At 50.5% G+C, this 142,021-nt stretch overlaps 2 protein-coding genes and 1 long non-coding RNA gene across 17 annotated transcripts; 2 read left to right on the top strand and 1 right to left on the bottom strand.

Moving 5' to 3' along the window:
• The first annotated feature begins 3,467 nt into the window (after nucleotides 1-3,467).
• Nucleotides 3,468-40,918, top strand: CELA3B (chymotrypsin like elastase 3B). 3 transcript variants are annotated; one of them, XM_065574855.1, is made up of 8 exons: nucleotides 3,468-3,592; nucleotides 4,078-4,163; nucleotides 5,717-5,814; nucleotides 13,114-13,248; nucleotides 13,995-14,131; nucleotides 14,876-15,021; nucleotides 16,004-16,156; nucleotides 40,513-40,918. In XM_065574855.1, exons 1-8 carry the CDS (start codon nucleotides 3,553-3,555, stop codon nucleotides 40,564-40,566), a joined length of 849 nt encoding a protein of 282 aa, XP_065430927.1. In that variant the 5' UTR covers nucleotides 3,468-3,552; the 3' UTR covers nucleotides 40,567-40,918. The 3 variants fall into 3 exon arrangements, with proteins under 3 accessions (XP_065430927.1, XP_005281759.2, XP_042712178.2); XM_005281702.3 differs by lacking the exon at nucleotides 40,513-40,918 and adding an exon at nucleotides 17,998-18,081; XM_042856244.2 differs by lacking the exon at nucleotides 40,513-40,918 and having other exon boundaries at nucleotides 16,004-18,081.
• An 18,971-nt stretch (nucleotides 40,919-59,889) lies between these two features.
• LOC101953842 (uncharacterized) lies at nucleotides 59,890-93,630 on the bottom strand. The gene is made up of 4 exons (XR_010594206.1): nucleotides 93,526-93,630; nucleotides 64,875-80,280; nucleotides 63,585-63,914; nucleotides 59,890-60,253 (listed from the first exon to the last, which is right to left on the bottom strand). It is a non-coding gene; the product is annotated as an uncharacterized LOC101953842 (long non-coding RNA).
• Nucleotides 92,016-130,117, top strand: TMEM269 (transmembrane protein 269). Of its 13 annotated transcripts, none has more exons than XM_065574864.1 (9): nucleotides 92,211-92,253; nucleotides 97,170-97,240; nucleotides 104,227-104,329; nucleotides 109,368-109,432; nucleotides 110,960-111,107; nucleotides 115,212-115,309; nucleotides 122,723-122,866; nucleotides 124,624-124,824; nucleotides 126,179-130,117. In XM_065574864.1, the coding sequence occupies exons 5-9, from the start codon at nucleotides 111,058-111,060 to the stop codon at nucleotides 126,286-126,288; spliced, it is 603 nt and encodes a 200-aa protein (XP_065430936.1). In that variant the 5' UTR covers nucleotides 92,211-92,253; nucleotides 97,170-97,240; nucleotides 104,227-104,329; nucleotides 109,368-109,432; nucleotides 110,960-111,057; the 3' UTR covers nucleotides 126,289-130,117. The 13 variants fall into 13 exon arrangements, with proteins under 13 accessions (XP_042712175.1, XP_023962355.1, XP_065430933.1 ...); XM_065574860.1 differs by having other exon boundaries at nucleotides 109,368-109,477; XM_065574859.1 differs by lacking the exon at nucleotides 92,211-92,253 and adding an exon at nucleotides 93,724-93,839 and having other exon boundaries at nucleotides 109,368-109,477.
• The last annotated feature ends 11,904 nt before the right edge of the window (nucleotides 130,118-142,021 follow it).

The following is a 142,021-nucleotide window of genomic DNA, read 5'->3' as shown; positions in this document are numbered from 1 at the left end:
CTTAGCCCCCCAGGCTGGAGATGGAAGGCAAGTGTGCAGGGAGGGGGGCAGCACACTCCACAAGGTTCCAGTGCTGGCAACTCTCCTGGCTGTAGCACGAGTCAGTGTTTTTCGGAAAGCCCCCAGATCCTGGAGTCATGTGATTCTGAGAGACACCCAGCTTCCATTTCAAACACCAAGCAGTAGCTGGGGAAGTATTTTCTAGCTCTGGCAGTGGCACAGAAATGTGACCCCCCTAGAAGGCTCAATAATCATCCAGCAAATTGTATTAGTTTTAAAATCTCCTGATGTGTAGAGGGGTCCTGGCCTCGGAGTTCTGAAATGAGGGGGGTGGAATCTGTAATTTCACCCTCTGCCCACGCCCCCATCCTGGGGAAAACCAGTCTGACTGGACATTTTTGACCATCCTGGCGAGAACATCAGGGGTTTTGCATCCCTGTCACTCTCTGTCCAGGTTAGCTGAAGCTCGGAGAAACTGTGCTGTGTTAGCCTAGCCCCTGACACCTTGATGGTAAAGCGACTAAGCCTTGTGTAAGCAAGTCTGCTGCTCTCTGTCCTTCACCTCTGCCTTTATCACTCTCTCTGGAGTCTGGCAGCAGATTTGACAGCATCTTGTGGGGAAAAAAATAAAAATCCCCTGCTAAACCAGGGTCACTTGTTAATTGTTAACACTCATTTCATGCCACCTGTTCTTGTTCCCAGACTAATTTTGATCCTGTTTATCAGGGGGCCTCATTCCCCTGGGAGCGGTGCTTCAGGAAAGGCACAAATGCTGACACCACGAAGGGGATCAGCCTCTGGAAAGGCTGGTCGGGAGGCAGAGGAAAGCCAGGGATGGGCAGGCCTGGGAGGTTCACCCAGCAGCTGAGGTTACCCATTACCTGGGTCAAAGACGAGGGAACCACCCTGTAGAAAAAGATTCCCATTGTCACAACTGCCATTGTGCCAGAGACCCAGAGTGGGGAAAAGGGCCACTACTGGGAAATGCCTTGTGGGGTCAGTTGGAAGTGAACTGGGTGTGATTATTTGACTTTGATCTTGTACATTCAGAGAATGGACACAAGCCAAGTCCAGCCCCGGGAGACTCTGCAGAAACCCAGGCAGTTCCCCCCGCCATGGAATTTGGGGCCCTGTGTCTCTCTGAATGGGAGATCAACACTCTGCCCTTCTCATTTCTTCTAAATCCAACAATTACAATAACGCAGGGAAATTAAATGCAAGAGGTGCAATGCAGCACCCTACACACACACGTCAAGGAAGCTAAATGAGCATTCCCTTAGCAGAGAGAACCCGACCGGGGTGCCAAGGCCAGAGAAGAGTGACGGGGTGCCACCCTCCCGCCTTGTGGTACGGCGTAGCCCGGCAGGCCTGCTGCACTCTTTCTCCCTCTTGCAATGCTTGACTCCCAGCCCAGAGTACTTCGACCAAGATTCTCCCTTTACCTCTTATTTATTCACTCCTGTACAGAGTACAGCTTCTTTAGCCCCTCACGTCCATCCTTGGAGCCCGGGTCCTCTCCAAAATTCAGGCGGCCCACAGCCTCCTCCTGGCTCTGTGTAAGAATTCAGGCAGGCTCCCTCCTTGTGCCGAGAATCCCTCTGCCCTACTCCTGGGCCCTATGTACTATAAGCTAAGCCGACCTCTCCTCCCGGCGTCTGTCTGGGATCTCCTCTGGCTAAGAGCACCCTTAGCAACTGGGTCCTGGTAGCCGTCTAGACGGTCCAGGTGCTCCTTCGTCACTTAGCTGCCAACCAGCCACCCAGGCAGTTAATTACTTACAGGTGGGCTGAGATGGGCTTGTTCTCCTTAACGAAGCCTGTTGTGGATAGGCTGGGCCCTGATTCCCCTCAAAGGGGCCAGCCACCCTGTGTCAATAAGGCGTTAAAACGAGTCCCATAGAAAGCAGTACAAAGTCCTACGTGGTCTCAAGGGAACCCTGAATCTGAATCGACTTTACACGCACACTTTGCATGAAGGTTCCATTTGGAAGCGGTTTATAGAGGGCTAACGAAGGCTAAGTAGATATTTTAAGAACTGTTAATCGGTTGCTGTAGATCATTATAGAGACCAATAGATGTGTGGGTGCCTTGTAACCCTAGCCAATAACCATCCATAACCCCTGCTGCTGATGGGCTTATAACCACCTCTAATATACGCTGCTGGCCTCTGGGACGTTTATAACAGACTTTAGTAACCCTGTACAAGCCATCTATTAGCAGCACCTACCTATAAAAGAGTGACCAAATTTCCTGCATTTAACATCTGCAGCTTAACACGTCCCATGTGGGTTCTGGCCTCTCACAGGTACATTGTCCTGCCCTGACGCAGCCGCATTGTTGTTAGCACCATTCGCTGCGAGTGACCCCTGCGCAGAATGGCAGCACAAGGCACAGGCTGCTCCTATGTCCCCTTCGCTCCATAAGGGACCTTCCGAGCTCCCAGTGAAGTCAGAGTCTCCCGTGATTTCAGTGGGACTTGGATCAGGCCCTGAGTCCTTACCTCAGTGCAGGGAGAAGGACCAGGCCAGCTGGCCTATGTCTGTGCAGATCTTCTGCTCATTCCCCTCCCCACAGCAGGGGACTTCAGTGGGGGATGGACTCCATTCCTCTAGCCCCCTGGGACCCATGCCAGTGCCCCGGCCGGGGGTGGCCCCACTCCTTCTCCAGCACTGTGACCTAAATTCTCTCTAAGCTGCGTGGCCACGCAGCAGCCTATTAAGCACTGTGCAGGCGTTCAGGGCTGCAGCAGGGAGAGATGCCTCTCCCCCAGCCCCGTACCTGCTGCGGCAGGAAGAGGAGTCTCTCCCCGCCGGCCCCAGCCCAGCCCCGGATCTGCCGCAGCCGAGTCCCAACCCAGCCCAGCCTGGACCTCCCGCAGACAGGGAAGAGGCACCTGGCCCCAACCCAGCCCAGCCCCAGAGCTGGCATGGCGGGGAGAGGCACCTCTCCCTCCTCAGCCCAGGTGCTGCTGCAGGGAGAGAGACCTCTCTCCCCGCCGTAGCCCCGGGGCAGCCTGCGTCCCACACCCCTCATACCCGGCCCCATCCCAGAGCCCACACCCCCTGCCAGAGCCATCACCCCCCTACAGCCCAACTCTCTGACCCACCCCACAGCCCGCACCCCCAGCTGGAACCCTCACCCCCCTATCCCAGCCCTGAGCCCCATCCCACACTCCAAACCTCTCAGCCCCACCCCCACCACATACATTTGTTATGTGCACCAAGGTGGAGGTGATGTGTCACAACTCACCTCTATATTGGCGCACATAACAAAAGTCATTCCGCACATGGGTGGGAAAAATTAGAGGGCACCCGGACTGTGACCCAGCCTGTTTGCTGAGCGACGCTCTGGGCATCCATCGATTGGCCACGTCCCAATCTGCCCAAGGCCGGGCAGGCTCAGGACAGGGCTCTGTTTCCTCGCAGTGACCTTGCACCAGGGCACAGGATATTCCAACACCTGCTCCCAGAGCTCTAGGCACCTCCCTTCCCTGCAGCCTCTGAGAAAGGGGAGTATTAAAGGGCCCTTGGTCCTTGTGGTCCGTCTGACCAAGATGCTGCGGCTGCTGATCCCCGTTCTGCTTGTGGCTGGTGGTAAGAAACGGGCTAGAGAGAAGACTCTCTCCTCTGCCCCGGCGCCCCTGCACAGAGCACATACTTAAGGAAGAAGGCCCTTCGTGCCATCTGCAGCCCCAGGACACACAGAGCTCTCCTTGGTCCTCCTGTGCCTAGCCCCCGGGTTGCCCCTCAACCTCGCGGAGGTTGTGCAGGGTGCTGTCAAGGGAACGGGCCCTGGTGCCTGCCTCAGTTGTAAATGTGGAGAGGGGTTGGCTCAGGAGGGGATGAAACCCTGGGTAGGCCTACATTGGGCAAGGTAACCATCCCATGGAGAGCCGGGGCCAGGGGAGCGCCCCTCCACCTCAGGACTGGGGAGTGACTGGGAACGTCCAGGGTTGGATTGGAGAGGGTGAGCTGCCATGACCACATGTCTCGCTTCCCCATTGTCCAGCCTCCTCTGCTCAGCAGAAGGGTCTGGTGACTTTGCCATCTGTGTAATGCACAGTGCTCTCCCCCTCCAGCCCATGGGTGTGGGATACCCACCTACTCCCCCCACACAAGGGTGGTGAACGGAGAGGATGCCGTGCCGTACAGCTGGCCCTGGCAGGTGAGTGAAATCCATCCCATTGTCCGCGGTGAGAGCCAATCAGCAGTGAGGCTCGATGCGATCGCACCAGCTGCACTAGCGCTGGGTGTTAGGGTTCAGAGCAAACTTTTTTTTTCCCACTGAAAAATCCAGTTTTGGGTTGGTCAAAACTTGACCTGTGTTTGCCTTAATTTCGATTCATTTGCTTGGTCAGAAGAATATCGAAAAAGTTTTTGGAGCCCGCCCCAATATTTCTTTTTGAAGCTCAATGTTTCGATTTCTCAATTCAAAGTGAATCTTTCAAAAGTAGTCCAGTTATTAAAAAAAATTAAAAGCATTTTCAAACACTGCAAAGCAAAATGAAATATTTCGTTTGACCCGTCACGGGTACATGGTCCTACCCTGACACGGCTGCAGCGTTATCAATTTCTTCTTCAACTGTTTAGGTTTCTTAAAAATCTGAAAAAACATTCACTTTGGGTGGATACGAAATTCCCCCCACCCCCAAATTTTGGACTAAAAAACTCCATTATTCACCCCGCTGTAATCTCCCCAGGACTGGGGGTTGCGGGGGTTAGACCTGCAGGGTTGCTCTGACCACACCAAGCTCTTATGGTGATGGACAGGCTAAGCAAAGGGGGTGGGGGTGGGGTGGGGATTAAATAGTGCCCAGTTTATGGAGCAAAGGAGAGCTAAAGGAACAGGAAACTCCATCTTCTTCATGCCTTCTCCTCACAGCTGTAGAGGAAGCAAAACTCGCCGTTGGTTTAACGCCTGCCCCCCATCCCCGCAGTCCTTAGGCAACCCCCTCCCCCGCTGACCTTACGGTCTGGGAGAACCAGTCCCACGTCTGATGTGCATGAAATTCTAGCGGCTGTTTTATCCGGATCTAGCTTGTGCCTATTGTGGGTCCCGCCGTGTGCATTCCATGGCCCCTACTGACAGACTGGGCTGAGCCCCACCCTCTGAAAATCAGACTTTGGGCTCCAGCTCGCAGCAGTCTGGGGAGGGCACGGTGGATTCCTTGCCTTTGAGTTTCTTAGCAGTTCTCTGTCTATGCCCATGTTCCAGCCCATGGCACTGACGGGCACAGGGAGAAGCAGAAAAGCCCTAAAATTCACTGGGAAGGGGCAGCAGCACCTTGGCAGAGTCTGCCCCAAAGAGCCCCCCGAAGCCCCTCCGTAGTCACTTGACATGAGCAGGGCTCTGCCAGGGGGTGGGCGTGAGGGAGTGCCAGGTGGGAGCCAGAGACCAGCTGCTCCCCTCAACTCCCAGGGCATTTCTGAGTGACAGTCCGCGTGGGTCAGCCCCTCGGTGCCTGCTGTCCTCTGGTGCTGTGTGAGCAGGGAGAGGTTTGCCCCGGCAGAGTGTGTGCCATGTTAACTCGCAAAGCAGCCTCCGCCGCGTGTAACCACAGCCCCCCCGAGAGCACCCTGACTCCACAGCCGGGCCAGGCCATGCTAGCACTCCGATGGGCCATGGTCTCTGGCTGGTTCAGTGGGTGGGAGCTGGAAGACGGGGAGCCCTGGAGCTCCATAGCAGGTCCCCCACTGCCCTGTCTTGTCTCCTGGCAGATCTCCCTGCAGTACGAGAAGGACGGTGCTTTCTACCACACTTGCGGGGGGACCCTCATCGCTCCCACATGGGTCATGACGGCTGCGCACTGCATCTCGTAAGCCTCCTCCTTTCCCCACTGCCTAGACTCTAATGCGGCTGACGCACTGCGGGGTCTTGGGGCAGGAGCCACAGGGCCTTGGTCTGCCATGCCTAGTGAGCTGCCCCTTGCCGTGAGACCTCCCAACAGACATGCTCCATTCCAGGTAATGGGCCTTCCCAGCTCCAGCGCCTGGTCCTAGGCTGCAGTGGAGACCCCCCAGATGGAGAGAACTGAGTGACATGGAGCCCTGTAACGGACACGCTCTGCAGCCTGGGGCACGTCCCGCCACCTCTGCCATGGGGCAGGTCAACCCCAACTGCCCGCCCAGCGATGTAATTCAGAGCAGGATGTGGCCCATCAGGGCTGCATAAGCACTAAGCATTAGCGCTCTGGTTCCCAGCACAGGGAGAAGCTCACCCAGGAACACCCACAAGGGACCATGCTCCTACTGCGCCCGCCCCTGTGACTCCACTGCACTCTGCCCTGAGCTCCCAGGCCTGGCTGCAATAGGTGCACACAGAGTCTGCTCCTTCGCTCCTTCTGCTTACTGTGAGCACAGGGCTATTAGCTAGCACTGCTCACCAGTGGGACCCGCACCGTGCAGAGGCTGGGCCTGGGGCAGGGGGCTGTCCCCGAGCACTCCCTCATGGCACGGCAAGGCCCTGCAGGCATATTCCCCTCATCGGCGGAGTTGGGGGGGCTGGGAGGGCGTCGCCCCCCCCTCCTCCGCAAGCCTCAGGCAGGCAGCCTGAGTGTGCAGAGTAATGAGTTCTGCAGAGGAGACAGGAGACTGCTCCCACCTTGCGCCCCTGAGGCAGGGAGTCCGGATTTTGTTTAGAACAGAGTGATTAACGGGTGATTAAGATAAGAAAGGGCTGGTAGGAGGCTTCCTAAAGTTAAATGATCTGTTCTAAGCTTGGTGAACTGCAAAAAGTCAAGCATCAGAGGGGTAGCCGTGTTAGTCTGGATCTGTAAAAAGCAACAGAGAGTCCTGTGGCACCTTATAGACTAACAGATGTATTGGAGCATAAGCTTTCGTGGGTGAATACTCACTTCGTCAGACGCATGTGGTGGAAATTTCCAGAGGCAGGTATAAATATGCAGGCAAGAATTAGTCTACAGATAACGAGGTTAGCTCAATCAGGGAGGATGAGGCCCTCCTCTTGCAGTTGAGGTGTGAACACCAAGGGAGGAGAAACTGCTTTTGTAGTTGGCTAGCCATTCAGTCTTTGTTTAATCCTGAGCTGATGGTGTCAAATTTGCACATGAACTGAAGTTCAGCAGTTTCTCTTTGGAGTCTGGTCCTGAAGTTTTTTTGCTGCAGGATGGCTACCTTTAAATCTGCTATTGTGTGTCCAGGGAGACTGAAGTGTTCTACTACAGGTTTTTGTATACTGCCATTCCTAATATCTGACGTGTCTAAAAAGTAAGTAGCCTAAATGATAGAAAGAAATTGTAGATTTTTCTACAATTGTTTCAACTATTCTATTCAAGAGGTGGTAACAAGTTACTACTATCTTTCTTTAAGAAGATAACTGATTTTTTAGACAAAGGAAATTCAGTAAACATAATCTACCTGGATGTCAGGAAGGCATTTGATAAAGTTCCACATGAGAAATTATTAGTTAAACTGGAGAAGATGCGGATTCATAAGAGAACTGAAAGGTGGAAAAGGAACTGGTTAAAGGAGAGACTGCAACAGGTCATACTGAAAGGTGAACTGTCAGGCTGGAGGGAGGTTCCTAGTGGAGTTCCTCAGGGATCAATCTTGGGACCAATCGGATTTAACATTTTTTATTACTGACCTTGGCACAACAAGTGGGAGTGTGCTAATAAAATTTGCAGATGGCACAAAGCGGGGAGGTATAGCCAATACGGAGGAGGACCGGAATATCATACAAGAAGATCTGGATGACCTTGTAAACTGGAGTAATAGAAATGGGATGATATTTAATAGTGCAAAGTGCAAAGTCATGCATTTAGGGACTAACAACAAGAATTTTTGCTATATGCTGGGGACTTATCAGTTGGAAGTGACAGAGGAGGAGAAAGATCTGGGCATATTGGTTGATCACAGGATGACTATGAGCTGTCAATGTGATGTGACCGTGAAAAGGCTAACACAGTCCTGGAGTGCATCAGGCAAGGTATTTCCAGTTGTCAAGGTTCCTTCCCCACTCTGAACTTTAGGGTACAGATGTAGGGACCTGCGTGAAAACCTCTAAGCTTCTCTACCAGCTTAGATCTGCTTTTGCTGCCACTACTCCCAATGTGCTAACTCCCTTCCCTGGGTAGCCTTGGGAGACTCTTCCACCAATTCCCTGGTGAACACCGATCCAAACCCCTTGGATCTTAAAACAAGGAAAAATCAATCAGGTTCTTAAAAAGGCTTTTAATTAAAGAAAGAAAGGTAAAAATCATCTCTGTAAAATCAGGATGGAAAATAACTTTACAGGGTAATCAGATTCAAAGAGCCCAGAGGAACCCCCTCTAGCCTTAAGTTCAAAGCTACAGCAAACAGAGATAAACACTCTAGCAAAAGGTACATTTACAAGTTGAGAAAACAAAGATAAAACTAACACGCCTTGCCTAGCTGTTACTTACAAGTTTGAAATATGAGAGACTTGTTCAGAAAGATTTGGAGAGCCTGGATTGATGTCTGGTCCCTCTTAGTCCCAAGAGCGAACAACAACCAAAACAAAGAGCACAAACGAAAGCCTTCCCCTCACCAAGATCTGAAAGTATCTTGTCCCCTTATTGGTCCTTTGGGTCAGGTGTCAGCCAGGTTACCTGAGCTTCTTAACCCTCTACAGGCAAAAGGACTTTGGAGTCTCTGGCCAGGAGGGATTCCACAGTATTGTACACAGGAGGGCTGTTACCCTTCCTTTTATAGTTATGACACCAGTAGAGACAGGGAAGCGTTAGTACCATGATACAAGGCACTGGTGAGACCTCACATGAAGTATTGTGTACAATTCTGGTCTCCCGTGTTTAAGAAAGGTGAAATCAAACTGAACAGGTGCAGAGAAGGGCTATTAGGATGATCTGAAGAATGGAAAACCTACCTTAGGAGAGGAGACTCACAGAGCTTGGCTTGTTTAGCCTAACCAATAGAAGGCTGAGGGGAGATATGATTGCTCTCTATAAATACATCAGAGGGATAAATACCAGGGAGGGAGAGGAGTTATTTAAGTTAAGCACCAACGTGAACCTCAGAACAAATGAATATAAACTGGCCATCAACAAGTTTAGGCTTGAAAATAGGTGAAGGTTTCTAACCATCAGAAGAGCAGCCATGTTTTAGCCTACGAAAGCTTATGCTCAAATAAATGTGTTCGTCTCTAAGGTGCCACAAGGACTCCTGTTCTTTTAACCACCAGAAGAGTGAAGTTCTGGAACAGCTTCCCAAGAGGAGTAGTGGGGGCAAAAAACCTGACTGGCTTCAAGACCGAGCCTGATAAATGTATGGAGGGGATGGTATGATGGCACTGCTTACAATGGCATGGGGCTCATCGGCAACTGCCAGTAGCAAAAATCCCCAACTGCTGGAGATGTGACTAGATGGGGAGGGCTCTGAGTTTCCCAGGTGTTTGCCTTGTGGGTCTTGCCCACATGCTCAAGGTCTAACTGATCACCATATTTGGGGTTGGGAAAGAATTTCCCCCTGACTCAGATTGGCAGAGACCCTGGGGGGTTTTCACCTTCTTCTGCAGCATGTGGCATAAGTTCACTTGCAGGTTTAAACTAGTGTAAATGGTGAATTCTCTGTAATTTGAAATCTTTAAACCATGATTTGAGGACTTCAGCAACTCAGCCAGAGCTCAGGGGTCTATTACAGGAGTGGGTGGGTGAGGTTCTGTGGCCTGCGAGGTGCATGATCAAACTAGATGATCACGCTGGCCCCTTCTGACTTCAGTAAGCATATCTGAGTGAGAATATACATGACCATTTTAAACCTAGCCAGTGTCCCATAAGTGACTTGTCGCAAGATGTCAGAACATGTTAGTATCAGAGCTGAGGGGGTCTAATATTTATTTAATTTTCTTTCTTGATATAGGAATTAGGTACCGTGCTCCTGTCTGATAATTTCTAACTTATTATCTACAAAAACACTGGAGTTTTCAGTTGCCTAAGTACCCCCTGGAATCACAGTTAAAATTGCGTCAACTCCCCCCCCCCCCCGCAATCTGAAATGGCACGGAATGTGTCCACCACCCCATGTGCGGCCCCATTGGCCTGACTGGAGCCACCCGCTCCAAATATAGAAGTCAAACTATACCCATGTCAGCCCCCGTTCTGGGTTCCCCGCCCAGAGACATTCCCCTTCTCCTGGGACCTGATTCATTTAGTTCATCTGCTTAGTGAAGCTCTGGTCCTGTTAAAAGGCTCCCAGGCCCTCTCTCCAAGAGCTCCTCCTTCAGCTGGGAGCCCCTTAACAGGCCTAATGCTCGTTAACCAATTAGCTGCTGAGCACCTAACTACTGGGGGGGGCAGGGGCTCAAGATAGGTTCAGTCTCTTTAAAGAAGCCCATCATGGATAGAGTGGCCTTGACTCTAGGATTACCATATTTCAACAATCAAAAAAGAGGACACGGGGTGCCGCCCTAGCCCCGCCCCCTCCCACTTCCCGCCCCCCTCAGAATCCCTCTACCCCCTACCTGTCCCCTGACTGCCCTCTCCTGAGGACCCCCCCCACCCTAACTGCCCCCAGGACCCCACCCCCTATCTAAGTCTCCCTGCTCCCTGTCCCCTGACTGCCCCAACCGCTCTCTACACCCCCTTCTCCTGACAGACCCCCAGAACCCATCTAACCCCCCTGTTCCCTGTCCCTTGCCTGCCCCAACCGCTCTCTACACCCCCTTCTCCTGACAGCCCCCCCAGAACCCCCGACCAATCTAACCCCCCCGTTCCCTGTCCCTTGCCTGCCCAAAACCGCTCTCTACACCCCCTTCTCCCAACAGCCCCCCCAGAATCCCCGACCAATCTAACCCCCCGATCCCTGTCCCTTACCTGCCCCAACCGCTCTCTACACCCCCTTCTCCTGACAGCCCCCCCCGAACCCCCGACCAATCTAACCCCCCGTTCCCTGTCCCTCGCCTGCCCCAACCGCTCTCTACACCCCCTTCTCCCAACAGCCCCCCCAGAATCCCCGACCAATCTAACTCCCCCTGTTCCCTGTCCCTTGCCTGCCCCAACCGCTCTCTACACCCCCTTCTCCTGACAGCCCCCCCAGAACCTCCGACCAATCTAACCCCCCGATCCCTGTCCCTCGCCTGCCCCAACCGCTCTCTACACCCCCTTCTCCCAACAGCCCCCCCAGAATCCCCGACCAATCTAACCCCCCCTGTTCCCTGTCCCTTGCCTGCCCCAACCGCTCTCTACACCCCCTTCTCCTGACAGCCCCCCCAGAGCCCCCGACCAATCTAACCCCCCCCGTTCCCTGTCCCTTGCCTGCCCCAACCGCTCTCTACACCCCCTTCTCCTGACAGCCCCCCCCAGAACCCCCGACCAATCTAACCCCCCGTTCCCTGTCCCTCGCCTGCCCCAACCGCTCTCTACACCCCCTTCTCCTGACAGCCCCCCCCAGAACCCCCGACCAATCTAACCCCCCCGATCCCTGTCCCTTGCCTGCCCCAACCGCTCTCTACACCCCCTTCTCCTGACAGCCCCCCCAGAGCCCCCGACCAATCTAACCCCCCGATCCCTGTCCCTCGCCTGCCCCAACCGCTCTCTACACCCCCTTCTCCTGACAGCCCCCCCAGAGCCCCCGACCAATCTAACCCCCCCTGTTCCCTGTCCCTTGCCTGCCCCAACCGCTCTCTACATCCCCTTCTCCTGACAGCCACCCCCCCGAACCCCCGACCAATCTAACCCCCCCGTTCCCTGTCCCTTGCCTGCCCCAACCGCTCTCTACACCCCCTTCTCCTGACAGCCCCCCCAGAGCCCCCGACCAATCTAACCCCCCCCGTTCCCTGTCCCTTGCCTGCCCCAACCGCTCTCTACACCCCCTTCTCCTGACAGCCCCCCCCAGAACCCCCGACCAATCTAACCCCCCGTTCCCTGTCCCTCGCCTGCCCCAACCGCTCTCTACACCCCCTTCTCCTGACAGCCCCCCCCAGAACCCCCGACCAATCTAACCCCCCCGATCCCTGTCCCTTGCCTGCCCCAACCGCTCTCTACACCCCCTTCTCCTGACAGCCCCCCCAGAGCCCCCGACCAATCTAACCCCCCGATCCCTGTCCCTCGCCTGCCCCAACCGCTCTCTACACCCCCTTCTCCTGACAGCCCCCCCAGAGCCCCCGACCAATCTAACCCCCCCTGTTCCCTGTCCCTTGCCTGCCCCAACCGCTCTCTACATCCCCTTCTCCTGACAGCCACCCCCCCGAACCCCCGACCAATCTAACCCCCCCGTTCCCTGTCCCTTGCCTGCCCCAACCGCTCTCTACACCCCCTTCTCCTGACAGCCCCCCCAGAGCCCCCGACCAATCTAACCCCCCCCGTTCCCTGTCCCTTGCCTGCCCCAACCGCTCTCTACACCCCCTTCTCCTGACAGCCCCCCCCAGAACCCCCGACCAATCTAACCCCCCGTTCCCTGTCCCTCGCCTGCCCCAACCGCTCTCTACACCCCCTTCTCCTGACAGCCCCCCCCAGAACCCCCGACCAATCTAACCCCCCCGATCCCTGTCCCTTGCCTGCCCCAACCGCTCTCTACACCCCCTTCTCCTGACAGCCCCCCCAGAGCCCCCGACCAATCTAACCCCCCCGATCCCTGTCCCTTGCCTGCCCCCCCAAGCCAAGGGAGAGCTGTGGGCTCCACGTGCAGCCAAACACTGGTGCTGCTCTGCGGGGGAGGAGGGAGCGGGGGAGGGTCTCTGGCTTCTAGAGGCCCCAGTGGCTGCGAGCGGCTTTCAATCAGGCCCAGCCGTCCACTCTGCATGAGGGGAAGGGGGAAATCCCCCCCCCCCCCCCGGATGGCCATTTAAAGCTGAAAAAGCCGGACATGTCTGGGGAAACCCGGTTGGATGGTAACCCTACCTGACTCTCCTTAGAGGGGCCAGTCCGGCCACGACAGTGCCCCTGTGCTGTGTGTCCCCAAGTGCCCAGGGCCGGGCCGGGCCAGCTGGGGCGTGTGTGCTGCTGCTGCTGATCAGGGCTAGAGGCCAACGCAGGGAGTAGGGTCATGTCTCCTGCATGGTGTGTGGGTCTCAAACCCCTCTGAGTCCTGAGGGGGCACTGCAGACTGTCCCCCCACACGCTGCCCCCGCTGCGATGCCCGGGCTGTCCCCTCACAGGCTCTTGGGGGTTTCCTTCCAGTAAATCCCGCACCTACGAGGTGGTGCTGGGGGAGTACGACAGGAGCGTAGCAGAGGGCTCTGAGCAGCGCATCCCGGTGAATCCTGAGGACCTCTTCGTCCATCCTCGCTGGAACTCCATCTGCGTGGCCTGCGGGTAAGGCAATGCAGGCGTGTGCCAGGCTACGACTGCCCGCCCCTCTGCGCCGCCTGGGGGCGGCAGGGCTCCCAGGGAGGGCAGCGGCAGACGGGGAACAGTCCGTTATAAGAACAGCTGGGGAGGGAAAGACACACACAGAGCTCTTCCCATGTAAGGACCCTGCGCCTGTCGCCGGTGCCCTGGGCAGCACCCTTCAGGCCACTGCAAAAGCCAGCAGGGGAATAGTGCGGCTTTATCTGCCATGCTGGCTCCCAGGCCACGGGCTCCGCTCAGAGCAGGGCAGGCCCTGGGGCAGGCCTGTGACCTGACAGGGCTGGGGTCTACATCCTGATCAGCACACACTGCCCTTCCTTTGGGAAGGGACTGGTGAGCGGGGCTGCGGGCTACCCTGGGCTCTCTGTGCCAGGGACATATTGTCCCCCTGTGGTGCAAGGGATGGGTTTTTAGCCCTGGGCAGTGATGTCTTCAATCCGTGGAGCAGGAGAGCAGCCCCCACATGGTCCCCTCCTGCTGCCCCCTCCCTCCTCTGGGGGGACACCTCGAGCGCAGTCTCCAGGCCTCTCTGGTCAGGCTGCCCACAAGGGAGGTCTGTCATGCTGTGGACACCTATCCCCCGGAGACCTGGACTGAGCCCCGAGCCAATGACATCCTTGGCTTCTCGCTCGGCCTGCTGGAGGATGGCTCCATGGCCAGACCCCCGAGCCGCCCGCCCTTCCAGTGAGCTCTGACGCCTTCTCTTGCAGCAATGACATCGCCCTGCTCAAGCTGTCCCGGAGGGCCGAGCTGAGTGACACAGTGCAGCTGGGCTGTCTCCCGCCCGCAGGCGAGGTCCTGCCCAACGACTATCCCTGCTACATCACTGGCTGGGGGCGCCTCTACAGTACGTGCCCAGGCGGCTCTGCCCTGGGGAGCTCTCTCGTGGGAAAGCGCAAGGGCAGCCACGCTGGGGTGCATCGTCTGGGGACACAGCTTGGAGGGATGCAATTAGTTCATTGTCCCTCTGGCTGGTTTCCTTTTCTGCTAGCACTGAGAGGCGGCAGAGATCCAGCCCCAGAGACCACTCTCCACAAGTGAAGTGCAGCATGGGCAGCTCAGGGTTTCTTCCACATGCATTGCCCCTTGCCAATGTGCCTCGATCCTGGCCTAGAGGGGCCTCCTCCAGGGCACCAGCGAAGCTGCCAGTTTGTGTCACCGGAACTAGTTATTCTGGGACATGGTCACCTTTCCCCTACGAGCTGGATGGGCCCCCCCCCCTCCAGCAAGCAGCCATTGGACAGCAGTGAGCGCTGACTGGTACCCGTGGGGGGTGGGGGCGTCGAGCTGGGGAGGAAGGGGTGACAGGTTCCCTAGCTCATCACCAGCTCCTCCAACCAGCCCAGGCTCTCTCTGGTTCTGTGGGATTGTCAGGAGCAGCAGGAGCCAAACATCACCTAGGGCCTTCTCCTGCAAGGTGCTGAGTGCTCCCAGCACCCACTGACTTCCATTGGAGCTGAAGGTAATCAACAGCTCCCAAGGGTGCTCAGTGCTGCATGGGATCGAGCACCAAATGAGACAGGAGAGGTGGCACTTGAACCCAGTACCTGGGCTTGGTGTCACTAAGTAAGGGTGCATCTTCCGTTTGCAGCTGGCGGGTCCCTCCCTGAGAAGCTGCAGCAGGCTCTGCTCCCGGTGGTGGACTATGCACACTGCACCCAGCCTGACTGGTGGGGCAGCATCGCTATCAGAGACAGCATGGTCTGCGCTGGCGGGGACATCAGATCAGGCTGCAACGTGAGTAGAAAGAGAGTGGCGGAAAATACTGGTGCAGCGCTGGCTGTGATCTGTCTGGCCAAATTACCGCATCTGATGCAGGCACCCACTAGTCAAACGTACAGTGGTGACTCAGCTGTTACCCGCGGGTCACATGCTTTGTCGCTGTTGTAGGCAGCACTCACTGCACCCCCCTTGTGATGCACAGGAAGGTTGCAGGAGGCAGAAACCTGTCTCCACGTAGCTGTGCAGCCTGCTCCCAGGAAAGCCCATGAGAAGAGCTGAGCAGTTTCTCTGCTCATCAGCTGCTGGGTTGGGAAATTCTGAACGGTGAGTGTGATTGCGAGTAATTCACCATTTCTCCCGGTAATCGGCTGGTGCCTGCAGTTTGGCCTGTAGCTCTCACACCCGGACACACAACCGGCAGCCGGCACTGCCAGCACAGCACAGATTGACTGTAAAACTGACAGCGTCTGGTCTGCTGGTTAGTTACATGTCAGCCAGTCAGGGAGGAGAAGCCAGAGCAGTGAGGCTGTAACACCAATGCTATGTGACTTGTAAATGGTACAAATGTCAGGCTGGAAATTTGCTTTGGGTGAATAGGAGCATCTGAGTCAAGAGCTCCCTATTCACCGGCCCAGGCGCAGGTAACGCTCCTGCTCCGACATTCCTGCACGGCTGATGCAAAAGCCTTGTCTTTGTTCGCCTAATCCCATGACTCTGCAGCAGTGCAGAGAAGGGCGGAGAGGTCAGACTCAGCTGCACTGGAATGTTTTCCTCCTCTCAGCCTGACCATTTCACAGCCAGTTCTGGGTGAGAGAGTTCAAGGCACTGGTTAGGCCTCCTTGTGGTGACAGCCTTGGAGATGGCCCCAGTGACGCACTGGACTTCGCCCCCAGAGCCTGGTGCACAGCTGTAGCCTCCACACTCTAGCCCAGCAGGCAGCGAGTGAGGGATCAGGGATCTGACTCGCCCTCACGCACGGGGGCTGTCTACCTTTCAGGGTGACTCTGGTGGCCCCCTTAACTGCAAGGCCTCTGATGGGAGATGGCAGGTGCATGGCATCGCCAGCTTTGTCTCTTCCCTTGGCTGCAACGCCTTAAAGAAACCCACCGTCTTCACCCGCGTCTCCGCCTTCGATGACTGGATTGCAGAGGTGAGACCCCAGCCATGTTACTGTGCGAGCAGTGGGAGGGAGTCTGCTGCTGGGGAGGGCCAGGGAGAAATCTCATGGCCAGGCAGGGGGTCCTGGGAGGTCACCCAGAGTAAATGGACAGGACAGGGGCCCCCAGACGGATAATGTTTGGGGGCTCTCTCCATGAACAGAATTTGAGTGGTGTCCTCCTGAGGCTCTGAGCCGAGATCAGTGCCACGGGCCCCATCCAGAGATCACAGCCAGCTGTCCCGCACACAGCACTGAGCACGCGGGGCCCCTCGGAGCATGTGACGTCACCTTTGGTCCCCCTTGTGCCTCACCTCTTCCGGCAGCTGGAAACTCAGACGCAGCCCATGTCACTGCAGCACAAAATAAGGAACAGCTGAGTCTGGCCTGCAAAGGGGTTTCTGTAAGATCTGGAGCCTGGAAGAGCTGGTCTCAGCACAGCAGATACTGGAGGCAAACTAGCTCGGATGTGCTTCTCCACTGACACACGTGTGATGACCCAGAGCCGCAAGCAGGATGCTTGGTGGCCTGCAGCACCACCCGGCTCCAGGGATGGTTTGAGACAGAACATCTGGCTTGGCTGTGGCTGTGAGCTCTGTCCTGCAGTGAGCCGGGGCTGGAGGCAGGCAGAGGGAGGTGTGTGGGGGGGGGGGAAGCATGGCCTAGTGGCTGAAGCATGCACCTGCAAACTGGAGTTGTTGCACTGTAATCCCAGCTCTGCTGCCCTGTGCTCTGGTTGTCCCTTTGGGCCGGATTTGGACCTCACTGCTCCCAGTGGCGGAGTTCCTCTGGAGTCAGGGCCAGGCTCCACTTTCAGTTACACCAGTGCCTCTGCTGCAGCGAGTGGCGTGACTGTCTGGATTTACACCCGTGTAACTCAGGGCACAAACCGGCTCAGATGAACTCGACAAGTGTCAAACCAGCGTCACTGAGAGCAGGCCTGGGCCTTTGGGGCCTCAGTTTTCCTAGCAGATGGTTTGGGGGGCAACCATTTCCCCTTCCTTGTTGGAATGCAGCGAGAAGGGCAGACTGTGTCAGGCAAGGGCCTGGACCTGGGTAACCTCTGGCGCGTGGCGGGGAGTGTGAGCCATGCCCATGTGCTGTGGCACTGGACACCCCCACCCCAAACAGCGGGTCCTGGCCAGTGGGTCGTAGGAAGGGTCTGGGCCTCCCGCGCTCTCATTTCCCCTGGGCGGCGGCAGCAGCGTGGACGAAGCACATCTGAGGCACCTTCCAGATGGGGAGAGGCTGCGGACTCTCCGCTTGCTGGCTCTGGCCACTTCCTCCATGTGCCTGCTGCGCAGGGGATGTGAGAGCAGGGCCAGGGCAGCAGCCACAGCATGGAGGAAGCGGCTGGAGCCAGCGAATGGACAGTCAGCAGCTGGGTAGTGATTTGTGGCCTGGCCGCAGTGGCTCGCCGGGGTCTGCAGGACTGGGAGAGCGAGGGCTGGGGAGAGAAAGGGGAGCAGGAGGCTGAAGGGCTCAGAAGGGGAAGGGAGGGGAGAACAGGGGCTGGAGGACTGAGCAGGGGTGGGGGAGCTGCACAGGGGCAATGGTGACAAAATGCAGTTGTCGGGTTGTCTTAGTAAAAAGTCTGGGAGCTGCTGGCCTAGAGGCGGAGGCTGATGATCCTGCTCCAGCCTTGGCTAAGGGAAGCGGCTTTTTTAGCTCAGGCACTAGAGGTTGCTGGGTTAGTTATGATCCTGAGGTCCCAGGTTCGAGCCACTCAGGGGCATCACGTTACACATGCACAGGGCTTCAAGCCCCGAGAATATGATTTCTGCTGTAGTTTATTGTATCCTGCCGTGATATACTTTGGTTTGCTTTTCTTTCAGACCATCGCTAATAACGCATGATAAGCTGAAAGAGCCACATCTCAGAGAAACTTTCCTGGGCAGATAATAAAACAATTGTAGAAATCCCGTCGTGGGTGTATTTCTTGGGGGATAGGGGGTTCCCTTTGTTGGGGTTAGTGCAGTGCCGATAATCTAGGGCTCTTTGCAGTTGGGCAGCATGGTGGAGGGAAGGTTGTGTAAAACGAGGAATTTTTCTGGGATTTCATGCTCTGCTCTGGCCTTCCTGTAGTTTTGAAACTGTTCTTCGAAGCCTTTCCCATATACCTAGTGGGTCTGATTCTGCTCTGCATTGTCACTGACACCCAGGCTGGGCAGGTGTAGAACACAACCACCGCTGTGACTTACGGAAGTGACACCCAGGTCAGAATTTTCCAAAGAACTCAGCAGGATGGGAGCCTGGTGGATGCTGAGCTCTTATTAAAAGCTAGCCTCCTATGGGAGACAAGCGCAAAGCAGGCCCTACACGACTACGTATCCCACTATCAAAAGCGCAGTCTAGAGTGCGAGGCCAGACACTTGTGGGGGGGTGGAACGCAAGAGGGGCAGCTGAGCTGCTGCAGAAGAGCCCCAGTCTCTTACTCAGAACTTTGAACCTGATTTTATTTTGTCAGTGTCATTTTGCCTGGTCTCATATTATTGGCCTCACAGTCTCTAGGGGAAAGCACAGTGTGTGCATCTCCTCGGTAATGGGAAAGAATAGTAAATATGGCAGGCGACCAGCTTGGCTTAACAGTGAAATCCTTGCTGATCTTAAACACAAAAAAGAAGCTTACAAGAAGTGGAAGATTGGACAAATGACCAGGGAGGAGTATAAACATATTGCTCAGGCATGCAGGGGTGTAATCAGGAAGGCCAAATCACACTTGGAGTTGCAGCTAGCAAGAGATGTTAAGAGTAACAAGAAGGGTTTCTACAGCTATATTAGCAACAAGAAGAAGGTCAGGGAAAGTGTGGGCCCCTTGATGAATGGGGGAGGCAACCTAGTGACAGGTTGTCACGGAGTGTGGGGGAGTCAGGGCCCTTCACTCCCACTTCCTGTGATTCACCGTGACTCTCAGCCAGCCAGTAAAATGGAAGGTTTATTGGACGGCAGGAACACAGTCCCAAACAGAGCTCGTAGGTACAACCAGGACCCCCCAGTCAAGTCCTTCTGGGAGGCAGGGAACTTAGACCCCAGACCTGGGGCTTCCTCCGTTTCCCCAGCCAGCTCCCAACTGAAACCCACCCCCTCCAGCCGTCTCACACCCCCTCCCCCCCCCCGGTTCCTCCTCCAGCCTTTGTCCAGTTTCCCGGGCAGAAGGTGTCACCTGGCCCCAACCCCCCTCCTGGGCTCTTATGTTACATGCTCAGGTATCTTCCCTCAAGGAAAGTCTCCCATCCCCAATGCAGACAGTCCCAGTAAAACTCCCCTGCAACCTTCCCAGGTAAACACTCCCCACTCCCTGCTGCATCACATCTCTCCCCCCTTCAAGACTGAACTGAGCAGGGTCACTCTGCCCAGTGACCTGGGGAAGTTCATGTCCCCCTCTCCAGGACAACGCGTCCGCTATCATGTTGGCACTTCCCTTCACATGGACCACGTCCATGTCATAATCCTGCAGGAGCAGGCTCCACCTCAGGAGCTTGGCGTTGGCTCCTTTCATCTGGTGCAGCCAGGTCAGGGGAGAGTGGTCGGTGTGCACGGTGAAGTGTCGCCCAAAGAGATATGGCTCTAGTTTCTTGAGGGCCCACACCATGGCCAGGCATTCCTTCTCAATGGCCACGTAGTTTTGCTCCCAGGGTAGCAACTTCTTGCTCAAGTACACGATCGGGTGTCTCTCCCCCTTTTCATCATCCTGCATTAACACCGCCCCTAGTCCCGTGTCTGAGGCGTCGGTGAACAGCATAAAGGGCTTTTCAAAGTCTGGGTTTGCCAGAACTGGGCCACTGACCAGAGCCTCCTTCAGCACCCAGAGAACCTTCTGGCACTGCTCGGTCCAGACCACCTTGTCTGGCTTCCCCTTCTTGCATAGTTCAGTGATGGGGGCAGCTATAGCGCTAAAGTGGGGCACAAGTCTTCGATAGTACCTTGCCATCCCAATAAAGGCTTGGACCTGCTTTTTAGTTTGGGGAGGTAAGATACTTCAGCCATCCCCACCTTGCATTTCTCAGCTTTTATGGTCAGCCCAGCCTCCTGGAGTCGGTCCAGCACTTGTCTAACCTGGGACACATGGTCCTCCCAGGTCTGGCTAAAGACACAGATGTCATCAATATACGCCACGGCAAAACTCTCCATCCCCCTCAGTAGCTGATCCACCAGGCGCTGGAAGGTGGCCGGCGCCCCTTTGAGGCCGAAAGGCAGGATCAGGAACTCATAGAGCCCCAGAGGGGTGATAAAGGCCAATTTCAGCCTGGCATCTGCATCCAGTGGCACTTGCCAGTAGCCCTTTGTAAGATCCATGGTGGTAAGGTAGTGAGCTCCTCCCGGCTTGTCTAGGAGCTCGTCAGGCCTGGGCATGGAGTAGGCATCAGACACGGTGATGGCATTGAGCTTCCGATAGTCCACACAGAACCAGATCGACCCATCCTTTTTGGGGACCAGCACCACCGGCAAGGCCCAAGGGCTGGAAGATGGCTGGATCACCCCCAAAGCCAGCATGTCATTGACCTCTCTTTCTAGGTCCTGAGCAGTTTTCCCTGTGACTTAGAAGGGGGAGCATCTTATCGGCGGGTGCGATCATGTTTGCACCAGGTGGACAGTCAGATTAGTGAGTCCAGGCTGGGTGGAAAACAGCTGTCGGTACAGCTGCAGCACCGCTCTGATCTCAGCTTGTTTCCTGGGAGGAGCCAGCTCCTGTCTCAGGGAATAGATCTACTAAAGGGTCATCTCCCTGCTCCTCCCAATGTCCACAAAAGGACAACACCACATTCCCCCTGTCGTAATATGGCTTCATGATATTCACATGGTACACCCAGCGGTGGTGTGCCCGGTTAGCCACATAGTTTACCTCATGTAATTGCTTGACCATCTTAAAAGGGCCTTCCCTTTTTGTTTTTTCTCATGGGGGTGAGAACCATCACCTGATCCCCGGTGGCGTAGGCGCGGGCCTGCGCAGTGTGGTCATACCAGACTTTTTGCTTCCTCTGGGCTCTGGCCAAATTCTCTTTGGCCGGGCCCATGAGCTCAGCAAGTCTTTCTTGGAAGGTTAAGATATACTCCACCACTGATTCTCCATCGGGAGTGGCCTTCCCCTCCCATTCGTCTCTCATCAGGTCCAGGGGCCCCCTTACTCTCCTTCCATATAACAGTTTGAAAGGCGAAAACCCGGTAGACTCCTGGGGTACCTCCCTGTACGCGAACAGCAGGTGAGGTAAGTACTTGTTCCAATCCTGCGGGTGCTGGTTCATAAAGGTTTTCAGCATCATCTTTAGCGTTCCGTTGAACCTCTCCACCAGCCCGTTGGATTGGGGGTGGTATGCTGAGGCCCAGCTGTGCCGGACCCCACATTTATCCCACAAGCACTGGAGCAGGGCCAACAGAAAGTTGGATCCTTGGTCTGTCAAGACTTCTTTGGGGAACCCCACTCAGCTGAAAATGGTCAGCAGCGCATCTGCCACAGTGTCTGCTTCGATGGACAATAAGGGCACTGCCTCTGGGTAGCAGGTGGCAAAATCTACCACCACCAGGATGTATTTCTTCCCCGACCGGGTCATCTTGCTGAGAGGCCCCACTATGTCCATAGCCACCTTCTGGAAAGGCTCCTCTATGATGGGCAAAGGTCTCAAAGCCGCTTTCCCCTTGTCCCAGGCCTTCCTCACCCTCTGATGAGGTCGCAGGATCGGCAATACTGTTGGACAGTGGTAAAGACCCCAGACCAGTAAAAGTTTGGTAGCAGCCTCTGCCTGGTGCGCTGGATTCCCTGGTGCCCTGCGAGAGGGATGTTGTGGGCCAGGTACAATAGCTTGCGGCGATACTTCTGGGGGACCACCAGCTGCCTCCGGATCCCCCATGACTCCATTTCCCCTGGGGGAGCCCATTCTCGGTACAGGAACCCCTTCTCCCACAGGCACCTCTCCTATCCTGGCAACCTCTCCCCATGTTCTGTACCACGCTGAGGTCCACCAGGTCCCTTAGCTTCCGCAAGGAGGGATCTTTCTGCAACTCGGCCTGGAACTCAGCGGCTGGGGAAGGGATGGGGACCTACTCCCTCTCGCCGGCTGGGATGAAGCCGCAGCCTCCCTGAGCCTTGTCCCTGGGCACTCCCTCCCCACCAGGATAGGGTTCTGCGCCTCTGGTAAGGTACCCTTCCTGAGGTTAGGGTGCAGTGCCCCTCTCCAGCTCTGGCTACGGGTCACAACCAGGGCGTTCTGGGGGTTGCTTGGCCAGTCCTCTAGGTCCCCCGCCCCATCAACATCTCAGTGGGCAAATGGTGGTGCACCCCCATGTCCTTGGGGCCCTCCTTGGCCCCCCATTTCAGATGCACCCTCGCCACAGACGCCTTGAATGGGGTCCCGCCCACCCCCGTCAGGGTCAGGTAGGTGTTGGGCATCACATGATCTGGAGCCACCACTTCGGGCCAGGCCAGCGTCACCTCCGCGCCCGTATCCCAGTATCCAATGACCTTCCTCCCATCCACCTCCAGAGGAACAAGACACTCGCTCCGCAGGGATAGCCCCGTGCCCACCCTATAAACGGAGAACCTTGAGTCCAGAGCATCCAGCCCTCCAGAGGAGCTGGCCTGGGGCACTCCTCCCTCCTTGGTAAGCTGCCAGCCCCCCTTGCCTGGGAAGCCTGCCCCTCGTCCGGATGGGTGCCTACCCAGTTAACCCTGAGTGGATTTGGTCTGCTCAGTTTGTCCTTGAGCTTGGGGCACTGGGTCAGTGTGTGGCCTCTCTGGCCACAGTAATAGCAGCCCATGTCCCGTTGGTCCCCTCAAGCGGGTCGGTTGGTCCTGATGCCGGATGCTCCCCTTGGGAGGGGTTCTCAATGTTCCCCCTTTGGGAGGTCCCAGGGTGACTCTCTCTCTGCATCGTGGTGGGCCTGTTCCTTTGGGACTCCTCCCTGCCACCCCTTGACTGGCTCTTCACAAACTCATTGGCCAGCCGCCCTGTGTGTCGCGGGTTCTCTGTCTTTTTGTCCTCCAACCACAGCCTCAGGTCGGATGGGCACTGATCATACAGTTGTTCCAGTACAATTAAGTCAAGCAGGTCCTCCTTCGTCCGGGCCCCATCTGCCCATTTGTGGGCATATCCCTGCATTCAGATGGTCGGTTGTAGATATGTGACCTCACGGGTTTTACACTGACTCCAGAATCTTTCCCAGTACATCTTGGGAGTTAGCCCAAACTCATGTAACAGGGCCTTTTTGAACAGTTCATAGTCCCCTGCCTCCGCCCCTTCCATTCGGCTGTACATCACCACGGCTTTGGGGTCCAGTAAGGGGGTGAGAAACCAGAGCCTATCTGCTGGGTCAACCCTGTGCAGCTCGCAGGCCGTCTCAAAGGCATTCAGGAAGTCATCTATGTCCTCCCCCTCCTTACGCTGGGCCAGGAGGCACTTGTCAAAGCTCCGTGCAGTCCTGGGTCCCCCCTCACTCACCGCAGCCGGGGGCTCGCTGTCCCTCAGCCTCGCCAGCTCCAGCTCATGCTGCCGCTGTTTTTCCCATTCTTCTCGCTCCTCCCGCTCATGCTGACGCTGCTTTTCGATCCCGCTCCCATTCCAGACACCTCAGCTCCAGGGGTGGGGAGCTCAGCCGGGAGGATCCCCTGCTGGCTGCAGGGGTCACAGTGCCCTTGGTATTCGCTGGGCTCCTCCCAGCCCCTCCCCTAGGCATAGGTAGGAGGGGTCTCGGGATGCCCTCAGTGGCAGCTGGGACAGACACTGGTGCCTGCTTTGTATCTGCTGGCATGCTCCCCTCAGAGACAGGGATCGGTTCATCTGAGTGATCCTCCTCCTCCAGCTGGGCAATCAGCTGTTCTTTGGTGAGCTTCCCAATGCGCACCCCCCCCTGCCTGCACAGCTCGACTAAGTTGCTCTTAAGGCGCTTCTTATACATCTTCCCACTGGCCGCTTGCAGGCCTGGGTGCTCTCAGCTCCCCACGGTTTCCAGGAGGAACCACTAGTGTGCCAGCCCTTCTCCAGGTCACCACCTCTCTCCCAGGGTCGAGCCGCAGACTCCTCCGCCCTTGATTCTGCTCGCCGCAGTCCCCAGGAGGACCCCGTTATTGCAACAGGCCTTGTTGCCGTCTCACACCCCCTCCCCCTGGTTCCTCCTCCAGCCTTTGTCCAGTTTCCCAGGCAGAAGGTGTCACCTGGCCCCAACCCCCCTCCTGGGCTCTTATGTTACATGCTCAGGTATCTTCCCTCAAGGAAAGTCTCCCATCCCCAATGCAGACAGTCCCAGTAAAACTCCCCTGCAACCTTCCCAGGTCAATACTCCCCACTCCCGGCTGCGTCACACAGAGGATGTGGAAAAAGCTAATGTACTCAATGCTTTTTTGGCCTCTGTCTTCATGAACAATGTCAGCTCCCAGACTACTGCACTGGGCAGCACAGCATGGGGAGGAGGTGACCAGCCCTCTGTGGAGAAAGAAGTGATTCAGGACTATTTAGAAAAGATGGATGAGCACAAGTCCATGGGGCTGGATGCACTGCATCCGAGGGTGCTAAAGGAGTTGGCGGATGTGATTGCAGAGCCATTGGCCATTATTTTTGAAAACTCATGGCGATTGGGGGAGGTCCCGGATGACTGGGAAAAGGCTAATGTAGTACCCATCTTTAAAAAAGAGAAGGAGGAGGATCCGGGGAACTACAGGCCAGTCAGCCTCACCTCAGTACCTGGAAAAATCATGGAGCAGGTCCTCAAGGAATCAATTTTGAAACACTTAGAGGAGAGGAAAGTGATCAGGAACAGTCAGCATGGATTCACCAAGGGGAAGTCGTGCCTAACTAACCTAATTGCCTTCTATGATGAGATAACTGGCTCTGTGGATGAGGGGAAAGCACTGGATGTGTTATTTCTTGACTTTAGCAAAGCTTTTGATACGGTCTCCCACAGTATTCTTGCTGGAAAGTTAAAGAAGTATGGGCTGGATGAATGGACTATAAGGTGGATAGAAAGCTGGCTAGATCGTCGGGCTCAACGGGTAGTGATCAATGGCTCCATGTCTAGTTGGCAGCCGGTATCAAGCGGAGTGCCCCAAGGATCGGTCCTGGGGCCAGTTTTGTTCAATATCTTCATTAATGATCTGGGGGATGGCGTGGATTGCACCCTCAGCAAGTTTGCAGATGACACTAAACTGGGAGGAGTGGTAGATACATTGGAGGGTAGGGATAGGATACAGAGGGACCTAGACAAATTAGAGGATTGGGTCAAAATAAATCTGATGAGGTTCAACAAGGACAAGTGCAGAGTCCTGCACTTAGGATGGAAGAATCCCATGCACTGCTACAGACCAGGGACCGAGTGGCTAGGCAGCAGTTCTGTAGAAAAGGACCTAGGGGTCACAGTGGACAAGAAGCTGGATATGAGTCAATGGTGTGCCCTTGTTGCCAAACAGGCTAACTGCATTTGGGGCTGTATAAGTAGGGCATTGCCAGCAGATCGAGGGAAGTGATCATTCCCCTCTATTCGACATTGGTGAGGCCTCATCTGGAGTACTGTGTCCAGTTTTAGGTCCCACACTACAAGAAGAATGTGGAAAAATTGGAAAGAGTCCAGCGGAGGGCAACAAAAATGATTAGGGGGCTGGAGTACATGACTTATGAGGAGAGGCTGAGGGAACTGGGATTGTTTAGTCTGCACATGAGACGAATGAGGCGGGATTTGATAGCTGCTTTCAACTACCTGAAAGGGGGTTCCAAAGAGGATGGATCTAGACTGTTCTCAGTGGTACCAGATGACAGAACAAGGAGCAATGGTCTCAAGTTGCAGTGGGGGAGGTTTAGGTTGGATATTAGGAAAAACTTTTTCACTAGGAGGGTGGTGAAGCACTGGAATGGGTTCCCTAGGGAGGTGGTGGAATCTCCTTCCTTAGAGGTTTTTAAGGTCAGGCTTGACAAAGCCCTGGCTGGGATGATTTAGTTGGGGATTGGTCCTGCTTTGAGCAGGGGGTTGGACTAGATGACCTCTTGAGGTCCCTTCCAACCCTGATATTCTATGATTCTAAGCAGCTACTTGGAGAACCCAATGGCTTCGGAACTCTGCAAATGGGGCATGTTTTTAGATGCTGAAAGATGCAGAGCTGAGATGACGAAGGCAGTTTCATAGCTCCACACCCACCCCCAGCCCAATGCCCCAGAGCATGGAATGCCCAGGCAAAATCTTACCACCCTTACTCACAACATGGGACTTTGGGTACATTGGTTGGCTGTAGCCAGAGCGCAGTGGAGGATGTGACCCCTCTCGGGGAAGTCTGTGCTTGTGACGTTCCCACAAGGTCTGTGTGGATAGGATCTCTGGAGGTAGTGAAGGAAATTAGTCCGGGCTTAGAGGCTGCTGAGATAAGATTCCAGCCTGTGGGCACCAGAGCACTTTCCAGTGTGGCCAGTGGCGGGATGGTTTTGTGGCTCAGGCCCTGCCTAGGACACAGGAAAGCTGGGGTCAGTTTCCACTCTCGCCTGTCACTGATTCCTTTGGTGAATCATGTGAACTCGGGATGTGCTCTGTGCAATGGACATATTAATCCCCAGCTCATATGCAATCATACTGCCTCGCAGCATGGGGGTAAATCCATGAATGCTCTGGTGTTACAGGCCACAAGTGCCTAGCACAGCGGGCAGAGCCGTCCCTTGGGTAGGGCGAATCGGGGTGACCGCCCTGGGCTCCGTGCTTTGGGGGGCCCCGCGCTTTGATAAAATTGGGACTGTCCCGATATTTAGCCCTTTGTCCCACATTCTGACCGATGTATGATCGGGACGCCATTTGTCCCGATGTTCAGGTGAGGAGGTGGGTGGACAAGCAGGGTGAGGAGGCAGGTGGGCGGGTGGACGGGGGGTGGGGGGGCTGCCGGGCAGACAGCGAGGAGACTAGCAGAGAGACTGACTTGTCCCAGGCCTTGCAATCCCCTAGGGACGGCCCTGACAGCAGGGCTGGGTGCTCCAGCATGGGCGTGAGATAAAGAATATGGTGCTGGAGCCATAGAAGGAGCTAAAATAGATTTGCATTTCTGCTGGGGTTCTCACTGGCGGGGAAGCCCCTTTGCCCACCAGACAGGTTCCCCAATGGGATTTTTCTCTGGCCAGCTCAGGCTCACAGTCATCGTGGGGAAAGGGCTGTTAATGCTCTGTCCTGTGTCAGCTATGGCCCATGGGTTACATAGGAATGGCCACACGGGGTCAGACCAATGGTCCATCTACCCAGTGTCCTGTCTTCCGACAGTGGCCAGTGCCAGGTGCCTTAGAGGGAATGAACAGAACAGGGCACTGAGTGATCCATCCCCTGTCGTCCAGTACCAGCTTCTGGCAGAGGCTAGGGACAGTGACACCCAGAGCACGGGGTTGCGTCCCTGTCCATCTTGGTGAATAGCCATTGATGGACCAATCCTCCATGAACTTATCTAGTTCTGTTTGAACCCCATTATAGTGTTGGCCTTCACAACATCCCCTGGCAACGAGTTCCACAGGATGACTGTGTGTTGTGTGAAGAAATATTTCCTTCTCTTTGTTTTAAACCTGCTGCCCATTAATTTCATTGGGTGACCCCCTAGCTCTTGTGTTATGGGAAGGAGTTAATAACATTTCCCTAGTCACTTTCTCCACACCAGTCAATATTTAATAGACCTACCATACCCCATTAGTCGTCTCTTTTCCAAGATGAAGTCTTAGTCTTTTTTAATCTCTCCTATATGGAAGCTGTTCCATACCCCTAATCATTTTTGTTGCCCTTTTCTGTACCTTTTGCAATTCTGATATATCTTTTATGAGATGGGGCAACCACATCTGCACGCAGTATTCACACCATGGATCTCTATAGAGGCAATATGATATTTTCTGTCTTATTATCTATGCCTTTCCTAATGGTTTATAACATTCTATTGGTTTTTTTGACTGCCGCGGTCCATTGAGCAGATGTTTTCAGAGAACAATGACTCCAAGATCTTTTTCTTGAGTGGTAACAGCTAATTTAGACCCCATCATTTTATATGTAAAGTTGGGATTATGTTTTCCAATGTGCATTACTTTGCATTTATCAACATTGAATGTCATGTGACATTTTGTTGCCCAATCACCCAGTTTTGTGAGATCCCTTTGTAAGTCTTCACAGTCTGCTTTGGATTTAACTATCTTGAGTAATTTTGTATCATCTGCAAATTTTTCCACCTCACTGTTTACCCCTTTTTCCAGATCACTGATGAATATATTGAACAGCACTGGGGGACACCACTATTTAACTCTCTCCATTCTGAAAACAGACCATTTATTCCTACCCTTTGTTTCCTATCTTTTAACCAGTTACTGAGGACTTTCCCTCTTATCCCATGACTGCTTACTTTGCTTAAGAGCCTTTGGTGAGGGACCTTGTCAAAGGCTTTCTGAAAGTCTAAGTACACTATATCCACTGGATCCCCCTTGTCCACATGCTTGTTGACACCCTCAAAGAATTCTAGTAGATTGGTGAGGCATGATTTCCCTTTACAAAAACCATGTTGACTCTTCCCCAACAAATCTTGTTCATTTATAATTCTGTTCTTTACTGTAGTTTCAACCAGTTTTCCTGGTACTGAAGTTAGGCTTACAGGCCTGTAATTGCTGGGATCGCCTCTGGAGCCTTTTTAAAAAATTGGTGTCACATTAGTCATCTGGTACAGAAGCTGATTTAAATGATAGGTTACATACCACAGTTAGTAGTTCTGCAATTTCACATTTGAGTTCCTTCAGAACTCTTGGGTGAATCCCATCTGGGCCTAGTGACTTATTGCTGTTTAATTTATCAGTTTGTTCCAAAACCTCCTTTAATGACACCTCAATCTGGGACAGTTCCTCAGATTTGTCACCTAAAAAGAATGGCTCAGGTTTGGGAATCTCCCTTACATCCTCATTCCTCAGCCATGAAGACCGATGCAAAGAATTCATTTAGTTTCTCTGCAATGGTCTTATCATCCTTGAGCACTCCTTTAGCATCTTGATAATCCAGTGGCCCCACACATTGCTTATTCCCATAATACAAGAACTAGGGGTCATCAAATGAAATTAATAGGCAGCAGGTTTAAAACAAATAAAAGGAAGTTCTTCTTCACGCAGCGCACAGTCAACTTGTGGAACTCCTTACCTGAGGAGGTAGTGAAGGCTAGGACTATAACAGAGTTTAAAAGAGAACTGGATAAATTCATGGTGGTTAAGTCCATTAATGGCTATTAGCCAGGATGGGTAAGGAATGGTGTCCCTAGCCTCTGTCTGTCAGAGGGTGGAGATGGATGGCAGGAGAGAGATCACTTGATCATTGCCTGTTAGGTTCACTCCCTCTGGGGCACCAGGCATTGGCCACTGTCGGTAGAGAGCATACTGGGCTAGATGGACCTTTGGTCTGACCCGGTGTGGCCGTTCTTATGTTCTTATGTTCTTAGCAGGCTTCCTGCTTCTGAAGTACTTAAACATTTTTTTATTAGTTTTTGAGTCTTTAGCTAGTTGCTCTTCAAATTCTTTTTTGGCCTGCCTAATTATACTTTTACACTTGACTTGCCAGATTTAATGCTCCTTTCTATTTTCCTCAGTAGGATGTAACTTCCAATTTTTAAAGGATGCCTTTTTGCCTGTAACTGCTTCTTTTACTCTGTTGTTTAGCCAAGGTGGCACTTTTTTGGTTCTCTTACTATGTTTTTTAATTTGGGGTAAACATTTAAATTGAGCCTCTATTAAGGTGTCTTTAAAAAGTTTCCATGCAGCTTTCAGGCATTTCACTTTTGGGACTGTACCATTTAATTTCTGTTTAACTAACCTCCTCATTTTCCCCTTTCTGAAGTTAAAGGCTACTTTGGTGGGCTTCTTTGGTGTGTCTCCCCCACAGGGATGTTACATTTAATTACATTATGGTCGCTGTTACCAAGCGGTTCAGCTGTATTCACCTCTTGGACCAGATCCTGTGCTCCACTCAGGACTAAATCAAAAATTGCCTCTTCTCTGGTGGGTTCCAGAATTAGGTGCTTCAAGAAGCAGTAATTTATGGTGTCAAGAAACTTTATCTCTGCATCCCGTCCTGAGGTGACATGTACCCAGTCAATATGGGGCTAGTTGAAATCCCCCATTATTAAGTTTTCTATTTTTATAGCCTTTCTAATCTCCCTGAGCATTTCACAGTCACTATCACCATCCTGGTCAGGTGATCGGTAGTATATCCCTACTGCTATATTCTTATTATTCAAGCATGGAATTACTATCCATAGAGATTCTATGGTACTTTTTGGTTCATTTAAGATTTTTACTATACCCGTATTTGACTTTCTGCTTTAGTGCCACTCCCCCACCAGCACAACCTGTTCTGTCCTTCCAATATATTTTGTACCCTGGTATTACCATGTCCCATTGATTATCCTCATTCCACCAAGTTTCTCTGATGCCTATTATATCAATATCCTCATTTAATACCAGGCATTCAAGTTCACCGATCTTAGTATTTAGATTTCTAGCATTTGTACATAAGCACTTATACAATTTGTCACATTTCAGCTGTCTGCCATTACATGATGTAATTGAATGGGACTCTTTTTCATTTGACTGTTTCTCATCAGATCCTACCTGTATTTTAATCGTCTCCTCCTTACTAGGATACAGAGAATCTCCATTAATAGATTAATAGATACTCCCCTAAGGGATGTCTCTGTCTGAACCATGTGCTCCTCTGTTTCTCCCTCACATTTAGCTTAAGAACTCCCCTATGACCTTTTTAATTTTACATGCCAGCAACCTGGTTCCATGTTGGTTTAGGTGGAGCCCATCCTTCCTGTACAGGCTCCTCCTTTGCCAAAATGTTCCCCAGTTCCTAATAAATCTAACCCCCTTCTACCTACACCATCATCTCATCCAGGCATTGGGACCCTGCAGTTCTGCCTGTCTAATTGGCCCTGTATGTGGAACTGGAAGCATTTCAGAGAATGCTCCCATGAAGGTTCTGGATTTCAATCTCTTACCTAGCAGACTAAATTTGGCCTCCAGGATCTCTCTCCTACTTTTTCTTATGTCATTGGCACCTACATGTACCATGATCACCAGCTCCTCCCCAGCCCTGCACATAAGCCTGTCTAGACATCTCGAGAGATCTGCAACTGTTGCACCCAGCCGTCAGGCAATTCACCATGCAGTTCACCTGGTCACTGCAAACACCCAGAGGCGGCAGGTTTGGATAATTTTTGGAGATGACCAGAACGGGTCCAAGTCCCCCCTCTCCCACCGCCTCAGGCTCTGGGAGGGAGTTTGGGTGTGGGATGGGGGAGGGGTCGGGCTCTGGGAGGGAATTTGGGTGCGGGCTCTGGGATGGTGCAGGGGGTTGGGTTGCAGGAGGGGGTCAGGGCGTCGGTGCTCACATTGGTGGAGCCAGGCCCCTGGGCCCTAAATATTCAGAGAGCCCGGGCACCACAGGCCATACAACTCGCTGCCCCTGCAAACACCTATCTATATTTCTAATGAAGTTGCTGTGAAGGCCTGGCTGGTGAAGCCACAGTCTGCCGTTGTACCCAAGGGAGAACATCTCCTCCAGCAGCTCACAGGGTCACCCTGAAAAAGGCATTTGCCAGCAGACATCCAACAGTTATTCCCTGTCCCAAGCACAGTGGGAAACCGTGGCACCCAGCTTAGACATAATGAGACAAATTGACCTGTTCGCCAGCAGATGGCACCCAAAGAACAACCTCAAAATGACTTCAGCAGCAACTGCCCAACGGGTGTCTCTGTGGGGCAGCCCAGCGCCCTGCAGACGGGCTGAGCGCCCCAGGGATGTCTGGCCTGCAGGCTCGGCCTGTCATGGCCTGCAGGCACACACAGATTAGCAGCCAGCAATAGTGGATGGGATGAAGGTGGTGGGGTGGGACAGGCAGGTCTACACCAGTCCCCCAACTCCAGCACATCAGCCCACGCTGCCCAGGAAAATGACGGAGCCGGCTCAGCAGCCCTCAGCGGTGTATTAGATGAGACATGCCAGCCCTGAAGGCCACAGCCCCCACACACTAAATCCAGAGTCTGTTCGAGAGGCCTGAGCACAGGGGCTCCTATGCTGACAATGTGACATGAGGGCTGAGGCTGCTGACTCCCTCCCTCCATCAGAGTTGGGAGACCCTCAGTTCTGGGCAGGGGACCCCGGTCCCCGTGTACGGGGACGGCCAGTCGCCAGGCCAACCCTGCCCAGCAGAGGGCTCTATGCTGCCTCCCCCCTACACGGGGCTGGGAGCAGGGGCACCATACAGGGCTCTATGCTCCAGTGGGATGGCTGAGGCTTCCTGCCCCCTGGGGAGGCCCCAGCCTGCCTGAAAATAGGGGGCAGCAGGCCAGGGAGAAGGGGGCCCCCAGCCTGCCCCAAGAGGAGCAACAGACCAGGGTCCCCCTGCTGCTGGCCTGTTCAGAGACTGGCTGCAGGTCAGGAAGGACCCAGGAGGGAGCCTCCAACCTGCCTGGCCGAGGTCTCTTTTGGGGATGGCCCCTGACACCCCAAGGGGAGCGGCATGTCGGGGGTGGGGCTTTGGAACCCCCATATGGTAGGGTTGCCAACTTTCTAATTGCACAAAACCACACACCCTTGCCCCATCCCCTCTCCCACCCCATCTCTGAGGCCCACTCACTCCATCCCCCCTCCCTCCGTCACTCACTCTCCCTCACCCTCCCTCACTTTCACTGGGCTGGGGCAGGGGGGTGAGATGCAGGAGGAGGTGAGGGCTCCAGCTAGGGTGACCAGATTAGTAGTATAAAATATCGGGACGGGGGCGGAGCAAAAAAAAAAGGGGGGGGCGGAGCAAAAAAAAAAAAGTTTTAAAGAGTTTTAAAGGGGCCTGGGGCATTAGCAGGCCCTGTGCACTGCCCTCCCCGCGGAGCCTCCCGCCCCCTGGCCCGCCATGGGCATATGCGGGGCGCGGTGGGTCCGGGCGGGGGCAGCGTGGAGCGGGCAGGAGCCGGGTGGGCGGCAGGGGCTGAATCCCCGCTGCTGCCAGGGAGCCCCGCGCCTCTCCCTCCCGCTCGCGGCTGCGGCTCCTTCCCGGTGGGACGCGCCTCCCGCTGCCCCGGGCACATGCGGCGCGCGTCCCCCACACCTAGTCTCCCTCCCGCCGGGAAGGAGCCGCAGCCGCGAGCGGGAGGGAGAGGCGCGGGGCTCCCCGGCAGCAGCGGGGATTCGGCCCACGCCCCCGCACCACCCACCCAGCCCCTGCCCGCTCCGCGCTGCCCCCGACCGGGCAGAAGCCCTCACAGCTGAGCCCCCCATCTCCCTCCCTTGCCAGACCCCCTTTGCCCGCCCGGTGCCCGGGTGCTGGAGCTGACTCACCAGCTCCAGGATCCAGGCACCGCCGCCGCCACCCCCTCCCTCCAGGCTTGCGCCGCCATGCTGCAAGCCTGGGAGGGAGGAGGAATGCTGCGTGGTTGGGGAAGAGGCGGGGCCAGGGCGGGGATTTGGGGAGGGAGACAATGGGGGAAGGAGGGGGCGGAGCCGGGGCGGGGGGGGGGGCGCGAGTGCCAGAGCGGAGGGCAAAATTTCTTTTTTGTCCAATGTCCTGACCAAACATTGGTCGGGACGTGGGACAAAGAAGCAAATATCGGGACAGTCCCGATAAAATCGGGACGTCTGGTCACCCTAGCTCCAGCTGGGGGTGTGGGCTCTGGGGTGGGGCCAGGGATGACAGGTTTGGGGTATGGGGGGGTGCAGGCTCCAGGAGGGAGTTTGGGTGCAGGAGGGTGCTCAGGACTGGGGTAGGGGGTTGGGGTGTGGGAGGGGGTGCAGGGTGTGGGCTCCAAGAGGGGGCTCAGGGCTGGGGCAGGGGGTTGGGGTGTGGGAGAGGGTGAGGGGTGCGGGCTCTGGGATGGAATTAGGGTACAGGAGGGGGTTCTGACCTGGGGCAGTGGTTTGGGTGAGGGGGAGTTCTGACCTGGGGCAGGGAGTTGGGGTGCTGGTGGGAGTGCAGGGTCTGGGAAAGGGTTTCGACCTGGGGCAGAGGGGTTAGGGTGCGAGCTCCAGCTGGGCAGCGCTTACCTCAGGCGGTTCGCAGTTGGCAGCGCAGCAGGGCTAAGGCAGGCTTCCTGCCTGCCCTGGCTCCGCGTGGCTCCCAGAAGCGGCCACCATGTCCAGGTCCTAGGCGCAGGGGCAGCTAGGTGGCTCTGCATGGTGTGCGCTGCCTGCACCGACAGGTACTGCCCCCGCAGCTCCCATTGGTCACAGTTCCTGGCCAATGGAAGATGCAGAGCCAACCTTCGGGGTGGGGGCAGCGCGTGGAACCTCCCTGATCGCACCTGCGCCTAAGGGCTGCAGGGACATGCCGTCCGTTTCTGGGAGCTGTGCGGAGCCAGGGCAGGCAGGGAGCCTGCCTTAGCCGCGCTGCGCCACTGACCGGATTTTTAATGGCCCAGTCAGCGGTGCTGACTGGAGCTGCCAGGGTCCTTTTCGATCGGGTGTTCCAGTCAAAAACTGGACACCTGGCAACTCTACCATGTGGTTGTGCCTAGGGTCCTGGATTGCCTCAGTCCATCCTGCTGCTACATGCTTAGAGCCAGAGTGTGGCTTTTAAAGCACAGCCCACGGTGGGCCAGGCTCCAGCAGGAGCTCCACAACAGGCCCAGTGACTCAGTGCACACGCTCCTGGGCAGCACGCTACGCCACCATTGCAGCGGCCGCAGCAGTTCCCCCCCTCCTCATCCATTGGGATTGCCAGGCCAGTGAGGGGAGCGAGAGAGGGCCGATGGGTGGGGGACATGTGTGGAGAAGGCTCCGTGCACCCCAGGCAGGGCGCACAGATCATAGAATCATAGAATATTAGGGTTGGAAGAGACCTCAGGAGGTCATCTAGTCCAACCCCCTGCTCAAAGCAGGACCAACACCAACTAAATCATCCCAGCCAGGGCTTTGTCAAGCCGGGCCTTAAAAACCTCTAAGGATGGAGATTCCACCACCTCCCTAGGTAACGCATTCTAGTGCTTCACCACCCTCCTAGTGAAAAAGATTTTCCTAATATCCAACCTAAACCTCCCCCATTGCAACTTGAGACCATTGCTCCTTGTTTTGTCCTCTGCCACCCCTGAGAACAGCCTAGCTCCATCCTATTTGGAACCCCCCTTGGTAGTTGAAGGCTGCTATCAAATCCCCTCACTCTTGTTTCAGCATGTGACATGTGGCTTGCAGCCTAGACTCCAGCACTGTGCAACGAGGGAGGAGAGCAAACGGGAGAGGAATCAGGGAGAGGGATCTGACTCCCCCACCCCATTAGTGGCTGGCTCCTCACTGACTCCAGTGGGATTTGTCTGTATCCTGGGGCTGGGAATCTGGCCCCTCTAGGAGGCCATTGGTACTCCCAGCGATTGGGTGCTTCTCTGCTTTTCGCCTTTGTATGTGGCAGGAGAGACCCGCCTTGTCAAACGATGTCGCTGAGTTCCCTCACGCTGAGTCCTCTTCCCAGTCTGCAGCTGTGGGACCCCCCAGGGCTTGTCGGGGTGGGTGAAGAGCAGAGGAGGGGCACATGCCAGGAGCAGCACTCAAACATCCCTGCCTCGGAGACGTATTCTGAGGAGTCAGCAGTGGGCGCTCTGCCCAGAACACCCCAGAATCTGTCCAGTGCCCGCCCAGCTGCTTCCCAGCGGGGGCTGTCATGTTCATCCAGGTTCAGATCTGCAGCAAGGCCTTTGATTGTCTGACTCAGTCACAGTGACACAGGCAGTGCCTGCAGCTTGCTACTGAGGGCTTTGGCAGCGGGAGATGACTTGCCACACAGGTTTATTAACCCCTCTGCCCAGCCTTTCATCTTCCTGCTTTAACCCTGGCTTTTAGTTCCAATCACTCTTTGATTTTTGAGACGGAGTGGAATATTTCATTGACAACTCAAAGTGATAGCGTTTGATCCCCACCTGCCCAGGTGGAAGCGATGGCACAAGGTGCTAGACCTCTGGGAGGTCAGGCTGTCTCTGCCCTAGGAAGAGACCTGCAGGACCCGGAGCACAGAGGCATACGCAGTTGTTGAGAACCGCCACAGTATTAGCATGGGGCCTTGAGGCTAACAAGTCATAACTCCGGCAAGTGCAAGAGAAGGGTGGCAGGGCAGCCTTGTAGTTAAAGCTCTGGCCTGAGTCAGTGATTTGGGTTCTAGTTCCAGCTCTGTAGACTGTTTCCTTTGTATGTCTGTTTGGATTGGATGCTCTCCCTCTACGCTTGTTCAGCACCTAGCATGCTGGGGCCTGACCTCAGTGGGGCCTGCAGGTCCTCCTGGGAGACATGGAACACAAGAGAATATAATGGGAGGTGCCCTCTTGATAGGCACAATATAGGAACCTAGCTAGAGTCTCAGGTCCCAGAATGTAAGGCCATATAAGGAGCCTTTAGCAGAGAGAAACAACGATGCGAACCACTTGCTGGGCTTATTAATGATCTATTCAGAATTGGCCTGAGCTGGGACCCTGTACAACAGGGACATCTAGGAAGAACCCAATGTTAACCTGCAGCAAATGTCTTGGCCTAGCAATGCCTGGGAAGAGCACATACAAATTATTATTACTAACCCGTATTGCCCGGTGCAGAATGTCCTGATCTGGCATTTCTTTCAGCGGAGGGAACATTTAATTGTTCCTCGGGGTCACTGGGTGTGCTCATTAGGCAAGGCTGACCTTACTGCATGGCCCCTTTCAGAGGAGGCTGTGATGAGCTCAGCTCCTGAGAATCCTGTTTATTGCTAACGTGGTGCTAATGGGCAAAGGACGTCCTGAACCATAATCCCCTTGCTCAAAAAGGAGATACCTTCACCTTAGCTGGGCAGGGAGCGCGTCAAAGGGGATTGTTTTGCTGAGCTCTGCACCCAGTGACCCAGCAACCCACTGAACTCAGTGCGTGGCTGTCGCTCCAGCCCCAGGACTCGCTGATGTAGGAAGGAATTGGTTTTCCTAGGTCTCTGACTGACTGCACAGGCTGTTGCAAAGGCTGGCTGGGGAAGAAAAGCAGCTGCTGTAAGGAATGCACCTGCTACAGGCCGCGTGCAGCTCTGGTAGGACCCCGCTGATCACAGCACAGCCCCTGTGGAGATCCAACCATGTATTCAGCTGTCTCCGCGTGGAATTACGTGGCTTATTTCCAGCTTGGAAAGGTGGCTCAGGGTGCATGAGTCTGCAGTACAATATGGCAGTGCACGCGTGGGGTTATCTGGAGAGGCTCACAGAGAGTGAGGCCAGAATCCCCCAGTGTGGCTCTGAACACTGGGCCAGATTCGTCCCTGGTGCAACGCCACTGACTTCAGTGGCATTGCCCCCAGGGTGGAAGGGAACCAACGTGATCAGCCGGCATTACCATGGGAGTTCAGACCACAGACCTAAACCTAATCCAGGGTCAGGAGGGGGCTGGCTTGTGTGGAAAGATAAATGAGCTAAATCTGTTTAGCTGGGCTAAAGAGGCACAGGAGGACAGGCTGCCAGTATCGGCAGGGTGTCGGCCCCGAGCCTGGAGAGGAGTTACTGAGGCTGGGCCCAACGGGGGAGGAATGAATTAAAAAAGGGAACATTTAGAATGAAAAACATCCTGGCAGCGAGATGCATCAAGCGGTGAACTTCTTTTCTGGAGCAAGAGATCAGAGCCCCCTCACTAGAGCATTGGCAATGAGACCAGAGGGGAAATATTTCAAAAGGGGCTAAGTCACAAACATCACAATGGCCAGACTGGGTCAGACCAAAGGTATCCAGTGTCAGGCCCAGTGTCCTGTCTTCTGACAGTAACCAATACCAGATGTCTCAGAGGGAATGAACAGAACGGGCAGTCATGAAGTGATCCGTCCCCTGTTCCCCATCCCAGCTTCTGGCAAACAGAGGTGAGGGACATGCAGAACATGGTGCTGGATTCCTACCCAATCTGGCTAATAGCCATTGATGGACCTATTCTCCATTAATTTATCTAGTTCTTATTGTCCTGTGGCACCTTATAGACTAACAGACGTATTGGAGCATAAGCTTTCGTGGCTGAATACCCACTTCGTCAGACGCATAATTTACAGATCCAAACTAACACGGCTACCCCTCTGATACTTGTTCTTATTGAAACCCTGTTATAGTTTTGGCCTTCACAACATCCCCTGGCAAAGAGTTCCACAGACTGACTGTGAAGAAATACCTTCTTTTGTTTATTTTAAATCTGCTGCCTATTAATTTCATTGGGTGACCCTGGTTCTTGTGTTATGTGAAGGAGTAAATAACACTTCCTCATTCAATTTTTCCACACCATTCATGATTTTATAGACCTTTATCATATCCCCCCTTAGTCATCTCTTTCCCAAGCTGAAAAGTCCCAGTCTTTTTAATCTCTCCTCATACAGAAGGTGTTCCAAACCCCTAATCATTTCTGTTGCCCTTCTCAGTACCTTTTCCAAATCTAAGGCCTGGTCTACACTACGACTTTAATTCGGATTTAGCAGCGTTAATTCGAATTAACCCTGCACCCGTCCACACAACGCCATTTAATTCGAAATAAAGGGCTCTTTAAATCGATTTCTGTACTCCACCCCGACGAGCGGAGTAGCGCCAAAATCGATTTTAGCATTTCGAATTAGGGTTAGTGTGGCCGCAATTCAATGGTATTGGCCTCCGGGAGCTATCCCACAGTGCACCATTGTGACCACTCTGGACAGCAATCTGAACTCGGATGCACTGGCCAGGTAGACAGGAAAAGCCCCGGGAATATTTGAATTTCATTTCCTGTTTGCCCAGCGTGGAGAGCACAGGTGACCACAGATAGCTCATCAGCACAGGAAACCATGCAGGCCGATAATCGAAAAAGAGCACCAGCATGGACCGTACGGGAGGTACTGGATCTGATCGCTATATGGGGAGAGGATTCAGTGCTAGCAGAACTTCGTTCTAAAAGACGAAATGCCAAAACTTTTGAAAAAATCTCCAAGGGCATGATGGAGAGAGGCCACAATAGGGACTCAGATCAGTGCTGCGTGAAAGTCAAGGAGCTCAGACAAGCCTATCAAAAAACAAAGGAGGCAAACGGTCGCTCCGGGTCAGAGCCATGGACATGCCACTTCTACGCCGAGCTGCATGCAATTCTAGGGGGGGCCGCCACCACTACCCCACCTGTGACCGTGGATTCCGGGTCGGGGATAGTCTCATCAGCTACACCTGAGGATTCTGCGGATGGGGAAGAGGAGGAGGAGGAGGAGGAGGAGGAGGAGGACGAGCTTGCAGAGAGCACCCAGCACTCCGTTCTCCCCAACAGCCAGGATCTTTTTCTCAGCCTGACTGAAGTACCCTCCCAACCCTCCCAAGCCAGTATCCAAGACCATGACCCCATGGAAGGGACCTCAGTTGAGTTTACCTTTTAAAATATAAAACTTGTTTTAAAAGCAAGCGTTTTTTAATGATTACTTTGCCCTGAGGACTTGGGATGCATTCGCGGCCAGTTCAGCTACTGGAAAAGTCTGTTAACGTGTCTGGGGATGGAGCGGAAATCCTCCAGGGACATCTCCATGAAGCTCTCCTGGAGGTACTCCGAAAGCCTTGCCACAAGGTTTCTGGGCAGTGCATCCTTATTCCGTCCTCCATGGTAGGACACTTGACCACGCCATGCTTGCAGCAAGTAATCTGGTATCATTGCCTGACAAAGCCTGGCAGCGTATGGTCCCGGTGTTTGCTGGCATTCAAGCAACATCCGTTCTTTATCTTGCTGTGTAATCCTCAGGAGAGTGATATCGCTCATGGTAACCTGGTTGAAATACGGGAACTTAATTAAGGGGACAGAGGTGGCTGTTCCTACTGGGCTGTTTGCCTGTGGCTGAAAAGAAATCCTTCCCTGCAGTTAGCCAAGCGCAGGGGGGGAAATTGGCCCTGAGCTTTTCGCGTTTGGCTAGCAGGGATCTTCCCTGTTACCAGCCACGCGGTGCGGGGAGGGGTACAGCGATCATCCCAGAGAATTCATGGCGGGAGGGGGGGCGGGGGGGGTTAGTTTGGTTCCTGCAGGTATCTTCCCTGATACCAGCCTCACGCGGTGGGGGGAGGGATAAAGCGATCATCCAGAGAATTGGATGGGGGGGGGGTGGTTAGTTTGTTTTCTGCTGCTGCTGAATGTTAACAGGAAAACCGCAGCACTCAACGGGCTTTGCTTGGTATGTGGGAAAGGAGGGCGCAGAAGCTGAAAGACAATGGCTTACCATGGCCGCATGCAAGCCGAATTCTGTTGCCCGGACCTGTGATCTCTAGCAGCAAAGCCACAGGCACTCAGTATTAAGAGGCAAAATGCGACCTTGCACAGAAATCACATGTGCTATGTAATGTGAATAGTGTTGGTCACCGTGAAAGAGTATAAGCATTGTTCTGCAAAATGTATCTTTTTAAAAAATTCTCTCTTTTTTCCCTTCCCTACAGCAGCTGCAAATTCTTCAAGCCTCCCTCCTCCGTCCCAAAGGCTATCACAGATAAGGCGTCGGAAAAAGAAGACGCGAGACAAGATGTTTGCAGAAATCATGGAATCCACCCGCAGTGACAGAGCTCATCTGAATGAGTGGAAGGACACGGTTTCAAAGTATAGGAAAGAAGCCAGTGAACGTGAGGACATGAGGGACCAACGTGAGGACATGAGGGACCAACGTGAGGACAGGAGGGACCAACGTGAGGACAGGAGAGACGCTCGAGATGAGAGGTGGCGGCAGGAAGATCAGAGGAGGCAGGATGCAACGCTGGGGCTGCTGCGTGAGCAAACAGACATGCTCCGGCGTCTGGTGGAGCTTCAGGAACGGCTGCAGGAAAACAGAGTGCCGCTACAGCCCCTGTATAACCCCCTCCCCCCTCCCCATGTTCCATATCCTCCTCACCCAGACGTGTAAGAACGCGGGGGGGGGGGGGGGCGGGAGGCTCTGTACACCGTCCCATTCCACCACAGTGGACAGCCCAAGCAAAAGGCTGTCATTTTTTTAACCTTTTTTTAGTGGCCTTTTCCTTCCCACCGATCCTCCTCCCAAACCCCACCCGGGTTCCCTCCCTCTTTTTATAATCTATTAATAAAGAATAAATGATTTTTAAACGATAGTGACTTTATTTGGTTTGAAAGCAAGCTGGGGGAAGGGGGAGGGTGGGTTCCTTACAGAGAATGAGTCAATAAAGGGGACGGGTTTTCATCAAGGAGAAACAAACAGATATTTCACACTGTAGCCTGGCCAGTCATGAAACTGGTTTTCAAAGCTTCTCTGATGCACAGCGCTTCCTGGTGTGCTCTTCTAATCGCCCTGGTGTCTGGCTGCACGTAATCAGCAGCCAGGCGATTTGCCTCAGCCTCCCACCTCGCCATAAAGGTCTCCCCCTTACTTTCACAGAGATTGTGGAGCACGCAGCAAGCAGAAATAACAATGGGGATATTGGTTTGGCTGAGGTCTGAGCGAGTCAATAATGATCGCCAGCGACCTTTTAAACGGCCAAATGCACATTCTACCACCATTCTGCACTTGATCAGCCTGTAGTTGAACAGCTCCTGACTCCTGTCCAGGCTGCCTGTGTATGGCTTCATGAGCCATGGCATTAAGGGGTAGGCTGGGTCCCCAAGAATAACTATTGGCATTTCAACATCCCCAACGGTTATTTTCTGGTCTGGAAAGTAAGTCCCTTGCTCAGCCCTTTAAACAGAGTAGTGTTCCTGAAGACGCGAGCGTCATGAACCCTTCCCGGCCAGCCCACGTTGATGTTGGTGAAACATCCCTTGTGATCCACAAGTGCTTGCAGCACCATTGAAAAGTACCCCTTGCGGTTTATGTACTGGGTACCCTGGTGCTCCGGTGCCAAGATAGGGATATGGGTTCCATCTATCGCCCCACCACAGTTAGGGAATCCCATTGCAGCAAAGCCATCCACTATGGCCTGCACATTTCCCAGAGTCACTACCTTTCGTAGCAGCACCTGAGTGATTGCTTTGGCTACTTGCATCACAGCTGCCCCCACAGTAGATTTGCCCACTCCAAATTGATTCCTGACTGACCGGTAGCTGTCTGGAGTTGCAAGCTTCCACAGGGCTATCGCCACTCGCTTCTCAACTGTGAGGGCTGCTCTCATCTTGGTATTCTGGCGTTTCAGGGCAGGGGACAGCAAGTCACAAAGTTCCATGAAAGTGCCCTTATGCATGTGAAAGTTCCGCAGCCACTGGGAATCGTCCCAGACCTGCAACACTATGCGGTCCCACCAGTCTGTGCTTGTTTCCCTTGCCCAGAATCGGCGTTCCATGGATAGAACCTGCCCCATTAACAACATGATCTCCAAAGCACCGGGGCCCGCGGTTTGACAGAATTCTGTGTCCGTGTCCATGTCCATGTCCTCATCATGCTTGTCGCTGCGCTGCCGCCGCCGCTGCCTCCTCGCCTCGTTTTTCTGGTCCTGGCTCAGCATAAACTCCACGAGAATGCGCGAGGTGTTTACAATGTTCATGACTGCTGTCTTGAGCTGAGCGGGCTCCATGCTTGCCATGGTATGGAGTCTGCAGTGTTCACCCAGGAAAAAAGGCGCGAAATGGTTGTATGCCGTCCGTTGCTTTCATGCAGGGAGGGAGGGAGGGGTGAGGCTGTACCCAGAACCACCTGCGACAATGTTTTTTGTCCCATCAGGCACTGAGATCTCAACCCAGAATTCCAATGGGCGCGGGAGACTGCGGGAACTATGGGATAGCTATGGGATAGCTACCCACAGTGCAACGCTCCAGAAATCGACGCTAGCCCCGGTACTTGGACGCACACCGCTGAATTAATGTGCTTAGTGTGGCTGTATACATTCGACTTTATACAATCTGTTTCCCAAATTCGAATTATATAAATTCGGATTAATCCCGTAGTGTAGACATACCCTAATATATCTTTTTTGAGATGGGGTGACCACATCTGCAGGCAGTATTCAAGATGGGGGCGTACCATGGATTTATATAGAGGCAATATGATATTATCTATCCCTTTCCTAATGATTCCCAATATTCTATTAGCTTTTTTGATTGAGCAGATGCTTCCAGAGAACTATCTACAATGACTCCAAGAACTCTTTATTGATGGGTTCAGCTAATTTAGACCCCATCGTTTTGTATGCATATTACTCCTGGGGGAATTCTGTGCCAAAAAATCCAAAATTTTGCACGAAAATTCTGCATATTTTATTTGTCAAAATAATGCAATATAATCACACCAGTTTCACTTATTTTGGTAATTTATTTAAACTACCATACAGAACAAAAATCACAATAACTCTTCAGCATTTCCTAAACACATGAAAGTTGTTACAAATACTTGGTAACCAAGACCCTGCATTCCAGTTATAATACTGGATTTTCATTTAAATTACATTACTTTTATTTTGGTGTTTGGTGTTCTGTAAAGTAGAATGTTGCTTTAAATTGCTCAGCCTTTCACATATGAAAGTCAGACACTTTTGCTAATCATTGTCCTGCATTTTTTTTTTTAATGGGTAAGTAAAATAGATCCGAGCTGTCACCTAACCCCATCCTGCCTCTCTGGCACAGGAAAAACAGCGAGAAAGCACAGAGACCTTCTAGCTGAGGAGTCCGTTACTGTCATTTATACCACTCGGGCAAGGTAAAGGAGCCTTAATTGACTGAGGCCTTGGCTACACTTGCGAGTTAGTGCGCAATAAAGGAGCCCCGGGGGCACTAGCTCACTCCCCGTCCACACTGGCAAGGCACGTAGAGCGCTCTGACTCTGCAGCTACAGCGCTCCTGGTTCTCCACCTCGGCGAGAGGAATAACATTTGCTGCGCCTTGGCTACAACGCCCGGGCATCAGTGTGAACGAGGTGTTGCATTACTGCGCTCTGATCGGCCTCCGGAAACGCCCCATAATCCCCTTAAGTCAAGTGGTCACTCTGGTCACTGTTTTGAACTCCTGTAGGAATGCAGAAATGCCCTTTCAAAGCTCCGTTTCTGACAGCCGGCTTGCAAGCCATTACTGTGGAATGCTGTGTGTGAGAGAGAGGTTGGGGGAGGAGGAGGTCTGCTGCTGTCTGAACTTACAAGACTGCATGCTGACATGCTCTCAGCCCCCCAAAACCCCACTCTCTCTCCCCCCACATACACACAACACAGTCCCTGTCACACTCCACCCCCCGCCCATTTGAAAAGCACGTTGCAGTCACTTGCGTGCTGGGATAGCTACCACAATGCACTGTTCTCTGTGGCCGTTGCAAGAGCTGCTAATGTGGCCACGCCAGTGCTCTGGCAGCTGTCAGTGTGGACAGACTGCAGCGCTTTCCCTACTGCGCTCTCCGAAGGCTGGTTTAACTCAAAGCGCTCTACATCTGCAAGTGTAGCCATGCCCTAAGAATGGGAACAATTCACTAACAATGGGAACATTAGCAGCCTGCCTGTTTAGTTGTTACATTTCTGCTCTGCTTCAGGGACAGACTCTGCTTCACACAGCCCCACGCCTCCAAGCCCGGGATGCGCAACAGCGAGGAGTGGCTTGTGTGGTCGCAGCCGAGTGCTGGGAGAGAGCTGTGCTCTAAAAACCCACCTCCACGAGGGGCGTAGCTCCCAGCACTGGTGCACTGTCTACACTGGCTCTTTACAATGCTGAAACTTACAGTGCTCAGGGGGTGTTTTTTCACACCCCTGAGCGAGAAAGTTGCTGCGCTGTAAAATGCCAGTGTAGACAAGCCCTAAGTCTCTCTCACTGGTTCGCGCACGCGCTCAGCCCCATCCCCTTAACGTCTCTCCACAGGCACACGCCCAGCCTCCCTCATCCCCCGCGTGGTGACCGCTGCTCCCAGCAGATGCGCCTAGGCTGCCCGGGAAGGGGCGTGTGTTCCCTAAACATTTCTTTGCCCCCCATTTTTCTGTGGGGGAGCCAAGAAATCTGCAGAAGGTTGCCCCCCTGCCGGGGCGCAAAATTCCCCCAGGAGTAGTAGAGTTGGGATTATGTTTTCAATGTCCATCACTTTGCATTTATCAACATTGAATTTCATCTGCCATTTTCTTGTCCAGTCACTGAGTTCTGAGAGATCCTTTTGTAGCTCTTCACAGTCTGCCTGGATCTTAACTATCTTGACTAGTTTTGTATCATCAGCAAATTTTGGCACCTCCCCGTTTACCCCTTTTTCCAGATCATTTATGAATATGTTGAATAGCACTGGGCCCAGTACAGACCCCTGGGGGACACCACTATTTACCTCTCTCCATTCTCACCACTTATCCCTACCCTTTGTTTCCTATATTTTAACGGGAGTGCCTGCCAATGCTTTCAGGATCATCTAAAGATCCGATCCGTAATTTACTTTAGTGACAAGCCTTTTGTTATTTTAATCACTCTGCCTCTGTTTAGAAACACTTCCAGCTTCAGAACTCATCACATATCACCCTCAAGCTGTCTGTCTGGGGCTAGGGTGAGTAGACCTCCTGTACAAAACTTGTGGGGGCAGGGCTGGCCCCGCTCTAAATGGCGCCCCTGCTCACTGACTCATTGGGACAGCCCCTGCACAGCAGACAGCTTTGCTTGCAAACCTCATTTTGTGCTATTGTTCTTCCAACCCACACCCACCTGGTTTGCCTGCTTCACCCCCCTGCAGGATCCTGTGTGTCGGGGTGAGCTCTCCGCAGCAGGGACCTGCGCCTAGCACAGTGGGGCCCGGATCCAGACCCTAGGTGATCCCATCACAGAAATAACAGTAATAATTGGAACCTCGCCGGTGCATGGATGGGTCACAGGTAGAGCTGCGCTGGCTTTGGAGGAACACTGAGGTTGTTCTTGGGCCCTTGTAGACCCCCACTCCCTGCTCATAACATGGAGTGGAAAATTACCACCTTCCCTGCTGGGAGACAGCCAGCCTTGCTGGGAGGTCCGAGCACTTCTCAAATGCCTCTTTCTTTTGTTCCTCGTTTAATTTTAATCTCTCCCTGTGCATCTCCATGCAACCCGCGCCTGGATTCTTACGCATGAGGGGAGAACAAAGGCTCCTTTCTCGAGCCTCCAAAACAAATTCCACGATGCTCTGGCCCCAAGTGTCCGTGGCTGATGGCACATGGGGCCGACATGGGCAGGTGTATGCCCACATCAGCAGGCCCATAGTGACGAGCTGCTCATGAAACGCAGGCCCTTCGGCAGGAGGGTGGAAGGGCCGCTGGCCCAGCAAGAGGCTGTGGAGTTCAGATTGCTGTGACTCACTGGCACACGTCTAGGCAAGGGGAGTGAAACTGCCCACGGGCTCTCCCCAGCCAGCAGTGCACTGGAGCTCAGGTCATTGTCCTGGCCCATCGCCCGTTAATGCCAATGAACTTCTAGGGAGTGAGGTTATTGTCACTGCGTGTGCCCTGCCCCACTCTCAGCTACGCCCACATACAGCTGGTGGGGATGGAGTTACTTCAGGCTTTCGCTGCCGGATTGAGGGAGAACAGCACTCAGCCCATGCACGGAAAGAAAGAGGTCTCAGTAGGGCACGTGGGCTGGCCTTCCCCGGGCAGTGAATGGGGGCCAGGCCAGGTCGGGTGTCCCCCTTCCACTGGGGCTGCAGTGCTTCCCAGCCGCACTCCCCTCTGCTCACACTCCATGTTGCCTGTTTGTCAGCCTGAGAGAGAATTTTGGGTTTGACTTTTAGATACTCTTATATCTTATATTAATATGTGTGAACAAAGGACAAAGACGCTATGTGTGTTGCTTCTGCCTGGCCAGATGGGTTTGTTAGTATAAGGTGAGTCTCATCTTACGCACATTTAACATGTGCAAATTCAGCTTTGCGCGGTCGGCAAAAACAAAAAACAAAAAGAGAGAAAAATAACAATTTAAATACTGTCCCTGTAGTGTGGGCGATTCCGCCCGCCATTACACTCAATGTCATTTTGACTATACGCGATTTTTGCTTTACGCGCTGACAGTGGAACGTAACCCCAGCGTAAGATGAGACTCGCCTGTAATGGGAACAGATAAGAACAGTTAAAAGTGTTACAGGGTATGGTAGGAGTGTGCTGTACGTGGAAACCCTGAAGCGTAAACTGGACCAGGGTAAAGCCTTCGAGTTGACCAGCAAGTGGGACGCCAGCAATCACTTCCTCGCTGGGGGCGGCTTCACCCGTTTCGCCGACTGACGGTTCATCCACCGTTCCCGGCTCAACTGCGTCCCTCTCAATGGAGCCATCTGCCATGGGAACCGAGACAAATGTTGCAGGAAGTGCGGCAACTCCAACGAGACCCTGCCCCATGTCCTGTGCAGCTGCAGGCCCCACTCCAGAGCCTGGCAGCTGCGCCACAACGCCATCCAGAACCGCCTGGTGAAAGCCATCGCACCGCCCTGGGGGAGGTCGCCGTGAACTGCACCATCCCCGGTACCGACAGCCAGCTGCAACCTGACGTCATTGTCACCGATGAGGCCCAGAAAAAGATCGTCCTCGTCGCCATCATGGTCTCCTTTGAGAATAGGACCCCGGCCTTTCGCGAAGCCCGAGCTCGTAAGCTGGAAAAGTACGCCCCCCTGGCCAATACCCTGAGAGCGAAGGGCTACGAGGTGCAGATGGACGCCCTGATCGTCAGAGCCCTGGGCACCTGGGACCCCTGCAACGAGCGTTGTTATACCAATAAAAACTAGCAGGATCTTATTAAAGGGGACAAGATAAAGATGCCACGTTTATTATGATAACAATTTGATTTATGACCAATAACTAATATCTTAATCCTTATACACACACATTATACCTAATACCTATACACACACACACACACACACACATCCATCAGATGTTCTGCAGCTGCTGCATAGTTACCAGTCCTGCTTGAGTCTGTGGCTTGAGTTTGCAGCTTGGGTTCGTAGCTTGTGGCGGCTAACTGGCCAGGAAAGCTGGGCACAAGGACGAGCTGGGTCTCTGTTGGGCATGCACCGATACCCTTCCATGTTGGCAGCAGAATGTTACCCTCCTCCAAAGTTTTCCATCTCACCCATCCTTTTTGTAGGCTTTAGTTTGAATCCAGAGTTTATAGGTCTTGCTGTGTCACGCTGCCTCCAGGTTTGGTGATTGATCACCCGTCAATTGCAGACATGACTTTCAGACTCGGACCCGGGCTTTGAGCTTCCTTTTATTGTACCTTTTCTTTTTAGGGTGGATTCTTCTTACTTTGTTAGGGCTCTTGTCTGCATCTTCAGCCGCTGGTGTTTGAACTTTATTTAATCAGGACAGGCTGGGGCTGGAGGTTGATTCCATCATCCATACATCCCTCATTCACACATCTAAACTAAACTAATAAGATTACAGCAGGGTGTGCAGAAATGAAGGTTGCAGCAAGCCCTTACAAAATGGAGTCAGCGTTTTAAAATGGGGTTTGAATTACAATATGGCAAATAGTGAATAGAAGTTACAGTATAGACAAGTATAATGGATCGCAAACAGTGAACAGAAGTACACTGTAGGCAAGTGTAATAAATGGTGAACAGAAGTTACAATACTGAAACAGTGCAAGTCTCAGTGATTTAAGCAGGAATTGGATTGATAGTGAAACTTACAAAAGCAGCTGACTGAACAGCTATAGCTCTTAACAAGCATCTTAATTGTTAATTAGCCAGTTATTGGGGTAACTGGTTTTATGAATGAATATTGTTTCATTCATAAAACTTTACTTATGAAGTTACATTAATAAAGTGAACAATTAAAAACAATTTCATTCATCAGTTCTACAGCGTGTGCTGCAGACCTGCGGGATCGGTCAATGCTACACATGGCTCATGAGGCACCTCATGGTCTCAGACACCATCCGATGGTCCAGGGACATCTACATCGAACATGTCACCAGCCACCAACAGTACCAGGAGGCATGAGCTGGAGCAACATTGTGCATCAACTACGAGAAAGGGACCAAGAGACTTTATCCATTGGACCATATGAACTGGAACCATAAACTCACTGAACGTTAAATCTCACTAAATAAGGGTCAATCCATCCTCATCATCATATCCACTCATTATACTCCACATCTGAACATAGCCATTATATGAACAACATACCCTAATATCTCAATGTCTGTACTTTGACCCGTTAACCTTTTACCCCCAATCGGGGATATTGCCGATTATCTGTTCTTTGCACCATCTGATCTTAAACTGAACTTCGCACCCCTTGATAATCTGTACGTTATTCCCTGATAACCAGAAACTTCTACACTTAAACTCTGTACAGGTTTTTTTTAATTAAACATCACCTTAATAATTTTTTTATATATAAGCATACAATGGAAGGCTGCCTGGCTCCTCTCTCAAGGCAAGTTAGGAGGGGCAAGGTGGTTGGGGGGAAGGCATAAGACACACTAAAAGTGAAAGAAAGGCCTGGCACAACCTCACTCCTTACCCCTCCCATGGAATACAAAAGACGTGGGATGAAGAACCCAGACTCACAACCCTCCAAAACAGAACCTGACCATAAGTTGTAAGGCGTGTGACGAGGCACGTGCATTGCAGGTATGGAGGAGCTGGGAAATAGGGACACAGGCAATGCTCTGTGGCATCAGAGCTGGGAACATAACTCTGGGAAACAGACTCTGCTGGCGTATAGAGCTATAGATATACTTGCTTGGAACTAACCCCAATAAACATCGTATTGCCTGCATTTCAGACTTCTGGTCTTCTGCTTTCTGTGTGCATGACAAGAACCAGGGGAGGGGGTGAAGGGAAACCCTCTAACATATAGCTGCACTTGGACTGCAGGTTCAATCACCTTTTCCCCAGGCTAGTAGCATATGTGTTAGTGAATGTACCAGTGCCTTCTCCCCACTCCCTCTGGTTTAAGCTACACAGGATACCTTGTCTCCTCTTTCTCTACCAGCTGACCTTTTCTCTCTCTTGCCTGTCCCCCCATTTCCCCTGCCCTTCACCAGCACACCCTGACCTTTCTCTCTTTCTCTATGAGGGGCAAAGCAGTGGAGAATGAGGAGTTTATGCTATGTTCGTGACATACATACCGAGAAGTTAGATAAACACATAAATACTCTTAATGGAAGGTTACAACCTAACACAACTGTATTTCATAGAATTCAGAACACATAAGAACCCAAATACACAGGGAGAGAGAAAACAAGCTGCTCCCTAAGGCAGCACAACACAACTTACCCCACACTGCTTCAAAGGATGGTTCTTTCCAGGCTGGGTCTGACCTCAGGCTTTGCTACAGTGCCCCTTGGCCTTAAAGCAGGACACAAACTACCCCCTACCTCCCACCCCTATATACGCTGTCAAGGTGACAACTTGCAGTTCCAACACAGTCCTCAAAATACCATAGTTTGCTTGAATGAGGATGTGGGAGAAGGGGATATGCCTGTACCCAGCTGTGAACTCCAATTTGGATTGTGACCTTCATCTTGTGGTGGAACCTCCCTGTGATAGCAGGGGTTTGGCCTGGAGCTGAATGACCTGATGATGGCTCAGAAGCCAGAGCAGAGCAATCTAGGGCCAGCAGCTTTGCTTCTCTCTCAGCTACCAGCCCAGCCCCTGTAACAATGGACTCTCTACACAGCAGCCTGGCTGGGGGGAGGTTCTAGAATCTCCCAGCTGGAGCACATGGTCAAAAAGGGACAGAGACTTGGGAACGTCTTTGAGCTGGGAAGGCTGGAGGGAGGCATCCCCTGCCAGATGCACCATTCCTGCCTGTGAGCTGTCCAGTTGTGGTTGTCTTGTCTTTTAGGTAAGATCTAAAACGTCCAGAAACAGTGTAGCCAATTCTTAAGATATCCCTTAGAGCCCAAAGGACGCTGGAACAACTTGTATAGTGGCGGAGCTGAGAGCCATTGAACCAAACTATAAACTATATAATGGAAACCACTTCAGGCCAGAGGGTGCGGCAGTCCCCCCCAGCATCCCTAGTTCCAGCACCTATGTATAGCGCTACCTCCTGGAGTCATATGATTACCTGAAAATATCAGGTTTCACTTAATAAAGAAAAACATTTCTAGCCCTCCTGGTTGTGGAGAAAAACTTGAAACCCTGACCCCCCCCCAAGCACTCCACCACAGACAGGCAAGAAAAAGAACCCAGAATTCAGTATTTTTCAGATCTCCTGATTTTAAGCCAGTCTGATGATCTGGTGGGGAGAAGGGGTTCACTCATGATTTTTGAGTACTTGGGGTTGGCGATGCTGCAGAAATGTTAATTTCCTAATTGCACACGGTGCTTGGATGCCCCGGTATAAGAATCCAAAGAGGGTTAGGAGAATGGGTGAGAGACACAGTGAGAAGAGATTGACGATGTAGGGGCCTAAGGCTCACTTACACTGGCAGCCTACAGAGGCCTCAGCATGGGTGGAAATGGCGTCCTATGATGATCTTTCTATGGACATCTTATGAATTCTGATGCATTTTATGAACTCTGTGTCCAGCTCCAGCCCTCTCTGTGTATTAACCAGCCATGGGCTGACCAGGGCCCTGTCACCTGTCGCACACCCTGCTGCCCGGAGAGGCTACAGAACAAACCAAAGGAGTCATGAATATTGTAATGACTCTGCTCTGGCAGGAGAATGAGGATGCCTGAACGGGAAGGATCCAGTTACGCCAGGTGGATTGCAGAAAGGGGTTTCTGGCGCAGTGGAATTGCCTCAGAAGGGGCACGAAGAGGCTGAGGTTGTTGGGCCATCCCTTTAAAAACATGGAGGGAGGGAGAGAGAGGGGGAAACAAAAGGAGGAGCTTAGGAGGGAGCCTACAGGCCCAGCCAAGCTGAAGGAAACTGGCAGCAGCAGAGGTAAGAGAGACTCCATGATTTGGAGAAGTCATATGCAGGAGGGGGCTCCCTGACTCTTACCAACCCCCCAAGAATGCTGAGAGTGGTGAGGAAGCAGAGGCAGAGAATGGGGGTACAGGTGTTTCTTATTTTGTATGGATCTGTATATCTCTTGTGCTGTCTAAACCAGTGATCACTTATAGAGACTCTCTGCGTCTGTTTGCTTCAACTAGGATGTGTTCCCGAAGCAGTGAACCATGAACCAGAGTGCCCCCAAGGCTGGAGCTCTGGCGGAGGGTTTGCTTAAGCAAATAGGGAGTCTGGAGGAGCCAGAAGTAGTTTCAGGACTTAGGCAGTTGAACTCTGGGGTCTCAGCTCTTCAAAGGGGATGCGAGAAAGAGAATCTGCATCCAGATGTGTGCCTAACAATCCAGAGCCTGGATTCTGCTCAGACTCAGGGAAGCTTAAAGCACAGGGGCCCAGCATGTGGGACCCAAACAGTGGCCTGGTGACTGTCTATCCAGGGGATCTGAACCAGGGCAATAACACTTCCTGATCCTGAGAATACCTCACTGACTGGTGAAAGGGCTGCTCTGCTGTGTAGGAGGGGTGTGGCCAGAATGCACTGCACTATAGGTGTTCTCTGGTTTGCAGCACGCAGACCATAAATTAGAATAACCCTGAGATTTCTCCAATTTACACGGGGGGAGGGGGGCAGGTCCCAGACTAGGCAAAGTGCAAAGGTGTCTTAAGGCTATCTTTCCCAGCCCCACCCAATCCCTGCTCCAGGAATGGCATAGCCCAGAATCTGGCCCTATGATTCTACACTCTGGGAAGGAACAGTGTTAAAGGGGAATCGACTGAGTTATTCCAAATTTGAAAATGCTGATGAGTCCCTCCTGTTTATTCTGTGCCCTGACATCTGATCAAGGGGGGAGTCTGTTTGATTAGAGGGCAGGAGAAGCAGGACCAAGATAAACAATGGGCCATGTTGCATATTATTCCCTTGGTGGAAATTTACCGCCAGAGATCATGCAAGCAAACGCCGGGGCTATATAATTTTATAACCAGTTGTTACACTTGAGGACAAGCTGTGTTTTTGACCTCTCATTCAATCCCCTTGCCAAATGACGGGTCCACGCCTGTATTTCTCTTAGGGTGGAGTCCCGCAATTCCCCCCTGGTTTTCACTCAGGTCAAAGAACCCTTGTTCACTATCCTAGTACCTCATCAGCTCCACCTGGGTTTTGGCTCCTGCTTAGATTTCCCTCTGAGTGACCATGACCAGTATGAAAGTGCAGTGATGGAGAAAGAACTTGTTCCAAACCAAGTACGATGTATTTATCCAGAGGAATACAACAGAGAGGAAGTGGGTTAAAGCAACAAAAGGCCTGTACACACATTCTCATCCCCATGCAGTCGCCTTTCCTTGCCAGTGTAGGAATCCCCTACTTCGTCTGTCACATCCCACAGTACTGAGCTGGCTGCAGCTGCACCCTTGCAGTTCGTGCCTCTCACTCTCTGGCCCTTCAGTTAGAGTCTCAGCTTTTAACTCATTTCCAGCTCTTTGGTTATGACAGTTCTTGCCTAAAAGGCCAAGGTTTCAAGCTGGTGCCTTCCCCCGTTCACCATAGGACCAGTCAGATTCCTGACCATACGTTAGTGGAGGTAACCTTCAAAGGAATGAGCACCTATATCAGTGCAAGGCCCGCAAGCCAATGGCGGCTCCCATCGACCCGAAGTGCGGCTCGCTAACTTCCCTCTAAGCTGTGCGGCCGCGCAGCAGGCTACAAATAGCCGTGCAGCAGCTCTAAAGGGCCCCGCAGCAGGGACCTGGAGAGGAGAGAGGTAGGGGGTGGGCAGGAACTGGGGAGGGAAGCAAGTTGGGGCTTGCAGGGCTGCTGTGGGCCTCTCCCCTGGCCCCGGAGCTCCCTGCAGCCGGAGGGGAGAGAGGGGCCCCTCCCCCGGTGCTCCGTGCTGCCTGCCGGCAGGAAGAGACAAGCACCTTCCCTGGAGCTAGCTGCTGCTGGCAGGGAGAGGGCTGGGGGGAGTCCTCTGGCCCCAGCCCCGGGGCAGCCTGCATGCACCCCAAACTCCTCATCCCCTGACCCACCCCAGAGCCCACACCCCCAGCCAGTGCCCTCACACCCTCCTTGCATCCCAACCCTCTTCCCAGCCCTTAGCCCCCTCCCAAACCCCTCATCCCCAGCTCCACCCTAGAGCCCTCACCCCCAGCCAGAGGGATGAAAAGAAAACAGAACAATTTGACCAACGAACATTTGGACTGCTTTACTGGGCTTGCGATGACAGATTACGAATACTGCATGAACAAAGTCAAGGAGGAACAGGCACACTTTCGCTCATCCAGTTTTTAAAGTAAGTTTTGCATTCTTCTGCTCTTAAAAAGTTTATTCGCAGAGGTGCCTTTTTAATTCCATATATTTTCTTGGTTGTTATTTTATAAAAGGAGTATTGTTTTATCGTACAAGTAGACTGTTTTAGTTGCACGAGTGGCTCTGTAACATGACATCGTTAAGGAGTAGTAAGCACTGTGTTAATTTAGTAATTGATGTGGCTCTCACATTGAAGGTTTTTTGTCAAAGTGGCCCCACTTCAAAAATAGCGAAGAGCACTGACCTATATTGTCAGTTAGAGTAGCTGCCATAGGGGCTGTCAACAGCCATTGTCTTTTGGTACCTGCTGACCAAAGCTAACTAGGACAGACTTAACTCTGTTGTCTTTTAGCCAGCACTACAATAAACACCAAATCCCAGAGATATATTGTTGTGGGCTGGGTAAAATGTCACTGAAATTAGTGAGTGTAGAGCCACCCTTCATTTGGGACAAATGTAAGAAACAACATGGGCCTCAAACTGCCCGAAACAAAGGCACACCTGAGTCTGCTCAGGAATTACTTGCACTGTGTGCAGATGGCATTGGCTGGGTATTTTTTGGTGTGGGCAGTAGGGTCTGTGTGTGAGAAGGGAAGAAACACAAGAGTGATAGCAGAAAGCCAGACACAGCTGAACATGCACAGAAAGCGTGACCCTAATAAGAAGTTGGAGAGGGATCTTTGGGGCAAAGGGCTTGCTGAAAGGGGCTTGAAATTGTGAGCAAAGAAACTGTCTCCTGTTGCTTGGTTCCTCCTGTGCTCAGGGGAGCAGGACTTAGTACATTCTTTGTTAGAGAGACAGAATTGCATCAAAGATAACTGGCTCCAGCCTCAATTTCTCGTCTTAACAGAAACAGCCTGCAGACCCCAGGCTTTGGCTAGCTGCTCAGGGTAAAACTGAGAAAATGACTACCGGTATGCTCCACGTTCTCCACACCATTAATACGTGGGTCACGTTTATTGTTATTAGGTGTAGCAGTTATGCAAGCGGAGATAAGGAGAATGAAAGCTCCTGGCTTGGGAAATAAATTGCTTATCAGCCAAGGTCAGAAAGGAAAATCAGAAATCTTCCCCTGCGGCTGCTTGTTGCACAATCCCTAGGGGCACTCGAAGGATGAACTAGTGGTTTGCCTTCAGCTGACTCATTAGGTATTGACAACCAATGGAGGGTGGGTGGTACCAGACAAACCCTGCCAGCCTCGCAGGTGCTAGACTCGTGTCAAGGGCCTTGCCTCTTTCGAAAGCCTCACAGAGGGTAGAATCTAGCTCTGGTTCCAACCCTGCTCCTTTCACACCAGCGGCATCTCTCCGAGGACATTAACCCAGTGTATTGGAGCAAGTCTGTTTACCTTGAGCCAGCTGCAGTGGCACTGAGCCGAACACCCCATCGTCTTCCTCTGTGAGTGGATGCAGCTCAAGTAGTAATTAAACCAGTTGGTTCTCAGGAGGGATGGAGCAAACAGCATCTGCTAGAGGAGAGTGGACTGGAATAGGACTGAGGAGGAGGTAGTTCTATTCCAGGCTCAGTCACTGGCCTGGGTACACCCAGCACAGCCACAATGCACGCCACTGGCTTATACTGCCTAGACTCTGCTCCTCTGGGCTGGTTTGGGCTCTGTGCCCCAGCAGAACACCAGAGGGACGCAGGCTACCCATTGTGTGGGGATTTAAGGCCCAACCGGCAGCAGGAACAGTGTCCATGGAAGTGAGGAGGGGGAATCTGCCCCCAGCGGGAGGATGGGCATGCGTCTTCCATGGCGGTCTGGGGGTGTTTGGGGCAGCAGAGTTCAGGAGATTGATGGGGGCATGAATGGTGGATCTGCTGCTATGCAAGACCTGCCAGCTGAAATGCCACCCCATGGACAGACTGGATGTGCAATAGCCACAGAGCCTACTGCAATGGAAGCAGAGCCTTTCCCGCACCTCAGGAGGTGGAGTCCATCCGGCTGGCACAATTGGTCCTGTGTTTATCCTTGGCTTTTCCTCACTTACCCCCTAGGTGCTATGAAGCACGTGAGAGGAGCTAAGGGAGGGTAATGTGGATTCCTTTCTTTATCAGGCTTTGAAAATTACCTTGGAATGAGATCCAAGACTGTATATACTAAGCGCTGGACCAGTGCCAGAACAATACAGCAAACCTGTGGACCAGGTATAGGCATGACTGGTTCAAGGGCTGAGATCACGTACAATTCCAGCACTGAGTGGCATGCTGTATAAAGCGATAGGGGCTTTTGAGCTTGTTCCCAGGGGTGTGGTTATTCCATGGCACAAGCAGGAGGTGTGGGTGGGTGGCTAATTGCACGCCAAAGATGAAATGAACCCTCGTGCAGACTAAGTCCTTTCTGAACAGGGCTGAATTTCATCCGGCGTGAGTGAGCACTAAAGAAAATGTATAACTTATCCCTGTAACAGGGTAGCTCATCCCCTAATGGCTGGAGGGCCTAGGGCTAGCCCAGACTGCTTACTAAAGGAGAGTAGCTCATTCCCTATAAAGAGCAGCAAGTGGCTGCAGTAGCAGAGGTCTGAGAAGCTGGCTGGAGACAGAAGGAGGCGGGGGTTTGGGCGGCCCAGCGCAGTGCTCTGGGGGTTTGGGTGGCCCGGCCCGGCTCGGCTCTCGGGGGTTTGGGCGGCCCGGCGAGGCACTTGGGGGGGGTTGGGCGGCACGGCACGGTGCGGCGCTCCGGGGGGGGCGGGGGTTTGGGCGGCCTGGCCTGGCGCTCCGGGGGGGGGGCGGGGGTTTGGGTGGCCTGGCCTGGCGCTCGGGGCGGGGGGGGGGCAGAGGTTTGGGCGGCCCAGCGTGGCGCTGGGGGCGGTGTTACGGCAGGGCAGCGCTCTTCTTTTTTGCCTGGGGCGGCAAAAAAGTTAGAGCCGGCCCTGACTGTTGAGTTTGCTTAAGGACTCCCGTGAAGGAGACAATGGAGCAGAGCACTGCATAGCAACTGTTAGCCATGAGGGGGCACTTGGGTGGCAGCCAACCCTGCTGCAATTCTGCAGCAGTTCTGCAGAAAAGGCCCTGGGGATTACAGTGGACGAGAAGCTGGATATGAGTCAGCAGTGTGCCCTCGTTGCCAAGAAGGCTAATGGCATATTGGGCTGCATTAGTAGGAGCATTGCCAGCAGATCGAGGGAAGTGATTATTCCCCTCTATTTGGCACCGGTGAGGCCACACCTGGAGTATTGTGTCCAGTTTTGGTTCCCCCACTACAAGAAGGATGTGGACAAATTGGAGAGAGTCCAGTGGAGGGCAACTAAAATGATTAGGGGTCTGGAGCACATGACTTATGAGGAGAGGCTGAGGGAACTGGGGTTATTTAGTCTGCAGAAGAGAAGAATGAGGGGGGATTTGATAGCAGCCTTCAACTACCTGAAGGGGGGTTCCAAAGAGGATGGAGCTCGGCTGTTCTCTGGTGGCAGATGACAGAACAAGGAGCAATGGTCTCAAGTTGCAGTGGGGGAGGTCTAGGTTGGATATTAGGAAAAACTATTTCACTAGGAGGGTGGTGAAGCACTGGAATGGGTTATCTAGGGAGGTGGTGGAATCTCCTTCCTTAGAGGTTTTTAAGGCCCGGCTTGACAAAGCCCTGGCTGGGATGATTTAGTTGGGGTTGGTCCTGCTTTGAGCAGGGGGTTGGACTAGATGACCTCCTGAGGTCCCTTCCAACCCGGATCTTCTATGATTCTACAGCTTTTCACCTGCAGATCCCCAGGTGCTTTATGAAGGTCAGTCTCAAAGGAGGGGCGTGACCCTACAGGCAGGGTGTGTGTGTGTGTGGCCTCAAGCGATGGTGCACAGCACCTATTTTCAGAGCTGTGTTGGCCATGCCTGAGCACATGCAAGCCAAGCAGGCACAAGCGGAGGCTAATGCCCCCAAGCAGCCCTCCATTGGCAGCTGGACCAGCCACTCCAGCCTGAAAGGAGGTTGCTGTCCATGGAGGTGGGGCTAGAGGGTTTGTGAAAGAGCGAAGAAGGCAAGGTGGCAGGTGGGTGGGAAGGAGTTCAGTCCAGTTCAACTCAATCCTACGAGTTCAGTCGAGTGAATGTTTCTCTCTGGCCAAGCGAGTTGTCCCTTGTAGTGGCTGGTCCACAAAAAAGAATAAGAGCCTACTACTAACAGTGTTGATCCTTTTTAGCCCAAGTGCTGGAAAACTGAAAATAAAGGCCCTGGGTTCATCTCCCCATTACTGCCTGTGCTGAAGCAGGAATTTTCTGCAATATTTTTATGAATCCTATGAGTGCCTCAGTTTTCCCTATATGCTGCATTGTTACCCAGTGGGGGAAAGGGACTGTTTGCTCTCAGGGCAGGCTAGGAGACATGGCTCTGAATGTCACCTAGCTGTCTGGGCCTTAGTCCCCATATCAATGGCGCATCCAAAAAGACAATGGCAAATCCAATCCCAGGACGTTGACACATAGCCACCAACAAGCCAGAGGGAGGTAGATTTCCCCACTCTCTGCAGGGAAGCTGAGCAACACTCCCCAGCTCAAGAACTAAGGACTGGAGAGGTGTGAGGTGGGGGATAAGGTTGGCTGCTGGAAGGAGTTGGGACTCTCGCCTAGAACTGACCAAGGAGTCAGACTGAGCCCTGGTCTACACTTAGAGCTAGGTTTCAGAGCAGAGCCATGTTCGTCTGTAACAGCAAAACCAACCAGGAGTCCTCGTGGCACCTTAGAGACTAACATTTGGGCATCAGCTTTCGTGGGCTAAAACCCACTTCATCAGAGCTAGGTCAATGTAAGGCAGCTGACGTCCTAACTCTGGAAACATCTACACTAGGGCCTAGTCTACACTACGAGGTTAGGTTGAATTTAGCTGTGTTAGGTCAATTTTATAAGCAATGCGGCTACACAATCAACCCCGTTGCACCGACCTAAAGGGCTCTTAAAATCGACTGCTGTACTCCTCCCCGACAAGGGGAGTAGCGCTAAAGACTTTCCTGGGTCAAATTTGGGGTAGTGCAGACGCAGAGCTGTGCAATTTGATGGTATTGGCCTCCAGGAGCTATCCCAGAGTGCTCCGATGTGACTGCTCTGGACAGCACTTCCAACTCCAATGCACTAGCCAGGTACACAGGAAAAGCCCCGGGCACTTTTGAATTTCATTTCCTGTTTGGTCAGCGTGGCGAGCTCAGCAGCACAGGTGACCAGGCAGTCCCAGACTTGCAAACGAGCTCCAGCATGGAGCGAACGGGAGACACTGGATCTGATTGCTGGATGGGGAGAAGAATCTGTGCAGGCAGAACTCCCATCCAGCAGAAGAAATGCTGATATTTATGCCAAAATCGCACAGGGCATAGTGGACAGAGGCTACCCCAGGGACACACAGCAGTGCCGTGTGAAAATTAAGGCGCTCAGGCAAGTCTACCAAAAGACAAAGGAGGCAAACGGTCACTCCAGGTCAGAGCCCCAGACATGCCGCTTTTATGATCAGCTGCATGCCATTCTGGGGGGGACTCTACCATTACCCCACCACTGTCCATGGACACCCGCAAGGGGGGAGTCTCACGCAACACAGATGAGGATTTTGTGGATGATGAGGAGGAGAATGCGCAACAGGCAAGCAGACAATCTGTTCTCCCCAGCAGCCAGGACCTTTTCATCACCCTGGAGCCAATACCCTCCCAGGGCAAATTGTTCCCGGACCCTGAAGGTGGAGAAGGTATCTCTGGTGAGTGCCCATTTGTAACTACACTACAGGGTTAAAAGCAATTGTGTTTAATGTTTGATTTGCCCTGAAGAATTGGGATGCATTCACGACCAGTACAGCCACTGGAAAAGTCTGTCAACGTGTCTGGGGATGGAGCGGGAACTCTCCATGGACATCTCCATGAAGCTCTCCTGGAGGTACTCTGAAAGCCTTTGCTGAAGGTTTCTGGGGAGAGCTGCCTTATTTCGTCCTCCACGGTAGGACACTTGACCACACAAAGCCAGTAGCAAGTGGACTGGAATCATTGCAGCACAACACATGGCAGCGAATGGTCCTGGGTTTTGGTCGAATTCATGCAACATTCGATCTTTATCTTTCTGTGTCAGCCTCAGGAGAGTGATATCATTCGTGCTCACCTGGTTAAAATAGGGGAAGTTTTGTAAGGGAACAGTAATCCCCTCTGTTTGGTGATCCCCAGCACATTAGACCCTGGGCATGCTGGGCTGTGTGCACTTGGCTAAAAGGGATCATCCTGGAGAATAGCCACGCGGGGGAAGGTGGGGGGAGAGGTGTGCTGCACATCCACCCCAAAACCCGCAGCCCCTCCTTTTAAACGGCAACTACAGGCCCTCCTTTTAAATGGCAAAACCAAGCGGCATTGATGGCTATGGGAAAGGAGGGCACTGCAGTTTGAAACCATTCCCACATGTTATGAACGCAGAAGCCAACCCCACGTACCCTTTGGCTTACCATGGCTGCCTGGAAACTGAACTTTGTTATCCAGCCATGTGTGATGTGTCACTATACCGGCAGGCGCTCAATATAAAAGGCAAAATGTGACCTTGTACCTAAAACATGTGCTGTCTGCTGTGAATTGCTTGATTCACTGTGCAAGAGTCTCCCTTTTGTTCTCAGAAATGTATCTTCTTAAATTCTACTCTCCCTTTTCCCCCCTCTGCAGCTGCAAATGTTTCTATACTCCCCGTATCAACTCCATCCCTGAGGTTATCGCAGATTAGAAAAAACGCACTCGCGACGACATGTTTTCAGAGCTCATGCAATCCTCCTGCAATGATAGGGCACAGCTGAATGCATGGAGGCATTCGGTGGCAGAGGCCAGGAAAGCATACAGTGAGAGAGATCAGAACATGCAGGAGGTGATGCTGAGGCTAATGGGGGAGTAAACGGACATGATAAGGCATCTGGTGGAGCTGCAGGAAAGGCAACAAGAGCACAGACCCCCACTGCATCCACTGTATAACAGCCTACCCTCCTCCCCATGTTCCATATCCTCCTCACCCAGACGCCCAAGAACGCGGGGAGGCTCCAGGCACCCAGCCACTCAACTCCAGAGGATGGCCCAAGTGACAGAAGGCTGTCATTCAAACACCTTTGATTTGTAGTGTGGCTACAATAAGCAATGTGGCCTTATCCTTCCCATCTCCCCCACCAGGGCAGGTCTCATTTTGGTATTCCTGCGCTTCAGGGCGGGGGAAAGCAACTCACAAAGTTCCATGAAAGTGGCCTTACGCATGCAAAAGTTTCTCAGCCACTGGGAATCATCCCATACCCGCAACACTATGCGGTCCCACCAGTCTGTGCTTGTTTCCCGGGCCCAGAATCGGCATTCCACTGTATCAACATGCCCCAATGCCGCCATGATATCCCAATTGCTACATCCCATGCTTTCAGGAACGTCTGTGTCCATGTCCTCCTCACAATCTTCCTCTTGCTGCCGACTCCTAGGTAGGCTCTGCACATACTGCAGGATAATGTGCGAGGTGTTTACAATGCTCACAAAAGCAGTGTGCAGCTGAGCGGGCTCCATGCTTGCCATGCTATGGCGTCTGCACGGATAACCCAGGAAAAAAGGTGTGAAACGATTGTTTGCCGTTGCTTTCAAGGAGGGAGGGAAGGGAAACTGACGACATGTACCCAAAACCACCCGCGACAATGTTTTTGCCCCATCAGGCATTGGGAGCTTAACCCAGAATTCCAAAGGGCAGTGGGGACTGTGGGATAGCTACCCACAGTGCACCACTCCGTGAGTCAATGCTAGCCATGGTATTGAGGACGGACTCCGCCGCTTAGTGGGGACACGCACGATCGACTGTATAAAATCGATTGCTAAAGATCGAATTCTATAAAATCGACCTAATTTCGTCATGTAGACATGCCCTAAAATGAAGCTCCCACCAATATAACTCCCCCACTACACCAACTTAATCCAGCTCTGGGAGAGCTGCAGCACTTAGGTCGATGTCGTGAGGTTGATGCAGTGTCAGGGCTAGTCTACACTGGCTGGCCGCGGCAGCGCTTTAACGTGCCTTGTGTGGTCACGGCACACGGGGCACTGTTTACGCTGCCAATTAACAGCGCTGCAACTTGCTGCGCTCGGGGGTGTGTGTGTGTGTTAATTGCCAGTGTAGACAAGCCCTCAGTGTCAACACTGTGTTGCTTACATCGACTGGTGCTGCCTTTCAGAGGCCGTCCCACAATACCCCATGCTGACGGTTCAATCGGTGCAATTTTGTAGTGTGGACTTGCCCTGGGGGTATGTCAATACTTACAGTTCTTCCTACCTAGCGCTGTCTATATGGGGACTTAGCTCGGCTTAACAACACTGCTCCGGGACGTGGATTTTTCACATCTCTGACCGATGTAGTTTAAACTTAGCTAATTTGCTAGTGTAGACTAGGTCTGAGATAAAAGAAGAACAGGAGGACTTGTGGCACCTTAGAGACTAACAAATTTATTAGAGCATAAGCTTTCGTGGACTACAGCCCACTTCTTCGGATGCATATGCATATATAGGTCTGAGATGGAAGCCTGACCAGTGGGTTCACTGTTCCCCTGGCTGGGCCCTGGGCTGACCAGGATGGGCCGTGCTTTCACCTTCAGTTCTCTGGGCTAACCTGGGGACTTCCCATGCTGGGCTCCAGCTGCTGAATAAACCCAGCTGTTGTGACAGCGCTGGGTGAGGGGCGTTAACCCCTGCACAGCTCACAAGGCTCCACGGGAGTCTGGCTCAGTGGGACTCGCTGCACAGAGCTCACAGTGTGAAGCAGGGGGACTGGAGCCCCAGAAGTCCAGGCTAGGAGGTGGTCAGGCCACGGGCCCTGCCCTGGAGGAAGAGTGAGACCCCTGGGGGTTTGGCCCACTGAACGGTTCCTCCAAGAGACTGTTCCAAAGCTGGGTCTGTAGCACCGATCCTCTGGATCAATGACACTGCCCAGCTCTGTCATTTTCTTTGTGTTTTTTTTTAAACACCGTATAATATTTGGTGTTTTCCTTAAAGCCCCAGCTCCAGGAGTCATGTGAATACATCAGAATCTCAGCCCCTCTCACCCCCCCTTTAAAGCAAGTTGCTAACTCACTTGGCTGTGAGGAAAGCTTGAAAATGTGATTCCTAAAGGCTCGAAACCAGAAGGTAAACAAAGGATCTAACACTGATTCTCTTAAAAAAAATCTCATGATTTTGGGGGGCCTGACTCATGATTTTTGAATGCTGGAGATTTTCTATACTGATTCCTACTGGGAGCCACATGGAGGAGATGGCGCTGCCTGTATTTTCGCTGTAATTTTAAAATTCACTAATGCTTTGCCCTCCCTCTTTCCTCTTGCAGAGTTCTGACCTCCCGGAGATGCTGTTCCCCCAGCTCCCGAGCAGAGGTGCTAGCTCTGAGCCATGCCCGAGGTGGGTTAGGGCTAATAAGAGCCGTATATGGTTTTTAAGTGATAAATTACCTACTGATGTTTTTCCTTTGCATTTTTTTTGGGAGGGCTGAGTTAGTCCAGCCAGACTTGTCTTTCGGTTCTTGTGCATTGCTTGTCCTGGCCTTTGTTTCTATTATTACTGGTAATTAGTGCATTAGTGTGTCAGGCCTGTTGCTGGGACACCCTCTGCAGACAGCTGGGCGACACGTCAGCTTCTATGGGGCCTGCTGGAACCAAGGATGGGTAGTTACGCCAAGCCATACCTCTGCTGCTGTTAGGCCCGCTAGACACGGACACTGCCTGCCGCTGGCTGGTGAGCAAGTGAGGACAGGAGAGGAGCTGGAGCATGGAAAGTGTCATCTGAAAAGGTGAATGTCACAGTGAGTTAAAGCTGGTTAATAACAGCCTTAGCTACCATGCTTGCTCTCGTTCTATAGAGTGTGCCCATCACCCAGGCCTTTGGGCACATTGACACAACAATAATACAACTAATGTAAGAGACCAGACTGTCTGTGATAGGCAGCAACACTGAAGCACGATCTCCAGCCTACCCTGGGGATTTGCCCTGATTGTAGCCCCTGGTGTTAACCGTTGGTGCAGACCGTGTAAACTGCTGAGCTGGGACTTGCACCTGCACAGTTTATCCCACGTCCGAGAAGGGCTAATCTGAGCGTAGAACATCTGCCCAAGGGGGTTGTACCTGTGGAGCTTTACCAGGGCTTGGCCACCCCTGGCTGACATCCCTGGGCATCAGGCCTACGACAATGTCAGCACTGGTGCCCCTCGAAACCCCTGACTCACCGCTGGTGCACTGTCCTGCTGGGAGTGTCAAAGGAGCCGGGGCTCAGGGTTAGATGACGGCATTAACGCTGTTATTCTTTATATTACTGTAGCACCAAGGAGCCCCAGTCATGGGTCACACCGCCACTGTGCCGGGGGCTGTACAAGCACAGAACAAAAAGACCGTTCCTGCCCCCAGAGCTGCCAAGCTGAGGACCGCTTTCCCTGTGACTAGCACTGGGGAGCTGCCGTAGTCGAGGATTCTGGGTTCCAGTTTTCCCATGGCAGGCCTGGCCTGCATCACCAACATTATTTCTCTGCGTCAGGGGCTGGCAGCAGGGGCCTAGGTGCTAGCCTAGGCAGGGCTCGGGTATTTTACCATCACCGGGTGGCTGTGTGTGAGACCGCGGTAGCAATGCCTGCACCGGGCCTACCCTAGTGCTTGCTGTGTTGCTAGCACTGGAGCAGTGCATAGTTGCTGGCACTTACTGAAATACGAGCAGTGGCTTTGCTAGGGCAGATGCTGCTTTGCAAACTCACCTTGTATCTCACTCACGTTAAAGCCTGAGTCCACAGAGGAGCATCAGATCAACAAGTTCAGCCTGGGATGGATCGACAAGTGTCCTCTGCCAGGAACCTCCTGCTTCAGGGCTGTTTAAAAGCCAAGGACAAAGCATTTACTGTGTGTTCTGTTGCAATGTGCATGACTGGGGCATTTAGTCCTCTCATAAACCATGAATCAATCTGTGCTGGGCTTGGCTGAATTGGACACTCGTTGTTATGGTATTTACCTGGGAGCTGGGGATACAGCTTTATTACCCCTGGCAGGCTAGCTAGTCCACAGAGCAATCTATTACGTACTCGTGTCCTGTACGGCGAGCGGCCTGTCAACTTGTGCTCCGCTGAAGCCATGGCAAGACACTAGGCCAATTCCCTTTTGTTGGGCCACCCGTGTTGTGCCATTTGCAGCTGCACAAAGTAGATGCAGAGCACTGCCATTGTGCCAGGCTGGCAGCAGTGTGACATAGAGTGCAGGGGCGCAGAATTGGGCCCATTTTCTGCCGTGGGAGCAGGAATGGGGACAGCTGGAGAGGCTGACAGGACTGCATGGGATATTTGACACCACGTTCAAAAAGCCTCAGCACTATTTATTTTAATATTGAAAAATTTGGTCCAGTTTAAAAACAAAAAACTCCAAAGGCCCTGCTGTTTTGCTGCTTGGGGTCACGTTTGAGAATAGCAACGAGACACTTTTCACCCAGATGTGATGTGAGTCTTCAGTAAAAACCATGACATGTTATAAGAGCTGGTGGGGAAATGTTTTTGTTTTGTTCTTCCCCTGGGGGGAAATTGTGACAAATGAAGGGGGGGGGGGGAAATCCCACTGAAAACCCCCATACTCATTTGTGGGTTTTATTGTTTGTTTTTTTGTGTGAAACTTTTGAGCCACAAACATAATAATTGTCAAGTTTTGGATAAAATTTTTCAGCTTTGGAGGTTTTTTTTTTTTTTATGAAAATGTCAAAGGAAAGGACACATTGGCTGTGGGACATCTTTTATTTAGTTGAATTCTCAAGTTTCTATTTTTTTTAAAAAGGAGAATTTGGGATCAGCTTTACAAGCCCCATGTACAGTGGGGTTTTGCCCCAGTTCCAGGCATGATTGTAACCACACAGGTACAAGCCCTGAGTGCAGACAAAGGGCTGCTCCACCCTGAACACTTCTTGCTGGCATAGCTCTGTTAGTCAGGGTGTGACTTATTTTACCAACAGAGCTGCACTGGCAAAATCCCTAGTGTAGACACAGTTATACAAGCACAAACGCCTTCTGCCAGTATAGCTCATTTCATTTGGGGAACCCGTTTCCCAGAATAAGCTGCATCTGATTAGCTGTACCAGCAAAACCTGTCTGGTATAGACAAGGCTGAAGGAAACCACTAATAGTCACCCTTTGCATCAATGCCCTGATTCTCCACACCCTGCACCCAGTGTTGTCATTGAGTCCAGTGCAAAGTGAGTAACAGTGGCACCACTTTCTACTCAGTTCACACTCAGCACAGGTGTCAATGTGGATACAGTTGGGTGACTCTGCAAGGCAGGTCAGGTCAAGACTGGGGCAGTTTTTGCCATTCACACATTTCAATGTGAAAAAGGCCTTTGAACAAAAATCCCTCCAAGTGAAAGTGGGGTGGACTGCAAAATTACAAATCTGTGCAAGTTAGTGGCACAAACATTGCCTGTGTTCTGGTAGTCTAGAACTTACTGTAACCAGGGACCTGCCCAAAGCCCCAAAGGGGGACTTGGGCACCTAACTCTGGAGTTTAGGCTCTTACGTCGCCTCGTGGATAGCACCCTAGTGATTAGCATTCCCTAGTGCCACACAGATCCAAGGGACCATTAGATCATCTAAGTGCCTGGATAGCACAGCCCATTACATTTCACCCAGCTACCCCAGTGTTGAGCCCAATAAGTTGTGTTCAGCTAAAGCACATTCCAGAAAGCCAGGCAGAAGTGGAAGCCATCAAGAGATGGAGAATCCATCGCTTCCCTGGGGAATTTGTTCCAGGGGTTAATCACTAGGGGTCTGCTTAAATTACAGAGAAATACACATTTTTCTAGGGGTTGGGAATGGCATAAATAGCACATTTAGCTGATCACATCCATTAAATGTGCTATTTATGCTGTGACCAACCCATGAAAAATGTGTGATTTCTCTGCAGTGTTTCTCAAACTGGGGGCCCTGACCCAAAAGGAGGTCACAAGCCTATGGTGGGAGGCTCACAGCATTGCCTCCCTTATCTCTGTGCTGCTGCTGGCAACAGCGCTGCCTGACGCTGGGCAGCAGGAGAGCGGCGGCTGCTGGCTGGGTGCCCAGCTCTGAAGGCAGAGCCATGGCCCGCAGCAGTAAAGAGGTAAGGAGGCAATAGCGTACCATGCCACCATTACTTCTCCACTCTGCCTTCAGAGCTGGAGGCTGGAGACTAGATTTCATGGGCTGTGACACGATTTTCATGGCTGCAAATTCTGTAGACCCCTCTTAATCACCTTCAGTGGTAGACACTAATTCCTAATTTCTAATTTGAATTTGTCTGGCTTCAGCTTCCAGCCCTTGGTTCTTTTTTTGCTTCCCTCCCCTTGGTTAAAGACCTCTTTAGTACTCAGTATTTTTTCCCAGTGAAGGTCCTTATACCCTGATAATCAAGTCTCCTCTCAGTCTTTTTGATAAGCTAAGTGGAGATTTAAAGAGCATGATCTCACTGTCAGACATTTTCTCCAGCCCCCATTTTTCTGGCTCTTTTCTGCACCCAGCTCAACTTTTCAACACCCCTTTAAAAACGCAGACTCCCGAACTGTCCGTAGTGTTCCAGTACCAGTCTCACAAGTGCCCCTGGGCAACGGCCTTTCTCCAGCATGCGAAGACTGTTCCGGTGGACTGGGCGGAGGAAATCAATTTGTGATTCAACAGCCACAGCAACAGCAAGGCGGTTCAGCAACGTGCTGTGTGCTGCGGAGAGCATGAAAAGCGTGGAAGATGTGCTGGTCACCCACTGCAGCTAAGGAAGTCCCCAGCCGTAACGATTCTTCGTGCCTTTGGAATCTGGCTTCCACAGCTGGAGAGTGGGACTGCCCCTGTGCAACAGCTTTCTCGCGCAAAAATTTCCCGCACCAGATGCTGATGGTGGTGGTGGTGGTGGGTGGGTTTGCTAAGCCCCGCCCCCTCAGAGATAGACACCTAGCTCTGCTTGGAAACCTGCTGCCTGGAGTCTGGACGCTTAGGCACTGAAGGCATTTCTTGTGCCTACCTCGCCCCACCCAAAATGGCTGGAGGAGCCACAGCACCTGGTAACTTGTATTATAGTGCTTAGAGCACACTCCTGGGGTGTGGGAGACCCAGGCTGCATTCCCCTCCCTCTGCCTGATGGGGAAGAGGGATTTGAACAGGGGTCTCCCGCCTCTCAGGAAGGCATGCTAACCACCAGGCTACGGACACGCTGCTGTGGGGCTTGCTCAGTCCCTCCTGGTGAAGCTGTACCTTTCTGGATAAATAATGACAGGCTGGCTGGAGCAGGGGACCAGACCCAGGGCCTCCCATCTCCCACGGGTGCCCTAATGACTGGCTGCAAGTCGCTCTCACCCTCCTCCCTCCCACTACTGGCCTAACGGCTATTTAAATAATTGTCCCCTCCTCCTCCTCCAGCCGGATTCTGAGTGGGAGCCAAGCTGGTAGGCGTGGTCAGAGGACCTAGGCGGCCGGACACCTATCTTGCCCTTGTCCGCGAATTGCTCTGAGGCTCAGCTGGGAGATTAGGTCCAGACACCTAGAGGGAGGCAGCAGCGCACATGCCCCAGGGTGAGGCGCCGAGTGAATTTCGGCACGGCAACAGCCAAGCAGGAGTGGTGCATGTGTGTTTTCACTGCAAATGCAAGGTGTGTTCTTAGCTCAGGTCAGCTAACCTGGGTTCAAACAGCAGTGCAGACACAGTGACTTGGGTTAGTGGCTTAGGTTAAAGTCTGTGGGCGAGTCTGAAGGTGAATTTGAACTGCTAAACCAAGTTTAAAGCCGAGTTGCCGTGTCTTCACTGTATCTGAACCCAAGCTGCTAACCCGAATCCAGAACATGCCTTTTCCATAGGGAGGGCATAGCTGGTGTTGATTAATCTTAGTGTGGGAAACAAGGCTGAAGTGTGATTCTTTCTCTCTTATCTGAGAGATTTGCAATATATGCCCCGTGATGAGGAGTTTGAAATGGAATAAACAAATAGCAGAGATGGAAGTCCATCTTGAATAAATTTTCCTGCCAGTTATTTATGGTGGGTTCTGATCAAATTAGCCACCTAGACTCGCCAAAAGCCTTCAGAGTAAGGGGCAGAAATTGTTGTGGTGTGTACCATGAAACTAATTGGTTCCTGATCAGATAAAACAGAACATCAAATTAACGAGGGAATAAGTTATATGGTAAACCTTTGCCATTGCTCTCTATACCAGATGCATTTCAGGTTATGATGTGATTAGCCCATCCTGAAAAAAGGGTTGTTTTTTTTGCTTCAGTTTAGAAAGGGAACAAAATTAAAACCAACAAGCCCAAAAGTTTGCACCAGTATCATATTGACAGCGTGTTCGGCTTTCAGCGGGGGGGGGGGCGTGTTCGGCTTTCAGCGAGGGGGGGGGGGGCTCAAAGCATTTACAGCCACCAATTTATTAAGCCACACAATCCCCTGTGAAACAGACAAATTACACAGATGGGTCACTGGATGGATTACCTGGTTTGTTCATTCTCTCTGAAGCACCTGGCATTGGCCACTGGGCTAGATGGACCATTAGTCCGACCCAGTATAGCTGTTCTTATGGAGAAACTGAGGCACAGAGGTGAATGTTAGTTCAAGGTCACACAAGAAGTCAGAGGCACAACCAGGAAAAGAACCCAGGCTGTGTGTCCCTACCACTTGGCAATACACCCAGTCACAAGCCTACAGACTCTGCTGTAGCGCTGCGTCAGATCCTGATCTTATTACATGGGGTTATGTCAGATTTACAGAAATTGAAATCATTGAGTTACTCCAGCAAGTTGACACTGGAGTAACGAGCTCAGAATCTGGCCCAGGACTTCTGATGTCATTTGTAAAGGCAGAGAGAAAACAGTCACTGTTCTACTCAATGTTGCAATTTCAGGTGGCTGCGTTTCATCCTGATGGTGTTTAATGTAATCATTTTACAGTTCCTCTTTCTCTCTCATTGGCCAAAGGCCTGCGGCCCCAAACATTGTTTTATGCATCATTATGGTGCTTACTATAGAAATAAACAAACTCTAAACCCCTGTTACATTCCAAGTGCTTACATGGTTTAAAAACAAGACTCTACTTCCATTACTCATCTGCTTTTTATAGGTGCTGTTAGTGCCAAGAGATTCTGGAGTGATGATGTTCAGTGGCCACCACCTTCTTTTCAGCCAAGAATGAGACATGTCACTGCTGCTAAAGGCCTGGCTGGGACAGTGCTTGCCAGGCAGTGCCCCGAGCTCTGGGCAATATCTTAGCACACTGTGGCTCAGGTGAGGTTTTACCCGGCTAACCAGGACACTTCATGCAACCCAGACTCTGCTGAGACTGGAGAGAGGCTAAACACTGAAAGCGGCCAAATCAAGTGGCAAGACACTTTCCTTCCGCAATCAGCTGGGCCTAAGGATATGTCTGTACTTGGAGCTAGCACAGCGAGCCCCAGCTCGAGGAAACACCCCCACCAGCTCTGAGCGAGCTCGCGCACTAACCCCAGGGTGTAGCCACAGTAGGGGTGTCTGTGGTCTCTGGCTCGGGGTGGCTAGCACCTCCTACCACTCACGCTGCCATGGCTACCTTCTACTTGTAGAGCGAGCGAGATGGGAGTTGCACCCCCAGGTCCAGGGCTGACGTTCTCTCAGGCTGGGCCGTCTCGTCTAATGTTGGGTCTTGCTCTGATTTCAGCCCAGCTTCACTTACCTTCAGCTGCATCCCTAGGGGGGTGTGTGTGTGTGTGTAGGGGGGGGGGGGGTTAGATGTATCCCCCAGCCCTGCTCTAATCACAAGTTGATCAGAATCCACCATACATGATTGCCAATGCATGTCCCCAGTGCTACCAATGGTGGGAGCACTAAGCTAGAACGGGCCGTGACATGTTTACTGCTGTGCCATCCAGACCTAGACACCAAAGGCCAGCCTACACTGGGGGTTCCACCCTGCTAACACCTGACCTTAACCCTGCCTTTACCGCCGGAGGTTTGCCAGCCTTTCCGTGGATGACACGGCTCTTTACGCATGGGCGGTGGTGGGCACACCAGGATAATAAGATGCAGGGCTGCTATGTAGTCAGATGGGGTCCCCGCATTGCTGCAGGAGTGGAAGGGAAATATCACCGATATGGATGGCCCCAGAAGGCTGCATTGCCTTGCAGTGTGTGTGCTAAAATAGAGCACAACCTTTGCCTGCAATTCTTTTATCTCAGCTGTAGATCAGCTTGCAATGCACTGCAAAGCAAATACATCTCTGCAGGAACTGGTTTGCAGTAAAAAGTTAACAGCACTGAGGAACTGATTAAAAATGCCATGTGCAATCCCTGTATCTAATTTTGGCAATTTACCTCATAAAATGTAATTGTAGCTGGAATTTCAGTACATTGCTCCAGCTATGGCCCAAGGTGCCCTTTTCTGTCCCTGTTCTGCTGCCACAGTACACTTGCTTGCCATGCAACCGGTCTGATTTTGTAACCCCCGCGGTGCCCTCCGTTTGTGTCTGTGTCTGTGGGGGTGGGGCCCACAGTCCAGGCTATTTGCGAAAGGGGTGTGGATGTGACACAGGTGGTCCATGGTTGTTGGTTTTTGAGGAAAATCAAATCCTTATAGTTTTCTGTCGCCAGTGTACACAGCATGACAAGCGCACGTGGGAGGTTAGAAGCCGAGATGGTGGAGCCGGGTTCCTGGCTCCACTGGCATGGCAGCGGGCAACCAGCACCTGGAAAAAAGTTGTTAAACTCCCACTACGCTGCTGTATTGCTGTACGGCACGTCATGCTGACGGGCAGAGCTCTCCTGCAGCAGCACTTTCAGGCTGGCTGCCGGCAGAGCTCCACAGCAGATCCTTTTGGCTGCCTGTATTAGGTTCTTGTGTAATCCCCAAGTGCCCTGGTGTACAGGCTGGTCTGGGGCCCTTGCCGTGGGGTGTGGAAAACCATCCAGCACATCACTTTTGGGTGCAGTGATGGCACCGCCTTCAAAGTGTGGTCCAGGTGTTCAGGATAAGGGCAGGAGGCAGTGGAAGCATTACCAGAGGCCCTGCATGGTCCATTCTCCTCAGGTCCCTCTGCTGGAGCTCTTTTGCTTTTCCTCGGCCCTGGGACCGTGGCCATCCTCTCCATTTGCTCTCACGGAGTCTTGTAGACATAAATATTTCAGTGACTCTTTGGTAGGTGGGACTGGACAGGCAGAAATCCAAAGAGGGCATTCAAGTCCAGGAGCTCCGCCGGGCTCCATGCAGAAGTGGGGTGGGGATGACTGCATTAATGGGTATATGACTCCGGCTGTGTGTAAACCATTCCCCGGAATTGAAAAGGGGCACACATGGCTGCATGTTAACTTTTAAACAGTGATCTGACATCCAGTCAAGATGACCCCAAAGCAGTGGAGGGCACCCAGCTGGACAGACTGGCCAAACCAGGTGGGATAGCAGTGGGAGGATTAAGAACATAAGAACAGCAATACGGGGTCAGATTAAAGATCTGTCCAGCCCAGTATCCTGTCTTCTGACAGTGCCCCAGAGGCCCCTGTCGCCCATTTCCAGCTTCTGGCAAACAGTGGCTAGAGACACCATCCCTGCCCATCTTCGCTAATAGCCATTGATGGACCTATCCTCCAGGAACTTATCTAGTTCTTCTTTGAAGTCTGTTTTAGTCTTGGCACAAGTGGAGTAGATAGAAGTGCCACCACACAAACTTTACAGTGAACAAACCCACTGTGCAGGGGAGTTTCTCCTATCCTGAAGGGGATTCATTACTGTGACCTAAAAAGCCAAATAATTCAATTTAAAAAACATTTGTGTGTGGACGCAAGGCACGTTAATCCAATTTGGAACATCCCTAGCCAGCCACACCTAATTAGTACTTGTAGCGTTTCCTCAGAAGTCAGCCATTCAGCTCAGCAGCCAGTGTGGCCAGGAACCCAGCAGGGAGTTAGTCAGCCAGCCAGCCCTCCCAGCATGACCTGGCTTTTGGATGGAGACAGTAACTCTGGGCTCAGATCTCGGGCTCTTCCCCCATCCCTACTCAAACCTGGCTTTCCACGTGGCTCCCAGACATTTTTGCCCAAGCTCAGCTTCCTGCCCACCACAAGGGTCCACGTCCCAAGCTGCTGGGTGGTGGGCAGGAGTGGAAGGGAAAGCCAGCAAGCTGCGGCCGGCCATCGGGGAGATAGTGGCAAACAGTTGGAAGCTGCAGGGACAGCCTCTGCTTTTCCTGCTGCCTCTCCCCAAGGAGCTAAAGCAGAGGCCCCTTCCTGCTGCTCCCAGCTGTTTGCTGCTGCCTCTCCACACAGAACTAACACCTGGGAGCTGCAGGGAGGGACCGCTGAGGATAAGAAGGGGTGTGTGCCTGGGGTATGGGTGTGATTCAAGCTACTGGGGGACCCAAACCTTTAAATTGTGGGCCCCCCCACTTTAGCAGGCACCAGTTGTCTCTGGCAGAAGCCCTAGCCCCACCACCCCACTGCAGGGCAGAAGCCCCAAGTTACTCCCCCCCGTCTGGTAGGCAGAGAATATGGGGTGTGTGTGCTTGGGGGGCTCCGGGAGCCACAGTTTCACTGTAAAAAGCAACAAAGAGTCCTGTGGCACCTTATAGACTTAGGGTACATCTACACTACAGGGGGGAGTCGATTTAAGATACGCAAATTCAGCTACGTGAATAGCGTAGCTGAATTCGACGTATCGCAGCCGACTTACCCCGCTGTGAGGACGGCGGCAAAATCGACTTCTGCGGCTTTCTGTCGACGGCGCTTACTCCCACCTCCGCTGGTGGAGTAAGAGCGTCGATTCGGGGATTGATTCCGAGAGGTCGATTTCTACCCGCCGATTCAGGCGGGTAGTGTAGACCTAGCCTAACAAATGTATTGGAGCATAAGCTTTTGTGGGTGAATACCCACTCAGTCAAACACAAGACGTCACTGTAAAAGAGCCGCAGTTTGGCCACCCCATCATAGACTGTAAGGCCAGAAGGGACCATTGTGATCATCTAGTCCAGGGGTCGGCAACCTTTCAGAAGTGGGGTGCCGAGTCTTCATTTATTCACTCTAATTTAAGGTCACGTGCCAGTGATACATTTTAAAGTTTTTAGAAGGTCTCTTTCTATAAGTCTATAATATAGAACTAAACTATTGTTGTATGTAAAGTAAATAAAGTTTTTAAATGTTTAAGAAGCTTCATTTAAAATGAAATTAAAATGCAGAGCCCCCCGGACCAGTGGCCAGGACCTGGGCAGTGTGAGTACCACTGAAAATCAGCTCGTGTGCCGCCTTCGGCACGTGTGCCATAGGTTGCCTACCCCTGATCTAGTCTGACCTCCTGCACCTCGCAGGCCACAGAACCCCACCCACCCACTCCTGTAACAGACCCCTAACCTCTGGCTGAGTTACTGACATCCTCAACTCATGGTTTAAAGACTTCAAGTTACAGAGAATCCACCATGATGATTTAGTTGGGGATTGGTCCTGCTTGGACTAGACGACCTCCTGAGGTCCCTTCCAACCCTGAGATTCTATGATTCTATTCACCATTTGCACTAGTTTAAACCTGCAAGTGACCTATGCCCCATGCTGCAGAGGAAGCGAACCCCTCCTCCCCCCAGGATCTCTGCCAACCTGACCCAGGGGGAAATTCCTTCCTGACCCTAAATATGGTGGTCAATTAGATCCTAAGCATCTGGGCAAGATACTTGGGAAAGAATTTTCTGTAGTAACTCTGAGCCCGCCCCACCTAGTGTCCTCACTGGCTGTTGGGATTTTTGCTACTGGCCATGTGCCATCGTAGGTATAATGAGGATGTTTTCCTTCTGGAGAGCCCAGTCACAAATTATGGCACTCTGGGGAGGGAGAGGCAAAGGGTGGCTCAGGATGGAGGGAGGAGCTCTCAGGAACTCAAGGTGAAGGGAAGGAGACAGACAGGAAAAGGGGCAAGAGGCACAGATGTGGGGTATTAGCTGCAAGTATGCAAATTGTATGCAAATATCAAACATTTAATTTATGCAGATTTGTTCTCCAGGATTTTCATGGGGCAGTGCAGGCTGGTCTGGTGTCAGCATTCCCAGCCACCAGGGAAGGAGCCAGGAAAGGAAGCTGCCAGTCCATGCTGGAACCCAGGAATCCTGCCACTGGCGCAGGAGCCAATGAAGCTTGGGGTGAGCCATCCATTTAGGAATTGCAGCTGACCAGCCCCGGAGCCAGTGAGCCCCTCAGCCAGCCCATAAGCAGCGTTTCAAGAGGCAGGGTGAAGCCTTTGTACATTCATTCTGAGATGGGAGGTCAGAGCTGTCCTGGGGAAAAGAAGAGGCGCTCGAATGTAAAGCCCACCACAGTCAAGGCGTGCTTGTGGGTGAAGACGGCTGTGATGAGGAGCAGCCCAGTGATAACGGGTCCGCCCGTGTGGAACTGGAAGTGAAGGGTAGACACCGCAGAGGATCTGTGACTTCAGCGAGCAGCTGAACCGACCACAAGGCATTGTTCCAGACCCCAAGCTTTAGAGTGTCCTTTAAAGCCAAGGGCAGCTGCTTGTGCTCAGCACCTCTGAAAAGCCCCGGATCCTTGGCCGCTTTTGAAAATGTAGCTACATGTGACCCAGCAAAAGCTGCAGGGAGAGTCAGTGTCCAAGCTGGCGTTAGGATACCCAGCCCGCGTCTGGAGGCTGCCAAGGCCAACCTGGACAGGCTTCAAGCAGACAGTTTGTCATCAGCCGTAGGTGTGATCGGAACGTGCCTCTGAGCGAGAGCTCAGAACAGAACGGAGCGTGAAATCTGAGTCCCATCACAAACGCTGAGCTCATGCAGTCACTATGCAAACAACTGCCTCCCTCCATTTAGCTCTGTGAACCCAGCCTGGGGGAGTGACTCTGCATGTTGATGGTGGAGCCCCCACCCAACAGGAGCCATTTTTAGACATGATTTAAGTGCCCACATAACCTGAATGCCCAGGCCAGTGTGTGCTTTAAGAACTGTACGGTCTGTGATACTTATCAAACAGAACATGAGGCCTTTATGTGTTGATCTTTATGAGGTCCCTGGGCCTGTCCTGTTACTGCCTGACTGCTCCATCCAGAGGGGTTGGAAGAGCAATGCGGGGCTGCCTTGCTGGTCTTCTTGCTAGTCTGCAACTAGTCTGTCAGATTCTGACCCTTCTGTGGGAGATCAAAAAGCCAAGAAGGTGAAAGGGGCCCACGTGATCTTGCACTGCTAGGACTCCCTAGGGAAGTCCAAGTCCCCATATTTCCTGTATCAAACACTGTCCCTTTTTAATACACCCTTGGTGTGTGGTGAATAAACCTCCATCCCCAGAGTGCTCCAAGGAGGGTCCCATTTAATGGAAGCCGCTCCTGACTCCTTGAGCCAGGATTCTGCCTGCCTTGTCTGAGTGATTCCCAGCATCTAATTATCCCCAGCCTGGTCCCTAGGATAGCTTCACAGTCACCCACATGCAGCTTTCTATATGTGCTGCATGCTCTTAGCCATGAGACTGACGCGATTATTGGGGGCCCTCAAAACTGTGAGCCACTCCGAGATGCTGCCTGGCTCGTGGCAGGTGCTCACACACATTGCCCCAAGTAGGGCTGGGGGGTTTCCCAGGAAATTTTGAAATTTCAAACTTTTATTTCCAAATTTCCTTTGAAAAATTGTCTGTAACTATCTGGGGCGTCCCCTCCTTTTCCGAGATAGAGGGAAAAGGGTTTGAAAAACCCAAATGATGCCCATTCCTATGCATGTTGACAGAACAAGGAGTAATGGTCTCAAGTTGCAGTGGGGGAGGTTTAGGCTGGATATTAGGAAACACTGTTTCACTAGGAGGGTGGTGAAGCACTGGAATGGGTTCTCTAGGGAGGTGGTGGAATCTCCTTCCTTAGAGGTTTTTAAGGTCCGGCTTGACAAAGCCCTGGCTGGGATGATTTAGTTGGGGACTGGTCCTGCTTTGAGCAGGGGGTTGGACTAAATGACCTCCTGAGGTCCCTTCCAACCCTGAGATTCTATTTCGTTTCTGGGTTTTAAAAGTGATACACAATTTTTCAATAGGAAACAATCTGAAATTTTTCCTTTAGTTGAAAAACTGAAAATCTTGAAATACATCAAATTTGTCCTTGAAAAATTTGTTTCTTTCAAAAACCATTTTGCATTGGAAGAAAACGTTTTGACAAAAGTTCTCCACTAGCTCTGACCCGATGCCATAAACTGGGCCTCCTCTGCACTGAATGAACTGCAGCTGGCCAGCTCTGTTAGCCTCTTCCAGCTCCATGGGTCATTTCTCACACACTGCTCTGCTGCAGGACTAACCAGTCACACCAGTGCTGACTTATTTCAGAGTAGCAGCCGTGTTAGTTAGTGCTGACTTAGAGACACCAAGGAAATCACAACATCTGAGCAAGAACAGGCAATACCATCGGGACGTCTGGATTTTAATTATGCCCTATAAGCCCCCACCCCACCCCCCTCACTGTCAACACTTATATTCTGCCAAAAGGGCCAAAATAGCACGGGGCTCTAGCTTGTATAGCAGATGTTAAAGCATCAGGGGGTAGCCGTGTGAGTCGGCATCCACAAAAACCACGAGGAGTCCGGTGGCACCTTAAAGACTAACAGATTTATTTGGGCATAAGCTTTCGTGGGTAAAAAACCCACTTCTTCAGATGCATGTAGTGAAAGTTACAGATGCAGGCATTATTATACTGACACGTGAAGAGAAGGGAGTTACCTCACAAGTGGAGAACCAGTGTTGACAGGGCCAATTCAATCAGGATAGATGTGGTCCACTCCCAATAATTAATGAGGAGGTGTCAATACCAAGAGAGGGAAAATTGCTTTTGTAGTGAGCCAGCCACTCCCAGTCCCTATTCAAGCCCAGATTAATGGTGTTAAATTTGCAAATGAATTTTAGTTCTGCAGTTTCTCTTTGAAGTCTGTTTTTGAAGTTTTTTTGTTCAAGTATGGCTACTTTTACATCTGTTATAGAATGTCTAGGAAGTGTGACAGACCCAGACCAGTGGGGTACAGGAGTCTGGTCCTATTGGGATCCAGGAAGTGGGTGGGCAAAGCCCGCCCACCGCTAAAGGATCCCCTACAGGAGTCTGGTACAGGGCAAATATACTGGTCACTGGATGAGTAGTTTTCTGTTCCCTGAGTGACCAGAGCAGGAGCTGTAATCAGGAACTTGCTAGAACCAGTTCAGGCAGGCAGGCTAATTAGGACACCTGGAGCCAATTAAGAAGAAGCTGCTAGAATCAATTAAGGCAGGCTAATCAGGGCACCTGGGTTTTAAAAGGAGCTCACTTCAGTTTGTGGTGTGAGTGTGAGGAGCTGTGAGCAAGAGGTGCAAGGAGCTGAGAGTGAGAGGGTGCGCTGCTGGAGGGCTGAGAAGCAGAAGCATTATCAGACACCAGGAGGAAGGTCCTGTGGTGAGAATAAGGAAGGTGTTTGGAGGAGGCCATGGGGAAGTAGCCCAGGGAGTTGTAGCTGTCATGCAGCTGTTACAGGAGGCACTATAGACAGCTGCAGTTCACAGGACCCTGGGTTGGAACCCGGAATAGAGGGTGGGCCCGAGTTCCCCCCAAACCTCCCAATTGACCTGGACTGTGGGTTCTTCCAGAGGGGAAGGTCTCTGGGCTGTTCCCCAACCCACATGGTGAATCTCTGAGGCAAGAAAATCTGCCAATAAGCGCAGGACCCACCAAGATAGAGGAGGAATTTGTCACACAAGATTGAAGTGTTCTCCTACTGGCTTTTGTATGTTACCATTCCTGATGTCTGACTTGTGTATTCTTTTATTCTTTTACGTAGAGACTGTCCAGTTTGGCCAATGTACATGGCAGAGGGGCATTGCTGGCACATGATGGCATATATAACACTAGTAGATGTGCAGGTGAATGAGCCCCTGATGGTGTGGCTCATGTGGTTGGGTCCTCTGATGGTGTTGCTAGAGTAGATATGGGAACAGAGTAGGCATCGGGGTTTGTTACAGGGATTGTTTCCTGGGTTAGTGTTTCTGTGGTGTGGTGTGTAATTGCTGGTGAGTATTTGCTTCAGGTTGGGGGGCTGTCCGTAAGCGAGGACTGGCCTGTCTCCCAAGATCTGTGAGTGTGAGGGCTCATTTTCCAGAAATGAGAATAGGTTGTAGATCACTGATGATGTGCTGGAGAGGTTTTAGCTGGGGGCTGTACATGATGGCCAGTGGTGTTCTGTTATTTTCCTTGTTAGGCCTGTTCTGTAATAGGTGACTTCTGGGTACCTGTCTCGCTCTGTCAGTCTATTTCCTCACTTCCCCAGATGGGTATTGTAGTTTTAAGAATGCTTGATAAAATAGGCCCACACTTAAAGTAGGTCCGTACTTAAGGGGGTGCTTCTGCTCAGACTGGCCCCACATCAACAGCTACCTAGTGGCAGGAGTTGCCAGGTACCAGCACTGCTAGCTCCCCGAGGCAATGAGGAATCAAGATGAACTCACCTGTACAGAACATTGCAAGTCCCGCACTTTGTCCAAACTGCCTTAAGCTCCTTGTCGTTCCCCCATCGTTTACCAGCTCAGCTACGGTTCACTGCTGGTGGGTATTTTTCGGCTCCTCTGAGATTCCAGGTCTGTGATTAGCACTACACAAGAGCTAGGTGGTGGTATTATTATTATGGCCACACCAACTCAGTTTTACATAGCTACAGTTACAGAAACTCACCCAAGGATCCCAAGCAGCAATCAATAGGAATCCACTCACTCCTGGGCTTTGTTTAGTAAAGCTCTCGATAAACACACTGGACAAGGTGGCAGAACCTCGGCCGTTTGTGTTCAGGGAGCTAAGGCCTCACCAGCTCAGTTTAACATCTACACACTCCCCAAACCTCACCAGATGGCCTCAGCCTGCCATCAGCAGGAACGCACTCAGGCGATCACATCAGCAAAAGGCAGTCGCTCACAGGTGGTCCCAATTCAGAGTCAATTTACATTCTCTCACTGGCAGATGGTCCCAGTTGGGAGTCAATAGGCTTCCATTTATTAACAGGGTTGGTTTGGTAAAGTGGTCTGGTGAATGCTTAGCAGGGTGTTGCAGTCCTGCAAAATGGGGACATTCCCAGTAAGACTCATCGCCCTTGAAGCTGACATACCTTTTGGAGTCAAATAATTGTACCAGCTGTTTCAGTTCTCAAGAGTATGTGATCCATCTGGGCCCAGCAGCACTCCTTGGCACTGGAACTCTACAAGGGAAGGGCCATTTTGTCCTACTAAAACTGCAACAGAAAGGGGTCTGGGAAGCAGAGTAAATTCTGGGATCTCTTGAGTGACTGCTAAGATGAACCACCCATCCAGCAGACAGCTGGCGGCACTAAGCGAGGCAGACAGTTGTGTTCAGCATAACATACCCCCGAGGGAGAAGGGGAAATTTTGCCTAAGGACACTGTGGCAAACACAGGCCCTTACAAAAAGGGCCAGGAGAGCTTTAATATCCACGCAGAGCAGCCAGTTTTTCAAGATCTCATCCAAAAAGACCTCCCCATTATATACTGCATGGAGATCAGTTTTTCTGCTTCAGAAAGACAACGGGCTTAGACAGGCTTTTATCTGGCAGGGCTAACTATGTATTTTCAGACCTGAAGCTTAGGTCCCTAAGTTGTCCCCTATGGCTTAATAAACTAAAATACTTTCATTTCCCTAGCTGTATTGGCAAGGACTCTCAGGATGCATTTAAAAAACAATCTGGCTGATATTTTGGGGTTCAGAGAAAGAAATTTCTCCATCTTGGTAAAGGCACATTATGTTAGCTGATTAAAAAAAACCTGTGAAGAATGGAAACATTGACTGTTCCTGGTGGATGGAATGCATAATGGAGGTGGTTTGGGAAGTTCACCATCCATTTCTGAAGTGGCTCAGACATCACCAATCCAGATCTCAGAAGTTACACAGGATTTAGAGAGTGAGGTCTCCTCAGGAAGTGATAGAATCCAGGGAGGTCAGGAATTTGGCATTTAAATGATTTATAATTAAGCTGATTGTAATGCTGGGACAACGATCCCTTCAGAGCATCTTGGCAAAAGCCAGACAAGGTTTGATGGGAGGGGAATGAAGGTGTTCAGTCACCAGTGTTGACTGAAAATGAGAAGCATCAAGAAAATGTTGGAGAGGCCAAAGGAGAGAGATTTCATAGAATCATAGAAGATTAGGGTTGGAAGAGACCTCAGGAGGTCATCTAGTCCAACCCCCTGCTCAAAGCAGGACCAACCCCAACTAAATCATCCCAGCCAGGGCTTTGTCAAGCCAGGCCTTAAAAACCTCTAAGGATGGAGATTCCACCACCTCCCTAGGGAACCTATTCCAGTGCTTCACCACCCTCCTAGTGAAATAGTTTTTTCTAATATCCAACCTAGACCTCCCCCACTGCAACTTGAGACCATTGCTCCTTGTTCTGTCATCTGCCACCACTGAGAACAGCCTAGCGCCATCCTCTTTGGAACCCCCTTTCAGGTAGTTGAAGGCTGTTATCAAATCCCCCCTCACTCTTCTCTTCTGCACACTAAACAAGCCCAGTTCCCTCAGCCTCTCCTCATAAGTCATGGGCCCCAGCCCCCTGATCACTTTCATTGCCCTGTGCTGGACTCTCTCCAATTTGTTCACATCCTTTCTGTAGTGGGGGGCCCAAAACTGGATGCAATACTCCAGATGTGGCCTCACCAGTGCCGAATAGAGGGGAATGATCACTTCCCTCGATCTTCTGGCAATGCTCCTATTAATGCAGCCCAATATGCCATTAGCCTTCTTGGCAACAAGGGCACACTGCTGACTCATATCCAGCTTCTCATCCACTGTAATCCCCAGGTCCTTTTCTGCAGAACTGCTGCCTAGCCAGTCAGTCCCTAGTCTGTAACAGTGAATGGGATTCTTCTGTCCTAAGTGCAGGACTCTGCACTTGTCCTTGTTGAACCTCATCAGATTTCTTTTGGCCCAATCCTCCAATTTGTCTTGGTCACTCTGGACCCCATCCCTACCCTCCAACGTATCTACCTCTTCCCCCAGCTTAGTGTCATTTGCAAACTTGCTGAGGGTGCAATCCATCCCATCATCCAGATCATTAATGAAGATGTTGAACAAAACAAGCCCCAGGACTGATCCTTGGGGCACTCCGCTTGATACCAGCTGCCAACTCTAGTTGGAGCCGTTGATCACTACCCGTTGAGCCTGACAATCTAGCCAGCTTTCTATCCACCTTATAGTCCATTCATCCAGCCCATACTTCTTTAACTTGCTGGCAAGAATACTGACTGTGAGGTTTCCATTCTCTTTCAGCAGAGACGTAGGGAAGTCTCTTTCTTTGAAGTTATAATAGAATTTAAGCTGCAAAATAAGTGGCTTGGGCAAAAGATCTGTTGGGGCAGGTCTCTGGCCTGTGCTCTACAGAAAGTCAGACTGGATGCTCACACTGGTCCCTTCTGGCCTTGGCAGCCATGAAAAATGTATGAGCCCAATCGTGAGCTCCTCAAGCAAACTCCTAATCCTATCAATGAGGGGAGACGCATGGAGGGGGCCCAGAAGGGTCACATGACCCTCCCCAATCACCTGGGGGGTAGGCAAAGGTCCAGCAGCACCCAGGAGTCAGAGCTGGGGAGTTTGTTTATTTGTAGGAATAAATGGCCCAATTTCAGAATTTCCAGTAACTAGAGGTGTCCCCAGAGGTCTATACTGGTTTGGGACCAGTGCTGTTCAACATATTCAGAAATGATCTGCAAAAAGGGATAAACAGGGAGGTGGGGAAGTTTGCAGATGATACAAAATTACTCAAGATAGTTAAATCAAAAACAGACTGCAAAGAGTTACAAAGGGATCTCACAAAATTGGGTGACTTGGCAACAAAATGGCAGATGAAATTCAATGTTAAATGCAAAGTAATACACATGGCAAAATATAATCCCAACTATACATACACAATGATGGTGCCTAAATGAGCTGTTACCCATCAAGAAAGAGATCTTGGACTCCTTTTCAGTACTCTGGAAGCACGACGTTTCCAGAGTACTGCAAATGTATAAGAATCCTTCTCGCTGTGCCTGTATCATCTGAACTCATTCTCCAGCTTCAGAAGACTTAAAAATTATCTCCAGTCATCAATGGGACAGACGCAACTGAATAATGTAGCTGTCCTTAATGTGCAGGTCATGTGCCCCCCCTTTAGCTGACTGCAGCAGAAGGTCATGAGGTGTTGGTGAGAGAAAGTGGTGAAGAAACAAGGACCTTAATATGATGCTCCCATGATGCTGAAGTAGTCGGCACAGATTTCTCCCAATACTGAACCCAGGGAGCTAGACTGTGATGCTCTAACTCATCCTGAGTCGTAGCACACGTCTCAAATAGCCCATTCATGGGATTACTTGAGAAGTAAACTGCTTAAGGTAACAGTTTCAGAGGGGTAGCCGTGTTAGTCTGTATCAGCAAAAACAACAAGGAGTCCTTGTGGCACTTTAGAGACTAACAAATTTATTTGGGCATAAGCTTTCGTGGGCTAGATGAAGTGGGTTCTAGCCCACGGAAGCTTATGCCCAAATAAATTTGTTAGTCTCTAAGGTGCCACAAGGACTCCTCATTGTTTTTGCTTAAAGTAAGGGGCTCTCAATCTTCCAGGAAGGACTTATGCTGGAGACTTCACTGTGCTGTGAAACTACTAGATACCAAAGATTCGTTACCTTCATTTCAGCCCATCATCACCCACTTTTCAAGACCCATGGAGACAAAAGGATCTCACTGTCATTTTACAGTTTGTCTAAAATGACCATTCCCAGGTTACATTTAAGATACACAAGGTCTGATTCTCCCCTTGTGTGCATTGTTCTGTATTAGGAGTAATTCCATTTAAATCAACGAGCCCAATTCCCCTGCCTTGCAATCCAGGTAGCTACTTATACCTGTGCCAAATGAGTGTAAAATTCTACCACTGATGTGGGTGGAGAGTTCTGAGGTGGTAGCATTTTACACAACACCTTTATACAGGTATAAATGATGACACAAGGTGCCAGGAAATGGGGAACCAAGCTAGCTGAGTTATGCTGCTGCAAACCTGTGTAAAATACACAGAGAATCAGTCCCAGAGCTTTATCACAGCATATGTGAGCAAATTGCACAAGAAAAACAGAAGAGATTTGTACAGATTTGGAGTCTCCCTGTTTGTACAAGGTGTTTTGAAAACGAGTCAGCAGAAAGATGAGCAGGAGTTTAATGCTTTGCCTCACACAAAGGCACTTTTGCTGGCCCATGACCAGGTTGCAGAGCATGGAATGCAGCCAAAGCAAGTTATGGAGGAAAGAGTTTATGAGAATGTTGGAGCAGAGATAGTTAAAATAATCTGTGTTGAAAAGACTTGAGGTATTCCACTGGCTGCTCTACACCAGTGAAGAAGACACTATTACAACTGGTTGGATAGTGGAAAAAAGTTGTTGGCAAATAATTGTTTGATGAAAAAAGGACACAACTTGCAATGAATATACACAATAAATTATTCAAAGAGCTCTAATCATGATCATCATTAGAGGAATAGTGAAAGGAGGCAATGCTTAGAAGACTAAGATGTTTTATGAATGGGATGATCTGGAGATTAATGACAGAAACATTGGTGGGAAGGGTGTTAATGTGAGTTTTGGCTGGCTGGCTGGCATACATGGAACACTGATATTTGAAATGTCGAGCTATGGTACTGACCTGGCCCCAGTCACCAGGAGATCTGAGCACCTCACAATCTTTAACATATTTTTCCCGTGAGGCAGGGCTGTGCTATTATCTCTATTGCACAGATGGGGAACTGGGAGACAAAGGCCTAGATCCACAAAGCTACTTAGATGCCTAAACCCCAGACTTAGGTGCCTACATCTCAGGTTTAGGTGTTCAAATTCCAGTTTGGCTCCACTGCCATCCACAAAACTCCTACGGAACCTGTAGGCGCCTAAACTCATTCAACACCTAACTTTTCAATAGTTCCCTAGATGCCTATGTTTCTGCCTTCCTCTTGGCGTCCGGACGCCTATCTCCCAGCCTGAACTCCAGGATGATTTACAAACCAGGGGAAGATAGGTGTTCAGCCACCTAACTCATGTGCTGGGCCCGATCCCAAAGGCATGCACAGAGGCTGCCTACTGGATCTAGTCCCATTCCAAATATGGCTGCACAGGAAGGTAGTAGCCATCTAATAAACTTTTCGCTCTGCGGTTAAAGCACTCGCCTGGGATGTGGGAGACCCAGGTTCAATTCTCCCCTCTTCCACAGGGAGAAAAGGGATTTGGAGTGGGATCTGGCACCTCTTCAGAGGATGCTCTAACCACTGAGCTTGGTGATACTTTAATGTGAGGTGCCCTCAGTCACTCCAGCTGAAGCTGTCCCACTCTGGATAAAGAAATGTAAGAGTGACTGAAGCAGGGGGTTAGACCCTGGGTCTCCCACCTCCTAGCTGGGTACCTAACTCCTGGGCTTCAGAGTCATTCTCACTCTCTGACCCAGAGACTATTTATCCACAGCAGGAGAGAGTGAGGGAGCCCCACTGCAGAGTATCCCAGAGCCCAGTGGTTAGAGCACTCCTGAGAGGTGGGACCCATTCAAACCCTTTCTCCCCCTCTGGCAGAGAGGGGAATTGAACCGGGTCCAGAGGCAGATTAAGGTCTCCTGGGACCCTGGGCCAGAGCAAGTGGGGGGGCCATGGTGCCGGAACCATGGCCCTGCTCCACCTCTTCCACCTGTGGGCCTGCCATCGTTCTGCCCCTTCCTCCTGCGGCCCTGCCCATGGCCCCACCCCATTCTGCCCCTTCCCCGCAGCCCAACCCCTATTCCACCCACAGCCCCATCCCATTCTGTCATTCTGGCCCCCCACTGCAGCCCCACCCGTTTGCTCCTTTCTGCCACCCCCCACTGAGGCCCCAAGACCAGAAAAGCTCTTTCCCCCTGTCATGGCCCCGGGGCCACGGCAGGGTGCGAGAGCTCCTCCAATGCCAGGGTCAAGGTGCTGGGGCTTCCCTGCCGGCGCTTCTGCTGGGGACTCCCTTCCCTCAGATGTATCATCTAGTCCACTGTCCACATTAGTACCTGTGGAGAGAACATGCCTTCCAGTTGGTGGAGTCTCCTGCTGCTCACAAACAGGGAAGAATTAGTAGGGGAAGCAAAAGTGGACGGGAACCTGGGAGGCAATGACCATGAGATGGTCGAGTTCAGGATCCTGACACAAGGAAGAAAGGAGAGCAGCAGAATACAGACTCTGGACTTCAGAAAAGCAGGCTTTGACTCCCTCGGGGAACTGATGGGCAGGATCCCCTGGGAGAATAACATGAGGGGGAAAGGAGTCCAGGAGAGCTGGCTGTATTTTAAAGAATCCTTATTGAGGTTGCAGGAACAAACCATCCCGATGTGTAGAAAGAATAGTAAATATGGCAGGCGACCAGCTTGGCTTAACAGTGAAATCCTTGCTGATCTTAAACACAGAAAAGAAGCTTACAAGAAGTGGAAGCTTGGACAAATGACCAGGGAGGAGTATAAAAATATTGCTCAGGCATGCAGGAGTGAAATCAGGAAGGCCAATGTACTCAATGCTTTTTTTTGCCTCTGTCTTCACGAACAAGGTCAGCTCCCAGACTGCAGCACTGGGCAGCACAGCATGGGGAGGAGGTGACCAGCCCTCTGTGGAGAAAGAAGTGGTTCAGGACTATTTATAAAAGCTTGATGAGCACAAGTCCATGGGGCTGGATGCGCTGCATCCAAGGGTGCTAAAGGAGTTGGCGGATGAGATTGCAGAGCCATTGGCCATTATCTTTGAAAACTCATGGCGATCGGGGGAGGTCCTGGATGACTGGAAAAAGGCTAATGTAGTGCCCATATTTAAAAAAGGGAAGGAGGAGGATCCGGGGAACTACAGGCCAGTCAGCCTCACCTCAGTCCATGGAAAAATCATGGATCAGGTCCTCAAGGAATCAATTATGAAGCACTTAGAGGAGAGGAAAGTGATCAGGAACAGTCAGCATGGATTCACCAAGGGCAAGTCATGCCTGATTAACCTAATTGCCTTCTATGAGGAGATAACTGGCTCTGTGGATGAGGGGAAACCAGTGGACGTGTTATTCCTTGACTTTAGCAAAGCTTTTGATACGGTCTCCCACAGTATTCTTGCCAGCAAGTTAAAGAAGTATGGGCTGGATGAATGGACTATAAGGTGGATAGAAAGCTGGCTAGATCGTCAGGCTCAATGGGTAGTGATCAACGGTTCCATGTCTAGTATGTCTAGTTGGCAGCTGGTATCAGGCAGAGTACCCTAAGGGTCAGTCCTGGGGCTGGTTTTGTTCAATATCTTCATTAATGATCTGGAGGATGGTGTGGACTGCACCCTCAGCAAGTTTGCAGATAACACTAAACTGGGAGGAGTGGTAGATACATTGGAGGGAAGGGATAGGATACAGAGGGACCTAGACAAATTAGAGGATTGGGTCAAAATAAATCTGAGTTTCAACAAGGACAAGTGCAGAGTCCTGCACTTAGGACGGAAGAATCCCATACACTGCTACAGAATAGGGACCGAGTGGCTAGGCAGCAGTTCTGCAGAAAAGGACCTAGGGGTTACAGTGGACGAGAAGCTGGATATGAGTCGACAGTGTGCCCTTGTTGCTAAGAAGGCTAACGGCATTTTGGGCTGTATAAGTAGGGGCTTTGTCAGCAGATAAAGGGACGTGATCATTCCCCTGTATTCGACATTGGTGAGGACTCATCTGGAGTACTGTGTCCAGTTTTGGGCCCCACATTACAAGAAGGATGTGGAAAAACTGGAGAGAGTCCAGTGGAGGGCAACAAAAATGATTAGGGCACATGACTTATGAGGAGAGGCTGAGGGAACTGGGATTGTTTAGTCTGCAGAAGAGAAGAATGAGGGGGGATTTGATAGCTGCTTTCAACTACCTGAAAGGGGGTTCCAAAGAGGATGGATCTAGACTGTTTTCAGTGGTAGCAGATGACAGAACAAGGAGTAACAGTCTCAAGTTGCAGTTGGGGAGGTTTAGGTTGGATATTAGGTAAAAAAATTTCACTAGGAGGGTGGTGCAGCACTGGAATGGGTTACCTAGGGAGGTGCTGGAATCTCCTTCCTTAGAGGTTTTTAACAAAGCCCTGGCTGGGATGATTTAGTTGGGGATTGGTCCTGCTTTGAGCAGGGGGTTGGATTAGATGACCTCCTGAGGTCCCTTCCAACCCTGATATTCTATGATTCTATGAAGACAACTGACTCTTGATAGTGCTTTTCTCAGGAAAAACTGTCAGCAATGAAGAGAAGCCATGAAACAAAGCACAGAGAAGAAGAGCTGGACGAACCTGGCAAACTGGTGTACAAAGAAAAAGAAAAAGAAACAAAGGGATAAAAGAGGAAGCTGTATATAATGTCACCAAAAACTATGATTTTGAGAATGAAATTTTAACCTGTGAAGAAATGTCACTCTCTCAATAGCCAGCAAACAGGAAAATATCTATGGAACTTAATTACACACTGAACTATAACCGGGATGAACTGCATCAGGAACTAATGAATAACAAAACAGATTGCTTTCATCATCATAAAGCGTGGAGCAGGTAAGAAGATGAAGTAGCTTGTTTTGATTACCAGTTTATTTCACATCAGGCAATTGAAATCCCAAAGAATTGTACTGAAAGTGGCAAATCTGGGAAGAACCAGTGTGGCACCAACATAGATTCTGTGCAGCTTTGATCAATCCTAGCAAAATACAACTTCTAAAAGACTTAATGATACTAAAGTTCTTACTGGCAACATTCTCACGGACTTTGACTTCGGCAGGGACCTTTGATTAAGGACTTCAGGAATGGGCTCTTAATCTCTGACGAGTTTAAGCAATTAAAACCTGAAGCCATATACATATTTTCACTGCCTCATCTGCACCATGCATTATCAGCCAGAAGAATTAAGAGAAATTACCAAGACCTGAAGTGGAGGATAACATCCACTCCTCATAGAATATCATAGACTATCAGGTTTGGAAGGGACCTCAGGAGGTATCTAGTCCAACCCCTGCTCAGAAGCAGTGACTGTGGAATTGTGATCTCAGTCACACTGGTCAGTTGGCAAACTTGGTTCAGAACATCAGTAGGGGAGATCTACTTGGTTCTGATGAAAAATAGAACATTTCCAAAATATGAGTGGATGTTTCTCTGGCTACCTGCTCATAGATCAATCAAACACACTTGGATTCAGATTTTCAAAGGAGTCAAAGGGAGTCCAATTCTCATTAATTTGGGCAGCTAACTCTCTGGCTTCCTTGAAAATCCCAGACTTGCATTTTAACCAGGGTTCCTGAAGCAGTCCTGAAAACCCTTCAGGCTAACAAATTTTAGTTGCACAACATGGATGGGGCCAAAGGAAGTTAAAACCCTTTTGACCTGAAGTATTTTTTAAATTATGTTTAATAGCCACTGCAGAAAACATTAATTAAGCATAGATGGGGCCTTAAATAGTATGTAGTAATTTGAGCTTTACACCTCTCATCCCTCAATAGTCAATGTATTTGGACTAGAGCCACAAAAGGACATCAGCCCCACTGAGATCCTCAAAAACCCCACTCAACTGGTACCTAAGGTTCCAAGGTGCTGACATTCAGCCATTAAAGTCCCATAGATACCTACATTTCTGCCAGTGAACAGGTGGACAGCTGCCTTGGTCTAGGCACTCTCCTCACTCCTAAACCCCAGCATGATCCTCAAACTAGGCCTATCTCCTCCACAGGGCCCAAGGGTGGGGAGGGGTAGGGGGGGTGTACCTAAACCCACACAAAGCCACCAGAGGAGGAAGCACCCTGTTAGAAGAATGTTTAGACTTTATCCTATTTACTTCACAATCATAATCTTGCTTCTGGCCTTGCTTTTAATTTAAACAGGCTGAATAAGCAAGCAAGAGAATGTAAGTGAAAGCACAAGGCTGCACCCCCTCCCCCCTACCAAGCGAGCTGATAGCCTTGCCTTTCAGTAATAAGAGAAGATAAGGGGACCCAATCGAGCAAGGGGCTGCTATGGTAACCCCGCAGTTGGAAGGTGTAAGGAAGAGACACTGAGTCCGCGAGAGAGTGTCCATGGCCAAAAGTAACCTCGCTCCTTATCCCTCCTGTCAAGTATGAAAGAGATGGTCTTATTGCCCCTAGACTCAAGACTCCCCAGAACGGACCACGACCATCTACTGAAAGGGGTGGTACCAGGGCAGGGGCATTACAAGTATCATTCAGTTTGCCAAGAATAGGGGGGAGAAGAGGGAGCTCCGTCGGTGTGCGGAGCTAGAGGTCAGGAGAAGAAGGGGGTTCTATCGGCGTCTAGAACTGTAGTTGGGGGAGGGAAAGAGGAAAACTCTATCGGCGTATAGAGATAAGCCTGACTGGTGTGAAGGGCTTTGGAATATGCTTGTTTAGCCCCAGTAAACCTTTCGCATTGCCTGCAGACTGGACTCTGGACTGTTATTTTAGGCAAACTCTGTCTGGGAACTGAGAAGGAGGAGGGAGCTGGACCCCCGCCAACACCCCCCTTTATAACGTTTAACTCAGTGGTTAGTGCTCTCACCCAGGGCCTGGGTTCATTTCCTTCCTCTGCCTGCCGTGGAAAAGGGATTTCAACGTGGGTCTCCCACCTCCCCAGACAGTGCCCTGACCACTGGCCTATGGGGTATTCTTGGGCCAGGGCTGCTCAATTGCTTCTGTTGACACAGTTCCATGGTGCATACATAATTAAATATGCCTTGGGGCACAGGGATTGGAACCCAGGTCCCATATCCTGGGTGAGTGCTCTGGCCCCTGGGCTAAAAGCTCTAAGGGGAGACAGTAACAATGCCACACACACACACACACACACACACACACACTCTCTCTCTCTCTCACACTTTTTGCAGGAAAGGGCTTAGGCACCTAACTCCAGGAAAGGGCTCACAGCCGAGAACCCAAAGTAGAGATGAGTGCTCTCTCTGATCCACACCCACTCTTTGAGGGTGGGGCTTAGGCCAGCCCCATCTCTGGCTAGCAGGCTGGCTCCTGTGAATCCCAACTCTCCCCATGCATTGTCTAGGTGCCTCACTCACTAAGTCTCCCCATGCATTGTCTAGGTGCCTCACTGGGGGCTGTGGGTTCCACGAGGTAGCAAGATACCTAAAAGTTAGGCTCTCCAACGCTGAGCATAGCAACCCCCAAGTCCCCTTTGTGAATAAAAAGGAGATTGTTGGTGAGCAGAACTCTGTGCTAATGTAGATGGTCTCTGAGGTTTTCTCCTCACCCTTGGAAATGAAATAAGGCCTGCAAACAAACAGAAGACTTTCAAGTAGCTGCTTTTCACCTTCTCTATCTACAACCACCTGTCCTTAAACAGCAAGTTAATACAATTTCAGTGCTAAATTAAAAAAATATCATGGGCAATTCCAATTTTTTTTAAGCAAGGGAGCTGCCTCAGGAGGGCTGTTGTGGAGAAATGAAGGGGGCTACCTCAGTCGGACTGCTCCAGGGTGAGTATGGGAAGGTTACCTATAGAGTGATGTACACGGGGTTGCTTGTCGGGCAGTAGAGAGATTGTATTGGAGGGTATATAAGGAGATGTTGGGGCAGCATGGGGGATTAAAGGGGGATGTATAATTGGTTGTTAGGAGTTGTATGGGGGCAATATAGCAGGCTATGGGGGTGGCATGGGGCAGTATAAGGGGCTGCTTGGGGCAGTATGGGAATGCTTGAGGGCAAGATAAAGGGATGTATAGGGGACTGTTGGGGGTGATATAGTGACAGTTGATAAAGGGACTCCTGGTGGTAGTAAAGGGGTTGCTTGGGGGCAGCCCAGGGGGTGTACAGAGGTTCCTGGGGAACAGTAAAGGGGAGGAGATGTGGGGGGGCTGCTGCGGGTAGTATAGTAGGGATGTATAGGGGCGGCTGGGGGAAGGCATAGGAGATGTAGGGGGCTGCTGAGGGTGGCATAGTGCAGGTGTACAGGGGCTCTAAGGGCTGCTGGCAAGCGGTGAAGGGGATGCCTGGGCCCGGTGCAGGGGGCTGCTTCCCCTCCCTCTCCCGGAGGCCCCGGCCGTCACTTCCTGTGGAATTTTCCCGGGGATGGGGGGGGGGAGCGGGTATAAAAGCGACCGCGGGGCCGCCGGGAGCAGCAGCTGGAGCCCGAGCCACGTCCGAGTGCGGAGCCCCGCGCCCCTGGTGAGTGCGGCTGGGGGCCGGGCCGGGCGATGGGCGGGTCCGGGTCTCCGCGGGCGCTGTCCAGCTTCCCCAGCGTCTGCGAGCACCCGTGTGGGGGGAGCCCTGCGCCCCGTCCTTCCCCCATTCCCCCAAACCACGAGCCCTGCACCCCCGGCTTGCCCGCATCACCCCCAAACCTCCAGTCCTGCACCCTCGACCCCCTCCCAGCTAGCCCTGCACTCCTGGCTTGCCCCCATCCCCGCACCCTGTCCTCCCCCAACCCTACACTCCAGTCCTGCCCCCAGCCTCCCCTGTCCTGCACCCCCATTCTGTCCCCATCACTCCAACCCCCCCAGCCCTGAACCCGGTACCCCCCCCAGCCCTGCCTCCCCCTGGCTGCAGCCTGTCTCCCCCTCACCCTCTGGATCCCCCTCCACCCAGCCGCAGCCTGTCTCGCTCTCACCCCGCTCGGCCCCATCTCCAGCTGCAGCCTGTCATCTCCCTCGGCCCCACCAGACTCAGCCTGTTGTCCCCTGACCCCCATTGGCCCCACTCAGCCACCTTGGTCCCCCTTAGTAGCAGCCTATTGCTCCTTCAGCCACAGCCTATTCCCCCGTCCCCACTCCTTACCCCCTTCCTCACACCCTCAGGCACGGCCTATTCCCCCGTCCCCACTCCTTACCCCCTTCCTCACACCCTCAGGCACGGCATGTTACCCCCAAGTGATCTTAGCTGCAGTAACCCAATAACTGCGTGGGGCCTTTGCCCCCACGTCCCTCAATGTCTTTGTGCCAAGTTATTCCTCACCCCGTCTCTGAAGGGTTTTATCTAGGCCCCCAACTACGTTCCCTTGGGAACGCCTCCTCCCAGCTCTCCACCAAAATTGTCAGCGCTGCAAAACTGTTCTCTGCATCTTCAGAACTGAAGAAGGCATTACAGGTCTTGCCCATTTCGCAGGGGAAAAAATTGCTTCTTTGGCCACTTTCCCTGCTCTACCCCAGGCACAAACACCAAACTGCACCTAAAACGACACAAACCGAAATCTAGACAGAAACCCACTGCTGTCCTAGCGACATCGCTCAGCGCTATAACAAACTTCAGTCCTGTTCAATGGAGGTGGTCGATCTCACCCTCGCTGCAGATGCAGCTGGGTGGATGGAAGAATTCTTCTACTGATCGCTCTACCGCGTCTGGAGTGGGTGGGTTTATGGCAGCGATGGGAAAACCTGGAGTGTCTACACTACACCAGTGTAGCGGCGGGGCTGGGGCTGTGCATTTGTAGCGTAAACATACCTGCGGTCTCAGTGCACCAGTGTCTTCCCACTTCTGCAGTTCCAGCCCCTTGGACCGGCCCCGTTGTGGAAGGCAGTAAACCCTGGTCCAACCACTTCTCCCGCTATCTCCAGCGCTCCTCCCACCCCACTAATCCAGTGTGTTTTGCAAAACATTCTGTCCTGTGAATTAGCCCCACCCTGTTCCATGACTCAGGGCATTTATGAGAAGGGGATTGGTTATAAAATAAAGAAGTGCGTCAGGCTAGTGTTTTCGGCACAGGGCTGGGAGCAAAGAAACGCTTAATTCGAACCCTGGCTCTGCCATTGATTTGGGTAAGTCACTTCTCTGTGCCTCGGTTTCCCATCCTTAAAAGCGGTAACATGCCTGGATGCTGGATGCCGGAGGACGGTGGGGGTGTTGTGAGGATGCGTCTGTGTTTGTGGACAGTGCTTGAATGCAATAGGGGCAAACATGGGCGGCGGGTGGAGCCACCCTTGGGAAGGCGAGCCCCGAGACCCCCCCGCCCCTCCCCCGAGACCGGAGCCCCGAGACCCCCCCGCCACTCCCGCGAGACCGGAGCCCCGAGTCCCCCCCGCCCCTCCTCCGAGACCCGCGGCCGGAGCCCCGAGACCCCCCCGCCACTCCCCGGAGACCCGGTCCAGCCGAAGCCCCTCGCCCCCGCCCGGAGCTGCCCCGGGCCAACCGCGCCTCCCCTCCGCAGAGCCCAAGCTGCTGCGGGGAAAAGCCTCCCGCTGCGTCCGAAGCAGCTTTGCTATGCCCTATGCAGGTTCCGGGGCGGCCGAGGGGGCGTATGTTTTACTCAGCTTCCGGGGTCCATCAGTAACTCGCTGGAGTCCAGGGAGATGACCCGGGAAGCTGAATAGCACATCCCGCCCCCTCGGCCGCCCCGGAACCTGCATGGGGCATAACACAGCGACCGCTTCCCCCGCCGGAGCCGCCCCGGGCCTGTTCTACCCCCGCCCCCGAGTCAGGCGTGACTCCGCGCGGCGTTAGCAGCATCAGGACAGGCAGAGCCTGCGTCCGTGCCAAGCTCGCTCCCTGGAAGCTGGCCGGCAAATCCAGGGCCAGAGTCTCCTCCCCGTCACCTAATTGTACACCAGTCTCGCGCCGGTAGCTTTGGTGCCGTTCCCTTGATTTACACGAGGGGCAGTGGGAGGAGAACCGGGCCCAGGGTCCCCCCGGTCACCGAGCCTGGGCTGCACCGGCAGCGCTCGCTCCTCGCCTCTAATCTCCTTTAGCCTGGGAACGGCTTTGGGCTGCTTTGGCTGCAGGTAGTCCTAGCCCGGATGAGCCAGTTTATCATGATCCCGTTTGGTTGGGGCCTGCGGCACTGGCTCATTGTTTTCCCTGGGGGGAGCCTTCCCGGAGGAAAACTTGTGGTTTTCTTCTGATCTCAGCCTGCAGCTTGAGCAGTGGAAGACTGGCAGGGCCCGGGAGGAGTTTAGAGAAGATGGGCGCAGTTGAACAGCCAAGTTCCTCCTTTCCCTTCCAGGGGTAGGGGTGACCCGAGAGTGCTCGTGCTGTCGAGGCCAAAGGGCAATAAACCAAGCGCTGGCTGAGTGATTTGCAAACTGATCACTTTGGTCCCTTCCAGTCAGGGGCCTTTTTCCTCCTGGTTCCGTTGCCGTGGGCACTGGATTTGCTAGGTGTCTCTTGCAAAGGAAGTGGTGCTCCTGTGATGGATTAAGCTGCTCAAAGGGAGTTAGTGGCTAAAAATCTACTCTCACCCTCCAGTAAAAACCAGCCTGCGTTCTGAGGGTTAGAAGGAGCACTTGCGAGTTTTTTACCTGACAAGCTGGGAGGGGGGGGGGGAGAGAGAGAGAGTGTGTGTGTGTGTGTGTGTGTGTGTGTGAGACACAAGAAGAATGGCCCAGAGGGTGGCTCCAAAGTTTTCTCTGAACTACACCAACCTTCTGAGCGCCCTTCCATCCCCAAACTCCAGCTCAGACCTTCCCTTTCCCTCTAAACTTTTGAAAAGCTGTCACATGTGAATGTTAGGGGAGGACAGATTGCACCCCTTCGCCACACCACTTTTCCAGATCCATGTGTATGGAGATTTTAGCTGCCTGCAGCAAGTTCCCCCTTTCTCATTGCCCCTGTCCCTGCTGTCTCCCCTGCATCGGCTGCCTTCACTGGCCCCCCACCCATCCCTCCATTGCTCCTGGCCCCCACTGCCTCCCCTGCTCCCACCCCCATCGCTCCTGGCTCCCACTGACCCCCCCCCCCCCCAGTCCTGCCCCCATCCCCCGATCACCCCAGCCTCTGCTGCCTCCTCATCCATCCTCCCGATCCCCGCTGTTCTCCCGGGCTTCCCACCCATCCTTCTTGGTCCCTGCTGCCTCCCTGGACTCCCCATCACCCTTGGGCCCTGCTGCCTCCCCCAGATTTTCCCAATCTCCCTTCTCTGGCCTCACAGCCCCGCCCTATTCCTTGCCTCTAGACTACCACCCCCAGTGCCCTGGGCAGTCAAGGCCAAGCCTGGTAGGATCCATCTGCTATTGTCCCTCAATTCACTCATCCTTGCACTTCCCCGTCTTGATGCTCTAGAATGATAACATTGCACTTCCGAAACCTCAGAGCAGTCTCTGATGAACCCTGGGATTTCAGAAATGCAATGCACTGCGGGGTGGAAATACCAGGGAAGTCTCCGACTGCAGGGAAGTGTAACTGGATCCAGCAGAGGGTAAACTCTTCTTCGGGCTTAAAGCAAAATCACTTTTAGTTCATCTCTGCCACTTAATTAACATATAGATACAGTAAGAGTAACAGTTTCCTTAAAGGTTTTCTCTGTAAGAGGGAAGGGGTGTTTCTTCCCCCCCCCCCCTTAACAGTGTGTTTCTAGGCTTAGTAAATTGTCTTTCAAATCTCAGGGATTCTCTTGTATAAGCAAGTTTGGTCTTGAAATTGCACAAGCACTAATCTTCCTTTCAGAGTACAGTAATGACCGTAATACCCTGTGGAATTGTCCCCGGATCAGTCCTAGAAGTTTCATTCTGAGCCTAGTGCAGGCTGGGTTAGGAATTCTGCTCCCACTGAATCAGTGGGATTTAAACCCCCAACTCATCTAGGATCCTTGGAAGACCCAGCCTGCCCCACGTCCTGCAGCAATGACCAATAAAGCTCAAACGCATGCACAGAATCTCAGCGCTTTGATTTCAGGTAGTTCCAGAACCAAATGCTCCTACCCCGAAGCACAGCGGTGGGGGCTTTCACAGGAGACAGGAGAGCAAGCAATCTATTTGCTAGTTGAGCCTGCTTCTGTCAGCTGATCTGGAGTCTAGCATTGTTTATTTAACAGTGTGAAGCAAGCTTTGTCCTAGTGGTAATGAGTGTTGTGCAAGTAAGCAGAAATGCTTAGCTGTATAGTTCCAAAGGATATGCCCATCTCTGGAGTGTAGCTTTTGTACTTCCGGCCACGAGGGAAGTTTGGGTATTTGGTACAATGGCACTTCTTGACGGTGTTTTTTGTTTTGCTTTGGTCACAAGTCACACACAAAGTGGGTGTATTTAGATGCTGGCAGAGCCTTCCCCAGTTGATTGGCCTTTTATAATACCCATTTGGTAATTGAGATGAACAATTTGGGCAATGATAACTAGATGCTGTGTGCATGATCTAACCTCTCTATAAATGTTTTTATTAGTCTTCAGTAGTAGAAGAGTGCAGTATCCCATAATAATTCAGCAAAGATGTGGATGGTGTCGCCCCCTTCTGGTGAGTACTTCTTAAAACTTTGAGCATGTCTTACTTCTTTCTGCACACTGATCTACTGACCCAGCTCTATTTTCACTGAAAACACAAACAAACAAACCAGCATCCATACAACTTGGGAACCAGAGAGGAAGCATGGAGCAAATGTTCCATTTATCATGAAAGGATGTTTAGTTGCCAGAGGTGTGTTAGTGTATAGATTAGGGCGGGGGTAGAAAAGAAGATTTCATTTTAGATCAGAAACCACAAAGAGACAACAACCACCAAGCTTGTCCAGTAGTTCTTGCAGCTGGTTGGAAAATGGGGGGAATTTGTGAACGTTTTTGTACGCCCTCTGCTCATCACTTATTTTGGGGTTAGAATTTCAAAACTTTTCATCCACTTCTGGTCATTCTTGGCAAATTGTGTTGCCCTTCTTAATGGGACCTTTTTTCTGGCTTTGATTACAGTTTGAGCTGAGGGAAGGAGTTGCAGTCTGGTAGTTCTTCAGGATTTCAGGCTACAACTCCAGAGATCCTGGGATTGTGGCCTAGGCAGATAGGGCTCCCCATTTTCCCCCTCTGCCAACGCCCGATCCTTCAGAAGCCATTCTGTCACTGGCTCTGCACCTCCCACACATGTTCAGCCCATACTGTCCTAGACGAGGAATTGGAGGTGAAGGGGAAGCTGGAGTTCTTCTCAGAATCCACCAGCTTAATGTGGAGCATCTGGTCCCAGCACATCCCATCGCACTCCGCAGAGCCCCAGCCCTGTGGATGCTTGTGGAGGGACTGTTTATAGAGGAAAGGAGCACAGAGCAGAGTCACCGCACCCTGCTTTCCACACCCTTTCTTCCTGCCTGTTCCTGGTGACTTTAGTTCCCCCTCTCCCCCTGGCCAAAGTATAAGGGTACAGCCAGCCCTTGGGCTGAAATGTGGCCTACCAGGCTTAGCCACATAAAGAACTACACAACATGTAGATGTAAGATTTAATAATTACTTATGATTAACAATCCACTGGCTTTTGAGGTTTTTTTACTCTGGTACAACTGAGACAAGGTGTAAAAAGCTGAATCCAGCCAAAAGTCATTCCCCTTCTTTTCAGTACTTCATGGAAAAAATAAAACTTGATATCTTATTAATGGTGGTAGCATCCAAAGGCTCCTGTCATTCCAAGAGCAGGAGACTTCATTGCACTTAATGTACAAACCTATAGGAAGACATGGTCTCTGCCCCAAAGAGCTTAAAATATTAAACATAATCATTTAACACTCAGGCCAGCCTGGCCTGCTGGGGTCGCAGTGTCATTTTAACGTGTGTGTGTGTGTGTGTGTGTGTGTGTGTGTGTGTGTGTATTAAAATACCCCCCCCCCCCCCACACACACACACACAAGTGCAATGTAAGTGTTGGTTTGACAAGGAACAAAGCCTGGAGATTGAAAGTTAAGCCTGACTCTCTTCTTGAACTTGGGGCCCAATCCTTTTCCTGTTGGAATCCAGAGTCTTTCCATGGAATTTAACGGCTCTTGGATCAGGGCCTTTTCTGTCTCAGTTTGTGATAGGCTGACCAAGGAGCCAAATAATTACATCCTGCGCTGGATGGGTGCATGCGAATCTCATTGAAGTCATTAGGAGCTGTGCACACGCATCCAAAGGCAGAATTTGGTCTGTAATTTTTAACATTAATGTGTGTGATTCTGTGATGTCCATAAAATTCCTTCCTTGATATTGCTGGAGGTTTGTTTGTTTGTTGTTCTTTTAACATAGGTTTGAGTGTTCTCTTTCCTCCTCCCATGTCTGTGTTCTAGAAGGTTTTTCACACAGCCATTCCTGGGCATGATCCATCTTTACTTCTGAACTTTAACAATCTGATTTTAATGAACTGATTTTTAATGATCACGTAACTACTAGCTACCAAACAACTCCCCCACTACAGTTACCTTCCAAGATCGCAGTTCCCTATGCCGTAATATGCTGCCCTCCACATAATGAGGAAACAGTCGGAAAACACAGGTTCTGAATTAGCATTTCTCCAGTTCTCCTAAAACACAGTCTGTGGCCCAGAGAGCATTTTTACTTAGAAATCCTCTCCTGAATGGGCCCTACAGTATCAGAATTGCGTGATATTGCTAGTTTTTAAATGTCTCTGACTATTTTTTTTTTTTTCACATGCACTCCACTGGAGGTATACAAATAGAGAGGCTGCCGTGTGCTTCTTATGAGAGAATCTAGCTGGCTCATGTGATAACTGCTTCTCTCCTACTATTCTTTTTTCCCCTGCTAGCCTAAAGCAGACTGCAGTCAGCTTGAACTAGCAATTGTGTACTCCTGTGCAGTTGGTAAGGGTTGAGTTCAGTCTGCTTTGCACTAGAGAGGTGACTGCGTTGGGAAACGGGAATTGGACCCTATTCTCACGGCCAAGGAATACATTTGATGTAGCTGAGTCGTGCACAAACACTGTCTTCAAGGTTTGAATAGAGGGGGGTTAAATTTCTTTTAAAAATGTAATTCCAGTTTTGCTTGATTGCAGAATGACTGAAATTGGATTTGGAGCATGAGATTAGCATTCACGGCCTCTCAGTGCAGCAGTTTCTCCATTGGGTTAAGATACCAGCATCACGTTATACCTGCCTTCTGAAATTAATCATGGGTGGAATTCCCCCCCACGCTGCGGAAGGATTACATGAGAGCAATACATCCGTGCTGTCCTGGCCTGTGTGCCTGGGATGTCATTTTGAAACTTGTCCTGAATCATTCTTGTGACCTTGAGCCCAGACTGTGTTCTCTCTGGTAGTGTTGTCAATCAGGGCAAACTCCACTTGAAGTCGATGGCATTATGGTGGTGTAAAACCAGGATAAGTGAGATCAGAATCAGGCCTTGGGTGTCTCCCCAGTCTCAATAGGTCTAATTATACCCATCTATTTGACAGTGTCACAGAATCTGTCCTGTGCCACAGAAGTGCATTTTGTTTTTTGAAAAGTGCTAGCCCCTGAGTTTGCAAGATAACCTTCTAAGTGTGAACTGAGCCTACATCAATGCAGAATTGTCTTGCTGATTATGCAGCCAGCCAGGAACAGCATCTGAGAGATGGTGACTAGCCCCATTCATGTCTGTGGCGTGTTGGCTATAAATGGCTGATGATGAAAATTCAAATGCTCTTGCTGTTAACTCTTTCACTACAGCAAGTGAATTCATGTAATATGTTCAGCCCATGCCTGCCTAGTTGCCAAAACCTCAGCTTCTCCCTGACATCTTCTGCACTGTGGTTGAGTTGCCAATACACAGTGCATTGCAAATATTGTGGGGGTGTAAAACAAATTCATTTGAATGTAGATCTAAATAATGCAGGAGCTATCATAGTGATTGTGTGAAGCATTTTCATATGTAAATTTAAAAAAAAGCCTTTAAAAGAAACCACAACATTTTCCTGAAGCTGCTTCAGAATTTCTACTTTTCGGCACTGGTGTCCCAGAGAAATCAGGGGGCCTTGCTATAGACTGGAGAGGAATATACAGTTTCTTAATTATGTCCCATTCACATCAGCATGAACAACGGCGTTAGCAGAGATAGTGTTTAAATCCTGTGGGACTGATTCTGATTGCACTTAAAGTGGTGAAAAGCTAGTGTAATGCCATTAACTTCATTGGTGTTACTGTTGAGTAACACTAGTTTATGGGAGTGAGAAGTTTAGTGTTTTACACCCATTTGCATAGGAGTAAATGACTGCGCAAGATGTAAGACAGTGAAGAGGCAGGTCCTTGGGGATGATCATGCAGGCAGGGAATGAAAATTAGGCTGTTGTCTCCTTGCCACTGTATTATTGGAGAACAGGGGTGCGACATGTCTCGTTTAATTGTGGCTGAAAATTGATAACTTGCATTGTAAGCAGCACCTTCCATGCTTTTGTGAACAGGTGAGAGAGGGGGAAGCACGTTCATATTTTAAAGGTAACTTTGCTGAAAGGCTTTTGCTTGGTAGACTGAGCTAATTGAAGTCATACCAAACTAGTTATAGTGAGACTAAGGGGAACTTTACTGCAAATCTGTCCTTTAAAAGGACACTGAGGTTTTTTAAGTCCCATTTTTCTTCTTGCTGCTTAATCACCCTTTGGGAGCTTGATACTGAAATTGCCATATCAGAATTATGTTCTCTGAAACTTGCATGCATGGCTGCTGGGTGACTTGCATGGGTTTTTTTCTTATCTGAGAAAATAGCATATAAGTATGGAGCTGTTAATGAATTATGTAGGTTTCTGCAAATATAGGTTAGCTCTTTGGATCTACAACCTTGAGGCTGTCCCTTTTAATGGGATTAACTGAAGGGAGATGTATTGATCATAGCATCTAAGCATGCTGGCTTGTCTGAGTTTAGCTCTCCAAATTGGTGGGAGGAGTTACTTTAATTTAGTCTGACCACAGTTTTTAGGGGTTCTTAGACTCAGCCTTTGCATCAACCCATGCCAGCTGTCATAAAGCTCTTATGCTACCATAAAAAAGCTCATGTTTTGAAATCTAGATGACTCTTTTCAAGTATAAGGTGGTGATCAAGAATATGGTAGGTCCCTAACATGCAGGATGGCCCTTCTGGGTTGGTAGCACAAACAGTTGCTTCATTGGAGATAAAAATATAATTTCACCACTTAATCTTCATAGGAGTCTACTGCAGCAACATTATTCCAAGAAGCAAAATCTCCTTCCACTTACCTATGAGACACATTTCCCCTATTCCTTTGCAAGTCACTCAGATTCCCTCTTACCTAGTGGAGAATTGTCACTGCCCATATAAAATTGAGTGAAGGGGACAAATAAGGGATGTGTGTGTCACCTTAGCAGGCATACTTTGTGTCTGAACCTGTAAGAGAGGTAGGTCACCAGTCATTCATAGACTATAAAACTACCACCTGCGGGGCCAGGATCTCAGCTGGTGCAAATTGGCACAAAGTCATTGGAGCTACACCTGTATACATCACCTGAGCATCTGGGCCACAATGGCTTCCTGGCAGGTGAAACTGCATGCTCTTAGAATTGACTTTGAATTTGTCTCCCCTGCTCAATGGCACCACTTTGAGCATGCCCAGCAGGGACACTGGAAAACCTTCTAGAGCCTTCCCTGCTCTCCTCTTCCTTTGCAGGGTTTCCCCCAAGCTCTAAGGAGGGGTTGGTGACATCATTTTCTGCACCGACTCCTCCCATTCATCTCTGTTCCGTAAAGCCTTTGCTCCCCTCTTAACCAGCTATAAACTAACTCCACAGGGAGCCACTTATGCTCTGTTGGACATTTGGGGTTGCATATTCAGACATCTGGGAACTTTGTCCACACCTTTACCTAAAATCTTGGGGGAAACCCTGCATTCTCTCTTGTCACTTCCTTTTCAATATGCCAATGTGTAAATTATGAGCAATAACTATATTCATTTCAGCCAGAAGAGTGCCTCCTGCCCGATTTACATTGAATTTGAATACAATCTAAACCTATCCTAGAACTAGTTTATTGTTTTAAACATCTTTCTGACTCTTCCACTGTGGATCATCTGAACTTGGCCATCTTGTTTTCAGTTTATACGAAGAGGCATATTTGCTCTCTGTCTACCTGTCCCTGCAGGAAGCCACAAAAAGCAACAATTTTTAAAGCCACATTAAAACATGTCACAATTAAAATAAACCAGCCGTACAAGAAGCCCACTTGCATAGTACTATGTGTACTGTGCACAAAGAACCCCCGCTCCCTTTTTCAGACACTTTCTTGGCACCAACGAGTGTTAGCTGGATGGAGAGAGACAGAATTTTTTTTCAGATTCACCAGGGTTTCCCTGAGCATTTTCAATATCATTTTGCTGATCTAGCATTTTGTTTTTTTTAATTCAGGATTGGAAACTCAGAGAAAGGAATACTTGAAGTGGGAATTTCCACAAGAAGATTTTCTCTGTAGAGGGGTAGAGGTTAGGCAATGTGTTGTTTGCAACCCGGATGACTTAGTGAGGATTTGCCTTGATCTTTCTTGGGGACAATTCATCTATAATGAGCTCATTGGCTTGGACAGCTCACGTTGGAAATGCTCCAAGAAACAGAGGCATTATCGTATCTCTAGCAATGGTGTTCTGTATTCAGAAATACAGGAGCCCAAAGTTCCCTCTAAACTGCGTGGCCGCACAGCAAGCAATAAAGGGCCGCACAGGTGCACAGCCACAGGGGCCTGGAGAGGAGAGAGGTAGGGGGGAGGGGAGCAAGGTGGGGCGTGCAGGGCTGCCATGGGCCTCTCCCCTGGCCCCGGAGCTACTGTCAGCAGGGAGAGGCACCGTGACCTCTCCCCCAGAGCCCCGGGGCAGCCTGCACCCCAAACTCCTCATCCCTGGCCCCACCCAGAGCCCACACCCCCAGCTGGAGCCCTCACCCCCACACCCCAACCCTCTGCCCCAGCCCTGAGCCCCCTTCTGCACCCCAAATCCCCCATCTCTGGCCCTTCCCCAGAGTCTGCACCCCCAGCCAGAGCCCTTGCCCCCCTGCACCCCAATGCCTTGCCCCAGCCCCGAGACCCCTCCCACACTCCAAACCCCTCGGCCCCAACCCCACTACACATCACCTCCTTATTGGTGCACATAACAAAATTCATTCCGCACATGGATATAAAAAATTAAAGGGAAGTTGCAGGAGCCCAGCTTGCTTTAGCCTACGCTGAGAACTCCTATTGACCTCCACAGGAGAGGCCCATGTGCATCCAAAGGCAGAATGTGGCCCATATGGCATGAGGGCCTGATCCGGCCCCCATTGGAAAGACTCATTGACTTCAATGGGAGCTGGATTGTGCCTTAAATGCGGGGAGGCTAGACTGCCTCACACCACGCCAGACACGCTGAGCCTGATCCTCCTGTCACACTGGGGAAACATTGCTGAAACCAATGGAGTCTCATTGCTGTGATAGGAGAATCCGGCCCTGTGGACATGGGAGTGGGATGTTGTTAGTTAACACTCATTGGTTGAATGTTTTAACCTCCTTCCCCCACGTAATCACAGTTGATGCAAGTGTACACAGGTTATTGTGAAAGACACTGCTCAAAAGTGGAACAAACTTGCCTTACTGGAGGCCAGTGGATAAACCCTTTTTTACAACAGAAAGGTAAAGAAATGCCAATTTCATACTTGATTTTTTTTTTAAACCCTTTGAGCACCCTCTCTCCATGTTCTGTTACTGCTGATGCTAGCAGCCGGCCATTGTGATGCCAAAAGCATTGTTGGGTATCAAGATTCTAATCTTTTTGTTGCTGCTTTTCTCTGTTTTCACTGATTGTTAAAATCCAAGATTTCTGCTGGGGAGGATTCCTGTCTGCAGCAACTCTGAGGTGGTTAGTAACCCCACAGTTCATATGGGGCCAGGAGTATTCATTAACTCGACAGGGCTCTTCAGAAGAACTAAGTTTTAACTCTCAGGGGATGGGCTGATATTTAACTTGAAAGAAAATCATGGGAGAAGGAATAAAACATTATTTTCAAAAATACACTTCTGTGGGCCATATCCGTCAGCCCTTATTCCGACAATTGAAGTTAATGGACTGGATTCGGATCTCATTTCGCCTGATGTAAATCCAAAATGACAAGTAATCCTGTCAGAGTTACTCTGGATCTACACCAGCAAAACTGAGAGAGAATCCAATCAAAGGGGAGTTTGGAGTAAGGATTTAGCTTATTTAAACTAAACGTCTGTCCCTATTTTGTGACTTGGCTGCAAGAAGTTAACGTAAGTCTATGGGCCTGATTCTCCTCTCACTTTCATCCGTTTTACAGCACTGTAGCTTGACTTCAGTGGAGTTCCTTTTGGTTTTTGCTCTTACTTACACCAGAATGACTAACGAGGGACACTACTGCAGTCAGTGGACGTTAGACTTGTATGCATCTGGTGTGAGATGAGAATCAGGTCCTATAACTTAAGGGCCCAGTCCGGTTCCATTAAAGTCCATGGCAAAACTTGTATTGACCTCCATGGGAGCAGGGAAGTGGGAGGAGAGGAAGAGGACAAATAATTTTAAAACTTACACTGTGGAGTCCATTCTCTGTCACGCTGTCGAGAACTCCATTGGTATAATGTATGTGTGCAAGGTCTGTCTCCTGCGTCTAGTGAATTATCAGTTTTGATGGCTGCTTTGTTGGATAACAACTACCAAGAATTTCTATCTAAGCATCTTGAAATTCACCAGGCAGCCCTCAAGGCTACTCACTTGTCATCTGGCTGAAGACCATCAAGCTGGCTGCTATTGTGGAGCTGAGGAATATATCATGCTATTTTTTCCTGACATTTCTTTCCAGATGTTGTGGGCTGAAGGAGGGTCAGTGGTGACCGTTCTGAGGCTACTTTAATAAGCCTGGATTTTCATCGATGTCACCGTACGGGCTTATAATAGGTTCAGAGTTCTTTATTTAATGCCCTGACTTAATCAGTCCCCCTACAACTATGGAGTGATGCAAAGAATTAATCTATGTAACAACCCTGCTCAGCCCTCCTTTTTAAGACACATCTCCTGAATGCCCTAATTTTGGTTTAGGATATTCTGTTTTCTCAAACTTCTCTTGTAAGAATGAGGTTCTAAAGAGTGAAAGTCATCTCAGTGCAGAGGGCCTAAACAAGGCCTCTAGTTATGGGGCTAGTGGTGTTCTAAAGCTTATACAGGCCCCCTTGGGATTGGGGTGACATTCATCCCAAGAGTTAATCAGGTTTAGTGTGCAAAGGCTGGATTCTTCAGGGCTTTTTTCTGCAAAGCTTCATTAAAGTCAATTGGAGCCTTGCCTGAGTAGGGAATGCAAGTGAGTGTAAGTGAATGGAGACCTCTGACATGGTGGATTTCATGCCCGGGTGTGAAGGACTGCACAGGGCATGATTCTCATCTCATCTATGCTGGTGTAATTCCACTGACATTAGTGGAGTTACTCTGGAGTTACACCAGTGTGAGTGAGGGGGAAATCAGGCCCGTCTGTCTTTGATAGGTTTCCATTAACACTCAGTCAAGACCCTGTTGTATGCTCCTTATAAAAATAACTGTTTCATAATCAATAAAACTTGAGCCAGTATCAGTGATAGAATAAAAAAACCCAGCAAGGAGCTGCCTGGCAGATTCAGTTCAGAGGTTCTGTTTCTTCTGAAGAAGCTCATAATGCGAGAGAACAGCTGTTGTACATCAAACCATGATAATGAAAAAAATCCCAGCAGAGATCTTGGATGTTTTTAAATTTTGGACTTGTAACGATATTGGCATCTAAGCAAAAGACACTTGCAAGGCTCATTCTGGGAATTTTCTAGCATGAGCTAGATCCACCTGTGTGTATGAACACAAAACACTTTCATGACATTTGCAATAATTTTTGACCTACCTCTCAACTGTGACAGAAAACCATAGAGATGGGGAAAGGGCCATTCGGTTGGGGGGAGAACAGTTGTCCCATCAGGGGTTGTTCCTTAAATATATTTCTTAAGTGTTTTGTTTAATTCAGCTGGAAAAGCTAAAGGAGTAAAACTGGATATCAGGGGTTAGATTTTTAAATTTAAGACTCTGTGAGGGTCTCTTGTTAAATGTTGCATTTGGCTGCTGAATTCCAACAAAAGCAACAAATAAAATGAGGCGGGTGGTGATTATTGAGGAGGGGAAGGGTTGTGTGTGAATGTTCAGTGTTCAATACATTAGGAATTCAAAAGCAGAGGGAATAGTACCTGATGATGGAATAATTTATAGGCAAAGAAGTCTTTTTTGTCTTTAAACATCACAGATGTGTTCCATTTGAGAGGTATAGTATGAATTGTGATGTCCACTTATTGCACCAAACTAAGGAGCTGTTAACTGGTGTTTTGGGATATGAATGAAGAGAGTTGTTCACTTAAAATACTATTTTAGCACATAAAACATGCACTATATTATGCCCATCTTGCAGTTGCGCCTCCAGAGTATGTTGCTAAATAGGATCTGGCTAGGTCAGTACCTGAATAGGACTCCTCCAAGGATCACCTGAGGTTCTTCTGCAAAATTACATAGGGGAGACAAAAATCTCACCTTGGGTAGACACCAAATCCAGCTAGGGCAAGCTCGAGATGTTTTGCAACTCTCCCTGCAACATGGCTGCACTGTCCTTGCAATAGAGAGGGAGAACAAGTTCCCTTCTAACTGATAGAGGAAACCAAGTCCCAGTGCTAAAGGTTCCTGCTGGAAAATATAGAATGCAGGTGAATTAACATAAAACAAAGCAAATGGGTACAAAGTGGAATGTGTGTAACCCGGGAAAACACTCTCCGAATAGCAGGCTCAGTCTGGCACTCTGGGTGATACTCACCCAGTACGGAGGGCTGCTTGCAAGGCACTGTGGTGTTCTTAAGTCCTCCATAAACCCTATTTTCAAGGGTTAAATGGGATTTAAATGGTACGTAGGCCCTTGCAAGTGGGCCTTCTGCCCGGGGCTGGGTTTCAGTGGCTGAAAACCCAGAACCTCCGTTGTTTTCAATGGAATGCCCAATACATACAGGATCTGATGCCAGGTGACTTGTAACATACAAAACTACATTCGTGCCTAGTACAAACCCATTAAAGTCCATGGTGTTACATAGGGATGGGTTTTGCCCCAGAGAATAAAATGAGCAATTGAACAAAATGATTGAAATGGCTTCTTACCATTGGCTGTTTTCAGTTCCCATAGTTGCACAAAGGTGGACAAGTGAGGGCAGGGGTGTTTTTTCTTTTGTTCCTGCCCTTCCCTCCCGTTTTTGTGTGGGGGCGGGGGCGTTTGTACCTATAGGTGGCCTTCTGTTCCTCTGATAAACCGTAATATTGGAGTCTTTAAATGACTGAGATGAAATGTTAAAGTGCAATTATAATATGTTTAAAAATGTTATTTCTTCATTGCTGTTCCCAATCTCCAACCAGCAGTGCAATTAAAAAAGCACTCGAGATAGAGCCAAGACTCTTCCCTTGGTTGCATCTACTGAATTGTGTGGGAGTGCATGGGTGTAATCCTGTAAACAGCCTTATCCCTGCAAATATCATGGGCCAGTATCACCAGTACACTTTGCATCACCACAGCAGCCTAAAGGAGCTAAGTGGCTGCAAACTTGGTTTAAATGGTTGTTGAAGATGGGTTTATTGCTGCTTTTAATCACTGTAATAGTACAGAGCATCCAAAGTGAGGTGGCAAATTTGGTCCCAAATCTACAAATAAACATGCATTTAATTCATATGGAAATCACCTTGATTTCTTGTATGTTACTTCCCTCTCTTTCCATGGTGTCTGTAACCTTTGACATTACTCTTAGCTTGTGGTAAAAGAACACGACCTACAAAAATGGAACAGATGCTAAAAGAACCAATAGTCCAGCTGTTCAGCATTTGATGGTTACAAAAGAATCTGTCTGTTCTTTAGATTTTTTTTTTCTTACAGAATATTTTTCAGCCAGTTCATTTGAAAAGTTGGATGTAATTGACTGCTCCCCACAAGCCCTGAGCACAGGAAACATTCCTGCATTTTTATCTTGGGAGATTTGTTAGTAGGAGTGGTCCGTCTGTTTTTTAAGCAGGTATCTCATTTCAGTGATTCATGAGCACTAATTTGACAATAGTTTGTTTTAGTCAATAAAACATTTCAAATGCGCCCACTGATGTAAATGGTCCCTCTTCTAACAACCTTTTGCTGTGTTTTATGTTAATCTAAATGGGGCTGTTTGTAATGTGGGGTAAATAGACTTCGTAGTCCTCCAGGTGCATGTTTTATCTGCTCAAGTATTACGTTTAAGTGGACTAGTTCCCGCTGTTCCTCTGACTTTGCCTAGAATGGACACAGCTTTACAGTTTTGATGGGATGTTTAACAGTTATTTTAAAAACTAACTTGTGCTTTTGTACAAAGAGCGAACAAGTGAGCAGGTCACTGAAGTTTAAAAAGAATAAGCCTGACTGCAGATGGCACCTCCAAGTGGGGGCCCAATGGCTGCCTCGTGGGAAATCTGTTTTCACAAGAGCAAGTGGTAGTGAACCGTTGATAACGATGTGTCTTACAAGATCCTGGCTTTTACTGTCTTGTCCCAGTATGAGCCTTGGGAGGGCTTGAAGGGAGGGCGGTAAAGCCGTATACACCAATCTGACTCGTTTCACATTGATGGCTTTTGCTCTGACATGCTGTTTTCTTTCAGATGAAGAATCTCATGAACTTGCCTGGCTTTGGAAACACGTCAAGGGCAGGGTGCAAAACACACTAGTAGGACATGACCCTTAACCTTTTCTCTAAAGAGTAGCCCTATAGGTATATAAGATAAATAGAGCTTAAAACGTGGGGTTGGTTTTATTGTAAGTTTGGTTTTTGGTTTTTTTTCCTAAGTAAAAATAATGTTTGTTTTAGTGGTTGGGTGTGGGGGAGTAAAGCAGAAACAGCTTTAAGAATTTTCTGATAAGCTTTTTATAAAATGCATATTCAATTGTATAATTGTGGCACGTGGTTATAGAATGGGGTGAATGAAAGCTAATGGGGCAACTGGGCTGAACATCTGAAGAGTGAATTGCTTTCATTTGTGATGTTATCTTTGGCTGCGGTGGCCTAGAACTCAATTGATGTGTTGCCCCCCAATCTCTTGCAAAACTAACGTGCATAAACTCCCATCACTTTCGGCCAGCACAAGCCCTATGCTCCATTTAAACCCAGTTTTGATGACTTCAGTGGTGCGTAGGCTTTGTGCTAGCCCCCTGCACAGGAATGTCACCTCCTATGAAGTCTATAGAGGTAGCAATTCTTCTGGGCTACTACCTGAGATAACATCTTATTGTTGCAGTCTTTCCTCCCCTCCGTCACCTGCTATTCAGGGGAGGGGGGCTAAAGGGACCAAGGAAGGCAAAAGACATCCATCCCTATGAATATATACACGTGTGTGTGTATATATAAGAATGCAAAGGCTGCAAATGGCCAGATCATCGCAAGAGCTGAGTGAGTGAGGACATGCAGTGCCTAGTAATTAGGCAGGTGTGAAACTAAGGCTTGAAAGTGCATGAAAATACTCTGGGCAGCATGTATGGTTTTTAAAAAACACCACCTCTGGGAGCTAATCTCATGTTAATCGTCTCATGATGTGGGGCAGAAGGGCTACAGCCAGGCTGGCACGTTAGCATTGACAGCTGCCAAAGGAAGCACCAAGATGAGCGCTGGCCCCTTTAATGGCAGAGGAACTGCTGGCTGTCTCAGGTCTCCCCACAAAGAACAACAGTCAGGTACTAATTTACACACCAATAGCAGGAAAACTCCCCTCTTTGTAAGGCTGTCCCAAAAGCAAACTTTTGAAGGAAGGATCTAAATATAGAGTATTGGAGTTGGGGGGCACTAGTCCTTGTCCCCCGTTCCACCACTTTTGCATCAACTCTTTAAAATCCAAACTGGGCTGCGATTGGTATTTAGCGTTTTATTGGCTTTACTTTTATTTAAGGAAAAAAACCTATAAGGCCAAGAAGCTCCTGTCCCCTTTTAACAGCAGTTCTGTGTCCCAGGACACATTGCAATAGGATCTCCATTAAAAACCTAGCTCCATGTTCACACAATAAAATTCGCCCTCTCTAAGACTCCCTCAGCTTGACCCTAGAACGGATTCACAGATACTTGGGGAATTTAACTATAGACTCAACGCTGATCCATTGGGCCTTCTCCTGTTCTTCAAGGATCTATGCTTAAATAATTTCCTCTTGGAAAGGCAGCGGCAAAGGTCTTCTCGTCCTGACTCTGTCTCCCCCTGCTGGGTTCCAGGTATATTTCACCACTTTAAGAAGCTGTTCCTGAGTGAGCAAGCAGGCCGAGCCCAGGCTCTGGAGTTTGTCCGCAAGAATGTCGCCAATGCCCTCTCTATGGCTAACCTGATCATGGGTCTGTCTTCCATCCTCTGCAGCCTAAATGGGTATGTCTGGGTCTGGGGCTTCACAGAGTGGTGTGGTTTCATGGGAGGGACTGCATAATTGGCAGGGGTGGAGGGAGGGACAGGGAATCCTCATTATAATCAATGAGAACTTCCATTTGCTCCACTGGGGGAAGAGTCAGGGCCACTAAGGCCATGTTTACATTTGAAAAGACTACCGGGGTATGAATGGCGGAGCGCACCAAAGAGCTGCACACTAACTGCCCTATGTGGATGCTCCTGCTGCAAACCAAAAGGGACCCAGTGCACGTGAATCCAGTCGTCTTTCCAACAGGACTGTGTTAATGTGAACTAGGAACCTTTTAGTTTACACCCACAGTGTGCACAGGGGACAGCTAAAGCGCAACTCTGGTGCGCTCTGCAGTTTGCACCCCCTGAGCTGCACTGCGGTGCTGTGTAGACAAACCATTAGCTAACTAACACATGTGCATTTCAAAACGTGACACTTTGCCCTCGTGTGGGCGTGGCCTAAGGTGACCAGGTTGCATTCCTCCCCTGACATCTCCAAGGTGATGGCTATCAGAGCTGGTGAGGGATGGCTGTTGCCTCAAGGAATTTCTGAGCTATGTCCTGCCATGATTTACACCCTCTGCTCCCTTGTGGACTTCAGTGGAATGCCTGGACTGTAACTCAGGATAAGAATTGGCCCATGTAGCATAACATTTCTCTGCACTGCATTATCAGTGAGCTGCCAAGGTTCCTCCTCCAGGCTAAGTAAGCAACACTGTAGGTAGGAAAGAAAAGAGACCTGATGAGGTAACAAAGCAGCGAAGGGATTGAAGAGAGTTAAACAGGCACAGGGGAATATACTCAAGGTTGTCTTCTGCCCGTATGAGTAGGAGTTTCCATAAATTTCTGCAGGGTGCCAAAAAGGCCTTTCCTTATACATTGTCCTGTAAGGATACCCAGCTAAAAATATTCCCTGGACTTTATCACTTGTTAATTTATATGGTGCATCTGGAATTGAATGCCCAGTCCTGCAGCCCTACTCTGATACCGCTCCTGTTGAGATCACTGTAGGGATCTGCCTCCATTCAGACTGCTAAATTGGGGTTTGAAATCTCATCGGGGCTTGTCAAACGGAATCATTTCTGCTCATAAAATAGAATAAAAAGAAAAGAGCTGCTCGTCCCAGACTTTTGTCCTCCAGGCAAAATAGTCTTTAATAGAACAACAAATAACTCCTGGGCCATGCAGTGCTATTTCCACATGGTATGGCTTGTGTGCTGTGTTTCGTTCAGGAGGAGGAATCACAGGGAGACATTTTCCAGGAGCAAAGCCAACCTGGCAGTCTAGTGTGTAGCTGCCGCTACACAACCAGAGTTGGATGTTTGGTTACAGCTCAGTAAAAGGGCTGGTTTCTCATCAGTGTAAAGTGGGGTAGCGCCACTGACCAGAGTAAGGTTCTGTGATTGAACCTTGGTCACATGCCAGGCTTTAGCTTCGTTATGTGACCTGGTTACAGCATGGCTGGCTCCTGGCACACTAGAGCTCTGATTGTGGAGCACATGACTCTGCTGTGGTAACACAGATGGCTCCCTATTACACTATTTATGTTTGTTAAAGTGAGGGGGGAAGGGAGATGTCAAGCAATATAGCCCCAAAACTTAGGCTTGGGCATTTTTTAAACCAAAAATGTAGCCTATAAAATCAACAGAAACACTTGTTATTGGGCACTTAGCTCAAGTGGTAGCAGACTCTGTTTCGTACCTGGAGGAGCCGAGTTCCAGCCTGGCTGGTACTGCAAAGTGCCAGGAGTTCGTGGTGTGCAGTGTAGTGAAAACGAGGAAATTACAATACAAACATTTTGATACATGGTGCAAACAAAAATTGTGCAAGAGAGAACAGAATAGGACACCCCAGTACCTAATTTGGGGATAATTCTGTAGCACCCATTACTGTAGTTTCTAAGAAGTATGAAACCACATAATTTGGGGTCTGCACCCAAAAATCCCATTTATGAATAGGGGTCTACATAAATGGTGGAGAAATTACACAGTTTTCACGGGTTGGTCATGGCATAAATAGCAAATTTTGTGGATGTGTTTAGACATCAGCGTTTCTCAAACTGGAGGGCCTGACCCAAAAGGGGGTGTCAAGACTATTGTAGGGTGGGCATTAGAGCGGCAGCCACTGGCCAGGCACCCTGCTCTGAAGGTAGCGCCGCTGCCAACAGAAGCGCAGAGGTAAGGACGGCACCCTTCTGCGGTGCTACCAGCGGCAGCACTGCCTTCAGAGCTGGGTGCCCAGCCAGCAGCCACCGCTCTCCATCTGCCCACCTCTGAAGGCAGCACAGGGGGAAGGTGACAGTATTGCCACCCTTCCTTTTCCCCCCAATAGATTTCACACAGGAGACCAGATTTCATGGTGCATGACACGTTTTTCACAGCCATGAATTTGGTAAGGCCCTTTTTATGAATCATATCTAGGAACCTCTGCGATCATCGAATACCTGCAGGGAAATGTATTAACTCTGTTTGGATGAGAGATGCTCCCCTTTCTCCCTCAAGGTGAAGTGAACACAACAAATTAAGTAGATGGGGATGATAGATGAACAAATACTCCTCGAAGGACAGGGATTCTGTTGCATTTGGATACCATCTTGTACCCGTTCACAGCAACCAAATGGAGATTGTACTACAGCAGCCTAAGGGATGTGCCTGGTGCATAGGAATTAATAAATGCGGTGCTTATGAAAGCAGTGATGCCGTGGGTGGAGCCCCACTTCGTGGAGGCTAACCCCCACTCCACCCTTCCCCTTGCCCCCCTCTGCAGCCAGAGCTCTGAGGCCCCCCCCCCAGCCAGAGGAGCCCCATGCCAGCCAGAGCCCTGAGGGTCCCCGCCCACCTGCTTAGAGGAGCCCCAGGCTGGCTAGAGCTGCCGCCACAGACCCCAAGCTGCAAAGTCAAAAGCTCTTCTCTTCTTCTTTCTTCCAGAAGACGAACCTGAGCTTTTGCAATGCCCCATGCAGCTTCAGGGGCGGCTGAGAGGCAGTATGTGTTACTCAGCTTCCTGGGTTCGTCAGTCATCTCCCTGGAGTCCAGCGAGTTACTGATAAACCCAGGAAGCTGAGTAGCACAGCCTGTCTCCTCAGCCGCCCCAGAACCTGCATGGGGCATAATAAAAAGCAAAAATTTCCCCACCAAACCTGCAACCAGGGTCTGGCGGCTGCAGCTGCACGAGGGGAGGCTGCGCCTATTAGACCTGCCGCTCATGAGTCCTGGCTTGGCTAGATCTGACCGTCACTCGCAGAGCACAGGAAGTCGCAGCACTGTACTGCTGGTCAGCATCCGGTTACTCCGCTGGACCCATTTCTGTCCTCCTCTTACACCCGGGAGGGACAGAGGCACAACTTGACTAAAAGCGCTGGGGCCCTTGGAACGACAGTGCAGGAGATCCGTAGGTCCATTGAGGGGGACAGCAACAGGAGAGCTGGGGAGGGACTTATTTTGCACTGCAAAAATGATTGCACTCTGCTGAGGCACCGTATAACACTCACCTACCAAATGTGTTTTGGTTGCTTGATCTCTCTGGGAAGCTCTTACGCACTTTAATGTGGTTTGGTCAAGGCCATGGCATCCCAGACACACTACTGACTTCCCTCCTCCTCCTCCTCTCCTGTGTGATTATCCTCTAACGAGGGAGGACTGTACCTGATTCCCTGTCAGCCCATGAGCCCCTGTCTGTGGTCAAGGTCAATGGTCACCTTCCTCCATGGTTGAGCAAGTGGCATGTGTATGGGACAGGACTTTTGTCTCCCCCACATCACCGAGTGGAATTTGCTCCTCCTCTGTAAGTGTTGCGTCCCCTTCCGGAGAGCCTGGGTGAACAAGGCACCAGGAGGGTCAGGCCCGGCCCCTGGGGGAGCTATGGCCTGGGAGGTGGGAAAGGCAGAGGCGTAACAGAACATCTGGGAGTGAGCTCTGATTTCAGGCTCCTGCACTGATGCAGAGCCATGCACATTCCAGCTTCACAGGGTGTCTCCCAGCAACCCTGAAGATTAATGCTCTTGTTGCTTGTTAAAAACCTCAGAACCTGACGTAGCTATGGAGACACTAATGTCCTTCCCTTGCTCTTTTCCTCTAGGCAATACCATTGTGCTTGCTGGCTACTCCTGATTGGATTCCTGCTTGACCTAGCGGATGGAGCGGTTGCTAGGCAACTGAATGCTTGCTCAGCCCTGGGTAAGTTCCATCTTGTCGTCCTCTAGAAGCTCAAAATACCAGGCCTGTTGCTCAGGCTGTGAGACAGGCAGTGTCAATCCACTTAATGAACAAACCAGACATAATAGGTCCACTCATCCTTGATGGGCAGGATAAATTGCACCCTAGGGATAAAATTGGCCCACGGGCTGTATTGCTACCCCACCACTGCACTTGTTGCAAATTGAAACACCCAAGCTCAATAGCCATTAAACGTCGTGCCTCTCCTGGGAGCCAGTCAGCAGCAGCAGTTTTCTCCAGTAGTTCTCGTGAATGATGGCATTGCAGACAGGCCGCTAGGAAGCACTAAAACAACCATATCAGTTTGACCTGTAGATATGAAAAACCCAGGTGGGGAGCAAATTCGGTGTGTGTGGGGGAAATAACATAGGCCTCGACCCTTGCCTCTGGACAGAGAGAGGAAACATACTGCATCCCTGTCCAGAGGCTGTGGAATGGAGGCCTCTGCTGCAGTGTTCCCCTTGACGCCACTTCCAGTGGGGATCCACATATGTGGATGGGTGCTCTCCATTCATCTTCCACCATCAGATTAACTGCAAAGAGCCCTTGCTTCTGGCTTGGCCCAAGATCTATGTGAAACTCTGGGAGTGGTGAGTTTTGCCGATGGGTGAGTTTAAAACCCTTCTAATTCTGCAGGGATGCAACTTCCCTGGATAACCTATACATGATCTGATGGGGAAACTGAGAGAAACCTCCCTTAGTTTTCTATTGCCACCTGTTTTTTTTCCCACCCAACTATTTGGGCCATAATATTGATTGCTATACATCAGCTCATGCAGCATGCTAGTGGGATAGTCTGCTTGGAGGCAGAGAGAAATTGTATATTAGATCCAAATTTCCAGTGCAGTCTGGCTTCATCTGTTGTCATCCTTCAGACCAGAGCGGTTCTGGTGTGGTGTGGTTCTAGGTTTTCCAGACCTGCTGTACCACAGGAATATGTGAATACAGAATCAGCCTTGCAAGGGCAGAGGGCTAAATACAATATTCAAAAGAGAAGTTCATGAGATGGACAGGGATCTGGGGCCCAGTGCTACATTTTTAGCCCACCCAAAGCCTCCACTACAGTCACTGGGGTCAGATTCACCATTGCCCTGCACTTGGGGGAGTCATCTACACAAGTGCAAAGTGAGTATAAACTCCCTCCCCCAAATCCGAATGGTGGCATTTCACACCTGTGTTGGACAGGTGTGAACGATTGCCCCAGGCCCAGAGCAACACCGAATGGGCCTTGGGAGTGCAAGGACTATACATCCAGGCCCCTGGACATTCCCGGGTTGTTTCTCTGTGATCGACTCTCTGTGCCCCATGTAGGATTGTTCCTGTGCATGTAGCCAGGGTAAGTCCATGTTTGGGACTGGAGCAGTTTGCTTAGAGTTGAGCTGGGACGCTGCCTCCATCTGAGCAGCTCGGTCTCTGGCCCTGCTGGCTCACTGTCTTCATAGGAAAAAGGCGTTGTGGTGCTCTCCAGGTCTTTTGTCTCTCAGTGACTCTAGATCAGGTGCGCTTGGTTTATAAGCAGCATTTTTCTAACTGGCAGCCCTGCAAGGTGCCCTTGGGAGCAGGAGTCAAGGTAGGTTGTACCATAAGGCTTGGGGAGTTAACGGTTCTGACGGTACGCAGGCCAGAACCGACTCTTGCTCCCTCTGCTGTAGCTTGGCTCTCCAGAGCCAATGGGAATAAAAACAACGACATTGATTTTAGTCAGTGAAGTTGGCAGATGAGGCTCTGATACACCCAGGGAGCATAGAAGAAGGGGCCAATTTTAAAAGAAAGGGTCTTCAGGGAAAATGAAGACAGAGTCCTAAAAACAGAGCTTGAACTCAGCTTGAACTCTTCTCTTGTAGACAGTAACTCTTTGGGGCTGGGTTTAATTGTCTAGTGCAGTAAAAGTATTTTGTGTCTTACAAAACAAGTAATTGCTACTAATAATAGTTTGGGCCCCCAAGACGAGACGAGTGAAGTAAAAGTAACTGCTCAGTGGGAGTAGAGGGTCCAGAGGTTTAAACTTACAATAAAAAAACCTAGACCTCTGTCTTAATACTCTTTTGGGGGAGGAAAGCAGGAACATAGGAAGACACCATACCAGCTCAGACCCCTGGTCCATCTAGTCCTGTATTCTGCCTCTGACATGCCCAGCCCCAGAACCAGATGCCACAGGAAGGTGCATGAACCCCCTTGGCTGGCAGATGTGGGCTAATTGAACTCCCGTGCGAATGTCTTGTTCTAACCCTATATAATTGGAGATCAGGTTAAGCCCTGCAGCATCAAGTTTTATATCTCCCCCTGCCAAAATTTCTTTTGTTAGCATTAGTCATTGTAATGCTGAATATTCTTGTTCTCGATCCTTCGTTGAATCTTACCAACTTCTTGGCCTCAACAACATCCTGGCAATGAGGTCCACAGGCTCTCTCTGGAAATGAGGCCCACTGTATATAGGATTTTCTTTTATCAGTTTTGAATTTGTCACATTTCAATGTCATTGAATGGTCCCTTGTTCTGGTGTTATGAAAGAGAGCTTCTGTTCTTGCTCTTCATTACCTTCTCCAGACCAATTCCTCTTCCTCCTTTCCTGCAGCACCTCCTGTCTCCCGTAACTCTAGACCCTGCTGGTGCTATTTATGCTCTGTCCTTCCCCATTGACTCAAACCCATCTTGTGGTGGCACCAATTCTGGTGTCTCATGCTCTGGGTGTGGTGTACTTCTGACTGTACTGTGTACCGTGACACTTGCACAAGTCAATGGGGAGCCTCCACTGGAATCTTGGCAAGTACAGGACGTGGGGGAAGCAGAGCACTGCCTTTCTCTTAGCCAGTACTTGGTTAGTGCTGGCTCTGTCCAACTGTCTGAATTGGCAGGATTAATTATCAATGGTGACTGCCTCCAGTACCTGGTAATCTCTGGAGTGTGGTGCTCTAGCTTGTCTTCAGGTGGGGCGGGTTTGTTCCAGGGCAGGAAAACAGGTTATGCCCTTGACAGTCCTCAGCTGGAGTATGCAGGAAAGTTCTTAAGCCAAAGGGCACCTACTCTTCATAGATTAATAGACTCCAAGACCAGACAGGACCATTGTGATCATCTGGTCTGACCTCCGGTATTACACAGGTTAGAAAAGTTACCTAAAATAATTCCTACAGCAGATATTTTAGAAAAACGCCCAATCTTGATTTTAAAATGGTCAGCGATGGAGAATCCACCACAATCCTTGGTAAATTGTTGCAGTGATTAATTACCCTCACTGTTAAAATTTTACACCTAATATCCAGCCTGAATTGTCTAGCTTCAACTTCCAGCCACTGAATCGTGTTAGCCCTCTCTCTGCTAGATTGAAGAACCCATTATTAAATATTTGTTCCCTGTGTAGGTACTTACAGACTTGATCAAGACACCCCTTAACCTTCTCTTTGTTAAACTAAATAGATTGAGCTTCTTGAGTCTGTCACTAACAGGCAGGTTTTCTAATCCTTTAATCATTATTGTGGCTCTTCTTTGAGCCCTCTCCAATTTATCAACATCCTCTTTGAATTGTGGGAACCAGATCTGCACCCAGGATGCCAGCAACGGTCACACGAGTGCCAAATGCAGAGGTAAAATAACCTCTCTAGTCCTACTCCAGAATTTCCTGTTCATTACTCCTGGGGGAGTTCTGCGCCACTGCGCATGTGCATAATTTATGTCCCCTGCAGATTTCTTTGCTTCCCCACAGAAAAATGGCTTTCTGATGAGGAAGCAAAGGGAAACCACAAGAGCGGTCTACGACCCTCCCCAGCAGTATGTTTCGGGCAGCTGGCAGAGAGGTAAATCACTGTGGGGCGGGGGACAGGACTGCGGAAGACCTGGCTGGTAGCTCCCACTCTGTGCTAGGCTCAGCTGCTAGTTCCGGTTGGGCTGGGGAGGACGGGACTTCCTCTTCCCTTGCACGACATCCCGGGCCGTGTCAGACCCACCCCCAGATTTCTCCCCCGGCTGTAGGAACCTCTGCAAACTGGCCTCCCTCTCCCTGCCCCCCCCCCCCCCCCCACGCTTCCTGCACCCATCACTCCTTAGCTGCCGGGGAAGAGATCACTGTACAGGGAGCTGCTCCCCCATCCCCCCTAGCTCCCTGTGTATCCAGACCCCCTCATACCAGACCCTCCTGCAGAGCCTCACCCCCCCACACACTCACCCAGAACCAACCCCCCCCCCCCCGCGCAACGAGTCCCACTCCTCCTGCACCTAAACCTCCCCAACGAGCCACCCACATCCGGATCCCCACCCTACTGAGCCCCAACCAGCTGCACGTGGATCCCCACCACACTGAGCCCCATTCCCCCAGCATCTGGACTCTCCCACTGAGCTCCCCACACCCAGACCCCCCTGCCAAGCCTCAACCACCTTCACCTGGATCCCCCTGCAGAGTCCCATTACTGTTGCACCCAAAAAAACCCAACAAGCCACTGTGCATCCAGATCCCCCTCGCGCCCAGATTGCCCCACACAGAACCCTCTCCACCCACACCTGGATCCCCCCACACTAGGCCCCTCCACACTTGGATCCTGCCTGCCCACACCTGGTGCACCTGGTACAGAGGGGCAGGGCCCCGTCCTTGCGCTGTGTCAGGGCTGGGTGCAGCCTCACTGCTGAGTCCGTGTCCTGGGGGGAGCTGCACAGTGATCTCCCACCCCGTGCAGCCAGTGGCCTGTACTCCCCACTGCCATGCCGGAGCCTCCATATTTATTTGACAAATCAAATTTGCAGAATGTTAAAATACCCTGCACAGAATTTTTAATTTTGTGATGCAGAATGCCCTCAGAAGTAATAAAGTTCATGCATCCAAGGATCACATTAGCTCTTTTGGGCAGAGTGTCACACTGGGAGCTCATGGTCAGCTGATTATCCCCCATGACCCCCACTGCTTCCCAGGATAGAGTCCCCCACCCTGTAAGTATGGCCCACATTCATTGTTCCTAGATGGATACATTTAGCCATATTAAAATGCATATTGTTTGCTTGCGCCCAGTTTACCAAGCGATCCAGATCACTCTATATCAATGACCTGTCCTCTTCATTATTTCCCACTCCCCCAATTTTGTGTCCTCTGCAAACATGATTAGTGATTATTGTCTGTTTGCCTCCAGGTCACTGATAAAAACGTGAACCAGCGTAGGGCCAAGAGTCAGAGCCCATTCCAAACACATTGTCTCAATGATCCCCTGTTTACAATTACATGTTGAGATCTATCAGTTAGGCAGCTTTTAATGCATGTAACATGCAGTACCATGTTCAGTGCCTTGCAGAAGTCTATGTATATTAAGTCACTGTTACCTTTGGCAACCAAACTTGTAATCTCATCAAAAAAGAGATTGTTAGTTTGACAGGATCTACTTTCCATTTACCCGTGTTGATTGGCATTGATTATATTACCCTCCTATAGGAATATAGGCTCACATTAGACCCCAGTAAACTATGGTTTTAAACTGAGTGTGGATTTTAATATGAGTGATAGGCCTGAGACCAAAAAAAAAAAAAAAGAAATCACGAGAACGAAGGATTGTTTGTGTTAGACTTGTATTGAGCCTGGAAGTACCAGAGTTTTCTTATTTAAGATTTGGGATAAGCAACAGAAAAAGTGAATGTGTTAGTTGGATCCCAGGCATAGTAAATAATTGGTTGGAAATGCTTAGACCAGTAGCTAGGGAAAAACATGACAAAGTGATATAAACTGCTTCAGCTGACTTTAGCTAAAGTCCAGTAATTAGCAATGACTTCACTTGTGTATTAGTGTATAAAAAGCAAGGTTTTCTAAGGGTTCCTTGTCCGAGCTTTTCCTTACCTCTCTGGAGTCACGCCTTCATGGGAAGGTGTCTCCTCGGTCGGATCTGGTTGTGTTTTGGCCAGTGCTTATCACTGTATCGTTGCTGGATATTGAATGGGGGTGTATCTGTTTACATTTGTATTTTGGATGTACCCAACACCAAGTGGCCTTTGGGACTGATAAAAGAATGCTTGTCTGGCAGCTGAGTCCTGGCAAACCGCAATAAACTTACTAAGAAAATAATTTCCAGCACCACTTTTAATTCTGTATTAATTAAGTCCTGTATCAGCCGCTCCGTGATCAGACTGACAGACCTGTAATTACCTGGGTCAACCCATTTACCCTTTCTGAATATCGGCACAACACCAACTTTCTTCTGGAACTTCTCCAGCGTTCCAGCACTGATTGAAAATGAACAGTACCGGTCCAGCGAGCACCTCAGCCAGCTCTTCGAAGGCTGTTGTGTGTGGGGAGGGGAGGGAGCGGTGGTGATCCTTGGTGCCATTTCACGCTGGTAGTTGCCTTGAGGGAGAGAAAATCTTGTGTCTTGCTGTGCACTGAATGTGAAACAAGCCAAGTTCAGTGCTCAGCTAAGGCCGTGAGGGAAGGGCTGGGGAAAGGTGAGGAGGAGCAGTATGGCTCATTCGAGGGGACAGGAGAGCTCTCGAAGTTGAGAAACTCATCCACTTTGCAAACTGAACTTCTCATGCCCTGGGCAATACCAGGCCCAACTATGCCTAACTCAGTTCCTTCTTCATCAGGTAGAACTTGATCATGGATGGGTCAGAAATACAGTTGAACCCTTTGCCAAGAGGCTCCATCTCCTCTCCCTATCCTCCAGGCTCAGTAGTCTCCTCTTTGGCAGATGGAGGCCCTAAGGAGGCAGTAGGGCAGGTCTCTCTGGAGGTGAAAGGAGTTGCACCAGAAAGTGGGGGCCGTTTAAAATGTGCCTCGCTGACTGTTCCAAGTGGTTTGTAAAATCAAAGGTCAAAACTAGACTCTTCCCATCTGACAAAGCTGGAACATCTTCCCCGCCATCGCCTGCCTCACTGGAGCCCAAGCCGGAGAGTAACGTCCCTTACTTAGCTCTTCCAGTGCTTCGTTATTAGGGTGACCAGACAGCAAGTGTGAAACATTGGGACGGGGTGGGGGGTAATAGACAAAGGCCCAAATATCGGGACTGCCCCTATAAAATTGGGACATCTGGTCACCGTATTTGTTATCTTCATGGTTACACAATTGGGCCTGATTTCCACTTGAGCGTGACTAGCTTCTGCTTCCAGCTCTTAGCTCTTATTCTGCCTTGGCTGGGCTGAAGAGCCCCCTGCTGTCAGAAATCTCCCTCTCTAGACACTTATGGGTCATGAGCAAGGCATGGATGTAGTTCCTTTAGTCTCTGGAAGGGACATGCTGGGCTGGTGGCGACAGTGCTAGTCGTGTCCAGCCCATGGAGTTCCTAGTGGGTGATGCCAGACTCCTCCCAAGAGCACTGCTGGGCTTGGGAAATCCATCTGCCCCTTCCTGCCATTTGGGGAGCTGGGATCAGGTTGCGTGGTTGCTGAGCAGCTGCTTCTCACTCCCGGCAGGTGCCAAGTTGGATGACTTCGCTGACTTCACTTCATTCGGTCTGGCCACAGCTCTGCTGCTGCAGGCTCACGGGATCCTGGATGGCTTGCTGGCTATCGTCTATGTGCTCGCAGTCTTTTCCCGCTTGTGCTTCTTCTCGAGTGGTAAGTGCGTGGTCTCCCTTTCTCTGCGTGGGTCTGGAGCATGGCTACAGCCAGTAAGAAGGAGTGTAAATAGGGCGTAATATGGCTGAAAGTCCATCACCTTCTAGTTGTAGGAGTTTATTCAACGTTCTGCTCTAGTCTCTGCTACCATGGGCTGGGCAGCACCTCCTGCTGGGAGGAAATGGAATCAGACAAGTGCTGGTCCTGCTTTTTCAACTCCTGTAGCTGAGAAGCAGCCATGCCCTGTGAGGTTTTAAACAGCACAGACTCATTGGTTCTGTTTCCTATCCACTGCTGCAAGTGATGGCACCTGTGTGTGTGCCAGTGCTTGGAGGTGTGGGCGGCCCCAGTGATGGAGCTCTGCTGCTGGGGAGGAGGGAGAGCAGGTCAGCACCTGGGGGCTGGGGAGCAGTAGGAAGGGTTCAGACTCCTCAGGGCCACCATGTTCTCCTTGTGGAGTTTCCTGGTTTCTCTGTCCCACTCCAGCAGGTTTTTTTTTCTGAAGATATAGTTTTGTCCTCTGGGAGAGAGTGGGAGAGATGCCGTGTATGTGTTAGAGACACTAAAGTTGAAAGTCTCTCTGTGTTGTTAACAACACATTAAACTTTCAAAACTGTATCAGTGACCTGTCCCCTTCCTTATTTACTACTCGCCTAATTTGTGTGTCATCTGCAAACTTTATCAGTGGTGATTTGATGTTTTCTCCCAGGCTATTGATAAAAATGTGGGGGCAGGGCCAAGGACCAATCCTTGTTGAACCCCACTGGAAACACATCTGCTTGATGATGGTTCCCCATTTATGGTTACATTTTGAAACTATACGTTAGCCAGTTTTTAGTCCATTGAATATGTGCCATGTTCATTTTATATTGCTCTAGTTGTTGAATTAAAATGTTGTGTAGTACCAAGTCGCATGCTTTACAGTGCTAATGTAATTTACTTACACTTCCGTAATAAATTTGGGTAATAAAAGTAGTCTCATCAAAATGCTATCAAGTTAGTGAGACAGGATCTATTTTCCATAAGCCCATGTTGATTTGCATTAATTACATTACCTTCTTTTAATTCTTTATTAATAGGGTCCCATATCAGCCACCCCAAGATCTTACCTGGGTCGATGTCGGGCAGACAGGCCTATAACTACCTGGCTCAGCCTGTTTACCCTTTTTAAAACTGGCCCAACATTGGCTTCCCTCCAGTCATCTGGGATTTCCCCAGTGCTCCAAGACTCATTGAACATCTGCATTTTCCCTTCCAATAGCTGGAGTGCGAGAGCAACAAAAGAGTAGGTGGGAGAGAGGAAAGCAAGAGGGAGAAAAACCTGTTGGGGAGGAGAAGAGAGGAAAGAAGAAAACAAACGTAGCCCTGATTGCTCAAGGGGAAGGAGGGAGGAAAATTAGCCAACGACCCTTTTTTGGTTGGGATCCCTTTTCTCAGCATTGAGATACTGTGGTGATGGGCACAGTATGAACTCCTAGATAGTTTGTTCCACTTTCTAGTCGTTGATGTTTTCCAGCTGAGGGAAATGAAAAATCCACACAGTAAATGGTGAAACGTGATTTTTAAGTGTTCATTTTTCTTATCTCAGGTGTTGCAAATAAAATGGGCGAAGAACTGTTTGAATTTTTGGTTAACCTGTCCATGTCCCTTTTTAGGGCTGAACCAAGCATTCTCTTTTATTTCCCAGAATCCTCTGGCTTATAGCTTTGTGGCAATTTTAAAAGGAAAAGTCACCCATTCCTTCCTCTTCCTTGTAGGAATCCCTTTCATGTACCGAGGACTGCCCTGTCCCTATGCTTCTTCCCTCCTGACTGGCACATACCTCTTGACTGGGGGCAACCTTGTGGTTCTACGGATTGTAGCCATGATAATGATCCTGTTCATGGTTGACCAGGGCTTCTATCCCCATGACAAAGTACTGGAGTCCCAGCTCTGGAAAAAGATGGTCTATGCAGGGGGTAAGTTTTAAAACAAACCAGCACAAAACCTTGGCTCTCATTTGTTTCTGTGGATTCACACAAGGGGTGAAGGCGTAGTGCTTGCCCTTCATTATCTAGTCCCTTCTTTGACTTCATTCTTCAGCCCAGCTGACGGAAAGGGTAAACTAATGTGAACCAGAGTTCTTGGGAGCTGTATGAAAATATACATTTCTTTTTTGTACTGTAAACCTAAAATATATAACTAGTGTGTAAGTTCTTCAACATGTGTTTGAAACATGAGGGGGTTCTTACTCACCTGAATACAGGGTGTGCCTCTTTAAGAGAAGTAGAAATAAGAATACGTGGAAGTCCATAGTGCCTGTCATCAGAGACGTTGTGAATGCACGCTACAAAAGGGGAAGAGCATTTTCTCAGTTTTTAGGGATCGGCAAACAGGCAGAGGCACAGAAGTCACTTGTGTAAGATCACATAGTGGCCATGTTTTGACTAGGAATAGAACCAGTTTCTCACCTCTCAGTGGCTACGATGAACTCTTAGGTCGTGCTCCTTCCTACCTGAAATAAACCTAGATGATTCAGAAGCCTAGAAAGTGTCACGCCAGATCCTATCAATGGTCCATCTAGCTCTGTTTCCTTTCTCTGGGAATGGCCAGTACCAGATGTTTCAGAGGAAGGTGTAAAATACCCAACAGCTCATAATGGACAATTGCATTTTTCATTCACAGACACTTTATGCAGTATAATTTTGTTAGCTCTATTTTTGAAGTACTTTTCCTCAAGAAAGTCTAGTAAGAAGGGAATAAAAGAGGATTCAGTCTTCAGAACTGTGCTGTATTCCTGCTAGTTGATTGCTCAGATCAAATGTACTCCAACATATCCAGTCAATACCTCTCTAAATCTCCACCTGAAACATTAATTCTGGGGTTTTACCAGCCACAGAGAACAGGCCATGGCTTGTTTTGTTTTATAGAACCCTGAAATGGAGCCATGAAAGCAGCCAGAAAATTATTTTGTCTGACTTCTAGACATGGCATGAAAATTCTAGAAGCACAGAATTTGTGTGTCTACAAAGGTGGGGTCATGAAAGATCATGAAGTACATTATACATGGTGGCAGTGGCTCCTTTTGCCACAGAGTTGCATGCTGTGAAAGGTGCAGGAGACCAGATCATACTAAACAACCCGTGTCTGGTGTTTTTTAAAAGGATTTATTTCCAGCAGTGAACAGAAGAATCCTTCAGGCTCAAACCTGCTAGAAAATCTTTCAGTGACAGAAAGGCAGGGATTTGGGGAAGTGTGTGAAATGTATATTTACATTTGTTAACCTTGTCAATTGTATCTGACCTACTTTTCTGTGCTACTTTCCTGTTGCAGGTATCCTGATGGTTTTGTTCTCTTCCTATTCAATAGTCTCTCTCTACTATCTCGTTTGGTCTAGTACTTACATCTTCTTCCCAGTCGCCTTGTGGAGCTGCAAAGTTTAACTGCACGCTTGGTATTGTGTAGATGATGACAGCTTCATGTGTCACCATGATAACCTGCCAAAGGCAACACCTGTGACCTAAATGAAGACTTATCCTGTGTTAACATCCATGAGTTGCCTAATCCTTACTAAAGGTTTCATCATTGCAATCATCTATACTTGAAAGTAACAGCGACGGGATGTCTTGTCACTTCAAATAACACTTTCAAACTGGAGTAGTGTTAACGCAGCTCCTGCAGTTCCCCTGCGTGTTTCAAAGTGTTCATGTAGTGCCTGCTCTCTGACACCACATGTAATAACTAACGTGAAGTTTAACGCTTGTTAATGGGGAAACTTCATTTAAACTCTCCCAGATATTTGAGGGTTTGCTGTAGATGTGAGTGTACATATTCCTTACAAAAAGATACTGTATGGATTTAAGTTGAGAAATTCATTTTCAGATTTTTATTATGCTTAAAATCAGAAATTTACAAGTTATTTGCTTCTTCTAGAGTTGTAGGGCAGTAGCCACCCATGATGGGGGTTCCTCTAACGACCCCACGGGCCCAACCTCGGCTGTGGCTCTGGAAGAGGCCCAGGAAGGCTGAGATCAGTATCAGAAGCACTGAGATTGGTATCTTAAGCACTGAGATGTTGATTTGAAAACTGCTGCTTAACATCTTGACCCAGTGGTGCCCAACCTTATTACACGGGAGGGCCACAGGAACTTAAGCACGACCTTGGGTGGGCCAAACAGATTCGACAGATTTTAATCAGATTTCAAGGCACCTGTATTGATTTATATTTGAAGTTCAGCTTGTTTCATATGTATTTAGCTAGGTTGTTTCTATGTACAGTATTGTCTATTTACACACTCGTGTAAACTAAAATGATGTAAACGACAAAACGCTAATGAATCGGCCATTCCATATATTGTGTTGAAGCAAGATGTGGGCCTTATGAAATGCTCTGGTGGCCTGTAGGTTGGGCTCCCCTGTCCTAACCCAATGAAATGGCATGAAAATAGTTAGAGTAAGTTTATTTGTATATTTGTAATACACAGGAGAGCAGAACAGATGGCTTTTTTCTTAATGGATCACGGAGGGCAATTTGAAATTGCTCTCAGACCTTCTCAACAACAGCGTTTGCATTTGCACGAAAGAGGAAAACGTCCCGCCCCTTTCTAGAGGTGGCACAGTGCAGGGGCACAGCCAGGACATGTCACTTTAGAAGAGCCAGTGACTAACTGAACATAAGCACATGGCTTCCATTGAACCACCTAGTCCTATATTTTCTGCAGATACTGTAGCTGGGCTTTTATCCTGCTCCAAGGGCCTTGGCTTCTCATCAGAGTTAGGCTGAGAAAACAGGGATCCCTAAAATGTAGAGTAGTGTTGATTGGTTATTTGACTATTTTAGATAATTATGAACAGCTCCCCATTGAAATTTGAGAGCTGTATATTATAAATTGTAACCACCGACTACTCTAACACTCACATAGAAGTAATCAGACTAGCTTGTACTTGAAACGTATAACCATACATACAGTATACCAGACCAAAACCCCACTGCAGTGGGACCTTACCATTTCAGAGAATCCTGTGCTGAAGGAAGGAAAGTTATGACTATCCCACTACAAAGCACCTGCCTCTGAGAAGGGAAAAATGTCTTGCAGACCAGGGGATAAAGAATAACCACTTAAATGTTTGGGATCCTGGTGTAACTACATTGAAGGCTGTGGAGTTGCACCAGGTCTGAACTTGGCCCAGGTGCAGCTTTATTGCTTTTACTGGAGTTGTACCTACTGAGATAGGAATTCGGCCCACTATCTAAACTTCACTGGTGAAGGGACTTTACCCAACTGTGAATTGTCTTGATAATGTGAAAACCTCCCTGGACATAACTTGGACTAAGTCTGAGGCTCAGAACTTCACTCCAGATGACAGACCAGGGAAATTGACCTAATACATATGCACCTACATCAGTCCGGGCGTAGCTAGATCAAAAACTATTGCAAAACAGTAAAACAAATGTTTGGAACCACTTGAGACCTGATTCTGATCTCTTTGCTGTGGTGTCAATCTGGAGTAACGCCACTGAAGTCAGACTAGCATCTGGGGAAAGCTGGTGTGAGACCAAAATCAGGCCCTTGCAGTTAAAGTTATGGCATCAGTTGACAAGTTATGATCTGATTCCGATAAAGAAGTTTAATTAAAATAACCATTAGATTAACTAGTTTTTAACATTGGTGTCCTAATTAACGATTCAGTCTGAGAGTGCATTTGAAAAGAAAATAGCCAAACTACTGGGGTAAGATCCTTCTGCCTTAATTTTTTTACAAATGCATGTTCTTATAAAGGTTGAGGTTTTCTCACTTGAGCTGTCTGGGAACGGGGAAAGCAGGTCATGTAGCACCTAGATTCTGCCTCCTACCTTCTCTAGGGTTGTGAAAATAAGCCTCACCTTCAAAATGTGTCCCTGGAGAAGCAGACTAATGAGTACTGCTGAAGCAAGTCCTGCACCTTGAAGCTCCTTCTCTAGAGGCCTGATCCTGCAAGGCACTGAATGCCTCCTGAGAGATGCAACTGACTTCACTGGGAACTGAAAGGTGCTCAGCATTTCACAGTGATATTTCGGCTACTTTGTGTTCGAGTCTCGGAATGACAAATGAGTCACTTGCATGCCCCAGGAGGGCCAGTAGAGCAGTCCTTGCATTCACCAGTGCTATTCGGGCACAGTAGCATGTGGGAGCTATTGCGTGGGTCAAAGCAGAGGTGCACTTGACTGTTTTCGAGCCATTGGGTCCCTAATTCTGATTGCATCAGCATCCTTAGAAGTATCTGAACTCGGTCCTGTGACTAGAGGAGGTAAAGGCTAAACAGTGGCTTCCCAGCTGTGCTCCGAAGTGCCTTTTGGAGCTCTAGTCTCTCTCGCATTGTGGCTGCTCACAGCCCCTGGAGGTGGGAGTGCCTAAGCTCAGGCCTAGCCGCTGTGGCTGATTTGAGTGGCAGTGTATTGCTGCAACCTCTGCAGCCAAAGAACGGCTCCATTATGAGGCCATCAGTACCCACCCCCCTCCCCCGGCGTGGAGCAAGGAGAGAGAGTAGCTAGGAATCAACCCATATGGTACCTTATCACAACACATGCAAAACGGGGGAAAAAACCCAGAAGCTTTGCCACTAGGCATAGCCTTCACTCCAAGAGTGCTCTGGCCCTTCCCAAGGGTTTTTTAAACATGGCACCTTATCTGATGCTGTGACTACATCTGGTATTACTTCCATGTCACCATCTTTTGTTTGCACATTTGTTGGCACAACTCATGGGTTGGAGAGAGCAAAAGCACCAAGCAAGAAGCCGCATGACAAAATGGACTGTAGCTCATCTGTAGCTGGGGTGTGCGAGACCGGAGACTCGCGAAGCTGTTCTGTTCTGCAATTGAAATGTGAACAAGAGAACACTCAATTGGCAGATGTATCACAAATGTACATAGTAATTTATTATAAGGCAGTAATTGTGGTGTGGGTTTTTATTGTTGTTGAAGTCCTGAATATATTTTAAAGAGAATTAGCTCCATCCCCACCTGAATACTGTGGGGACAGAACTCTTTCATTTCTCCTCCATTGATCAAATCTTTGGTGGGGAAGAAAATCATCTGTACCAGCTCTTTTAAAATATGACCTGAAGTCTTGATGTCCAGGAGTTTTATAATATTTATTTTTTACTGATCACTGTAGTGAAATGTATTTTATTTCCCCCCTGCATTTGCTTTATCTGGGGAAAGGGCACAGGAATGGAAAATTGTACTTGAAATTGAAGTTCAATCTCTGGAAATAAAATTTTTGGGAAAAACATCCAAGGCTGTGCTTTGTCTGTAAATCTGTTTGCTCCTGGAAAGCAAAGATGCTGGAGACTGAAAGCATGTGAGGAAAATCTTCCACAATTCTTGCCTTCAAACACAGGAATCTGTGGAATATAACTCTGCTCACTGTAGCTTGACAAAAGTGAGTTCCCTGCTTGGCTGGGTGTTGGCAGAACGGCTGGCTTATTAGCATGCAAAGAGGTATAGCAAACATTCCCATGGGAGACTGGAATTCCAGTGCTGTCACATGACCCCACTGCTAAAAGCAGACCGGCGAGACAAGAGAACACTTTCCTGAAGGTACACTTTCCTGAAGGTACCAGTCAGGAGATGGAGCAAAGGATAGCATAGTAGAACTGCTTCCTAGCTCTGCTGCTGACTTGCATTGTGATCTTGGTGAAGTCTCTTAGGCCAAAAGAATTGCCCCTAAATCCGTATTTCTTTATGGATCCAAGTTTGGAAACGGTATTAACACACCTACCCCCTACTTTCCCTGTGTGTTTAAAAAAAAAACCAAACCCAAATCCCTCCTTCTGGTAAATGTGCTTTGAAAGGCCAGTATTTATCGTGTGTCATGCAGTTTTGACCCGGTCAGTATTTTAATAGCACACAACTTCCGCCTAATGGCAGAAGCCTGGTGTTATCGCTGCCCTTGCAGCAGAAAGAAGGCTGTCTTGAAAAGCTGACCGCAACCATAATAAAACCGTTGCTGCTACCAAGGAGCAGCAACATGACAAACACACCGGTCATAAAGCCAGAAGGGTCCACTGTGGTGACCCAGCCTGCCCTGTATAACGCAGATCATAGGACGTCTCTGTGTTCGAACTAGAGCAGAGTTCAGAAAAACATGCAATCTTGAATTAAAAATTGCTAGTGATGTAGAACAGAGGAGTCTTCAGTCTAGCAGACAAAAGTATCACCAGATCCAAAGGGGAAGCTGAAGCTAGACAAATTAGACTGGAATAAGGCACAATTTATTTAACGGTGAGGGTAACCCTGTCACAAGGAGAGCTTGCGTCTCATGCTCCCAGAAAGCATTAAGTCATATATGGCACTATTTGACTTGGCCTCACCTCTGGGAGAAGTAAATGACTTGGCCAAGGAGGAAATCTGCTTTGCCCTGCAGGCGTTGTGCTATCAGCTGGATAAAATTCCCTGCAATGGCTAAATTCATCCCTAATACTAACGGCTGAGAAGCATTGCCAGCGATAAATGAGCCCCTTTTGGTTAATGATAAACATCACCACCTAGCTGGAGGTAATTCATATAGCCATACAGATTTGTCTCCCCCCCCCCCCCCAAAAAAAGCGTGAAACTTGTCACAGTCATAAGGCATGACTTAATGATTTTCAGAGATGGGGCCATTGCAACTCATGCTGTGTTGGCTGTGCCAGCCATTTTAACAACATTCCCATAATTGGCAAAGAACATTGCTTTACAGTTGGACATACAAGGGCTGTATTCTTAGTTTTGCTTCAACGTGACCTTAACATTGGCGTAAGGACACATTTTGTACTAATGTTGATTGTCAGTGTGGTCGTGGCAGAATTTAATCACATTTCTCTTTTTCTTTCAGATGCTACTTTGGTTGTGTGAAAGCATCTTGGTGATTGGGTGGTATTGACAGAATACAGTAGAGAAAGATATTAGATATCGGCTATTACTGGTGCTTCAAATGTATCTTTTAGACAAGCTTGTTCAAGAGCAGGTCCATCAAGAGAGACCCATTCCTCTATTGACTGGGGCAAGTGTGTACTTTGTCAGGAAGACACAGGTACAGAGTTGATTAATCCAGCAGACTCAAAAAGAGAGCATGTCTATTGTGGCTATCAAACTCTACTAGAAAATAACAGATGTTCCCATAAGCTGAAGGCACATCCCATATCCACAGACATATATGTATTAGATGATGGTGTGATACATGAAGGGGTGGGGGAAGTAGCTGCCTTTGATGGACATCCTGTAATACTAGCCTGGAGTGGCCAGTATTAATTTTAAAAATCCTTGTGGGCCCCCACTTCCTGCACTTGGAGTGACAGAATGGGGATTCAGCCTTGACACTTCAGGCTTGTATTACACTCCCAAGATTACAGCTTTTCTCTGACCTTGGCTTGGTAAACGCTGCCACCACCCAAATGTAAAAAAATCCCTTGGACCCAGGAAGGAGCACGTGGGAATTCCTCCCTGTGGGGTACCCTCAAGCCCTTTCACCCACCCCCTCTGGGGAAGAGCTGAGAGAGAAAACAAAGGAAATTTGCTGTTGCCACCAGCTAATCAAACAGCATATGCACAAACCTCTTAGGACAGCAAAAATCCAATCCTGTTCTTAAAAAAGGTAAATGTTATTAAAAACAAAAAGAAAGAAAATACATCTGGAACTTAGGCTTTTGCTAGATTTTAAAAGAGCAATTCCAAAAATCAAGCACCCAAATAAGCTTTCTTGGGGGTTCAGCTTAAAGTTTACAAGCAAACAAAAGCATCTGGGGTTAGCACAGAGGAGATCCACAAGCCAAAATAAAGAAATAAACCTGATTGTGTCTAACTAAACATTCCCTATCCAAATCATTTCTTCTAGGTATGGAAGATGAATTTTCATACCTGGTTCAAGCTAGGGTTACCATATTTCCACAATCAAAAAGAGGACATGGGGGGGGAGGGGAGCCCCGCCCCTGCCCCATCCACTCCCTCCCACTTCCCACCCCCTGACTGCCCCCCTCAGAACTGCAACCCCCCCTGCTTCTTGTCCCCTGACTGCCCCCTGCTGAGAACCCCACACCCCTAGGACCCTACCTGTCCCCTAACTGCCCTGACCCTTATCCACTTGCATGGGTGACAGGGTTGTAGAAATTTTGGTGGTGCCCAGAACCCCCTCCCCCCCCCACCTGCCTAAGGCTCTGGGAGGGGGGTTGGGTGGGGGGAGGAGGTCTGGGGTGCAGGTCCTGGGCTGGGGATTAGGGTGCAGGAGGGATGCAGGGTGCAGGTTCTGGGATAGAGTTTGGGTGCTGGGTGCAGGCTCCGGGCTGGGGCAGGGGGTGGGTGTGCAGGAGGGGGGGAGGGGTGCAGGCTCTGGGATGGGAGTTTGAGGGTGGGAGGCGGTGCAAAGGGAGGGGGTGCAGGCTTTGGGAGGGAGTTTGAGGGCAGGAGGGGGTGTGTGGGGAGGGGGTTTGGGAGGGAGTTTGGGGATAGGAGGGGATGCAGGGGTGAGGGCTGTGGGTCTGAGGATGAGGGGTTCATGATGCAGGAGGAGGCTCAGGGCTGGGGCAGAGGATTAGGGTGCAGAGGGATGAGGGCTGGGGCTGAGGTGTTTGGGGCATTGGAGAGGCTCAGGGCTAGGGTGGAAGGGCAGGGTTAGGGCAGCCTGTCTTCCCATTAGCGGATGGGGGATGCTAGGACCCGGGGGCAGCAGACAGCACTTGCTGCTGGCTCTGGCAGTACAAGTAGGCAGAGGGGGGTCTACGGGGGGGACGCGCGGGAGGGTGTGGCAGGTGAAGGCCGGAGACCCATCCAACACTCTCCCGCTCCCTGACTGCCCCCCCCCCCCGGACTCCCCTTACCATTCTGGCTCCACGTGTTTGCAACACACGCTGCCCGGTGGGTCGGGGTTTGTGTGTTACACAGGGCTGCAGACAGAGGGAGGGGGGAGCAGGGGAGGGCTCTGGCTGCTGGAGGTCAATGGGAGTGGGTCAATCGGCCCAGCCACCCCATCAGCAGCCGCACTCTGCATGGATGGGAGGGAGGGAGGGAGGCGAGGGAGAAAAAACCCCTGGACATTTTAACCTTGTTACCAGTTCCTCCCAGACGGCTCTTTAGAGATGCAAAAGCCGGACATGTCCGGGGAAATACGGACGGATGGTAACCCTAGTTCAAGCCTTACACAGCATGGCTGCTCGGTCCCTGCAGCCCAGAGAACAACAGACAAAGGGAAAGTTTCTTTCCCAAATTTAAAAAGAACTAGCCTTCCCATTGGCTCTTTTGGTCAGGTGCCCACTCCTTTTCTTTTACCTGTGGGCTTATTAACCCTTTACAGGTAAAGCAAGCAGAGAACAGCTAATAAGAGGGATTTTACAGCTAACTGGCTGGCTGGATGTCCATCAAAGAGAGCTACTCCCACCCCCCTTCATGTATCACAGATGCTGATGGCATTGAAAAGTCTTTGAATGGTAACAATGGATGTTGGTACAAATCGTCTTTGTCAAGTTTAAAAGGAACAAACTTATAACGGCTGAGGGGAAAAAGGCTGAGAAAGCTGTAGTTCACACTGGTGAACTGCAGGGAAATTCACTCGTTTAAGTGACCAACACAAAGTATCTCCAGAAAAAGAAGTGTGCTTTATTTGTGAAATGAACATACCGTCAGAAGATTTGCATGAAGCTTCTTCCCTGGACATAGATCCTCAAGTCCACAGGCATGCAGTTCAGCTGAGAGCTCAGTGCTTGCAAAAGTAAGGCTTTGTCTACACTGGCAAGTGAAAGACAAAACTTTTCTCGTTCGGAGATGTTAAAAAAACACACACACCCCGAAAAACAAAAGTTTTGTTGACATTAAGTGCTGGTGTGAACAGTGCTTTGTCGGCAGGAGTGCTCTACTAGAAATCTTTGAGGGGGTCAACAAGCATGTGGACAAGGGGGATCCAGTGGATATAGTGTACTTAGATTTTCAGAAAGCCTTTGACAAGGTCCCTCACCAAAGGCTCTTAAGCAAAGTAAGCTGTCATGGGATAAGAGGGAAGGTCCTCTCATGGATCGGTAACTGGTTAAAAGATAGGAAACAAAGAGTAGGAATAAATGGTCAGTTTTCAAAATGGAGAGAGGTAAATAGTGGTGTCCCCCAGGGTCTGTACTGGGCCCAGTCCTGTTCAACATATTCATAAACGATCTGGAAAAAGGAGTAAACAGTGAGGTGGCAAAATTTGCAGATGACACAAAACTAGTCAAGGTAGTTAAGTCTCAGGCAGACTGCGAAGAGGATCTCACAAAACTGGGTGACTGGGCAACAAAATGGCAGATGAAATTCAATGTTGATAAATGCAAGGTAATGCACATTTGAAAACATACTCTCAACAATACATATAAAATGATGGGGTCCAAATTAGCTGTTCTTCTTCGAGTGATTGCTCAGGTGTATTCACAGTAGGTGTGCGTGCTCGCCACGTGCACCGGTGCCGGAAGTTTTTCCCTTAGCAGTACCCGTAGTGGGGGAGCCCCGCTGCGACCCCTGGAGTGGTGCCTCTATATCGCACAATAAAGGGGGCTGCGCACTCCCCCCACCCTCAGTTCCTTCTTGCCGCCAGTGAAGGTAGTCGGAACTTGTGCTCCAGCTTTGCTGCAGCGTCTTCCTTAGTAGTACGATCTTTGACCGTTACTAGTTTCTACAGTTAGTGGCCTGGCCCGGGGCATGCCCCGAGCCCCAGGCTTCAAGTCGTGCGACTCCTGTCGCAATTCCATGCCCAGAAGCGATCCACACTCCGAGTGTCTTTGCTGTCTGGGCGAGGCTCACATAAGTGAGCACTGTAAAAAATGTAAGTCCTTCAAGTCCCGGACTAAGCGCGAACGTGAGATCCGACTCCGGGCTCTGCTTATGACCCGACCCGGCCCAGGGCACCGCATCCTCGGTGCGGAGCGAAGCCCCATCCACCAGTCGGCACCGCTCCCCTGCCAAGAGGCAAGGCAAGACCCAGCGGCGCCGAGACAAGGACAGGGGCGAGGCCGGACCTGAGCTGGGCAGCCCACGGGACCCAGACCTTCGACTTGTGCGGAGTGGAGTGGACCGGTCCCGTTCGCATGCGCCTCCCCGACGATGAGGATTCCGTCGACGCCGGAGGCAGCCCAGGCAGCGCACGACATCCTTGTCATGCCGGTCCCGAGCGGGCCACCCGAGTTGGGGCCCCGGTCCCGAGGAAAGCCGCCGTTGGGCGCTCACCAGCCCTCACCGGCCAGGTCGGAGGTCAAGGTCCCTGCTCGATCCGCGGGGCCTTCCCGTAGCCCGCGACAGACCTCCACTCTGTTGTCAGGGTCGCCTGGGAGCAAGTCGCTGGAGTCTTCCTCGATCCATAGGGGCTGCAGAAGCCCACCCTCCTTGCTAAGTTGGTAGTGAAACAAGGCTTGTGCCCATGGAAAGGAACTGTTTATTGAAAAAAGCAGGATTGGGCCCAGGCAAGCAACAGATAAAAAAACTGAAAAACAGGTTGGGTACAGAGAGTTAAAACAGCACTCTCAAATCTTACAGCAGCAGTAACATAAGGAAAAAAAACATTTGTGACCCCAGAAGGGGGCAGACCTTTGGGACCCCTCTGAAGATTGGCAAGGGGGATATTTGGGTAAATTCCTCCTCCCAGGGCCAAAATGCCATTGAAACAGTTAACAGCAGTGTCTGCTTCTGCCTCAGATCTCCAGGCCATGGCAAAATGGCTGGAAATTTTAAAACAAAATTTTATTTTTTCTAGATGAAGTGTTAACGCCCTTTTACTGAGAGAAAGGGAGGATTTACACTCACAAAAAAATGCACCATTTAATTAGCATTTGTGCAGCCCCATGTACCAAACACACTGTGGCAGAGACCAAGCAGGTTCTGCCAGGGTGAAAGCACTGTGCTAATTTGTTTCCAAGCTTCTATCTTTCAGGCTCTGAACCAGAACATCAGGAGAGCTGGTACCAGCTGAAGAGTTATAAAATACCATGGTTATAGTGTCATGACAAAGTCTGTGTTCAGTGTTCTGTGTTGCATGTTCTGTGTCTGTCTCTAGTGGTGTCCTGTGCTAGCATTGGGTCCAGAAAAAGAGGGGATACTACACTAGACAGGGTAAATGTCTTTTCCTCTCTCTACTTCCCCCATCTCCATCCAACTTATCAATCACCCCTTGTGTCCAAAAGACTTTGGTCCCCAGTGCATCAGGGTTATTTTGTTTTGTTTTGTTTTGTTAGGTTCTCTAATAGTCATTTTGTTGTTGATTTTTGTTATTAATACATTTGTATTGTTAGTTACATTTGCTTGTATTATTATTAATTCCACACTTTCCTCTATGCACTCTGGTTCTATTTCCCCAAGCCCTGAAGGGTAGTTCTTGGGCCCCCATAACCTGTAAGACCTTGGCCCATAATTGTAGGGCACCATCTTTCAGGTCCCCAGAAACCTCTGAGAGCAACTGTTAAAAATAGGGAATTCTACAACATTTTAGCAAATGAATGTTAGTTTAAGTCCAAATCAGCTTAACCTTGTATAACAACTGTGGTACTCCTACTAGGGTTACCATATTTCAACAAGCAAAAAAGAGGACGGGAGGAGCCCCGCCCTAGCCCCGCCCCTGCCCCTCCCACTTCCCGCCCCCCCAGAACCCCCAACCCTCCCCCCATTCCTTGTCCCCTGACTGCCCCCTCCTGGGACCCCTGCCCCTAACTGCCCCCCGGGACTCCACTCCCTATCTAAGCCTCCTTGCCTCTTGTCCCCTGACTGCCCCAACCCTTATCCACACCCCCACCCCCAGACAGACCCCTGGGACTCCCACGCCCCATCCAACCACTCCCCACCCCCTGACAGCCCCCCCCAGAACTCCCAACCCATCTAAACCCCTCTGCTCCCTGTCCCCTGACTGCTCCGATCCCTCTCCACACTCCTGCCCCCTGACAGCCCCCCCAGAACTCCCAACCCATCTAAACCCCTCTGCTCCCTGTCCCCTGACTGCTCCGATCCCTCTCCCCACTCCTGCCCCCTGACAGCTCCCCCCCAGAACTCCCAGCCCCCTACCCCCCGCTCCTTGTCCCCTGACTGCCCCCTCCTGGGACCCCTGCTCCTAACTGCCCTCCAGAACCCCACCCCCTACCTAAGACTCCCTGTTCCTTGTCCCCTAACTGCCCCCTCCTAAGACCCCCCCCCAACTGCCCCCCAGGACCCTACCCCCTACCTGTACCCTGACTGCCCAAAACTTTCTCCCCTCCAAAAGCCCCCCCCCGTTTCTTGACTGCCCCCTCCAGAACCTCCCTGTCCCTTCTCCTGCCCCCCCTTACCCTGCTGCTCAGAACAGGGTGTTGGGCTCTGTGCCAGCCGGACACATGGCTGAGCTCCCCTGCACAACACAAAACCCGGTCCCTGGCCCTGCACAGGGCTGCCGGAGCGGGCTGCAGGAGGAGGAGCTGCCGGCCGGCTCAGAATGCAGGGAGGGGGGGGTGGGAGGAGGAAGCTGCTCCGGAGTCCAGCCCGGGACTTTCCTGCAGCCCTCCCAGCCGCTCGCTCGCTCTGCTCTGCCAGGGGAGGGGGAAATCCCGGACATTGTGAGTGCTTTACAAATTCCCCCCGGACGCTATTTTTAGCACACAAAAGGAGGACATGTCCGGGTAAATCCGGACGAATGGTAACCCTAACTCCTACAAAATCTTATTTGTTGTGTGTGCTTAAGAAGGTCCTGACCTCAGTGACTTTTATTGTTTGATGGCTATTGCAGCATCAAACTTGGGCCTCATTTTGTTTGTCAATGTACCCAATTATTGTAATGGTAATGGTTTTGTTGTATTTCCAATTATTATAATTATAATTGTTTGCATTTGTGTTTATGTTATATCTGGTGTTTAGTCAATTGTAATGGTTTTAGTTATATTCACCTGGTTATAATTGTTTGGTTTGTTTGCAACAAATACAAAAGATTTATATGGTGACCACTCAAGAATTGTTCTTGAGAGGTCAAAAGGGGGACAATGTAGATAAATCTCTGATAATTTTCATATGACTTTACATTGTGCCTCTTCATATAACCTTGTGGTGGGTCTACCCACGTGTGACCTCTGTTTTCATGGGACTTTGTATCAAAGCCTCATTTAGAAACTTTGCATTGTCCTTGGTATAATATTATAGCCCCTAAGGATAGAATAAGATAGAAGAAAAATTTCTTTTTGCTAGCAGTAGAACAAGAGCTCCCCCCCCCCCACTCTTAATCAATTGCCCTGTTGAATGAATGAGGTGTGAATGAGGAAGGCATGAAAGGCAGCACCTCCAGACAGCCTCAACTGTTGGAAAGGGGCTGGGAGCCAGACCCAAGGACAATAAAACGTGTCAAGTGGGCTCATTAAAGACAAGCAGACATACCTACGGCCTCGGGGGGGGGGGGGGGGGTGTTAGAAGCAAGCACCTTCTTTTGGAAACACCCTCTTTGCAGCATTGGGACAACACTCAAAAGAAAGCAGCACAAAGGACCAATGGACACAGACACAGAGTTTCAATCTGGTCTAGATTTGCATAAGAGGAAAGCTGCTATAAATGTGAGGTATCTTGCAGAGGACCCCGGGTCTCGTCTTGTCAACATGGGAGCATCGATCCGGATCGGCAGAAGCCCGGCTCCACCCCTCCCCCATCTAACTCACCTGGCCAGTGAAGTTAAGGGGAGCAACTAATTGGTAACAACAAGACGGAGTGTGTTTGTGTGTGTGTGTGAGTGTAAGTGTAATATATTATATGCATATAATACAGTGTTAATGAATACATGTATTACTAATAAATGTGGCGTTCTGCCTTATTCCCCCTGAAAAGATCCTGTGCAGTACTTTAAGTACAACACAGGCACCGGGACAGAAAGTGTTGACGCTCCTGTGGAAGCAGAGAAAGAACTGACAGGAAGGGGATGCAATGCATGACAGTTCGTTAGCAAGAGCATTTGTACACCCACCCTAACTGTAACCCTAATAATGCGAGATTTGTAGAAGCGAGGAATGTGTGAGGCGAGTGGGAAAGAACTGTGTGAGAAGTTGTTGCAACCTTGTGTAGATAATATGGACTGTAGACTAAGAGTCTACATTAGTGAGCAAAACAGGATATCAGAATGACCTATATATAAACAAAATGCAGCTGTTGCTCATTATTGTCTGTAACAAAAGGTATAAATGCTTGCTGTAATTGTTTACCTGTCGAGAGACCTGTTTAGCTCTCTCCCTCTGCGCAATTGATAGAGAGAAAATAAAGTATCTGTTTTGCTGTACCCAAACAAAAAGTGAGAACTCTGTTATTCTCCGACACTCCTCATCCAGCCGCAGTGATAGCAGGTCTCGACGCCATCGGCACCGCCGATCGTACCACGACGCGCGCCATGCTCGGAGTGCATTCCGACAGTCACTGGCACCGAGGCATCATAGCCGCGGTCACCGATGGGACTCCAGAGACAGTACCTCCGACGTATACGTCTCATTGTGGTCGAGGTCTAAATCCCGGGGCCGGACCTGACATGGACGGGAGCGGTCCTACAGCACCATGTGCTCCTCGGCCACTTCCGCCTCGGCTCCCAGCCGTCCTTCCCCGGGCCACACCGTCCCCCAGGAACATGTAACCCTGGTAGGACCCTAGGCGGCTCAGTGGCAAGGGGCGCCATGGCAAGGACAGTGGTGCCATGGGCACCGTGGCCCCAGGCGCCCACACCGCCGAGGCCCCGCTCCGTGGCTGGGACATCCCAAGCGCCCTCAGCCTCACCACCGGCACCGCACCTGGACCCGGACGTGGAGTGCATCCTACCAGCACCACCCGATGTCCTAGGGGCCATACCAGTCATCTCGTCAGCACCGGACAAGTCCATGGCGGCGCCGCCCCCTCCTTCTCAGGAGGATTTCAAGGCTCATCAGGAGCTCCTCCGGCATGTAGCCACCAACCTCCAGCTCCAGGCGGAGGAGATGGAGGAGCCGTCGGACAATTTGTTTAATGTCCTGTCCTCCTCGGCACCGGGCCGCGTGGCCCTACCGCTTCACCAAGGGGTAGCCAACATTTCAATTGGACTATGGCAAACCCCGGCCTCTCTGCTGCCCATTTCCAAGAAGGCAGATCGGAAATACTTTGTGCCAACAAAGGGGCATGAGTATTTGTACACCCACCCTACCCCGAACTCACTGGAGGTGGAGTCCGTCAACCACCGTGAAAGCCACGGCCAGCCCGCACCAACCCCCAAGGACAAGGATGCAAGAAGACTGGACACTTTTGGGAAAAGTTTATTCCTCTGCAAGTTTCCAGATCAGGGTGGCAAACCATCAAGCACTCCTGAGCAGGTATGACTTCAACTTGTGGGGGTCTCTCCCAAAATTCGAGCCCTCCCTCCACGAGCAGGACAGAAAGGAGTTCAGGGCTCTAGTTGACAAGGGTGCGGCGGCGGTGAAAGCAGCTCCCCAGGCTGCCTCGGATGCGGCTGATACAGCGGCTCATTCGATGGCCTCGGCTATCTCCATGCGACGAGCGTCGTGGCTTTCGCTGTCAGGGCTGTCAGTGGAATCCCAGTCCCTGATGCAAGACCTGCCATTTGACGGCAAGGCTTTATTTGCGGACCAGACAGACACTTGTCTGCACGGGATGAAGGACTCCCGCACCACCCTGGAGACTCTTGGTCTGTATGTCCCGCCAGCCCAGGACAAACCCAGACCGCAGCCCTCGGCTCCCCCCGCAAGGGGCAGGTACGAGCCCCCACCCAAGAGACCTAGGGACCAGAGGTGCAGATCACAGCGCCAGTCCTGGTCGGCCCCACGCCCCGGACCCTCGAAGGGTAAGAGGCGTTTTTTCACTCTTTGTGGGGAGCCACCTGGTCTGTTGCCAGGGAAACCCCCCAGTTAATAAAGTTGGTATTTGGCAACCGTTTATCGGCCTTCAGCGTGCATTGGTCCTGTATAACATCGGACTGGTGGGTCCTCAGTACCATCTCTGAGGGGTACAGGCTGCAGTTTGATTCACCCTCACCACACCATCCTCCGTCCCAGGATGCCCCGGGGGACCCGAAACATGCCCTCCTTTTAAGTCAGGAGGTGACGCGCCTCCTCACCCTAGGCGCGGTGGAGAGGGTACCTCAGGAATTCCAGGCCAAAGGGTTTTACTCCCGGTATTTCCTGATCCCGAAGGCAAAAGGTGGGCTCAGGCCCATCCTTGACCTGCGGAATCTCAACCAGTT

The sequence above is a fragment of the Chrysemys picta genome, chromosome 21 (genome assembly GCF_011386835.1).
Source record: "Chrysemys picta bellii isolate R12L10 chromosome 21, ASM1138683v2, whole genome shotgun sequence".
Taxonomy (NCBI): Eukaryota; Metazoa; Chordata; order Testudines; family Emydidae; genus Chrysemys; species Chrysemys picta.
This window is presented reverse-complemented; position numbering and strand designations above follow the sequence as displayed.

What these genes read in the sequence shown, in the direction of transcription:
- CELA3B (XM_042856244.2), top strand. Translation starts at nt 3,553, where the DNA reads ATGCTGCGGCTGCTGATCCCCGTTCTGCTTGTGGCTGGTG. An exon ending in TCCATCTGCGTGGCCTGCGG is followed by an intron (nt 13,249 to 13,994) that starts GTAAGGCAATGC and finishes CTTCTCTTGCAG; the next exon opens with CAATGACATCGCCCTGCTCA. An exon ending in ACATCAGATCAGGCTGCAAC is followed by an intron (nt 15,022 to 16,003) that starts GTGAGTAGAAAG and finishes TCTACCTTTCAG; the next exon opens with GGTGACTCTGGTGGCCCCCT.
- TMEM269 (XM_024106587.3), top strand. Translation starts at nt 97,216, where the DNA reads ATGTGGATGGTGTCGCCCCCTTCTG. An exon ending in ATCCTCTGCAGCCTAAATGG is followed by an intron (nt 111,108 to 115,211) that starts GTATGTCTGGGT and finishes CTTTTCCTCTAG; the next exon opens with GCAATACCATTGTGCTTGCT. An exon ending in GAATGCTTGCTCAGCCCTGG is followed by an intron (nt 115,310 to 122,722) that starts GTAAGTTCCATC and finishes CACTCCCGGCAG; the next exon opens with GTGCCAAGTTGGATGACTTC.